The sequence below is a fragment of the Geotrypetes seraphini genome, chromosome 19, assembly GCF_902459505.1.
Source record: "Geotrypetes seraphini chromosome 19, aGeoSer1.1, whole genome shotgun sequence".
In the NCBI taxonomy this organism is placed as follows: domain Eukaryota; kingdom Metazoa; phylum Chordata; class Amphibia; order Gymnophiona; family Dermophiidae; genus Geotrypetes; species Geotrypetes seraphini.
The window spans coordinates 35,881,084-36,002,979 of NC_047102.1; the positions used below are offsets into that span (position 1 = coordinate 35,881,084).

General features: G+C 42.4%; 1 protein-coding gene across 5 annotated transcripts; it reads left to right on the top strand.

The window, feature by feature from the left end:
• Positions 1 to 58,071: 58,071 nt before the first annotated feature.
• On the top strand, positions 58,072 to 113,377 carry TSPAN32 (tetraspanin 32). 5 transcript variants are annotated; one of them, XM_033928729.1, is made up of 10 exons: positions 59,464 to 59,694; positions 62,313 to 62,375; positions 62,481 to 62,609; positions 76,656 to 76,770; positions 83,395 to 83,492; positions 95,751 to 95,825; positions 101,689 to 101,790; positions 104,545 to 104,631; positions 105,929 to 106,012; positions 112,248 to 113,377. In XM_033928729.1, exons 2-10 carry the CDS (start codon positions 62,331 to 62,333, stop codon positions 112,341 to 112,343), a joined length of 831 nt encoding a protein of 276 aa, XP_033784620.1. In that variant the 5' UTR covers positions 59,464 to 59,694; positions 62,313 to 62,330; the 3' UTR covers positions 112,344 to 113,377. The 5 variants fall into 5 exon arrangements, with proteins under 5 accessions (XP_033784621.1, XP_033784619.1, XP_033784620.1 ...); XM_033928730.1 differs by lacking the exons at positions 59,464 to 59,694; positions 62,313 to 62,375; positions 62,481 to 62,609 and adding exons at positions 58,072 to 58,124; positions 74,039 to 74,129; XM_033928728.1 differs by lacking the exons at positions 59,464 to 59,694; positions 62,313 to 62,375; positions 62,481 to 62,609 and adding exons at positions 58,270 to 58,579; positions 74,039 to 74,129.
• Positions 113,378 to 121,896: the final 8,519 nt, after the last annotated feature.

A 121,896-nucleotide genomic window follows, 5' to 3' on the forward strand; every position in this document is an offset into this window, starting at 1 on the left:
GATTGGGCATCTCTCCTGCCGTGGTTCGCGGCAGTTTGGGGGGGAGGGGGATCGCGATGGCGATCGCGGCAGGAGAGAATAGGCATCATTGTGGGGGGAGTGAAGGATTCTGTAACTGGTGTTTTTGACAGACGCCGGTTACAGAATCCAGCTTTTAGGCGAAGGACTGGTCCCTCCATCGCCTAAAAGGTCTTTTTTTGGGTGTTTGGACTTGGGCAATTTTTTGGTTGATAATGTGTTCTAAGGTTAGACGTAGTGGTGGTCTGTGCGATTAAACTATTGAATATAGAGGTAGACATAAATATAAGGCAAAAATTAATATCTTGGAACTATGATCCAAATCCAATCTTTCAACCTGATTCCATGATCTATGAAATTAATCTTCTTTCACCATCTTCCAATTATCATATGCCATCAATAGTGCCAAAGACCTCAGAAACACCCCTCCTCTGTCCCGTTATCGGTAAAATTTTTCGGGGAGGATCATGTTACATCCTCACTGGTCCAGGCTCAATTTACTGTTTTATAACTTTTTATTAGATTTTATATCTTCTATTATGTTGTAGTTATCTTAATTGGTGACTAAGCGGTTGGACCCAACATGTTTCGCTTCCGCTTCGTCAGGGATCCACATGTAGCCGCTATCGTCCATCCCGCATAACAACTACTTTATATAGAGGTAAGCCATTCTCAAAAAAAAAACCCTCATTTTGGACAGGTTTTTTTTTTTGTTTGTTTTTTTGAGAATGGACATTTTCCCTACTGCGACTTTCAGTGTTTAGGGGCTTAGGCCAAAAGGGGACTTAAGACATTTTTTTTTTTTGATTATGCTCCTCCTAAATCTAAGTGGTTTTCAAAAACTTTCATATTATAAAACCACAACACATATCACACTGACATTGTCTGATCATTCTCTGCCTGACTGCTTAAAACATACTGCATGAATACCAGATACAGCATTGAATTGTCTACCTGTCATATTACATATAAGCATCTAGAAATAACTGTTTTTAATAGTCTCTTAAAGGTGTCACGGTCAGTACATAGTCCAAATGACAGATGAAATTTAATGTGAACAAATGCAAAGTGATGCACATTGGGGAAGAATAACCTGAATCATGGTTACCGGATGCTAGGGTCCGCCTTGGGGATTAGCACTCAAGAAAAGGATCTGGGTGTCATCATAGACAATACGATGAAATCTTCCGCCCGATGTGCGGCAGCGGCCAAAAATGCAAAAAGGATGCTAGAAATTCTTAAAGGGATGGTTAATAAGATTAAGAATGTTATGATGACCCTGAATCGCTCCATGGTGCCACCTCATCTGGAGCATTGCGTTCAATTCTGGCCACCTTATCTCAAAAAAAATATAGAGGAACTAGAAAACGTAAAAAAAAAAAAGCGAGCAAGATGAAAAAGGAGCTGGAACTCCTCTTGTATGAGGAAAGACTAAAGAGGTTAAGGCTCTTCCACTTGAAAAAGAGATGGCTGAGAGGAGATATGATTGAAGTCTACAAAATCCTGAATGGTGTTGAACGGGTACAAGTAGATTGCTTTTTTTTTTCCCCCTGTGTCAAAAATTACTAAGACTAGGGGACACTTGATGAATTCACAGGGAAGTACTTTTAAAACCAACAGGAGGAAATAATTTTTCACTTGGAGAATGCATTGCCAGAGGATGTGGTAAGAGCAGTTAATATACCTGGTTTTAAGAAAGGTTTGGACAATTTCCTGGAGGAAAAGTCCATAGTCTGTTATTGAGACAGATATAAGAACATAAGAATTGCCGCTACTGGGTCAGATCAGTGGTCCATCCTGTCCAGCAGTCCGTTCTCGCGGCGGCCCATAGGTCAAAGACCAGTGCTCTAAATGAGTCCAGCCTCACCTGTGTACGTTCCAGTTTAGCAGGAACTTGTCCAACATGGGGAAAGCTACAGCTTGCCCTGGATCGGTTGCATGGAATATTGCTACTATTTTGGGTTTTTTTTGCCAGTATAGCTATTCTTATGTTCTTATGACAAACAGAACAATTGGGTTAGGGAACTAAACAGGGAGTGACAAAACAGAGGTGGTTACTTCACAAGCAGGTTGGAGTTAGGAACTAAAAGTAGCATAGAAAAAGTAGGCTTATAGGCTTTATGTACTGACAGTCTGTTCCAGGCATACAGGACAGCAAGATAGAAGGGATGGAGTCTGGGCACCTCCCTTCATCCAGGTTTTATGCTTCTCTCCACTGTCTAATGAACACCCATTATTGGGGCTGTTGACAATTAGGCCACCCCTTTATCACTTTGAATGGCATCGCTCTAGAGCAAAGACCCAGTGTTCCTGCCATTATTAAAAGGAGGTACTCTTTTTTGGTGTCCTGCTACAACTCTTTCTCCGTACACTTTTTCCTATATTCTTGTCCAGTGTTTCATCTTTTTCATTTCTCTCTCTGTTCTTTTTCACTCTCTCTCTTCTATAGGATAATACTTTCTCCTGAAAGACGTTTTATTGCCTCTCAGAATGCTGTGGAGCTTTTGCCAGCTGGAAGGGGTTATATGCACCTGTCTTTTTGTTTACCGAAATCCCTTCTCTAACAGAACTAATCATTTCGCTTTGATAAATTTGCCAGAGCCCCCGATAGGAACTCATTCTAGCACTTGGCACAAAACAGACAAACCATTGGAGTTTGCATGACTTGTGCTCTTGTTAATGGTTAAACAGAGGGAGCAAGACAAGGTGTCTGATGGTAATCTGACATCAAAGGCATCGCCCTGTGTCTTCGACTTTATAGCAAATTAAAGTAATACCATATCTGCTGCACATTTCAAACCTTACGCCTAGCTTTCCAAAGGTGAAACAAAGAGGTGCTGTGAAACTGGGAAGGGCATTTATAAGCCTGCAAATTCATTGAGCAACTCTAAGATAATTCCAGTCATAGTGTTTTCCTGGCAAAAGAATCTACTATTGCTTGGCCAGCTCTTAAATGATTATAATAACGTTCCCATGCTTTATAGCAAACTTTACTTATAAGTAGGTAACTATCTTCACTACATAAGACTTGTAAAGGAGGTGGATCGCCCCAGGCACCATCTTGGCAGGGGTGCTACCCAGCAGCAGCAAAGTGACTGGCAGAGATCCCCAAGCCCCACCAGGTGAAGGCTCCATGCATCTCTCCTTTCCCCTCCCCCCAGCAATAAGGGGAGTCTCTTAACTGCATCACCCGCCCCAGTACCTCTTAAATCCTTCTATTCTTTACCAGAAGTGAGTAAGGACTCCTTCCCACTGCTCACATGGCCCCAAGTCCTCCTTCTGACCTAACTTCCTGCTCACAGGACCAGGAAGTGATGTCAGAGGGAAGGCTTGAGCTGGCACAAACAGCAGATAGGAGTCCCTGCTCACTGCCAGTGAAGAATAGAAGCTTAAGAGGTGGAGGAAGGGGATGGCATCAAAGGGGGGGATGGCACCCACTGCTCCAGGTGCTGACCTCACTTACTGTGCCACAGGTGGGTATAGTAGGGGACAGAATTTTTCCATGCCACTGATAAGGTGATCAGAACATTACTCTTTGCATGTGTCACCGATCACAGATAAAGGCTGCAGCATGCTATAGATGTTAACAAGAGCAAAAACAGCCCGCTAACTTACCATCAACCCATCCCCCTACTGTCTTTATTTTTAAATCCTTCTCTCTTAACTCTCACAATACTTGTTCAAGTAAGCCTTCATCAAGCAATAACTAGAACAAGCCAAGAGTTTGGAAGTAAATAGGCCATAGCTTTGTTTATTGTTAAACTTCAATTAAATGTAATGTCTATCACCGAGCTGGATTGCAAAGCTTGATAGCCACATACAATAACTTGAACAGAAAAATCAGCGCTATATGCCATGAAAGCAAAGTAGTTTGCTGATCACTGATAACTGTTTACCATCTCTGCCATTCCAGCTAATGCTTCAGGAAACTAATGTGGACCTCTTTGCTATGATGCCAGGCCACCACCCAGTGGAGTTTAAGGAGGGCTATTTGTTACACCACAAATAACCAACTTATGTAGTCTACTACTAGCTGCAACAATCGGAGATCCCAAGCTTTACATTGACAGTGTACATTTGGAGAACAACCAACAGTAGACCTGCCCCTCCCCCAATCCAGGACTCGAGGGAGAGATGGTGGAAATGCCACCTGCAAGGAGCAAGGGAACAGGCCTGACCCTCGCGATGTGGCTATAAGAACTACCCTTCTTACTTACTCCTCCTTACTTACCTCTATGTGTTCCAATTTTTCAGCCTGTTCCCCACTTATGAGCTCCTCTGAATCCGGTATGTTAGATGTGTCTTCTCTCGTGAAAACCGACGAGAAGAATGTGTTCAACCTCTCAGCTACCTCTTTATCCTCCTTAATCACTCCCTTCCTATCCCCATCGTCCAACGGCCCCACATCCTCTCTCGCTGGTCGCTTCCCCTTTACGTAACTGAAGAATGCCTTGAAGTTCTTCGCCTCCCTGGCCAGCCCCTCTTCGTAGTTCCCTTTTGCTTTTCTAACCTCCCGGTGGCATTCCTTTTGGCATTTCCTGTGCGCCTGGTGATTTTCCTCCGTTGGGTCCTTTTTCCATCTCCGGAGGGATACTTTTTTGTCATTTATTGCCCTCTTTGCTTCTGTTGAGATCCAAACCGGGTCCTTTGATCGCTTGTTCTTGCCGCCTTTCCTGAAACTGGGGACGTACATTCTTTGTGCTTCCTGCAGGGTGTCCCTGAATAGGGTCCAGGCGCTTCCTACAGTCTCCATCCTAAGGATGTTTCTGAGCTTTCTCCCCACCATTTCCCTCATAGCAGCATAGTTCCCTTTCCTGAAGTTGAGCGCAGTTGTTGCGGTCCTCCTTACTGTGGGTGTCCCCCTTTCTAATGTGAATCGGATCGCGTTGTGGTCACTGTTGCCTAGTGGTCCTCCCACTTCTACCCCTCTTGCAGGCCCCTCTAATCCGTTTAGGATGAGGTCAAGAGTAGCACTCCCTCGCGTCGGTTCCCTGACTAGTTGCTCCATGAAGCAGTCCCTCACAGCTTCTACAAATCCTGTTTCCCTAGCGCAGTTGGAGTGACCCGTACTCCAGTCAATCCCCGGGTAGTTGAAGTCCCCCATCACTGTTACACTTCCAGTCCTGCATTCTTGTCTCAGTTCAGCTTCCAAGTCGTGTCCGACTCCTTCCGGTGTACCAGGTGGGCGATAGTACAGCCCCAGTTTTATGCCTGCACCCTTGTTTCCCGGCAATTTGACCCATAGTGATTCCAGCCCCTCTGCCTTCGTTGCCATATCCATCCCGACTGAGTAGATAGAGTCCTTTATATATAGTGCTATGCCTCCCCCCTTCTTGTGGGTCCTGTCCCTCCTGTAGAGCTTGTACCCCGGCAGCGCCACATCCCATTGATTCTCCTCTGTCCACCATGTTTCTGTAATTCCAATTATATCCAGGTCCTCCCCCTTGGCCACGACCTCTAGTTCACCCATCTTGGCCACGAGGCTTCTTGCATTTGCGTATAAGCACCGCAGGTCCCGTCGTTTTTCCTCCACCTCTGTATTTACCTGGGCCGCCTCCCCTTGAATTTCGGGCAGTTCTCCTGTTCCCTGTGCTTCTGCTTTGCCCTCAGCCTTTACCCTCGTAGCTTTCGGTTTCCCCACATTCCCGCCACCCCACTTCCCCGCTTTTCCTCTGGGTTTTCTAGCCCTAACGGCCCCCTCCTGGGCTATCATCCCTTGAGCCTCCATTTGATCCCCCTCGCCTTGTGGCACCTCTATATTGCCCTCAGCTTTTGCCCTCGTGCCACCCAGTCCCCTTGTGTCTCCAAGGCAAATTTAAAAGTATACAGATCAATCAGGGTGAGGGGCTTAACTCCAAAGGTCACCTCGTACTCTCCCCCTCCTAATTGGAAGCACTGGATTACATGGCTAGTGCTGGAGTGCCGGCAAGTGAAGGAAATCACTCACGGTTTGCTCAGACTGCCTCTTCCTGTACTAAAGTCGGGCCTCACCAATCAGGAGATGAAGCATTTTTCCCCGTCTGTCCTGACAAACTCACAATCTATCTAATGTACCTGGGGCAATGGGGGGATTAAGTGACTTGCCCATGGTCACGAGGAGCAGCATGGGTTTGAACCCACAACCTCAGGGTGCTGAGGCTGTAGCTTTAACCACTACGCCACACACTCCCTGACTGACTGCTAGCTTGCAAACTATGGAGCAAAAATTGTAAAATAACGAATTTGGGGTGATATTCACATGTATGTGGAGACTGAGATTATCAGTTGATGTACTGATAACTTTGCAGTAGAGGTGTGCCTGATCACTCGTGTAGACCTTGTTTGTGGAGGAGAAGTTGCCTTCAGAACTGGGTCGTGTACTTTGCAACCTTGATGGCAGCAAGCCAGAACCAGGGAAAGCTTGCTGCCAGGGGAGGGAGGGGGGATGTGCTAGGACCTCCAGGGCTCGAATCCTGGAGTAAAGGAATGTGCAGGCCCTCAAAGAAGAAGAGATTCTTGTCATCCAGAGCCTGAAGCGGTAATAAAAAGCTAGGTGAGGTGTCCCTTCTACTCCCCACCCTCGCTATTTATGCCGACTTCCTTCAATATATTCAAGCCCTCAGGCTTCCATCACTAATTTGAGTGTGCCACGTGTCCTACTGGAATGGGGGGGGGGATACCTGTAAATGCAAACAGATTTGGGAGGAGCATGTGATATTTTTGCAGTGTGCTCTGAGAGCTCGGGGAGAGATGAAATGCTAGAAACGTTATCAGTGTGGAAATTGCTAAGCTTCATGCTAACATTTCTTGATTTCTTTATTGGAATTTACTAACCGCCTTCATCAAGAAATTTGCCCAAGGTTGTGTTCAGCAGGTGCAGTTTAAGAGAAAACTTACAAATTTGTCAGCCTAGAATAGTAAAATGACCAAATATAATTGGAAATAAAATAAGTGAGGTAAATTTGAAATCCAATAGGACTACTATGGACCACCATCAAACTATGACATTTAACAGCATTAAAATTTAAATAGAGAAATAATACAACATCGGCATAATACATATGAAACATGTAATAAACACGCTTTAGAACATTCAGATAACATATAGTAGATACGATGCTAATGCTTTTCTCCAAGGCATATAGTAAATGACAGCAGATAAAGATCTGAACTGTCCATCCAGACTGCCTTAAAAATTACATGCATTACAATTTCATGATTAATTTAAAATGTCTTTTTCTGGACTATAGACTTTAGAAGTCCACCCAGTACTGTCCTATAAGCCCACAAGAATTTTTGCATCGGGGCGGTGTCTCAAAATCTGCTTTAGATCCCCTTTTCTTGTGTGCTCCCTTTTCCAGGAGAATTTCATTGCACTATTTTATTCAGAGCCAGTCTACATCTTCTTTATAAGAGAGGTGGGTTTTGAGCGATGCATTCCTATGGCACTATTATTGACTTTTTTGGTGCTCATTTACCCTCTTTTTTTCATAAAACCGAATTCTATAAGCTGTTACCGCCAAGCCGGCGCTAAACCCCACGCTACGGTTTTGTAAAAGGAGAGGGTTCTTTTAGGGGGAGGGTTCTTTGAGTGGGCAGACTTGTTGGGCCGTCGACCCTTTTCTGCCGTCATACTCTATGTATTCTATGTATATGTATAAATCTCTTCCTTTTTGCTTTTAGGCAACGTTTTTCTCAAAACTTACCTTTAAAACACAACTGTGTGGTTCTTAAACAAATTTCAACATAGTAAATGACGGCAGGTAAAGACCCGAATGGTCCAACCTGATTCAATTTAAATTATTATTATTATTTTTTTTTTCTTCTTGGCTATTTCTGGACAAGAATCCAAAACTCTACTCAGGACTGTGTTTGGGTTCCAACTACTGAAGTCTCCGTCAAAGCCCTCTCCAGCCCATCCTCCCCCAAACGGCCATACACAGACACAGACCGTGCAAGTCTGCCCAGTACAGATACCATTAAAATTATTTTACATGTGCATATTTATTGTATTCAATATTTGATGGTTTATTCTATGGTGCTGGGCTTTTATAGTGGTCTCTATGTTTTCAATATCTTTCTCATTTTTTAAAAATTTTGAATGTTCCTATGTTTTTAGCTGATTTCATATTTAGTCTAAGTGTTTGCTTTCAGGCTCCTGAGGAAGGTACCCTGAGTACCGAAACGCATACAGCATTGAGTCGCTGAATGTTTTTGTTACCGACAATAAAGACCCCTCCTGGAACATCTCGACTTTCCCACTTTGTTTTGTTGGTGTTACCTTTAGTAAAGCCATGTTGCCTCAGATCTTGTAACCCATTAGATTCTGGGAATTTCACTATGCTCTGCTGTAGTAACACTTCCATTATTTTTCCAGTAACTGAAGTGAGGCTTACTGGCCTGTAGTTTCCCACTTCATCTCTGCAACCACATTTGTGAAGAGGGACCACATCCGCTCTTCTCCAGTCCTCTGGAACCTCTCCTGACTCTAAGGATTTATTGAACAAATCTTTCAGAGGACCCACCAGAAACTTTCTGAGCTCTCTTTATATCCTTGGAGGGATCCTGTCCACCTTAAATTTTTCAAGTTGTTCATAAACACTTTCTTCCCCTTGTCATTCTCTACCTAATAGCACATTTAAAACCAATCAGAGAAAATCTTTTTCACTACATGGACAATTAAGCTGTGGAATTTGTCCAGAAGATGTGGGTAAGGCAGTTATCATAGTTGGATTTAAAAGGGTTCAGCCAATTTCTTAAGAGGAAAAGTTCATATCCTGTACCATTATTAGACACTAAGAATCGAGAAAGCTATTTCTTATTTCTGGTCCATCTACAGTGGATTGGCCACTGTAGATGGACCTTTGGTCTGACCCAATATGGCTATTCCTATTTTCTTAATTACATGTAGCACTATGGGCTCCTTTTTACTAAACAGCATAAAAGCATTTTACCATGGGCTGGCTCTGACGCTCACTGAATTCCTATGAGTGTCGGAGCATATACCTCGCCGGCCCATGGTAAAGCGCTGTTACGCAGCTTAGTGAAACCCAGCGTACTCATATGTCGAGTTACTAAAGCAGATCAATTCATCTAATGATCAGCATATTCTGGCCAGAGAAGCATCATCTAATTTAGTTTAATAATCCTATATCTCTGTTTTAGAATCCCTTGCACCCTCATCACACCTCTTCTCCATGCCTTTAACCGTCTCTCTTATACAGTACATTTACAACAAAAGGGATTCTCCTTCCCCAAACAAGTTCAGTGCCCAAAGGCAGGTGCTGTTGGCATTAGTTGTTTCTTCTATTTACAGAACACTCCTTGAAGATTATCTGTGTTGAAATCTTCTGGTGCTTTTTGCCCTTGTCATCTTGTTAACATTCTTTTGAGCCAATTTCAGTGCCCCAAGGGTGCACTTTGCTAAGACTGGTTACCTAACCTGTCTGAAGACCCAGATCAGGTCGTTCTGTCTTAGGCACCTCCAAAAACAACAGTAGCAGGACACAGTCAACCTCGCAGCAAATAACAGTCTTCCCAGATGCCTTCTACTCCTGGAGTGCATCTAAGTTTCCAAGTTTCCGTTTATTAAAATTTTCTATCCCACATCAAGGGTCATAGCCTTCTGGGCAGCTTAGTCTAAAACGAAATAGCTAGTTTACATAGTCTATGTAAAATAAAAATTAAATAAAATTAACAAAACATCAAACTTTCTAATATTTGTTCAATCTTATCTCCAGGGTTCTCTCCATACAAAACTGCCCCTACTCATTTGCATATGCATCAGAAAAAAAATGTTTTAGATTTATCCAAATTCCCTCGCAGTCTAATTGTTAACGGTAAACCATTCCAGAAAAAGTTGCGACTCTAATATGTTCGTGAATTATTTCACAATACGATGGGGAATTGGCAGCCAGTGTGCTGTTTTCAAGTACTGGGTGATGTGATCAGATTGTCCAGGATACATTAGTTCGTTGCTCGTAATACAAAGTTCTGCATCTGAAAAGCAGCCTCCATGTGAAAAGTTCTCCGTTCCAGAATGTGCCATTTGGAGTTCTCCTTTTCTCACCTGCTACCCTGCTTCCTCCCTCCTCTTTCTTCCATTGCATCCTTTTCTCGCTGTTTCTTCAATACTCATCTTACCCTTCGCATTTTATTCATCCTTCATTATTTCTGTCTCGCTTCCATTTCTTTTTCATAATCTCTCTATTTTTTTTTTCATCTACGTCCTTTTCTTTCTTACCAGTCTTTCCCTTTTGCGAGGGTTTTACCATAGGCCGGTGAGGTAAATTCATTTTTATTTATTTATACCCCATCTTTCCCAAGGTGAGTCACAATAGTCCATACCATCTAACAAATCGAACATGAATAAAACATAATAGTGATAATATAAAGCAGTGTAACTCAAACTGAGCGTCGGGGCACACTAGTGTGCCTCCTGAGATTCCAAGTGTGCCATGGCACACTGAGGAGGAAGAGAGGCACCTGCCAGCTGACTTCCCTATGCAGTACGGCGCCAGCAATGCCTGATTCGCCGAAGGCCTGCATGTTTCCCCCTTCTCTCAAGCATCCTCTGGCTTTCCCCTGGCCTCCTGGTCTCACCTTTAAAGCCAATTAGAGCAGCCTGCAGAGGATCGCCGGTAGGTAAAATGATTTTATTGAAACGTGTCAGTTTTGAGAACTTATATAAGAAAATAAGAAGTGCCTCTGCTGGGTCAGACCAGAGGTCCATCGTGCCCAGCAGTCCGCACGCACTGTAGCCTAACAGTTCCAGGACCTGTGTAGTAGTCTTCTATCTATACCCCTCTATCCCCTTTTCCTTCAGAAAATTATCCAATTCCTTCTTAAACCCTAATACCGTACTCTGTCCTGTCACGCCCTCTGGAAGCTCATTCCAGGTGTTCACCACCCGCTGGGTGAAGAAAGACTTCCTAGCATTGGTTTTGAATCTGTCCTCTTTCAGCTTTTCCGAATGCCCTCTCGTTCTTGTAGTTTTCAAAAGTTTGAAGAATCTGTCCCTCTCCACTTTCTCTATGTCCTTCATGATCTTGTAAGTCTCTATCATATCCCCTCTAATTCTCCTCTTCTCCAGCCCACCCCAAAGTCCCCAAAAGAAGGCCCTGATGGTCTGGTGGGCAGGGAGGGGGGTCAGGTTAGACCCTACCCCCAGCTCAAGGACACCCCCAACCCTCTGAGGTACAGCTATACGATGGGAGGGATGTTATTGACTGAGAGTACCCAAGAACGGGACTTGGGGTTAATAGAGGACGGGACAATGAAGCCATTGGCACAGTGCGCAGCGGCCGCTAAGAGAGCGAATAGAATGTTGGGTATAATCAAGAAGAGTATTACAACCAGAACAAAAGGAGTTATCCTGCCATTGTATCAGGCGATGGTGCGTCCGCATCTGGAGTACTGCATCCAATACTGGTCGCCGTACCTTAAAAAGGATATGGCGATACTCGAGAGGGTTCAGAAGAGAGCGACACCTTTGATAAAGGGTATGGAAAACCTTTCATACACTGAGAGAGACTGGAGAAACTGGGGCTCTTTTCCCTGGAGAAGAGGAGAATTAGAGGAGATATGATAGAGACTTACAAGATCATGAAGGGCATAGAGAAAGTGGAGAGGGACAGATTCTTCAAACTTTTGAAAACTACAAGAACGAGAGGGCATTCGGAAAAGCTGAAAGAGGACAGATTCAAAACCAATGCTAGGAAGTTTTTCTTCACCCAGCGGGTGGTAGACACCTGGAATGAGCTTCCAGAGGGCGTGATAAGACAGAAATTGGATAATTTTCTGAAGGAAAGGGGATAGAGGGGTATAGATAGAGGACACAGGTCCTGGACCTGATGGGACGCCACGCAAGCGGACTGCTGGGCACGATGGACCTCTGGTCTGACCCAGCAGAGGCACTTCTTATGTTCTTAATTAGCTAGTAGATTTAACTCAGTAGGCGCTAACCACTTCGAGGGAAGAAATGAATCTACACACCAAGGCACCTACCAGAAAGTAGGCGTGGCTAGGGGCGTATTCTGGTTGGGTTTTTGGTGTGGTTTGGTTTAGGCACACTTATTTAGGTCAAGAAAACCCTGACATAAATGGCAGTGTGTCTAAGGTTTCCACACCTAGATGCCACTAGATATGATTCCATAAAGATGCCTAGTGTATGATTGACAATTGCACACAATGGTACCTAGGAGTTAGGGTCGTTTATAGAATCAGAGCCTAAATGTGTATAGTTCTCTGTAGCCCACAATATACAGAGAAGAAGCAAAAAATCCACTAAAGCAAACGACCAAAACAGACAAGTGAAAATCAAGGCAAAGTACGCGCAGAGTTGATTAGATTAAAATGTTTATTACAGCTTTCATATCATGTACTCAACACAAGCTCAAAATACACAGCCTTTCATTTCAATGCCTTTACGGAATGGACTTTCCTAAGATCTATTCTTCCAGTCTTTGGTTGGAAAATGCTGGCCGAACCTGTTGGAACTTGCTGGGGCTACATAAGATAGCTTACAGCCTGAGGAAAGGGAGGAGGAGTAGAGAGTGAGTTAGTTTATAGGAATTAAATGAAGCAGAAAGAGAAAGTTAGCATTCAGACCTTCTGGGGCCCTGCCACTAAACAAGTTAAACTTGCTGCAGAGGAATCTGAGAAATGGTTTTGCCATCAGCCACCGTGCCTCTCTTGTATGTGATCAGCCACAATTCCTCCCCAGCACCTGATCAGCCACAGCGCACCTTCCAGCATCAATCTAGACATAATGCCTCCTTCAATGCCTCCTTCAGCCACTCTTGGAGCTCCTTTTACTAAACCGCGAAAGAGCTTCTTACTACAGGCCGGCAAGGCAAATGCTCCGACCGCTCATTCAATTCCTATGAGCATTGACCTGGCCAGCCCACGTTAAGAAGCTCTTCTGCAGTTTAAGACCCAGCGTTAGGCATTTGGACATCATAAGATAAGAATAGCCTTACTGGGTCAGACCAATGGTCCATCAACCAGTAGCCCGTTCTCATGGTGGCCAATCCATGTCCCTAGTACCTGGCCAAAATCCAAGGTGTAGCAATATTCCATGCTACCGATACAGGGTAAGCAGTGGCTTCTCCCATGTCTTCCTTAATAACAGACTATGGACTTTTCCTCCAGGAACTTGTCCAAACCTTTCTTAAAACCAGCTATGCTATCCGCTCTTACCACATCCTCTGGCAACGCGGTCCAGAGCTTAACTATTCTCTGAGTGGAAAAAAAATTTCCTCCTATTGGTTGTAACTTCATCGAGTGTCATAAGAACATAAGAATTGCCATCTCCGGATCAGAACCTGGGTCCATCAGGTCCGGTGATCCGCACACGCGGTGGCCCCGCCAGGTGTGCCCTGGCATGGATTAAGTCCCCATGTCACTGTATGCTTCTCAAGGAAGATGTGTACCTAATATACCCTTACCCGTGTCACTCTATGCCACTCTTAAGGAGATGTGCATCTAGTTTACCCTTAAATCCTAGAACGGTGGATTCTGCAATTACTTCCTCTGGGAGAGCATTCCAGGTGTCCACCACTCGCTGTGTGAAACAGAACTTCCTGATATTCGTCCTGGACCTGTCCCCCTTCAGCTTCAGTCTGTATCCTCTTGTCCGTGTCACTTTGGACATTGTAAATAGCTGCTTTCCCTGCTCTATTATGTCAAATTCTTTCTATTATGTCAAATTCTTTCAGTATTTTAAAAGTCTCTATCAGGTCCCCTCGCAGTCTCCTCTTCTCAAGGGAGAACAATCCCAGTCTCCTAAGTCGTTCCTCGTAGTCCAGGTTCTCCATAGCTTCGTTGCTCGTCTCTGCACCCTCTCTAGCAGTTTTAAATCCTTCTTTAGGTATGGAGACCAATGCTGGACGCAGTATTCCAGGTGCGGTCTGACCATGGCTCTGTAGAGCGGTACTATAACTTTCTCTGATCTACTCATGATACCCTTCTTTATCACGCCTAGCATTCTATTTGCTTTCTTCGCTGCCGCCGCACATTGCGCTGACGGCTTCAGGGTCCTACCTATCAGTACACCCAGGTCCTTTTCCTGTTCGGTCTTTTCCAGAGTTACACCTGACAGACTATACTTGTGATCTTTATTTTTTCTGCCCCGATGCATCACTTAGCATTTTTCCACATTAAACTTCATCTGCCATTTGTCTGCCCACTTCTCCAATTGATTTAAGTCGCTCTGGAGTTCTTCGCTGTCCTTTTGTGATCTGATTGCCCGGCATAGCTTTGTGTCATCTGCGAACTTGATGATTTCACTGGATATTCCTTCTTCTAGGTCATTTATGAAAATATTAAATAAGATGGGTCCAAGCACCGAGCCCTGGGGTACACCGCTAGTCACTTTTTCCCATTCTGAGAACTTCCCATTTATGCCGACTCTCTGTAGTCTTTGCCCTATATCCCTGCCATATATCCCTTCCCCCCCCCCATCCCCACATACACACAAGCACAGCTTATTCAGATCAGATTGCACTGCGTTGATGTACACTTCTCCCTCTGTATTCGCTGTGATAGGGGATTAACAGAACCGCAAATAACTTTTTTAAAAGTTGTTCACTGTTTTCTATTAAAAACCATCGTGAATATGGTGAAACCACAAATAACATGGTGGGAGACCTGGCCTGTCCTGAAGGAGAGGCCAAACACGGTGAAGAAAGTGCTGGGAATCAGCAAGTTTCTCTGTAAACGCTTGGAGTCGGCCATTTCTCTATGCAAGCTGACATAATTTGGGGGTGAGGAGCCAGCAAATTAAAAACTATGAATAATCGAAACCGCATATACGGAGGGAGAAGTGTATAGCAGCTGATACCATAATCAGGACTGCTGCCCCACTGAGGTGGGCCCTTGCCTAATCTGCCTTTTGGTAAATTCATCTTTGTCACCAGCCACAGTGCCTCTCCTGCCACCTGGTCAACCATACTGTCCCCCACTTGGCATCTATAAAATGGTAAAACACGCGGAAACAAAACCACAAACTCAAAAGCACAGAAACAAAGTGGAATTGTCCCAATCAGAATGTGCGCACTAAACAAAAGTGTCCTTCGACTCATCTGATAAATCCAAATGCCTTTATTCATCCAAAGCCTCATAAAATTCATCCAATGACTCAATGGCCTGACATGCACATGTTTTGGCCTAACCGGCCTGCCTCAGGAGTCTTTTGAGTCTTCGATGGGTGTATTTTGAAAAATCTTATGGAATACAGAAATACACGCACCCTCAAAATGCGACTGCTGAAGTGAAAAGTCGTAAAGCAGTAAAAATCGCTGCGATCATGCTGGAAAATATTCATTGTGTCAGACTTTGAATGTCTTTGTGCATTTTGAGGGTTTGAATGGCTTTGCGAATTACATTTAAAATACAGGTAAAAACAATACAAATCCATGAAACGACATTCCCAACAAAGGAAAACTCACAAAAACACAAAACATGAAGGAAAATAGTGGGAGAATTACAATAATTATAGGATAGAAAGACACAAAAGGTTAACACAACTATGTGGGGGAAGCAAAGAAAGTTATAAAGAGAAGAGAGTGAAAAAGAAAGAAAGGAAAAAAAGAAAAAGAAGAACGGAAAGAAAAGAAAAGGGAATAATAAATAATAAAAATTAAAAGAATATTTGGTTTAAGATGAAAGCATTTTAAATGTGAAGCTTTTTAGTTTGCCTTTAAAATAAACTATTGTTTCTTCTCTTAGATATAAAGGCAGAGCATTCCACAGCTGAGAGAAAGCTCAGGTTTACCCACAGTAAGCGGGGTCAATTCATAAGTTTAACTGTTCGCTGACCGCAGGTTGTACATGCATGTTACTGGCCCAGCAATGTAGAAAGGGAATGAGCACGGGTGTTAATTTGCATGGAAGGCACAGCCGTACACCGCATTTAAAAGTATAGTAATAAAGAGCATTAAGTGTTCCAGTCAATTCAGAGAAGGAAACGGTGGCTTTTGCCACACGCCCAGTGCAAGACATTTTTCGCCAGGTCCTGGGCAGCATAGAAGATTTTACAAAGAGGATTTACTGACAAGTTTTTTTAAAGATTTGGCTGCTTTGGCTTCTGCAACCAGAACTGCCTGGAAGTTCAAAAGACCGGTGAGAGGTAAACAAGATTATGTGCACAAGTCCAAACAAAAATGAAAGTGTCGGCCCACATCGGTGCCCATTCTTCGGTACATAAATATCAGTCTTGCAAAAATTTTATGTGCATGAAATTTTTTATGAGGCTGATCTTTGTACTCAGAATAACAGACACTGATGTGTAACGATAAGTTTGGTTGTGTTCAGACATGCATGTAAGATGCCACATGTTTTGTTTTTAGCCTGTCCTTCCAAAGGAGCTCAGAACAGGCTACAAATCAGGTGCTAACTTTCCCTATCTGTTCCAGTGGGCTCACAGTCTAATGTACTTGGGGCAGTGGAGATTAAAGGGCAAATTCTAGAAGAAGCGCCCAAAAGGTAGGCACGATTCAAGTAAAATTGGGAGCTGTTGAGTGAATCACGCTGAGCGACACCTATTATGGAGACGCCCATTACACAGGTCGGCTCAAGGCACAACTACAAGTTAGGCGCCCTTGCGAGCACTTAAGCATGCTTAAGAGCAGTGATTCTGTAACAAGGCGCCTTGACACCTAGCCACGCCCACGCCTAACATGCATAGCGCCTTGTATTTGAAGGCCGCCTAAACTTTTAGAGGTGCCTCGTTACAGAATCGCGCTTTCTTGATAGGCGCCTAGGTTTCAATCAGTGCTGATTAAAAAGCTCAACTCAATTTAGATAGGCGCCTATCTAGTTGGGCGCCTCCGAAATAGGTGCCTAAATTTAGGCGCTAGTTACAGAATTTGGGCCAAAATTACTTTCCCAGGGTCACAGGGAGCAGTGTGGGGCTTTGAACCCACAACCTCAGGGTGCTGAGACTGTAGCTCAGTCCACTGTGCCATGCTCTCCTTAGAACATAAGAATAGCCTCACTGGGTCAGACCAATGGTCCATCAAGCCCAGAAGGTCACTAGTACCTGGCCAAACCCCAAGAGGCAGTGGCTTCCCCCATGTCTTTCTCAATAACAGACTTTTCCTGCAGGAACTTGTCCAAACCTTTCTTAAAACCAGCTACGCTACCGCTCTTACCACAACCTCTGGCAACGCGTTCCAGAGCTTAACTATTCTCTGAGTGGAAAAAAAAATGTTCCTCCTATTGGTTTTAAAAATAGTTCTTTGTAACTTCGAGTGTCTCCCTAGTTATTTTTGACGGAGCGAAAAATCGATCCACCTGAACCCGTTCTACACCACTCAGGATTTTGTAGACTTCAATCCTATCTCCCCTTAGCCATCTCTTTTCCAAGCTGAAGAGCCCTAACCGTTTTAGTCTTTCCTCATACGAGAGAAGTTCCATCCACTTTACCATCTTGGTCACTCTTAGAACATAAGAATAGCCATACTGGGTCCATCTAGCCCAGCATCATAAGAACTGCCATACTAGGACAGACCGAAGGTCCATCAAGCCCAGGGTCCTGTTTCAAATAGTAGCCAAGTACCTAGCTAAATCCCAAGTTGAAAACAGATTTTATGCTGCTCATCCTAGGAATAAAAAGCGGATTTTCCCAAGCCATCTCAATAGTGGCCTATGCACTTCTCTTTTAGGAAATTAAACCTTTTTAAACCTCACAAGGTTGATTTCACCACATTCTCTGGCAATGAATTCCAGAGTTTAATTACACGTTGTGTGACAAATTCTTTTTTTCTCCGGTTTGTTTTAAATCTACTACTTAGTAGCTTCATCGCATGCCCCCTAGTCCTAGTATTTTGGGAAAGAGTAAACTCCCCCAGTGGTCACTGACTCCTCCTACCACCTAAAGATGTGAAAAAACAGTACTGTCCAGCCTGCATGACAGATTCACATGGCTCACATACATCGGCACCCTAAGGGTTACTGCAATGAAAGTCATCCAGGTATGGATGTCGCTATAATTTGCTTCAAGGGACGATGGGACCATCTGGTGGGGTCGTTCCAGAGGAATGCTTAAAAAATGGATTCTCGAGGAGGGATGGTTCTTGAGTGGGCAGACTTGTTGGGCCGTTGGCCCTTTTCTGCCATCATACTCTGTTTCTATAAGTTTCTATGTTTCTATTGTATGGTGAGCCCTCCAAAATCTAAAGTACCTACATAAAGGGCTCCTTTTATGTAGATGCACTAGCGTTTTTAGTGCATGTACAAGATTAGCATGTGCTAGCTGGAAAAATTACCACCTGCTTAAACTCCCCCAACTGATTTTCGCTGAACATAAGAACTACCCTTGACAGTAATCGCAACGTAGGTCTTTTCGTTGAAAATGCCTGCGGCGTTTGATTTTAATGGACCACGCTATTCTTCTTAACCGCTTAAAAAATTTAAATATAACTGACACGGCTTACCAGTGGTTTCAGTCTTGTCTTACTGACGGTTCCGATTCTGTCCTCTGTTCTGGTTCGATGTCCTCCCCAAAACCACTTTGCTCTGGTGTCCCTCAGGGTCCTGTTCTGGTGGGTCCCGTCCTTTACAACATCTTTCCTGCTCCACTAACACTCTTGTTTCAGTCTCTCAGGTTTACTTTTTTCATCTATGTAGATGACAGTCAGCTCTCATCTATCTGATGTTTATTCTTTCGTCTCTGGAAAACTTGATCAAGTTGCTGGTTGGTTGACAACAAATAAACTAAAAATAAACTTATTAAAAACAGAAGTCATGATTTTTTTTTTCTCTCATGTGATGCCAGTACTCAATCCTCAAGTTTAATAAAATTATGATTAAAATGTATTATCATAAGTTCAATGCAATGTACAAATTTTTAAAAAAGGAAGTGACAGAGTATTTGGGGGGATTAAGAGACTTGAACACAGACAAGCAGTGACGGGAATGAAAGGGAAGTGGGAGGAGCTACAATGCTTAAAGAAAAGGAGAACACATGAGAGGGAATAACAGTAGGTTAAAACACAACTAGTTTAATGGCCTTGTAGCTTTTTAAGGTTCAAATGCACCTTTAAAAAGAAAGCATTTAAGATGTCCTTTAAATCTATCTAGATTATTTTCGTTTTTCAAATGTGCAGGCAACAAGTTCCATACATCGGAACTGAGAGTAAATGTTTATCCTTGGATCTTAATGATTTAGATGGAGCATAGGGAGTGAGTATTCTTTCCAAAAATGAAGGCGATTTTGACATTTGAACTTTGAAGGTTAGTAAGGCTATTTTGTATGTTATTCTGTGGTTTATGGGAAGCCAGTGTGCATTTTTTAAGAGATGTAACATGATCAAATTTCCTCTATTTGGTGATAATTTTTATTGTGGTATTTTGAATGATCTGAAGGCGTCTTAATGTTCTTTGTGCGATTCCCTTATATAATGCTTCACAATGAAAGGTACGACTCTCTCATATACCATTTCCACCAAAATCCTTGGAGTTGTTCTGGACTCCACTCTCGTATCTAAAATAGTATCTTTTTTTCCTCGTTCATCATCACCTACATTCTATTCAACCTCTTCTTTTGCACTCTTTCGTCTTCTCTAATCTTGACCATTGTAACTCTCTTTTATTAGTATATCAACTCCATCGACTCCAGCTTGTCCAAAATATTGCACTTCACCTCTTGCACCATCGCTCTAAGTTTGACCGCATTACCCCTCCTTCTAAGTCTCAACATATATTCCCAATATCTTATAGAATTCCTTTTAAACTTAATATTCTTCCTTCCAGATCCAGTTCTCAGGTTTCCCTTTATCCTTAACCAGCTTTCTTGTTCCTTATTCTCCTCAAAGGACACTTCGTTCAACTCGGCAACATCTTCTAACCGTTCCTTCTTTCAGACAAATATTTCTAGACATCCACAGGAACTCTTGTTTCTCTGTTATGGCACTTACTCTGTGGAACTGTCTGCCATTGTACCTTAGGACTGAACAATCCCTCAAGTTATATCAGAACTCTTTTCTCTCTCCAGATTTTTCGTAATTCGATGAAAGCAATGCTATTTCAACTGATTCCCAGTTCATTGAAGTCTTATGTAAAGAGTCGAGCCCCTACTTCAGGAGACGACACGGTATGTAAACCTAAGGCTTAGATTAGATTAGGAAAAGCTTTAAATCTCAAAAGCCTATCTTTTTTTTTTAATTTGGCATTTGGATCCACAGCATCATGAACTTCGTAGCCTATTTTCATTGGCTCTATCATTTTAGATTGTACAAACTAAACTAAACCTTAAGTTTGTATACCGCATCATCTCCACAGAAGTAGAGCTCGACACGGTTTACAGGAATTACTAAAGAAAGGAACTCCAATGGGAAGAAGAAGGGCTTGGTAAAAAGGAAAAGAAAAGAGGAGAGGGAGGGAGTGGTTGCATTTTAGAGAAAACACTACCCCCCTCTCTTACAAAGGTGCGCAAAGCTTTGTAATGCACGCTAAATGCTAACACGTGCATGTTATCCTATGGACGCATTAGCGGTTAGCATACGTGTTGATTTAGCGCTTGCCAAATCGGCACTAAAATGCTTAGCGCGTCTTTGTAAAAGAGAGCCTAAGATATTATTTAGATATTTTTTCCCGCCAGCCCTTTGCGTTCTCCTTTGATAAGTACTCTGATCATTCCATACCTTCTCACCCTTTTGTATTTCGTTGGTCATACTGTGTCTTTTGTTCCTGTAACCTGTTCTTATTACTATCAGACTTTTCTATCTCTTAAATTAGTTTTATTTAATTTTTAATTTTTTTCTCTTCTTTCATTATTTCTGTTTCTTTGATTTTTGATCTTGGAAATGTATTACATATTTTTATTTTAATCGGATACTTTAGCTAGATTGGGAGCCTTCGGGACAGATAGGGTCGTTTTTAAGTACCTAATTTCATTTTAGATTGATACATTGTAAGCCACTCAGGTCAGGAAAATGCAGGAGCAGTAGATCAAATCTTAAATAAACATAAACATTATTTTATAATTTCATTTCTCCTCCCTTGATTTTAGTGTAAACTGCTTAGACTAAACTTCTATTTATACATATATACATAGTAACATAGGGCTCCTTTTACTAAGCCGTTTTAGGGCATTAACGCGTGGAATTAGAGAATGACACGGTGACAAAATTCATCACCATTCCCGTCCCCACAGATAACCGCGGGAAATAATCCCATGTCATTTTTTAGTGTCTATTCAACCTCAGTCCTTCTACACCAGCATTCTTCAAAGCAAAGCTTGTGGGTCAGTGTTTGTGGCCATTCATACTCTGATTCTTATGTGAGTCAAGGATAATGAAGCCATTGTGACATCACTGATGTGATTGGCTCTTAGGCACTGGTGGAATGAGGCATTATGACATCACAATATCTGCTCTGGATATCAGAGATTGTCATTCTGTAGTGTCAGTTTCAACCTCGGTCCTTCTACACCAGCATTCTTCAAAGCAAAGCTTGCGGGTCAGTGTTTGTGGCCATTCATACTCTGATTCTTCCCTCTCTCCTTAAACAATGACATGAAGATGGTTTCCCGCGGTTATCCACGGGGACGTGAACGGTGATGAATTTTGTCACCGTGTCATTCTCTACGTGGAATAGCACGTGCTAAATTTCCGCACACGCTAGACGCTAACGCCAGCATTGAGCTGTAGCGCAAGCTAATATGCTGTACGCGCCAAAAACACTAACGCTGCGTAGTAAAAGGAGCCCATAGTATATGACAGCAGATAAAGACCTGAATGGTTCATCCAGTCTGCCCTGTAACTACATGAATTAGTTTCATGATTGAATTGTCTTTTTTTTTGTTTTGTTTCTTCTGGGCCACAAACCTTAGTCGACCTGGTACTGTCCTTAAAATTGCCTTACTAACCTTCAAAACTCTAACAACAAATGTTCCCATCTTCATTGATAAGCTTCTCATTCCCCATCTCAACCAAGATTACTTAGATCTATAAATCAGCATTTATTATATGTTCCTTTTCTAAAGATTATTAATACCCGCCGTACAATAATATTCTCCGTAACTGCCCCCTTGGTATAGCATTTTTTTACCCTCTTTTCTTGGGGGTATTAAAAATCTTTTCAAAGATGCATTCGAGCAATGAATAACACCATATTTCCATTTTTGATCCAGTAAATATTCTCGACCCTAATACGTTGCCTGTGTTAATCTGATTCTACAACCCTTTCCTACCTTTCCCTCGTTTTTTCCTCTTTATGTTTACTTTTCTGAATTCATTGTAGTTCTACCCTATCCCTTGTATATTTATGAGTCTGTCATTGTCCATGTGTTATGTTTTACCAAAAATATGTTTTAAAATTATAATTATTCCCATTTTTATTTTCATCACTTAGAATCTACGATAGGCGTTCAGTCAAAAAATATTAAACTTGAAACTTAGGTTCCAACTACTGGAGTTGCTCTTGAAGCTTACTCCGGCCTATCCAAACCATCTCCTTTGCAGGATTCAGAGCGTGAAAGTTTGCCCATTCATATTCTTCCAAATTGAACTTGAACTTGCATTCAAACACAGTCAGTTTCTCTGCTTTACAATCCATAGACACAATGGTATCGGCAATATTTACACTCCTTAGTGATTGCAGATCAAAAGAAACAAGGGTGAGGATGTAGTAGAAACAAGCAGCGTGTCTCATATCTGCAGTTATATTTTTTTACAAGGGTTGAATGATAGTAGACGGGGCATGCACTTACATCGCTTACCAACTGTTGCCATGTAACATTTTGCAATCTCAATAACAATTTACAGCACATCAGGTCAGCCCAAGGTTTGGACTGCTGCCAAGGTTAATTGTCGGCATCCTATAATCAAAGCAAAAGGCAATAAAATCACAGATTGCCACACATAGCTAGAAATAGTTACTCATTTCAAGCCTGGCTATGAAGTGCTGATGGCGGGAGAAGTTTTATACAGAAAGGCATTACAATGTGGGGGGATCTCATTTATTGGAAACTCTGTAAGCATTACAATATCGGTGTCCTGGAAAAGCATTTAGATTATGACCCCAAGAAAATTGTGGAAAACAAAGAGGTTATGATCACATGGGACATCCCCATCCCAACTGATAAAAAGTTGGATGCAAGAAAATTGGATATAGCGGTGAAAGAGAAAAACACCAGAACGGTGTTGACCATAGAGATGTTGGTCCCAAGCGAATACTTGGAGAATTGCCTGGCGAGAGAGAGAGGGTCTAAGAAGGTTCAGCATGGTCGTTTTTCAGCCAACCCGGTTCATCATCTAAGGAAATACATTTGTACAGAAAGGGTGGTACTTGCATGGAACAGTCTCCCGGAAGAGGTGGTGGAAACAGAGACTGTGTCTGAATTGAAGAGAGCCTTGGATAGGCATGTGGGATCTCTCGGAGAGAGAAAGAGATAATGCTTACTGTGGATGGGCAGACTGGATGGGCCATATGGCCTTTATTTGCCGTCATGTTTCTGTTTCTATCATGGCTGTTGGAATGGTGAGTGCTTACCTTGCTAAAAGCTGCGAGTTTTGAAAGAGAGGGGAGGAGTAATCTCCCCATTAGTGCTTCTTTCCTTTCCCTTTACCCACCTGCAGTCATCTTCTGATAATTTCAAGGTTTGAGAGAGGAAGTATAGCTCCTTGCCTTTCCCTTCATCCACCCACAGTCTTCTTCTCCTGCCTCCGCATCATCTGATAACTTCAAGGTTTGAGAGAGGGAGTATAGCTCCTTGCCTTTCCATTCATCCACCCACAGTCTTCTTCTCCTGCCTCCGCATCATCTGATAACTTCAAGGTTTGAAAGGGGGGCATCATCACAGATAAATCAGGCACATCGTAAGATTTCCCTTTATATTGGAACAGAAAGTTGTCAAGACTTCTGGGGGAAAAGGTTGACTTTAAGAGGGTGTTTTAATATTAGTAACATAATAACCATAGTAGATGACGGCAGATAAAGACCCAAATGGTCCATCCAGTCTGTCCAACCTGATTCAGTCTAAAAATTTGTTGGGGGCTTTTTTCTTCTTCTTCTTAGCTATTTCTGGGCAAAAATCCAAAGCTCTGCCCAGTACTGTTAGGTTCCAACTACAGAAGTCTCCGTCAAAGCTCACTCCAGCCCATCTACTCCATCCCAGCCATTGAAGCCTTCCCCAGCCCATCCTCCACCAAACGGCCATATACAGACACAGCCCACGCTGAACTGGCCGTGCTGAATTGTCCCATTCCCGAGAGAGAAATTCCTCAAGCACCAAGAAATGTAGTCTGAGACCAGAAAGATACAGAAATATTCCCCATTGTTTTGGGTGCCACAGACTTGATCAGAAAGAACTTCCAAGCGCACCTGGATAAGTTGCCTATACCTATTACTTGTATTCCAGAAAGGAGCTCTTTGAAACAATGCAAGTACTACAGAGAGCGTTAGGAGTAAATCTGAGTGTGAGAACATATTCTACATGTCCTGGCTAAGGTAGGCGCAAAACTAACCAACTTGGAGAAATTGACACCCACCCCATCAGTGAGGGCCTGGAGGAAGTGGAATGGGATGATTCACTGAAGCCAGTTCATCGCGGGACATTTCATTGCAGCCGCGATGAACTGGCCGTGATGGAGAAGGAAAGCTGCAATGAAGTATCATTCCAAGAGGGAACAGGGAGGAAAGGGGGAGGGTTGATTTTTTTTTTTTTGGGGGGGGACATCACATTTTGGCATCACCACCCCTATACGCTGAATCGCGCAGAACAGGAGAGGGGGAGGGTTTAGTGCCTGCAAGTTGGGGTGGTGTTTGGCTGCAGTTCGTAAGCGAGAAGTCGAGCTGTGGGATTGGTGATGGGCGATCTCAGGGGGAAGACATGCTGGATCGGGGACAGCAGGAGAGAACGGCACAGATGACAGGGTTCATGCATCGCGGCCGATTCCGTGAAAAATCGGCCGCAATGAATTGTCCTAGACCCAGGGGAAGAACGTGCTCAAAGTGGCATGAGATATGCAGACCCAGCCATACCGGTGTTTATAACCTAAGAAGAACAAAGTTCTATGTCTGAAAGGACAGACTGAGCTAGTCCTGGTTTTATTCCTTGGAATCAATGAAAACAGATTCTTTTGAATTTCATAAAAAAAGGGTCAGAATTATATTTCCATGCAGACTACGTAAAACCAAGGTCAGTTCAGTCCAGTCCATTTTTATGAGGGCAGTATCTGATTTCCTTATTCCCACCTGGTTTATTAATCTGTATTCCATTTTAAACCATCAAGCCAAACAAGACAGCAGTCTGAACCATTCTTCTGTTGAGGTGCGAAGATGATATTCATTCATTTCATATCGGGAATTCTTCCGCCCCTCACTGTTGGATCTTTGGCTCCTCTCTTACCTATCAGAAAACCTGTGTCCTTGGCGCTTTCTAAGATAGGAATTGGCAAAGGTCAAAGTCAGGCCACACACTTATAGGAGCATTTTTTAAAGGGTTTTTAATGTGGAGTGGACAGGGCATGATTAATTCTTTGAGGGCTCCTAGGCACACAAGTATACTGGGGCCTCCCTGGTCCTGCCCCCATTTATCTGTTTTCTTAATCACTTCTATTTCTTTTTTAAAATTCAAAACAAACAAAAGATTAGCATACCAGTGCACCGTTTTTCTTCTATGCAACCCCCAAACATTTCTGAACAAATCCCCCTTCCTTCCCTTCCCACCAGAACTTTAACTCTGAACTCTTTCCGTACGTATATAAAAGTGTTCAGATATATTGTAAAGCAGTAATAATACTATCCAAAATATGTCTATATTAATAACCAAGTATACAACGCCTCTCAACTGCCTCACTCTATGTTAACCAACTATAACCCATATGTATGTATAAACAACCAAATCTGTAACTCCTCTAGTACGTTCCACTCCATTTATGTTAACTTGCAACGAAACAACAAGCCAAGCAGTCCACCAAAGAATCCAACATGAAACAAAAGATCGGCAGAAAATAAGGAGATTCAAATCAGGTTTATTAAAGGTGCTCCCAAGAACCATGCCCGATGCATTTTGCCAATCAAGGCTAGTCAACGCTAACAGAAAACCATGTCTTTCATACACACAGAACACAGATACACTCTCAGCCAGTATGGAATAAGTAATCACAATCTAAAAATAGAAATATGTAGTTGAAGGTTAAATTGAACCGCCAAGAACCAAACTGTGAAACACCACAGAAACAATGACACATAGCCCCCTGATACTCTGCAAAATATAAATATAGCAGATGTAAATTTGAAAATACTGGCAATCACCACTTGACAAATTAACAAATAGAAATAAAACAAAAATTGAAAATAAGAATATACCATTTTATTGGACTAATCCATTTTTCAATTAACTTTAAGAGGCCCTAGCCTCTTTCTTCAGGTCAATATAGTATACTGCTGTTACATTATACTGTCCTGACCTGAGAAATGGGGTTTTGGTCTCCAAAAGTTAGTAAAAAATGTATTAAAATTAGTCCAATAAAAATATTACCTTATTTTCTGCTTAAAAGTTTTATCAATACAACTACAATACTATTTTATTCTAAAGCAACAAAATAATATTTTTTTTACTTTTTGTCGTGTCTGCTTTAATCATGTTGCCTTCAATCTCTTCTTTCTAGCCAGCATCTGTTCTCTCTCTGTCTTCCATGCAGCATCAGCCCCTTCCATCCACTGTCTGCCCTCTCCCTGTTCCATATGGCATCTTCCCTCTTTCTATGCTCCTTCAATAAACTGTCTATCCTGTGCCCCTTCTCTCCTTTGTACATGATTTCAGCTCGGCCACCTCTCCATTTTTCTCTCTCTGTCCCTTATGCTCCCTTATGAGGAGTGCATGATGCTGCTGCTTAGCCAGTCGTTCTGTAGACTTGCTTGAAAGGCAAGCATTCTGTCAAGGAATCTTTTGTATCGGCAGGTTTTTATTGTAGGGTGGCTTGGTGGAGCAATCTAGTTTAAAGTGGGAGACCAGGTACAGAGGGGCCAAACCGAGAATGGATTTGAAACAGAGACAGGCAAATTTGAACAATTCTCTTGCCCCCAGGGGCAACCAGTGGAGTTTTCGGTAGTAGGGGGGGTTATGTGTTCCCATTTCTTTAGGCTGAAAATCAGTCGCACAGCTGAGTTTTGTATGATTCGGAGTCTTTGAATGGTTTTCTTGAGAGACCCCAGATAAATAATATTGCAATAGTCGAGTAGGTTTAAGATGGAGGATTGCACCAGTATGCGGAATAATGTTGTGTCAAAGTACTTTCTGATGGTTCTTAGTTTCCATAGTGTCGAGAAGCCTTTTCTTTTTCAGTTCCAAAAATTTTATTGAGTTTAGTAGAAGCCTTTTCTGATTAGTAGCTCTGAGTGCATATCTAGAGTGAGATAGCGGTCCAGTGTCACTCCCAGGATTTTTATGGTATCGACAATAGGGAAGTTCTGTCCATTCAGGGTTATCGTAGTATCTTTGATTTTGTCATTTGGGCTTGTCAGGAAGAATTTGGTTTTTTCGGGGTTGAACTCTGTCATCCATGTTTCGATTTGTTTTAGAGTTAGTGCTAGATGAATCTTCGTCTCAGGGGTCAGGCTTGTTAGGGGCAGGACTATGATGATGTCATTAGCGTAGATGTAGAATTTGATTTTTAATTTTTGCAGTAGATTTGCCAATGGGGCTAGGTAAATGTTGAACAGAGTGGGGGATAGGGGGGAACCCTGTGGGATATTCAGGCGGGACCCACATAAGTGTAGGTTACATATCCTCTCAATCTCCATTGGCACCTCTTTCCCACCTGATCTGAATCAGACCTCCCTCGTAGCTCTCACCCTGATCTGCAGATCTCCTCCTGACACTGAACCTATCTACCACCTTCCTTAGCCCCTCAGTTGCTCCTGCCCCTCATGGCTCTTCTATGAAAATGGGCACCTCTAGTGGTTGTACCATAGTAGAGAGCATGTTAGAGCTCAGGGAGGAGGCAGGAGGGTGATGCTTTTGCTTTTGAAATATTTTATTCTGCTCATCAGGTGCATATTTTATAGGAAAATGTCATGGGCGAGATGAGGCACTACTGACATTTTTCAGAGGATGCTATTAACACTAGATCTAGCCCCACAGACAATAGACACAGTGAATACAAATACAGTGTGTAACGCAAACATATTCATTGAAGATATCCTGAAAAGCAGACGAAGGCCGGATCATGAGGACCATGCTGAAATTCACTGCTGCTATAGGGTTGTCAAATTAATTTGTCTGTTTTTGAAAACCGGGCCAATTTGTGGCCTTCAAAAACATTTGCCATCCTTGCAAACATAGGCATAACCTCAGCTTTCAAGGACCATGACAGCATTAGTGGGTAGGACAGGGCCTGAGCAAATAAATGACCTGTTCCCTTAACAATAGTGACTGCAATAGATGCCGGAGGGGCACAAAGGTCCCTTTATGATTAATTCACTCTGTCTGCACAAAGAAGTTCTGTAGTCGTTTGACTGATTACATACCTTAGAGCAAAGTTGCTTTTAGCTGGCAAACTGCCCATCTTACCAAGCTACACCTGCCAGAGTTTCTAAACCTTTGTCCAACTGTACAGGGCCATACCATGCCTCTAACTTGCTTTTACAAGACAGATGTTTAGAAGTAGTCTGTCTTCCTTTTTCAACTGGGCCAGCACTATAGGTATGTAATAGGTGCACCAAGGACCAAATTCTATAAATGACACCTAAAACCTTATGCCAACAAATGAGTGCTATGGCCAGATTCTATATACACGCCTACATTGTAGGTGGCATGGTTGTCAATCAACCACTAGACACCGCTTATAGAATCCCGCCTAGTGACACCTAGGTATGTCCTTGAGGTAGGCACAGGTACATTAGGCCAGGTATTTACATGGCCTAATATACTGGCACCTAACTTGGATACCTAGTGATGTCTAAGTCAACCACATCTATTCTCCACTCCTAACCATGTCTACTTTCACGTAGGCATTGTTAGGTGTCGGAGGGTGCCTCCACGTAGGCATTGCTAGGCGTCCTAAGAATTCTGCGCAGCGCTCTTGTTAACTTACCCCCTTTACAAAACCATAGCATGGTTTACAGCACCAGCCATGGCGGTAACAGCTTCGATGCTCGTAGAATTCCTGTGGGCGCTAGAGCCGTTACCGTCACAGCCGGCGCTAAAAACCATGCTACGGTTTCGTAAAAGGAGGGGGGTTTATTTTTGCTTGGTTGAAAACAGCTGCGGTCAATTACCCTGTCAATTAAGCCCATTTTTATTTAAAAAAAAAAAAAGGTTGCACGCAGATTCCGAAGTCGGGTGTTGCTAGGCATCCGCAATTAGAGCACCTAATGTTCTGAGTTGGGATACCATTTATAGAATAGCGCTTAATGCCGGAACCTGCGCCTAATTGTTTAAGCGCAAGGATTTACACCAATGGAACGCTGGTGTAAATCTTCATGCCTAAATTAGGCGTGGGTCAGGCATAGTCTGGGTCAGGCATAGACCGCATAAATTCTTCGAACAGCCGTGGCCTGCCTATGTCCTCCCATGGCCACGCCCCCCTTTTCAGATCCCAAAGTAGAAGAGCAAAATGTGCATGCAAATTCTAATTGTTGCTAATAAATAGTGCTCAATTATTGGCGTCTCATTAAGCAATGAACCCCCCCCCCCAAAGATCAATGGCAAGAGAGATACCCAGTCCCTCCTGCCATAGCCCTCAGCCCCCCCCCTCCCCCGAAGATCAACGGCAAGAGGGATGCACACTACCTCCTGCCGGAACCCCTACTGTAAACTGAAAATCATCACACGAAGTTCCTACTACCACTTCATACCAAGCCACTGAAATAGATTGCCTCCAGCAGATCAGATCCCTTGAAGGACTCCTCAACTTTAGGAAAGCAATAAAAACACACCTCTTCATTTAACTCTCCTGCTCTTAGAACATAAGAATAGCCTTGCTGGGTCAGACCAATCAAACCCAGTAGGCTTTGAATATAAATGTTTACCCTGATAAAGATAGAATTCAGAAATGTAAGTTTCTGGTAAAGAATGAGGGTGTGTTGCCAATTGTTTGCATATTAATTGAAGTTCCGTTTGGTCATTTGCATATTTATCAATGAGTTAGGGTAGGGAAAGAGAGATTTTAGCAGCCTGTGTTTTATATGAAAGAAAACATTTTGTAAATGCTTCAGGCAAGTTAACTTATAACCAATCCTGCAGCAAAATAAGAGCCAAGAGCTTGTAAAAGCCATAAACTTGATATGCAGATAAATTTCTAGTACCTGGAAAATCTCTCCTGCTTTACACACCTAGCATAAAATGATGCAGTCAACTTTGTGTGGATTAGCTCCTTTTGCTGAACCTCAGGGGGGGGGGGGGAGGGAGAGGGAGAAAGATATAATTGTTTCAAGAAACGTGCCAAGAATTTATTTGGGTTTACTTTCAATTTCCAAGTTCTGATTAACATCAGGATAGAATAATATCCACAATGCTTTTTCTTTTCTGCTAAAAAAAAAATGTGAGTTAATAATTGCCAAAGATAAATACAAGATTTTTATTTCTGCAGTCTGGCCTTTGCTGTTTGGAAGGTGGGTGTTAACGACTGCTTTACATATTTGGATGATAAAATATTTGACGTGCTTTGGGTCCCTGCCGCCCACCAGAGCTGATTATTCTCTTTCACGCTTTGCTCGACAATCCAATTGCCTCCTTCACCTCTGGTGAGGCTCTGTTGTGTTACCGAAAGCCATGAGTGCCGTCCACACAGAAACAGATGCTGACACACAGAGACAAAAGCAAGAACTTCTACATACATTTTGGGCATGATTCTATAAACAGCGCCAAACTCGGTAGGTGCTATTGAAAACCAACTTCCGCATGTCATTCAAAATTAGATACCGTTTGTAGAATCGCACCTAAATCGTTCACTAGGTGTCTACAACTTAAGACGCCAGTATCGAGGCCAGTTTTGGACATGCTGGGGCCCAAAGAGCCAGAAATTAAGGAGGGGGCCCCTGATCCCATCTCCTCTATGCAACCTCCTCGATAACCCCAACTCCCGTTGCTACCACATATAACCCATCCCATCCCCAATATTCCCACCTACTATTACTACCACACATAAAACAACTTTAAATGACTTTTTTTACACACAAAACATAAGACTTTTATCAAATACAGAACAAGAGATGACAAATAAAGATAGAATTTGAACTGGGAACCCCAAGTAATTAAACTCAGCAAGTATTACAGTACTTGAGAAATAAAAACAGAGATGCACTTTTTTCTGTACTGAACATATAGGGATCCCAGGCCCAGGTCCACCAAAAATTAGGCATCTCTCTTGCTGTGGCTGGTGGGGATCCCAAAACCCTATCAGTTGAGGAGCATCTCTTTCAGACTGGCAGCCTGAAATCTCCAAGTTCTGAGCTGTATCTGAGCTGCCACCAGCTGCAGAGCTTGAAGAGTTCTGGCCGCTGAACTAGAAGAAGAGATCTTCAGCTGGCAAGACTTTGGGAAGCTCACCAACTTAGGTGTTTATATTTTGCATTTGGGTAGGAGGCATGAGGCATGGCGGGAAGAAAATTTAGTGCCCACCTTTTGACTAATACATTTCTCAATTAGCTTTCAGAGGTCAAAACCTCTTTCTTCAGGTCCTTTGGGTCTTCAGGTTCATTCTATTCCATTAGGTCCCCTTCAAAGTACTTCCCTTCCCTACATATACACTTTTCCCAACATCATTTCTACTTCTGGAAACAGTCCTTAAAAGCATGTTCAGGAATCACCAAATGTTGCTGCATCAAATTTTGCTTTGTCTTCAATGGTGTTGAATCACTTTCCTTTCAATGTGGATTTAAGTTTAGGAAACAAGAAGTCAGCAGGGGCCAAGTTAGGAGAGTAAGGTGGCTAAGGAAGAACTATCATCGTGTTTTTTGTGGTAGTTCTTCTTGTCATTGGTCATCAATGGTGCAACAAACTTTGCCGCAACGTGAGACATCCCCAACTTCTGTTAGAATGTTGTAGCATGAACCAATGGAGATGTTGCATTCCTCTGCCAATTCTCTAACAGTTAATCGCTGATTAGCACACACATGAACCCTCACTTGATCAACATGATCATCAGTTGACGTTGATGGTCTTCCAGTTTGCAAATCGTCTTCCACTGATTCATGACCACTTTTGAAGCGTGAATACCATTCAGAACATCTTCCATGACTCATGTCGTGTTCCCCATAAGCCACTTCCAACATTTCATTAGTTTCTATGGTGGTCTTACCCAATTTAAACAAAACTTCATGCTGTTGCATTGCTCATTGAGGTTGCGCATGATGAAAAATGACTAATAATGAAAACAAACTTTCACAAAAACTGCTGTAGCTCAGAGACAAAAACAGATATCAACAAATGGAAAACAGGAGGTTACTCGTGAGGTTTCAAGCTACATAATGCCATCTAGCACATCTCAAAAGAACTTCCCATTAGTGTCCAATTCAAATTGTCCTGGAACTTTTTGAACAGACCTTGAACATCTCTTCATAGATGTTGTCACTGGCCAGGGTCCACGCTAACCTTACAGTGGCCTTCCCAGCACCTATCTCGGATACCTAGCAACACCTAAGTCAACCACGCCTTCTTTTCAGGTAGGCGTTGTTAGATAACAGAGGACAACTCGACAGGCATCACTAGGTGCATGCAGATATCTGTGTGCAACCTAAATTGGCCGTTAAAATAATATTTTTAAATTGTTTTGTTAATGGTGTGGTCAATTACCATGCCATTTAAACCAATTAAAAACAAATGACACGTGGAACTAAGGGGTCCTTTTATCAAGCTGCGGTAGAGGTTTAACAAGCTTAATACCGCGCGTTAAACCGCTAATGCCTGCATTGTGCAGGTGTTAGTTTTTTAGCTTGCCGCGGAGGTTAGCGTGTGATGAAATGTCCGCGGTAACCCCGCTATCGCGGCTTGATAAAAGGACCCCTAAGACATCACTAGGAGCTCAACATTAGGGTACTTATTGGCGCCTAGCCTAGCTGCCATTTATAGAATCATGACCATCCCACCCAATATTCAGAACACAGAAGACAGTCGGCAGCAAACCCAGAAATTCAATGCTGGCGCCAGGAGCCACTTCTGGCCAGCCAAATCATTCTGAATATCAGCCAGATAAGCTATTATTCTAACAGCAACTATATGTGAACGGCTGATACAGAATTTATGCTTAGCGTTGGCGCATATTATCTCAGGTTACCAGATTTTGTAATGCTAAAGTCCAGATACATGGCTCTGCTCCCCAGCCCCGCCCAGTTCTACCCCAGCCCCATCTCATTCTGCCCAAGTCACACCCAGTTCTGCTGCTGCCAGCCCCCAAAACCTCTTTTCGCGCTCGGAGCTGCGGTTGGAGGGCCTCTGAGCATGTGCAGGTGGGATGCAATGCCATTGCAAACAAGCACGCACATGCATGCGACATCATCGCATCACACCCGTTCATGCTCGTAGGTCCTCCAGATGCGGCCGCAAACTTGAAAACTCGGACAAACTGCTGCATTTTAAAAATCCGTCCAGACAGTCCTCTAAATCCGGACATCTGGTAATCCTATCTAAGTACCTAAGTTTAGACAACCTTTTGAGAATTACCCCATAGGGCACAGCTATAACTTGGTTTGGTCCTGCCTGTACCTCTCCATGTGATTTCTGCAGTTCTTTCTTCTCCAGGACCACCGTGCTTAACCAACCGAGAGAGATCTTAACTTTGCAAACTGGGAGCATGGTCATGGAAATATCTCGTAGCAAAACTTGTTTTTTTTATGGTTATTTTCTAGTTCAGCAAATGATTAGACTTATCCCAAATCAGTGTTTCAAATCAGGGGCTTAGCAGTTAAAAAATGTTTCCTTTCCAGAAAGAGGTTCAGCTTTACAGGAGGTAAAATATATATAGCACAAGTGAGCACAGAAGATAAAGGAGGCCATTGCTATCACCTCCCAATTTCAATAATAAAGGACCGCCTGGGTCTTGAATGCTCCTTTTTATTGTATTATGTAATCTCAGCATGCAAGTTGACGGGGGTTGTAGAGGTCCAAGGTTAATCGCCAGCTGCCTTAGGCTTTTAGGGTAGGAAGAACTGATGGATTATCCACAGGATGCGAGCGGAATTGGAGCCTGTGAGTAACGTGCCAGCACAAGACAGAACCCAAAACACAGGAGTACAAGTTCAGAGCCCCTCCCCTTCTTGGGCGTGAGTCACTAGCCAATCGGTTGCTGCCTGCTCTGGCAGCCACGTGCCTCCTCTTTGCCCTTGCACACCTGCTCTCTGCAGGGAGCATGCTTTTCACCCCAATGTCCACCATATTTCATGTACGAGATTATTTTTGTGGGGACAGGGAGGGTGTGTTCCCCTTGGTTGTGTTTCTTTTATCCCAGGCCTATGTATCGGATGCTATTAAGACTGCTCTTTGTGTCTTGTGTACTGCAGCTGGGTTTGGCTTTTGGAATATATTGTAAAAGAGTATTATGACCATCATGTAGGGTCACATGGTCCTAGGCAATGAATCGGCCTGGATGTGAGAAAAAGGAGACAAGTCAAAAAAAAAAAAAATGCAAGGCAACAAATTCTAATAGACACTTTTCCACCCACTTCATAAGTTCCTCACCCCCTCCACTTTTTTCCTAGCTCGGTCAACTTTCATGTGAAGTGATAATTTGTCTTTGAGCAACTTCTAGTTCCTTCTATGTAGTGTTCACAGTAAAAATGAGAAAGCAAAGAAAATCCTTACTGAGCAGAGTCCATGGGGTTAATGTGCACGATGAATTATTTGTGAGCAACCATGTGTAGTCTTTCCACCATTCCAGTTATTCTATTTCTAACTTGATTTCATTCTTCATTCATTCTCTGTTTTATTTTGGCACATACTGTACAAACGACTTTGCAGCTTCTCTGAGCGCTTGCTGTGACCCAGCTCGATCTGCTCCAGGTTGCCCCTAAAAGGAAAATGAAAGGAATTTGGATTAGTAGATTCATCAGAGAGAGGCTGAGCACTCTTAAAAAATATTTGTAGACCAAGTTTGCCTAAAAAGCAAGACAGAGATGGCACTTTCAAAGCAAAATTGACTCTCCCTTGAGCTTCCTCAAAGATTTCAGGCAAAATATTTTTCTTCCAGTACTACATCCAACAGTTACTATCTACCAGCTGCAGTGAATGAGTTATGAAGAGAGTCATATTATGGAAGATGAGCTGATGTAGGTCTTTTCAGACAAATCTGATCAATTTTGACTGGATGGCCAGAGAATTGGATAGAGGGAGTGCGCTAGATGTGGTGTATTTAGATTTTAGCAAAGCCTTTGACATTGTTCTACACAGAGGCCTAATAAATAAACTGAGTGCCCTTGGGATGGGTCCCAAAGTGACGGACTGGGTCAGGTACTGGTTGAGTGGAAGGCGACAGAGGGTAGTGATCAATGGAGATCACTCTGAGGAAAGGGGTGTTCCCAGGGATGTGCCTTGAGGTTTTTTTCTTGATCCTATTCTTAACATTTTTAAGCGATATTTCTGAAGGACTGTCAGGTATGATTTGCCTCTTTGCGGATGATGCCAAAATCTGCAATAGAGTAGGCATCCCGGATGATAAAGAAAGACCTAACGAAGCTTGAAGAAGGGTCTGAAATTTGGCAGCTAAAATGTAATGCTAAGAAATGCAAGGTCATGCATTTGGGCTGCAAAACCCGAAGGAATGGTACAGTTTAGGGGGTGAAAAACTTATGTGCATGACTTAGGTGTGACTGTATGTGATGATCTTAAGGTGGCCAAACAGGTTGAAAAGGTGACGGTGAAAGCTAGAAGGATGTTGGGTTGCATAGGGAGAGGTATGGCTAGAAAGAAAAAGGAGGTACTGATGCCCCTCATTTAGAATATTGTGTACAATTCTGGAGACCGCACCTTCAAAACGATATAAAAAGGATGGAGTCGGTTCAGAGGAATGGTCTCAAACTCAAACCCTTTGCAGAGCCACATAACATAAGAATTGCCATCTCCGGATCAGACTCTGGGTCCATCAAGTCCAGTGATCCGCACACACGGAGGCCCCGCCAGATGTACCCTGGCATAGTTTTAGTCCCCATATCACTGTATGCTTCTCAAGGGAGATGTGCATCTAATTTACCCTTACCCGTATCACTCTATGCCACTCTTAAGGAGATGTGCATCTAATTTACCCTTACCTGTGTTGCCTAAACTGTTGCTACTCTATCTAAAAAGTATTAAATACAGAAAGATAGAAAATGACGGCATTAAAGGGCCACGGCCCATCAAGTCTGCCCACTCTGACCCACCCCCAGTAGTGACATCTCAAGTTGTCTGATTTTAGACTGCTCAGAACTGAGAATTCTTTGTCTAATAGAAATGCATGTTTACTTTTATTTTATAACCACAATGAAACATGCATGTATCATGCAAGTGGTACAAAACACAGTGGCTAGATTGATAACGGGAACATCGAAATATGTTCACATCACACCTTACTTTCAACAATTACACTGGCTGCCAGTTGCACACAGACTCCAGTACAAAGCGGTGATTATCATCGATTCCTGTATGGTACGATCCCTGAAATCTTTAAGAGTAAAATGGCTAATTGTTTGTAGAAGCCTTTTTTTAGGCATTTGATTTTTCCTGCTTGCTGATTTTCTGAGGATCTGATCTTTTATGTTTACAGTATAATCTCATAACGGGCTCGCTTATAACGGAACCTCGCCTATAGCGGACGAGGTCTGCTGGTCCCGGCCGTGCGCCTTTATAAACATACAGAAAATCATCGTATATAGCGGACTCGCATATAACGGACTTTCAGATATAACGGACAACCAATTTGGTCCCCAGAGCCGCTTTTAGCTGTAGTTTTCTTCGGCTATAACGAACATGCAGGCTCCGCCTAGAATGCGCGTGGCATGCCGGTGATATAGCATCAAAATGCAGCCCAGAAGAAAATGAGAGTATTTTTCTTTCCAGTACAGTACCACAGAATGCTTTAGAACATCTTTTAGTGTTCTGGTTTCGCAATCGTTTCGTGCCGTACCAATGTTTTGCTGAGTTTTGTTATTGGTGTTGCTGATATACTTGTGCAGAGAATGTTCATCGATTGAACGTTGTTTCAAGTTGACCTAAATAAAGTTTTTAAAAAATGCAACCTGGTTTTTCCAGGTCCCTTGAAGTCCGTTATAACGAGATTATACCGTATTTGTATTTTGTATTGTCTTAAAACCTTACATATGTAAGATTTTGTAAACTGTTTAGGTTATAGATGGTATAGAAATTAAAAATAAATAAATAAATACATTTCATTCCCGGTTCCTGGTTTTCTTGGGTAAGAGCTGGCAAGATCACGGCCCAGTCCCTGGCATACACTGTTCTGTAAAACATAAGAACATAAGAACATAAGAAGCGCCATCTCCGGATCAGACCTTCGGTCCATCAAGTCCGGCGATCCGCACACGTGGAGGCCCTGCCAGGTATACACCTGGCTTATTTTATAGCCAACCATATCTTTATATGCCTCTCTCAAGGAGATATGCATCTAGTTTGCTTTTGAAGCCTAGGACTGTCGATTCTGCAATAATCTCCCCTGGGAGAGTATTCCAGATGTCAACCACTCTCTGTGTGAAGCAGAACTTCCTGACATTAGTCCTGAACTTGCCCCCCCTTAGCTTCATTTCATGTCCTCTTGTCCGTGTCAAATTGGACAATGTAAATAATCTTCTCTGCTCTATTTTGTCGATTCCTTTCAGTATTTTGAAAGTCTCGATCATATCCCCCCGCAGTCTCCTTTTCTCAAGGGAGAACAATCCCAGTGTTTTAAGTCGATCCTCATATTCCAGTTTCTCCATACCCTTCACTAGTTTAGTTGCTCGTCTCTGCACCCTCTCCAGCAGTTTTATATCCTTCTTTAGGATATAAAACCTTAGGATATCCTTCTTTAGGATATAAAACCTTGCCCCCTCCTATGGTGTTTGTCAGGATGAGAGCGGGGGCTGCACAGAATCTGGCACGTTTGCAAACACTCATTGCTACATGCATTTGACTGGTTCTCCTTGTAACACCCTCCCCTTCTCTCTCCATCTCCCAGTGTGTATTTATGTCTTGGCCTGTACTGCTGGTTAGTCTTCTCGAAAAGTGACAGGTGAAAAATACACCTAGCTTTTCTCTCGCTTTCTTTCTCTCTCTTGCCATCTCCCATTCACCCAGGGCTTTAGCCATGGTGTTTATTTACAAGAGCTGGAGTGGAATAATGGGGATTCCATATTATATAGAATGAGCCGCAATGACAACAACAACAAAAAAAAAAGAGGCATTTATCCCATTCCAGTGACCTCTCACAAAAGCCAGCATTATGTCAGCTGGAAGAAGGCTGGGGGAGGTTGGGCTAGGCTTTCAAGAGCTCTGAAAAGAAGGGGAAGGGTTGGGTGGAAGGAGAGGCACGGCAAGGTGCCCGCAGCTGAAGTGGCTGGCGGAGCGCTGCGCGTTTTATTGAGATGGATGGTGCTGGACTAACAAAGGGTTCGGGCTCGGCCGGCTCCTCGCTGAACTCTCCCAAAGCCCCCCCATCGGGGCCCTGCCTGCTCCCTCTTTTCACTCGCTCGCTTCTCCGCCCCCTCTTCACGGGTGGAAAAAAAAATCCCAGAAACCGAGAAGGAGGGAGGAGCGGGGTGATATACTGCACGAGACGGGGCTTCAAAAAAAAAAATAGACTCTTTCAAGCGTTCGGCCGCTGAATTTAAGAGGGCTGGTGAAGTGGAAGATGAAAAGGAGCACATGGGCCACGTCTCCACTTCTTTCTTTCTTTTCATTGCAGTCACGAGTTCAGGTCCTCTCTGCTCTGAAGCAATTGCTTGCTGAACAGATTTCTATTGCCTCTTGCATAGAGCGGTCTCTCTCGAACCGTGTGCCACGGCACAGTAGGGTGTCGCAAAGAGATCCCGGGTGTGCCACGAGAGATTCCAGAATTTTACTTTAGTTTTATAAATCCCCTTCATAAGTGTACACTAGACTAGATGACATGTATGTCGCGTATGCAAGAGTCTGTCAATGTTATGAATGTCTGCGTGCATAAGGATACCACCGCCCAGACAAGCATCATTCTTTGATATGACTGTTCCTTGACAACTAATGGCAAGCAATTTTATTTCTTATGCAGTAGTCATCCAAACTCGAGCAACAAAGCAATCAAGGCTTTGTCACTTCTTGGATCTTCTTAGTTCCGCGAACTCGCCTTCCCCTCCCCCACTCCCCTTTTTACAAAATCATGAAAGCGTTTTGTAGTGCCGGCTGATGTCCCGAATGCTGCCGGCACTCAGAGTTTCTATGAGCCTCAGGAGCAGCACACAGCAGAGCATTCACCACGCTGGCCTGCGCTAAAAACTGCTTCCGTGGTTTTGTAAAAAGGGTGCTGGATTTTCAGCTGACAGAAATTAAAGCAAAAAAAAAAAAAAATGAGAGCTGCAGATGGTAGATGATGAAATGCATGTTGGCTTTGTCGACTATCAAGCCGCATTTTGAGTTCATTTGCACTCAAAAACAAGCACATCCGTCGCATGGATTAGCGATTCTATCTGCTTTAATTTCAATGTAGTTCCAATTACCCATACATGGCTTCTTTTCAGACAATAAAAAAACTGAAATTAATACAAAACACCGCCGTCCGCCTAATTTTCGGTCTAAGAAAAAACGACCACATCAGCCCCTACTATAAAAAGCTGCATTGGCTTCCAATAGAAGCGAGAATTCTTTTCAAATTTGCTTGCACCTGTTTCAAGCAAGCCTGGGGACTAGCACCATCATACCTACAAACTCACTTCAGCCTACACAACCCCACTAGAACGACCAGAAATAAAAACATCTTTGCTTACCCAAAGATTACAGGCTGCAGATACAAATCCTTCTTGGACAGAACCTTTAAGTTCCAAGCGAACAGACAACAAATTTGGCTGAAAAACCACATAAACGAACCCAATACGACTTATAGTGCATTCCGCAAATCGATCAAAACCGCCCTATTCGCAAAATTCATTGACTAAAACAGCCCCCTCCCTCACTAGGACTCCCCTCCCCAACAAACGCCCTTCTCTTTCTCAAGAAGCCCCTCTTTTTCTGATCTCCTCTACCCTTAGGACTCCATCTGATGGATGTCCTAAATCTCTCAGATACTCTTTGCCCATAGATCTCCAATTTAACACGCAACTTTCCCATCCAGACTATCGTACTGCATTAAGACTCCTTGTACGGTATTATATTTAGACTTATATATGCTATTGTATTTAGACTCACTGTATTTTATACTATTGTATTTAGACTGTATTATATGTTATTGTATTTAGACTCACTATATTGTATCGTAAGTCGATCTATGACACCGTATTGTATTAAGATTTTTGCTATTCGCTGAATGTCCAGCCTTCTTATAATGTAAACCGCCTAGAAGTCGCCTGACTATGGCGGTATAGAAAAATAAAGTTATTATTATTATTATTATTAAAGAATTTTAAATAAATAACTCAAGTTTAATTTTTTGTTGGTTTTGAAATTTTATGATTTGCTCCATTTAGTGTGCCAGAGCTAAAAAAAAGTTTGGGACACTGGCATAGAGGTTTATTCATAACCAGCCCTCCCCAACGAACTCAGAATAGATTACAAGGATAACATGCATACTATATAGTCAAAATTGGTTACAAATACATACATATAATACAGATTGTTTTTTTGTTTTGTTTTGTTTTTTTGTTTTAAATATCTTTATTCGTTTTTAACACTTTCATTAAGTGAATACAAGAAAAATTCATTTTACATTTTATACAAAACTTAAAATCTTTTATATAAATAGATCAACACATTTTCCCATCAAAAATGATTATATAGTTATTAATGAAAGATATTCATATCTTTCAAAAAGTGCAAATAGCATACTTTTCATCTTTATAAGGAAATAGTAAGCACCTATATAAATATTTAATTATTCAAAACCCATAATACAGATTGTTCATCCTGAATTTACACACAGAAAGTGAATTTGGCTCAACATACATTTGGTATACATTTGATTAGGAAGTACGGGCTGGATGGACATTAAAACTGATGATCCCGTTCATCTATTTAGCAGTGCAGAGGTGCAGAAGATGCTGGGTCTAGAATGCTTTACTATACGGATGTTTAGTTGCCAATATCTCTACCGAGGTCAGTGAAAGGGTATTAGGCATCCTGGGTGGATGTTTAGAGGGGACTACCGTTAAGACGGATTAATTTACCACTATCTCATGCCATTTTTGCACATGTCCCGGAAACTGAAGAACCATGGAGTGGACGGAGACATACATAGATGGATCAGAAACTGGTTGGCGGGTAGGAGGCAGAGGGTAGGGGTGAAAGGCCACTACTCGGACTGGATGAGGGTCACGAGTGGTGTTCCGCAGGGCTCAGTGCTCGGGCCGCTGCTATTTAATATATTCATAAATGATCTAGAAACAGGCACGAAGTGTGAGATAATAAAATTTGCGGACGATACAAAACTATTTAGTGGAGCTGGGACTAAAGAGGAATGTGAAGAATTGCAAAGGGACTTGAACAAATTGGGGGAATGGGCGGCGAGATGGCAGATGAAGTTCAACGTTGAGAAATGTAAAGTATTGCATGTTGGAAACAGAAACCCGAGGTACAACTATACGATGGGAGGGATATTATTGAATGAGAGTAACCAAGAAAGGGACTTGGGGGTAATGGTGGACATGACAATGAAGCCGACGGCACAGTGCGCAACAGCCGCTAAGAAAGCAAATAGAATGCTAGGCATAATCAAGAAGGGTATTACAACAAGGACAAAAGAAGTTATCCTGCCATTGTATCGGGCGATGGTGCGCCCGCATCTGGAATACTGCGTCCAATATTGGTCTCCGTACCTTAGGAAGGATATGGCGTTACTCGAGAGGGTTCAGAGGAGAGCGACACGCTTGATAAAAGGGATGGAAAACCTCTCATACGCTGAGAGATTGGAGAAACTGGGTCTCTTTTCCCTGGAGAAGAGGAGACTTAGAGGGGATATGATAGAGACTTATAAGATCATGAAGGGCATAGAGAGAGTAGAGAAGGACAGATTCTTCAAACTTTCGAAAAATAAAAGAACAAGAGGACACTTGGAAAAGTTGAAAGGGGACAGATTTAAAACGAATGCTAGGAAGTTCTTCTTTACCCAACGAGTGGTGGACACCTGGAATGCACTTCCAGAGGGCGTAATAGGGCAGAGTACAGTACAGGGGTTTAAGAAAGGATTGGACAATTTCCTGCTGGAAAAGGGGATAGAAGGGTATAGATAGAGGATTCTGCACAGGTCCTGGACCTGTTGGGCCGCCGCGTGTGCGGACTGCTGGGCACGATGGACCTCTGGTCTGACCCAGCAGAGGCATTGCTTATGTTCTTATGTATGTAATGAGACCTAGTTACTAATAACCCAGGTTAAAATAACACATCTTAAAAGTGGTCCATGTTGATAACTCACCCTAAATTAAAGAAATGTCTCTAGAAATTAAAATCACTGCTATATGTACTAAAAGTGAGCCAAGTATTGGGCAATCAAGCCATTGTGACATCACTGATGAGGTGGCTCTTAGGCATTGGTGGAATGAGGCATTATGATGTCACAATACCAGTTCTGGTTACCAAAGACTGAAACGGTTCAAATTAAAGGGGGAAAGTTTTCAATGTGGGTTACTGAAAAGATGTGTAATTTTATCACTAATTAACGTTATTTTAGCACAGGGCTTAATATAGGGACCCATAGACCCACCCATCCCCACCCAGTTACGCCCCAGTGCCACCTCCATTTCCGCCTTCGCACCGCCCCTGCTGCCTGCCCGACGGCAATTTGTTGGAAGCTTTTCAAAACCCGGAAATAGTGCTGGGTTTTGAAAAGCCATCCAGACCCCCGGACATGAATTAATGGTAGCCCAAGTTGATGACTGCTCCCATTAGCCTCATACTTCCTCAGTTAGGTTTCAATCCCATCAACCCCTGCCCCCAGATTTTGACAATTAAACTCAATAATACCATCATACCATATTATCTCTTATACCCCACAAGTCTCAACAAGAATTCAGTGTGGTTTACAAATCAACTTAACCTCAGCCAAGGGAACTACAAATACTAATACATCATTGAAAAATTGTTTTATGCAGAGAACTTCCATTATAATCAACATCACGCCTCCTAGAAAGAGCACAGCTATTTACATGTAATGGGTGTTATCCGAGGACAGCAGGTAGATATTCTCTTGTGTGGGTGAAGTTATCCGGCAGAGCCCAGTGCGGACAATCCAAAAGTGTGCTTTCACTTTAAAAAGTCTATTCACACAGTGCGTGTGTCTGTGCCCTAATACCTGCCATCGGCCCACAGGGTCCTCAGTTTGGTAGCAAGCTAAAGAGCCAATCTGGGGAGGTGGGAGGGTTGTGAGAATATCTGCCTGCTGTCCTCAGATAACACCCCTTACAGGTAAATAATTGCGCTTTATCCCAATATAAGCAGGTAGTATATTTTCACATGTGGAACTCCCTAGCTGCCAGGGTCATACCTCTGAAAGGAGGGTTAGAGAGAAGTACTATGAGCCTGGCGAAACCCAGAGTGTTGGAGGGAGAGTGGCTTCTAAATTTTGAAGTACTGCTTGGTTGAACTGAATATCTTGGCTGGAAAATTCTCCAGGCAATAGTGGGATATGAAGATGTGGATTGGGGACCAGGTGGCCGCTTTGCAAATGTCCTCGATGGAGATGAGCTACTTTGGCCTGGACCTTATGTGCTGTGACTGACATGCCCTTCCAGCGACAATCCACACCGAGCATAGAAAAAGGAGATGTAGTCCGCTAGCCAGGTTGAGATGGTTCTTTTGGTGACGGGAGCTCCAAGTCTATTTGTATCAAAGTACATGAACAATTGAGTTAAGGTTCTGTGAGCTTTGCTGTGATCTAGGTAGTAGGCAAGGGCACGCTTGCAGTCCAAAGTATGGAGTGCTGCTTCTCCTGAATGAGAGTCTGATTTGGGAAAGAAGATTGGAAGTAAAATGGACTGGTTGAGGTGGAATTCTGAAACGATCTTCGGGAGGAATTTGGGATGGGTGCAGAGAACAACCTTGTTGTGGTAAAACATTGTATAAGGAGGATCTCACACAGGGGTTTGAAGTTCACTGACCCAATGTGCAGAGGTGAGAGATATGAGAAAAATCACTTTCCAGGAAGGATATTTAAGAGATACTGTGGAGAGTGACTCGAACGGAAGATGCAAGAGAGCAAAAAAGGGCAACATTAAGATCCACGGAACAAGTGGAGGCTTGATCGGTGGTCTAGTATTGAGCAAAGCCTTCATGAATTTAAAAATTACAGGATGTGCAGACAATAGCTTTCCATCCAAAGGCGTATGGAAAGCACTAATAGTACTCAAATTAACCTTGACTGATGAGGTCTTCAGGTCAGAGTTGGAGAAGTATAGAAGATAGTCCAGCACTGATAGAAGAGAGCAAGTGCTTGGGTTTAGGGATGAGGAGTTGCACCAAACAATAAAGTGAGTCTATTTAAAATGGTAGGAGTGTTGTGTAGAAAGCTTTCTAGAGGCTTCAGGGATGGCTGATACCTAAGCCAATAGTGGAAGGGTAGTCAATGGCTGGGAGAGAGATACCATGCTGTGAGAGCTAACAAACGTAGATTGGGTTTAAGAGTGAGCCTTCATTTTGTGTCAGCAACGTTGGGAAGACTGGAAGTGTGGTGGATTTCCTGATGTAGGAGTTGTAGAAGAAGAGGGACTCATGGTTGATGCGGCCACAGAGGTGCTTTGAGGATCATGGTGGCTCACTCTTGGTGAAGTTTGAGTAGAGTTTTCCCAGGTAGAGGAATTGGAGGGAATGCATACAGGAACTTGTTCTCCAATTGAGGAAAAAGGTGTCTGACTCCAGCCGAGCAGGAGTGTAGATTCTGGAGCAGAAGAGTGGAAGTTTGTGATTGCAGGGGGAAGCGAAAGGATCTACTTCTGGGGTCCCCCAATCTGCAAAGATCTGATGGAGTGTGGTGGAACTATTTGTGCAGTTGTAATGTGTCGGTCAGGAGATTTTGTCTTCCTGCTAGGTAGACTGCTTTCAGGAAAATGTTGCGAGGAATTGCCCAGGCCTAGATTTGGATTGCTTCTTGACAGAGGCAGTGAGATCCTGTACCGCCTTGTTTGTTCACATAGAACCTGATTGTATCAGATGAAGACTATTTGATTGAGCAGATGATCCTGGAATGTGTAGAGAGCTCTGGAAATTGCTCAGAGTTCGAGGAGGTTAATGTGGAGAAATCTTTCTGGAAGGCTCCAAGATCCTTGGGTATGGAGGCCATCAAGGTGAGACCCCACCCCCAAACCGAGCTAAAAGCATAAGTTAATATTTTGTGATGTGACGGCTCCTGGAATAGAAAGATGCTGGACAAGTTGGTGGGCAACATCTACCACTGAAGCATTTGATGAAGACCTGGGGTTGTATTCAGGGATTGGGATTAGAGAGTTGTGTGGGGACAGAAATCAAACCTGTCCCCACTGGAATCAATCCACGCCCTGCTGTAACCAAATCCATCCCTGCCTGTCCCTGCTGGAATCAAATCCATTCCTGCCTGTCCCCGCAAGTAATCTCTTCCATCCCCACCGTCCCCATAAACTTCAGAAGTACAGCAGTTATTTAATTATGCTACTGAATTAGAAACTCTAGTAAAGACCAAATTACAAATAAGCAAAGACACTTTATTAATTTGAAAATATTAATTGGGAAGAACACATACTTTGTAAATGGGTTTCTGCCTGATCCTCTGACGAGGACCCTCAAGCTATGTCAGCTGAAGATGTCCTCTGAAGGTAGCTAAAACTCCTTTTTACCAAGCTTGGCAGGCAGCAGCAATGTCCCTAAGCCACAGATGCTGGCACCTCAGTGCCTCAAGGATGCTGCCAGGAACTGCGTTGCTTGGCAGAAGGAAGTTCTGGCTACCTTTTGGAGGAGGTCCTCAGCTTGCAATGCTTGGGACTCCACCAGCTAAAGTACACAAGAACTTCAACACTGGAGAAATAAAACCAGAAATGCATTTCCTTTTCTGTTGAACACAATACAAATACATCTGCTATATACGTGGGTAAATCAAAAAGTAAAAGCAAAATACATTTAATAGCTTTAATAGAAGTAACTGTGGGCAACTGAACATATCACTTTTCCAAATATCCCCATGCAAGATGACACGTTTGTTGTATTGTTCAACTAGTTTCTGCGTTTCTGCAGAGAAGAAGGTTTTTGGCTGCTCCCGAAGCCAGGTGAGCACCGCTTTCTTTACTTCATCATGCTTTGTCTTTTGCTCTCCGGATCACAGTGATGCAGCCATGTTTCATCACCGGTGACAATTCTCTCCAGAACACTCGGATTTTTTTCATACCATCTCAGGAACTAGGTCTTAACCTTCACATGCTGCTGCTTGTGCATATCAGTAAGCTGTTTGAGAACCCATCATGCGCAGACTTTCCTGTATCCCAAGTCATCATGTATTATTTATATTAAAAATTTATATACTGTCTAGAACAGGAATCTCAAAGTCCCTCCTTGAGGGCTGCAATCCAATCGGGTTTTCAGGATTTCCCCAATGAATATGCATGAGATCTATGTGCATGCACTGCTTTCAATGCATATTCATTGGGGAAATCCCGAAAACCCGACTGGATTGCAGCCCTCAAAGAGGGACTTTGAGATCCCTGGCCTAGAATCTCAGCGGTTTCCAAGATAACATTGTACATTCAAAACAACTCAAGAAGTGGAACCTGAAAACTCCTTGGTGTCATCCTTCACTATCATTACAATTAGATGTAGTACAAAATCCTAAGGAGGAATTCAGATATGCATTGACAAAAAGCTTTGATTTAAGCAATCTCTTAAAGCTATGACGAACCGGATATAGTCTTAATTGACCCTGTAATTTATTCCATAAAGAAACACCCTTGCATGAAAACATTTTTAATTGTATGGCCACATACTTTATGTTCGTAGCCGATTGAGATATCAATCGCATGCTACCATCTGATCTCAAAGCTCAGGATGGTCTATAGACCTCCCAAAGATCCTGAAACCAATTAGGCACAGAATAGCGCACAGACTGATGCACTAAACAAAACCTTAAAATGAATATGTTGTTCTATTGGCAGCCAATGAAGTCTCCTAAATATAGGAGTTATATGTGCTGTTCTTGAAACCCCACTAATCAGCCTAGCCGCTGAGTTCATCAATACTTGCAGGGCTTTCAACTTGGATTTTGTCAATCCCCAAAATAACAAATTGCAGTAATCTAACTTGCTCAAAAGTAATGATTGTACAACCGTCCTGAAGTCATAGGTTGTCAAGAGGGTTTTAACCTATACAGAAGACAAAGTAAAACGTAGTAGCCCTTTTGAATTGCATTCAGAACTTCCTTTCCCATAGTCAGAAACATATCAAGACAAACACCTAACACAGTAATATCTTCCTTTACCCATAACATTCAAAACCGCAATCAAATTAGCCTCAATCTGCTTCCCCACAAATGCAGATCCATAACTGATATCCAAATTTGCAGCCAATTGAGACACTGTTATCCGTCGGTCTACTCTAATCAAGGCATCTGTCCTGTCAATGTGTTTCTTGTGTTGATGGGCAACCAGAACAACCGCTGTTCTTCCCGCTTTAAACCTTTTTACCCACTCATAAACCTTTTGTTGATTCAAGGTGCTATGGTCATGCTGACTCCACATCATGGTGAATTTCCACAGGTTTCACTCCTGTGCCCAAAGAAAGCATACTACTGCACGTTGTTCATCAATGATGCAATCTTGCAATGGAGCGTCCATGTTTCTGACCTCATGGCTGCCACATGACTAAAGGCCAAGTGCTGTACATTTCCCAAAGCTAACGTATTTCACTCCATAAATTCAATTTTGTTTTTACCTTTGTCTGGAAATCTATTTTTCAATCAAGTTAGTTCCAGTTTCTCTTTTTTGCTTTCCTGTCTTCTGCAAATTCTTCTTCGGTTGCTGTCCATTGGTTCTTTCTACCATGTTTACATTATGAGCTACAGAGTTTGCACACTAAAAGTTGCATAATACGAAGTGCAATTCCACATGTTGTTAATGCCAGTTAGCAGCTAATTAGTCAATTAAATTATGCACATAGTTTTAGGTATTGTACAACCTGCTTGAACAGGTTTGCATGATAAGTGTAAAACTGGGTGCACAGGAGCAGTGGCGTAGTAAGGGGGAGGGCAGACTGCTCTGGGCGCCAGCACCCGTCCTCCTCTCTATCCCCTGCTCCTTCCCACTCCTCCCCCGCCGTGCATGTGTCTCCCCCGTACCTCTAGCTCTTTGACGGCGTGAACAGCAACTTCAACCTGCCTCTCGCGCCTAGGAAGTGATGTCAGAGGGAGAGTCGATACCGACAGCAAGTTCATGATGCTGCTTGCTCTGGGAGAGGTATGATGGAAGGGGGGGGGCGCATGCGGTGGGGGAGGTGGCGGGGAAGGGGCGCCTCTTACCCCTGCTTACGCCATTGTGCACGACTATAGAATTAGGGAGCCTGTGTATAAATACATGCATACATAATGAGGTGAATTTCCAAAAGCCTTTATCCCTTCCCGGTGTAGAAGTTCTTTGCTTTGATGTTTTGCTTTGAGAGTGGTTACCGGTACTTTTTGCTGACCCCAGAAGCTGTTGCCCCGAGCGATACCTAGTTTGCCTAAGACCCAAAAATGTAATTCTCGTTGGGGCCACAGGTGGATTGGGTGGGCCCATGCATTTCCTCTCCGATTCCTCCCCTCCTACATTAAAAAGTAATACTTTGATGGGGATTCTCAAGCCCTACCCAAAAAAAGGAGTGGGGAAGGGACACAGTCAACCAACTTCAGGGACAATCAATACCCAGTACAAAAAGGATTTAAAAACTCTTAGTCTTGCATCATTTCTTGTATATGTTTTAGTTATTTATATATTGATTGTCCCTGAAGTTGGTTGACTGTGTTCCTTCCTCACTCCTTTTTTTTAGCTTGTGTTATTACATGTGGGGGATGTGTGTTCCCTTTTTGTTGTAGGATCATCAAGCCCTACCAACTGAAAAATTCCTCTGTGGAGCCCCTCAGGTCGTCTGAACAGTGGAAAAGTCAGCGGCGAGTTTGCAATCACCAGCACCACCCAAATCTGTTCACGTGCATGAACTGAGCATGCTTGGAGGATGCCAGTGGTGGCAGCTCAAAGTGCACTACTGACTTCCCTGCTATTGAGCTGGCCCAGGGGCTCTGCAAATGATGTCTCTACCTGGTAGGGTTTGGGGGGTCTCTGTCAGCAACGCTAACAAGGTATGCTGCTCCTGGGCAGGCCTGAACCCAAAATAAGTAGGCCCTTACTCTTTAAGAGCTGGCCAGGTGCTTGGAAACTGGATTACTGGGCTTTATGGATCTTCGATCTGTTCCAGTATGGCAGTTCTTATGTTCTAAGCCACTGAAACCCAGCCCCTTTGCTTTAGATGAGAAACCTAGAAACCATTTGATAAATAGAAAAAATGTTCTTTATTTATAAAATCTACTTAACATAAAATAGGATACTCTTTGTAAAATACAAAAACCCTGCATATATACACTTAAATCACAGCAAGTGCATTCAGAAAAGCGCCTTCAGTATATTAATTATAAAAAAATAGACAAACCAAACCTTCATGCCAGACAAACACAAGGATATAACATTATAAACAGCCTTTTATGGAATGTCAAACACTGAATCCCAAAATTTTCTGTAGACATTTTAAATTGGCAACTTTATCCATCCACAGACAAACCAAAATCTTTAATTTTAAAGATTGTTTTAAGAAAGGCATCCCTCAATCTAGTACAGGAAGCTGAACTTATATAACTCATGCTTAGGTCCCCAGTCATTACTTAGATATTCACACAATCAGCAGAAGAAGCCAGTTGAAGCTGGCAAGCAAACCATGCCATTGCTGCAGACTAACCTATGTTTGGAACAGTTGACTAAGTGCCAGCAAAATAACTGATCCAAATTGTACTTCTCCCACTTGTGACTTAGGGTGAGTAACTTCTAAGGATACAATGACATAGGAAGTGTCAATGACATATCCTGTTCCACTGCATGTCATTGCCAAATGGAAAGAATCAGAAATAACTAGTGTGCCCTGTGGAAAGAGAGAGGACTATTTCCCAATATTGGAACCACCACGCATGCATAAACCATTGCACATATGCAAATTAGGATGCATGCTCAAACTTGTGTATGCATGTGCATCCTATCAGGAAAAGTGTGTGCCCTCTTTCTCAAATAGTGTGCCCTCTTCTACCCAGTGTGCACTATTTCCAAAGAGTGTGTATTAGGACTGGGGAACAAAATGACAAAAGAGCAAAACCAAAATGAACAAAATAAAAATTCCGTAAACGACGCAACATTTTTGTGACAGCACATCCCTAGTAACTTCATCCTTTATTGCCTTAAACTGTAGGGGCCTGATAGTCAACTGCAGGAGATGGCCAAGCTGGCTCCTGTGGTCAATGCAGAGCCTAGATATTCAATGCCAGGTCATTTCCAAAGACCAGCACTGCATGTCCAGTTTATTTTTGGAAGTGTAAACTAGAGAATGACACGGGGACAAATTTTTCCCCGTTCCCGCAGGAACTCATATTTCCATCCTGTCCTCGCGAGTTCTTTTCCTGTCCCTGCCCCATTCCTGAAAGCTCTGTCCTCATCTGAACAAGTCTCAAACACTTGAAAATCATAAGTAGTGGCAGCAGTCCCAGCTACTTTGATTATTTCGGTAGCTCTTTCTATTGATAAAGCTTTGTTGATGAAACTTTTCTTTAAAAACAGACAAAGAATTTATGGGATTTAAAATACAGATGTTCCCTGATCTTTCACAGCAGAAGCGTAGCTGTGAATTTCTTTTGATGAAACCTGGGGTTATATCTTTGGGTGCTACATTTTACTTGCATCATCCTTGTAAGTGTATAGTGTGTTACCGTACTGTTAAATACATTTTCTTTGAGCCAACCCAATTTAAGCTCAGTTGTATTTGTTTTAAGGCACTAACAGGCTCACTTCCTGAGTATCTTCTGGAATCTTTTATTCTAAACATTCTAGAAAAACTCACTCATTATTTTCATTCCCTTCTGCAAAGGGATGTAAATATAAGAAATTTCAGGAACAATTACTATCTTTTCAGGCAACCTCATGGTCCAGGGATCTAACTCATATATTTTATATTCCCAAACTCGCATCAACAATTTTGACGCACTTTAAAAGCATATCTTTTTAGGGAATCTTTTGGAAGCTAGATATTGGTGGTTTATTCATTTGTATTACTAGTCTTTGTGAACCGCATAAAAATGGTAATTGCGGTATACAAGTGAGTTTTATGTTATGTTGACATCTTTCTTGGCGTTATCCTGCCTGGAGGTAGAAAAATCTTAGGCCCTGTTGGTTAATGAAGGTAACTCCTTAACCAGCATTGTAGCCAATATTATGCTTTAAAGTGTATGTTAAATTCAGTTTCCTATTTTCTCGATAATGTTATCTTGAATCCTATTGAATTGGCTAAAAATTTATTTTTATTTCTTCTGATGTTTATGAAAGATTATATTTTGATGTATATAAATAGCTAATATTTGCTTTCTGTACAAATTATGCTTGGTAATTAAATTAGAAAATTAATAAAGAAAAAAAATCATAAGTAGCAACATTGTAGAGATCAGATTGTGACGTCATAATGCCTCATTACACCAATGCCTAAGCTCCGTCCTCATCTGTACAATCATAAGTGTTCGAGGCTTGTGCAATTAAGGCAGAGCTTACAGGAATGGGACAGGTACAGGGACAAAACTCGTGGGGGGACAGGATGGGAAATAGAGTTCCTGTGGGGAAGGGGACAAATTTTTCCCTGTGTCATTCTCTAGTGTACACTTAGCCAGCTATGTGAATATTCAGCACTGACTGGCTAAGTTTAAGTGGTCCGATTTAACCACCAAACATAGCTATTTAGTGCTTAACTCCTAGGCACCACTTGGCACAGTTGTCAATTAACTGCTAAACGCTGTTTACAGAATCACATCCAGAAGCACTTAAGCGAGCTTAGGCACTGCTATGGACCTACAGGTAGGCACCAAAATATTAGGCCACCCCTAACCATGCCTACTTATCAGGTAGGCATTGTTAAGCATGGGGCGGCACTGCTAGCCGCCACACAGAATTCTGCATGCAACTTTAATCTGATGGGCATAGATTTACTTGACTATGTAATGGCTGTGGAAAAGGTGAACAAAAAAAAAAAAAAATCAAAAATTTCCCCTATGAAAACCAACTTGGACTGAATGAAATCCAGTTCTGGCCTGGAAGGGACAGACCGTGTTAGTCAACTGATCACAGGAGTTAGATGAGATCTATCCTTTCAGAGACTTTCATAATATAACATCTAATGTTAATCTGAGTGTGAGAGAAAGTTAACTCTCTCTCTTTCAGCAAGAACAATGAAGTGTCTCGTAGCTCTTTCCCTCAGTAAGAACACAGAAATAATCAGCTATTACAAAATAATATTGCTGTCCATTATATAAAACGTAAACATTTTACCGTTATTGGCAGTGTTGTAAAAAATCATTCACAAAATCTACATCACAACAGCAGGTCCTAGCTATCGGTTGACATAATTGCACTTTTAAGGAAAGATAATCAGAATTCACAGCCTCGAGATTTGTTTTGTTTGTTTGTTTTTTGTCTTAGATTCTTGTTAAACCACCTTTCTGTGGTAGCATGCTTCAGGGAGCATCCCGCTCCCCCACTTGAGGCCGCTGGAGGTCAGAGGAGATCCAGACCACAGTAAGCAGTGGAGGCTGGGGAAAGGCTGAGTGGTTCGGCTGATCCAACTCCAGCACACCACTTTGGCAACAAGGACCGTGAGGTATTGAGCTCTCGTGCATCTTCACTTTCAGCATAGCTGCAGGGAAAACAAACCAAGGAGGGAAAACTCATCAATCAAACAACCACGAAGCCATCAACTCACTCGGAATAGTTAAGCTCTGCAGAGGTGTAGTAACAGCGATTAATGTAGCTGGTTTTAAGAAAGGTTTGGACAATTTCCCGGATGAAAGTTCATAGTCTGTTTTTGAGATAGACATGGGGGAAGCCACTGCTTGCCCTAGTTTGGTAGCATGGAATGTTGCTGCTACTTGGGATTCCGGAATCTTGCTATTCTTTGGGGTTCCGGAATGTAGCTACTCTTTGGGTTTCAGCCAGACATGAATGACCTGGATTGGCCACCGTGAAGATGGGCTACTGGACTAGATGGGACCATTGGTCTGACCCAGTAAGGCTATTCTTAAGCTTTTTATGTTCTTAAATTACAATAGGTTATTAACTTCCTCTTTTTACAAAGGCGTGCTAAGCGTTTTAGCACGGATTTAGTGTGCGCTGAATCAACGCATACGCTAACTGCTAATGCGTCCATAGAATAACATGCACATGTTAGTGTCTATCTCATGTTTAGCGCACCTTTGTGAAAGAGGGGGTAAATGTCATTTTTATTAAATTACAAAAGGTTAAAAATAAAAAGGAGACTAAGTAGCTCAGATCAAATGCAAAGAGTGCAAAAGACAGCCCCTTCTTGAGCATTTGGCTGAGATTGAGAACCTACAAGTTAATGCCCTGCCACACAACCCTATATGAAAAAGTATTAAATTAGCACCAAAACAAAAGAATTACATTTCTTGATTTCTCCTTTTTTTTCCTTTCTGTGCGTTCGGCAGGCAAAGTGAACCTTCAGCCTTGTGCGAACGTTCCTCCATTAACTCATGAGCTAAGAGGCTCTGCCTTCCCCAAGATTTTGATAATTAAACCCAACAATTATAATTGCTTCAATATCGCCACTCCTAAAATGATCCTGCAAAAAAAATGGCGGTTGTTAAAGATCTATCAATTTGTTTTCAAATGCAGCTGCCCTTTGCCACCCCCCAGAAGGCGCTGCTCTAGGCGACCACCTAGTCTGCTAAATGGTTAACATCCAGCCTTGCTACTTGCTCCCTAGAACCAGTCAACCATTCTCTACCCGAAAATTTCCCTTCTCTGATCACTGCAACTCTGAACTTGATCGTGTAGGTTTTATTTTTTAAATATGTTTCTTAACAGTGAGGTAACACAAACAACCAGGAGTGAACAATACATGAACACACAAGCAAATACCACAAGGTATCCAAGAGCAGCTGATATAAGTCTGTTTTATCTTAATGCTGGCCATGCTACCTCCCCTCCAAAGATTGAGAACACAAGCTCTACAGAGTCCCAGCCCAGTTGACCGGGGGTGCAGCAGCACCAGCTTAATTTAGGACCTGAACTGAGGACTTCTAGCACTTCAGGACTGGGTAAAATGCAGATCTTAACCGCATGCCCTTAAAAATTTGCTCACCTCGGTTTCATTTGCTGTGGTTTCCCGCCCCACAAATCTGTGCCGATAACACCTAGCAGGTTACCAAAGGGCAGTTGCCTGACTTGACCAGTCTCTGAACTTTCCCTGGCACTAGTTCCCACTCCCGGGAACTCCATGGATCAAGCAGAGCGAAAGGCAGCTGCCTGTTAATTTAAGGGTAGTCTAAAAACAAAGCGGTGCGCAAAAGTCAGATTGAGTATCTTTTTCCAAAGATCAGCCTTATGAGTCACACTTCACACTCACAGGAACGGGACTAGGTAAAACGAGGATCCCGTGGATCTCTACCGCACAGCCTTAAAAAGATGACATGAGGTCCGCAGGGATCCTCTTTAACTCCCAAAGACCTTATGGATCCGGCTCACCGCACGTATCTCAGGATCCGTGAGGTCCGCAGGAGTAAAAACAAAGATCTGTAGAGTGAACGAGATCCTTGGAGTCCACAGGACTTTAAAAATTAGGATTCCTGCGCCACAGCCACTTTCATTTTGAGGCCATTTTGAGGTGCTTTTAGTTCTGTGGGGTCCGCAAGATCCTCTCTTTAATTTCTACCTTTGCTGGTTTCTTTTCTGTTGATGGTCGGGATTGCTTTTGTTGGGCCCAGCTTTTCTGGAGGCCCCACAGAGCTAAAGCGCAGGGTCTTAAAAAGAGAGAGTGGCCGTGATGTGGGATCCGCAGAGATCCTTGTTTTAACTACTAAGGACCTCACAGGTGAGCAGATTTTTAAGGGCGTACGGTTAAGATCTGTGAGGTCTATGGGGAGCACGAGATCTGCATTTTACCCAGTCCCCAGCACGTCCACTACCTCTTGTTTGTTTTAAACAGAAATACTGAGAATCCATCCACAATGCGCCTGAATGTAAAATGTAGCATGAGACCTCGTCTCGATGGGCGTAGAGTAACATGAGGCTAGGAGGCCTGTGTCGCCCATGGAGATAAGCAAGTAGTGTGGGGGGGAGGGGGTGTTAAGGTAAGGGGATTGGGTAGAGGGCTGAGTGTGATGGCATAGGGGTGAGGTTTTAAAGCCAGGACCTTAGAGGACTCGGCTCCTTCCAGGGTCCTCCTGGGCAGCTTTTTCCCACCCTTGCTGTATGGTAGCTCAGGAAGGCGGGTCTCCCAAGCTACTAGGTGTTGGAGTCATCCGGCTGGGCGCTGTGCCTTAGATTCAGGTGACCCGGTTAAAGGGGCATGTGGTCATACCACCCCTCAGATTCTTGCTGTGTGTACACCTGGTAGCTTGGGAGGAGCTTGGTGATGTTGTTAATTGATGACTAATATATTAATTGATGCTAATATATGCAATATTATATTAAGTTATATGGTTTATTATTGATCAATAAATAGAGCTGCGGCTATTTTTCCATCTCTGAGTATGTGTTGAATGTGGGAGGAGCATTGGGTTTAGGGGTGGGGGTGGTTAAGGGTGGTAACCCAGACTATCAGGACTACTCACATGAACTACTACAGAAAAGGCAAAAGTAAAATCCAAACGAGCAGAAAAAAACAAAAAAAAAACCACACACGGGTTCTCTCTTGCTTCTGTTCCTTTATCCCATTAACCCTTCCACTGCCTACCTGTTCAATCCGTCGCTCTCTATTGTGCAGTTCCCATGACTGATTTTAAGAAATCACAGACACAAACAGAAAAGGAAACCAATTTGCATGACTCTTCCCCCCTTGCTCTCTCTATCGCTTTCATTTCATTCTGCAAGCAAAACCTGATGCTTTCACATAAGCTCCCAACTCTTTATTCCATTCCTGGGGTAACTGATCGAGTCTTTGTCCTGCTGGAGTAAAATAATTTGCAATGCAAAAACTCTCTTTTTACTTATGCGATTCTGCATTGCCAAAGTACACAAAGCTCAGAGAGCAGCACCCTTCTCTATCCCTCTCCTGAGAGGTCACTTTCTTATCAAAAACAAGTCCTTAAATCTTCATTTATTGACAGCTGAGGTTTCAGATTTCTTGGCTGCGATTTAGCCCCTCATTCCACCACTGTATCTGTTGCCGTTTCAGACCCCACAGATCGGGCATGACAGTCTTATTAATGTGAGGAAACACAGAGCTGCAGCAGGAAAATGTACTTTTACTTGGTTCAACCCAGTCTTGAACCCAGCTCAGCAGAGCCCAAGCCAGCTGCCCTAACCTCTAGGTTACCTTCTTTGGGAAATCATAACATTTTGTCACTTTTAGTCTCAGCCTAGGGTCATGGCTCTGGCAGACGGACACTAAAGCGTCTCCCTCCCTAGGCTGAGACTAAAAATGGCACGGACCTCAGGGCAAAAGTTTTGCCACTTTTAGTCTCAGCTTTAGCGTCCATCTCTCAGAGCCATGACTTAGGCTGAGCCTAAAAAGTGGCACAACGTGATGACTTCACAAGCTAAGAAGGTAGCCTAGAGCAGTGTTTTTCAACCTTTTTTGGGCAAAGGCACACTTGTTTCATGAAAAAAATCACGAGGCACACCACCATTAGAAAATGTTAAAAAATTTAACTCTGTGCCTATATTGACTATATATAAAGTAATTCTCTTGAATAGGAATCAAATAAACACAAAGAAAGTATTTTATAATTACTTTATTATGAAATATTAAGTAAACAGAATAGTGAAAAATTATAAAATACTTTATTCAGTGCGAAACCTGGGCCTGTTTGGCTGAACACAAAGCTGATATTCTGGCTGGAATCGAAGAAAGACACACACGTAGCTCTTCGTCAACAGCTCTCAGTCTCTCTCTGTATTTGGTTTTTATAGCATACAAAAATAGCCAAATATACCCTCCATCCTTTTTATTAAACCACAATAGCAGTTTTTAGCGCAGGGAGCTGCGCTGAATGCCCAGCGCTGCTCTTGACGCTCATAGGCTCCCTGCGCTAAAAACCACTATTGCGGTTTAGTAAAAGGTGACCATATTGTAAAATATAGACAGCAGATATAAATTCAGAACTGTGCATAGTAAGTGAAGGGAAGTTTTCATCTCTGGGAATTTACCCAGTTAACTATTAAGTTATTTGGGCAAATTCCTTTGAAAACTGTGGTAATACTGCCCCCACTTTGCTAAATTTAAAATAAAATCATTTTTCCTACCTTGTCTGGTGATTTCTGACTGTGCATCCAATCTTTCTTCCCTTCTCTCAGCCTGTATGCTTTCTCTCCTCCACACCTCATTCCCTCCCCCAACTTTTTCTTCCTCTCTCCCTGACCTTTCTTTCTTTTTTTCTGTTTCTCTTCTTTCCTTCTGTTTCCCTGCCTGTCCCCTTTCTTTCTTTCTCCCTGCCGTTCCCCAAGCCACTGCCGCTGCCATCGGAGAACAGGACCTACCAATGGATAACAGGCCCCAAAGCCGACGCCGACGCATGCTCTCCCTGACGTCAATTCTGCAATGGAGAGGAAGTTCCGCCCAGCCAGGCAGCGATTGGCTGGCCCGAACTTCCTTTCCGGCTGCAGAATTGACGTCTGGGAGAAGAAGACTTATCGGCTCGATAGATTAGATTGCCAAGACAAAGTGAGTCCTGGGTGATCGACTCACTTTGCCTTGGCGAGCTACTGGCGCCCCTGCCTCGGGCCCCCTGTCAGCTCCGGGCCCCTGAATGCAGAACTGGTAGTACTGCCCTGATGGCGGCCCTGCGGCACACCAGGTAACATAGAGGTTGGGGCAGCAGTCTAGGGCTCTGCTGAGCCGGGTTCAAGACTGGGTTGAACCAAGTCAGCCTGCGTCGTCTTCAATTAATTGTTCTTATAAGGTCCGGGTTTTACCCCTCACCTTAGCGCCAGGCGCTCAGTAGCGCTCAAACCAGCGAGTGAAGTGCAGCAGCTCGCGCTCCTCCGAGTTCAGCGCCCCCTCGTGGCCGCTCTCGTCCGACGAGTAGGCGGAGCGCGGCGAGTCCGGGACGGAGCTCGAGGACGCGTCGGAGGCGCCCTCGGGGGACAGCAGCAGCCGGTGGCGGAAGGCGGCGCTCACGGCGTCGTGCTCGTCGAGCAGCTGCTGCAGCGCGCGGATGTACTCGACGGCCGAGCGCAGCGTCTCCACCTTGCTCAGCTTCTTGCTGGCGGCGCCGCTGGGCACGTGCTGGCGCAGGGTCTGGAAGCCCAGGTTCACCAGCTTCACGCGGTTCCTCTCGCGCTCGTTGCGCCGCGCCACCGCCGCCGGCCCGGCTTGCGTCGGCCCGAGCGCCTGCCACGCCAGACGCCTCTTGCAGCGCAGCAGCTCGGGCGAGGCGCAGCGCCGCGCGGGCGGCGCGCGCTGGCCGGCCGTCGCCGGCGAGACGTCGCCCTCGCGCCGCTCCGACAGGCAGCCGGCGAAGGGATTGGGCGCCGCTCGCGCCGCGCAGCCGCTCATCCTGGGGCTCGTGGCTAGCGCGTGCCCGGCGGTGCTTCGGCTTCCAAGTTCTTCGCTCCGCTTTTTAAATAGCTCCTCCGCATTGTAGGGAACCCCTAACTCCTCCCTTCTCTCCTAGCAAAGCCCACACGCCTCCTGTCTGACTTTCCCAAGCTTGAGGTGTAGGGTTTCATTCGGGAGCTCGGCTCCCACCCAGCCTGCAAGAACCATGCTTTAAAATGGGAAATATGGGGGTAAAAAGAATCACCTTCCTGCCTGTTATCAATAAGCCACACAAACACTGTCCTAAATTGCAGTCCATAAAAAAGAATGCAACAAGACATCAAGCATATTTAATATTTATAAATGGGACACTGTACACATTTTTACTTTAGTTAAATATGGGCAGTATTCGAATCCAGACTAAAAGCCCACCTTTGTGAGGTTGCTTTTAACGCCTGACCTCACAGGAACCTGGTTAAAGCTGCAGCCTCAGCACCCCTGAGGTGGTGGGTTTAAACCCACGCTACTCCTTGTGACCCTGAGCAAATCACTTAATCCCCCCCCATTGCCCCAGGTACATTAGATAGATTGAGAGTCTGCCAGGATAGATAGGGAAAATGCTCAAGTGCCTGAATACATTCATGTAAACCGTTCTGAGCTCCCCTGGGAAAACCGTTTAGAAAATTAAATAAATAAATGCCTGTCTGAGAAACTCCCTAACCCCCTATGAAGACGAATACTGTTCGGTTTGTTAAATCTAGAGCAACAAAGATGTCCCTAGCGGGAATGAAACGGTGACATTACCTGAGGATCTGTTCTGATCGGCTACGGTTCAGGAAAACAAAGACCAAACTATATGTTGAAGCCTTGTTGTAGAGCTAGTTAAGGTACTTGATTGATGACTATCTCATAGTTTCTTACTGTATTTTTTTAGTATTGAAATATTGTATTGTTTTTCTGTGTGCTTTGTATCATCACTGGAATGTCCAGTCCTCTTTATTCTGTGAACTGCCTAGAACTTTTTGGGTGTTGGCGGTATAGAAAAATAAAGTTATTATTATTATTATGATATAATTTAGCAAAGATTGACAACTTATAATTTTCTCTGCTTTTTTAGGTTGCCTTAAGGGAGGTAACGTTAGTGTTAATCATGTATACTGTTCTGAACGATTGTGAATGTTTTACTGTTAAGCGCTTAGATATAGGCTGTCTAGAAATTTTAGAAAAAAAATACTTGTCCTGCTTGCCTGTTGATTAGATTGTAAGCTCTACTGGGCAAGGACTGTCTCTTGCATGTTTGAATGTACAGCGTTCCATATGTATGATAAGCAGTAGATATTGTGAGAGGGTTTTAACTTTAGTCAAATAAAGTGTTTTCCTGATATTTTGGGGGTGTTAACTTGCAGTGGCGTACCTAGGGTATATGACACCCGAGGCCGATCATTTTTACCACCCCCCCATACAAAAAAAAATATTTTTAGTAATTTTTTTAATTTATTTTTATAGCCCGTGCTCCCCAGAGAGTTCAGAACGGGTTACAGTTTAACATTACATAGGGTTACAACCTCTCTAACCCCAGGCAAAATAAACAAAAAAGACTTTTCCTCTCTTTTTAGCTCCTAGCTCATGCTTGCTGTCTTAACACCAAATCTGGCAGGATACACATTTCAAATCTGACATATTGTAATCACAAAACAGAAAATACAATTATTTTTTCTACCTTTTTGTTGTCTGGTTATTTTGTTATTCAAAACGTGTTGATCCCAGGCTCTGGTTTCCATTTGTCTTCTATTAACTTGCTCACCAGGGTCTCCTGCCCATTTGATGTTTTCTTCTACGCTGTGCTCACCATCCATCTTCCATCTATAGTCTATAGTCCTTCCACTGCCATCTCCAACATTTCTTTCTCACTGTCTGCCATCTCACTTTTCTCTCTATTTCTCTTTCCCTGCCTTATGCCCTGGGTCAAATCTCTCTATTCCCCTCTGTGCAGCATCTCTCCCTTCCTCCCCTCTGTTATCATGTGCAGCATGTAATATAGAACCGAATCTTTTCCAGAGTTAAAAATGGTAAAACTAGAAGGCATAATTTGAGATTACAGGGAGGAAGACTTAGGAGCTATGTTAGGAAATTCTTCTTCACGGAGAGGGTTGTAGATGCCTGGAATGACCTCCCGAGGGAAGTGGTGAAACATAGAAAATGACGGCAGAAAAGGGCCATGGCCCATCTAGTCTGCCCACACTAATGGCCCACCCTCTAACAGAGGGGCAAATGTAAGAAAAGCAGTGAGCTAGTGGCAAAGAAGGACAAATGTTGGACATGGGAAAGAGATAGGGGCAATGCTGAACTGTGGACATGGGGGCAGGATAGGGACTCCATGTTTAATTTTGAATTTATGAACTAGATTATGTTGGCTACGGAAAATGTGCATTACAAATGGCTTTTGTATAGTGTTCAGTATATGAGCATTTCTGTTTTTTATTTCTCATGTTACATGAGTTTGACTTCTTGAGGCTCCCAGTTTGTCTTTTCTCTTCCTATTTTGTGATCCTTTGATATGTATTTGGCGAGGGTCTGTCCATGTTTTGCCTGTTATGTTTTACCTTTGGTAGGTGTATTGGTGTTTTAGGGCCCAGTGTAATAGTTGTTGTATTCCTGTATATTCATAGGATTATTGCTACTATTGTATATTTTACTATTATGAGTATTTCACCATTTGTCTCATAGTAGAAAGATTTATGTTGCTATTGCTCAGATGACTGAGAATCAGAATATTTTTTATATGATAACTTCCTTAGAGAAATGTCCTAATTCTGATCTGAATCTCTTTGGGGGAAAAGTTGGATTTTTGTGAGTGCAGAGCATGCTAACATTTAACTCATGAAAGCCGTTATATTGCGTGCAGCATGACACATTGGTCAAGAACCACTGCCCTGGAATATTTAGAAAACAAAACATGCAGATCATTTCAAATGTTACCCTGGTTGCAGTGTTGGCATGAGTTAATGACTTTGTAATGCTCTTGAATAAGTTCTTCAGTAGTTAAAATAATTTTAGAGTTAGCAATTCAATAATTCAGTTTAAAGAAATAAATGAATCCCCAACACCTCATTTGAATCTTAAAATCAGGGTGGGGCAGGGCAGTCCACCAAACTGGTCTGCATGAGAGCACTCAATTACCAAGACCAGCCCTCAGAGTTAAGGGTTCAAGTCCTCCCACTCCCACTGATTCTCCTTGTGAACTTAGGTGATGCGTGTCACCCTCAGTTATGTCAGGTGTGCCTGAATTGGGGTTTTAGGGCCCAGTGTAATAGGTGTTGTATTCCTGCTTATTCATAGGTTTATTGCTACTGTTGTATATTTTGCTATTATTTCACCATTTGTCTCATAGTAAAAATAAGTGCTCCTGGGTAGTAACCTAGTACCTGAATGTTAAACTTGCTTAAATCTGGAAAGGGTGACTAACTGGATCTAATTTTCTCCTGTGTGAAATTTAACAAATCAGATTCATCCAGAGAAGGGAATGGCTGGTGATCTTCTCCAAAACCATTTACCAAAACTACTGCAGGTGACGTACTGGTCCCAGCTACCTGTTTACATAATTGCACTTTTAAGGAAAGTTAAGCAGAGTCCACAGCCTCCTAGAATGTATTTATTTTTTTTTTCATCTAAGGAACACATTTGTGAATCTGCTGGAGTCAGAGGAAATTCTGGGCGTAGTAAGCAGTGTAGGCTGAGAAAAGGAGAAAGGCTGAGTGGTTCTCCTGCTCCAACACACCACTTTGGCAACAAGGACCATGAGGTATTGAGCTCTTGGGCATCTTGACTTTCAGCATAGCTGCAGAGAAGATAAACCCTGGGTGGGGGGGGGGGAATGGCACACATTAGCTACATAAAACCATCAACTCACTCAGAAATTACAATGCCACCAAGAAAAGGTCAATTAGCTAAGATCAAATGCAAAGAGGGAACAAAAGACAGCCCCTTCTTAAGCACTTGGCTGAGAATGAGAACTGATAATAAAGGGTTGATGCCCTGCTATACAACCCTATGTGGAAGAAGTATTTTACTCGACCAAAGCAGGAAAACTGCATGTCGTGGTTCCCCCTTTTTCTTCCAGCTCACTTGGGCTTCCGATTCCCGACCTTAGAATCTGCTTCCTCTACAGGCTGATGCTCAAAACTCTGACCCTAACGCTAGAGGCAGTTAGAATTGGGCTAGCGTCGGCATTAGTCTGCGCACGTGTTCAGAGGGCACCGGTGCAGAGAACGACACAGGCGCAGGAAAATCGTGCCAATAGCAAGTAAATGTAGCAAACTGAATGCTTGGCTATGCCTCCTGATGCGCAAAAAACAGCGCATGAATCAAATGTCAGTTCTGAGCTGGTGTTAGGATAGGGTTTCAAACAGGAAAGGGGCATCAGTGTGGTCCCTTCAGCTGGAGGGGGCACAAAATGCAGTGCTCCCCGCATCAAGGTCATCTACCCCTCTAACAGTCTGTCACCCCCTAGTCCCTTAATGCTGACATATTTCCTCCCCACTAAAGTCCGAGAAACACTGGCTCTGCAGAATCTCAAACCCAGTTAACTTGACATACAGCATCAGCTGCTTGATCCAGGACCTGAACGGAGGACCTCTCAGCGCGGCAGTACACAAGCACTTCCACCGAGCCTGCCTCCTCTTCTTGTAAACATAAAATAAATGTATAGGTAACTCGTAGCATGCATTCTACAAAACAATAAACTTTACTTCTGCTTATTTATTCCTAAATGCAAGTCCTCTCCCACTTCTTCTCACCAGCTTGCCTCTCCCACTCTCTACCTTTGCACTTGCAATAACGGATTTATGAATTGGTAAATATAAAATTGGAGAACTCTCTTACCCTGTCAGAAAAGGAAACCAGTATGCATTAAAACCATGTCACTCTTTTCCCCTGTTATTTGTACTTGTTTTATTTCATACTGCAAACAAAGTCTCATGTTTTCACAAAAACTTCCCAACTCTTTGCCCCACTCCTTGGCTAATTGATTGCATCGTCTTTGTTCTGCTTGAGTGAAGTAATTTGCAATGCAAAACTCGGTATCATTTATACTGTTTCTCTATTGCCAAAGTACACAAAGTTCAGAGAGTCAGCACACCTTTCCCCTCCCACACCAATTCCTTTGAGCAAACACTTTTATTTATCATAAAACTAGCCATTGCAAAAATTAATACTGTGCATTGAGAGGATTTCAGCTATAACGATACAAAGACACCTATGCTAAGTAGTTTGGCTTTGTACTCTTTAGAATAGTAAATTGAATTGATAGCTGTATACACCTAATAACAACCTAAAGACAATCCAAAGCTCCAGTCTTCTTTTAAGGATGGCTCTAGGACAGTATTTTATTTGTGATAAGTCTTAGTCAAATGCAGGCACGACTCATGATACTATGGCATATAAAGCAATGATTTCACGTTTTACCCAGTCCCGAGCCAAAGTGGGAATCGTGGTGTCCTATTTAATGGATCTGAAAGCAAATCTATGAAATGAAGGCATGGATTCCAATGGCTAAAGTTAAGGCATGCTTTGGAATTTCAGTGTACACAGAGAGACACCAACCGTTTCAATAGCGAACATGCTCGACAAACACATCCCTGGTTTGTGCAAATAAAGGCAGGACCAGCTGGTGAAGGGCACCATCTCCCGCTCGTCTGAGTTCAGTGCCCCCTTGTAGCTGCTCTCATCCGAGAAATAGGCGGAATGCGGTGCGGGATCGAGCTTCTCTCGCTGCCTGATGAGGGGAAGGACCGCGAGGAGGATGTGGAAGAGGAGTAACAGCAGCCACTGCCCCCACCATCCGGAGACAGCAGTAGCTGTCATGCTCATCCAGCAGCTTCTACAGCGCTCTGATGTACTCCACCGCCAAGCGCAGGGTCTCCACTTTGCTCAGCTTTTTGCTGATGGCACTGTTGGGGACGTGTTGTTGCAGAGCCTGGAAGCTTCACCCAATTCCTTTCTCACTCATTGCGCTGGGCCACTGCCGCCATCTCGGCTTACATTTGCCTCAGCCCCTGGAAAGCCAGCTGTCTTTTGCAGGGCAGAAGCTCTGGGGAGGCGCAGCACTGCCTGGGGGCTTTGCTTTTCAGTCCTGAGCTAGGGGACGCTGGGCATCCTTCTCCTTCTCCGGCATGTGCCGTCTGTACTTTCATCACCTGCAGTGCATCACCAGGCACAGCTCTCCAAAAAGTAGCTGGCAAAAGGATTTGGCACCACTTGTACCACGCAGCCGTTCATCCTTGTGCTCGCAAATGACAATGACAGCGCTGCACTTCTCAGACAAAACTGAATATTGGAAGCGTGGTACACTCGTGGCTAACACGTGCCCTGCAGTACTTTTGCTTACAAGTAGCTAAGATCCTTGTTCTCTCTTTTTAAATATGCCCCTGTTTTTATAGCCTCCTCCCTCTTGGCATTTATGTTATACTAGTTTTGTAGCCCGTTACATTAACGTGTGCTAGAATAGATGTGTAGACTTAGGCATTTCTTTCTTTCTGTTTCCTTCTTTCTGTATGTCTTGTCTTTCTTTCTCTCTCTCCCTGGCCCCCTGTCTGACTGTCTTTCTTTTTGTCTCTCTCCCACTGTCTGTCTTTCTTTCTGTTTCTCCCCCCTGTCCAGCAGCACCCCTTCCCTGCTCCCCCTGTACAGCAGTAGCCCTTCTCCCATACTTTTACTTCCCTCCTGTCCAGTAGTACCCCTTTTCCCTTCCCTGCTAATCACTGCTGTATGCAGTGTCCCTGCTCAAGAGTTCAGCAATTCTGAATGCAGGAATGAAGTGAAATCGCTAACTCTGGAAAAGGAGGTGGAACTCACTGTACGTGTTTGCTTCCTTGGCAGGCAGCATTATTGAAGTGGGCCAGCTTAGCAAATGCCCGCGGCTGGCATCCCGGCAGTTTAGGAGAAAGCCAGCTGGCGTCAGAGATCAGGGCAGGAAATCAGCTGAGGAAGGCACTGCGCAGGCACTGTGCCACGGATCAGGGATCACGGCCGCACGGAAACTGAACTGCACATGCGCACTTAGGGTTTTAATATAGCGGATTCTTTTAGAAAGGGCCTTCCTTTCTAACTCCTCCCTTCAATAGATTTCATATTAAAATCACGAGTCATTAGCCTCTTCCCTGTCTTCCTTTCTCTGCTGCTAACATAGAATTTAGCTTCAGGTATAGAAATTCAACTATGAGGCCCAACACGGTCTGTGTTTCGGCTTCTGTGGAAAAGCCTTCCTCAGGGGTCGACCTGTGGTTTAAGGAACATATATAGAAATAACATATACAGAAGCCAAAACACAGACCGTGTTGGGTCCCTTACATCAAGAAGACTTGGACTTTTCATAAGGCTTGGCTTTACATATAGGACATGATTTTAATTTATTTTCATTTATAATAAAATTACATTTGTTCCTTAGGTTGATGTGTTCAGTCCCTTCCCCACTCTTTCTTTGGTTTACTTTGTTTGTGGGGTTTTCTTCCTTCCACTTGGATTTTTTTCAATAGTCACTGGTCACCAGTGCCCAGATGATTTGCTGCATAAAGTTAAGGACAGCCTTTTTTTCAGGTCTAATTTTATGTGGTTGCTCAGCTGGTTAGCAGACTGAAAATCTTTGCTAACCTGCTAGGTTTCCTCTCCTCCCTAGCTGGTTTTATCATGAGGATTTAAAGGAGACATTCAACAGCTCTCTCCAGTTAAGTGCCACTGATTCTGCCCTGAAAGCCTTACACAAGCGAATTAAGCAGCCAGGAGCCTCTCTAGCCATTTAAATAGAAGTTTTAAGTTTAATAAAATTTGATAAAATCACAATTTCAGAAATTCAAAGCGATGTATAATAAAATATGAGGACGGCAGGTAAAACAGTTACTAACAGAGGCATGGACTAACCAGCAGGGATCTCAAAGTCCCTCCTTGAGGGCCGCAATCCAGTCGAATTTTCAGGATTTCCCCAATGAATATGCATTGAAAGCAGTGCATGCACATAGATCTCGTGCATATTCATTGGGGAAATCCTGAAAACCCGACTGGATTGCGGCCCTCTACGAGGGACTTTGAGACCCCTGGAACGTGACTGATTTCATTAGATACAAAGGGTTGAGGGGAGAACTACAATTGTGATAGGAAAGAGACAGTTAAAGTCTAACACAGAAGGACAAGGAAAAGAAGTTAATCGGAGCCTCTTAGAAATTATATCCATCAAAGGTGTCTTTAAATAGAAAGGTTTTTAGTAATCCTTTGCATTTATCTGATGACTTTTCTTCCCTCAATTGTTTTGGGAGTGAATTCCAAGTTTTTGGTGCTACATCTGAAAAGATAGTATCCCTTCGGGTATTAATGCATCTTAAGGATGGAATGGACAGGAGGTTTTTGTCGTCAGATCTTAAAGCTCTTGACAGAGTATAGGGAATAAGCATTCTCTCCAAGAATAGGGGAAATTTGCAGAGTGATACTTTGAGTCAGTAAGCATATTGTAAATGTAATTCTATGGTTTATTAGTAGCTAATGAGCTTGCTTTAGAAGAGGTTTAATGTGATCAAACTTTCTGGATTTGGTGATGATTTTTATTGCGGTATTTTGAATGATTTGTAACCATCTTAGCTCCTTAAGTGAAGCCCCCTTATAGAGGGAGTTGCAGTAGTCTATTTTGGATATTACTAAGGAGTATATTAGGGTGTTTAAAGAAAATATATTGAGAAAGTTCACCAGAGATCTGATCAGTCGGAGTCTGTGAATGCAACTTTTCACTGCTGAACTTATTTGTTCATGATAAGTGAATTTTTGATCTATGATTATACCTAGAATTTTAATCTTATCAACTTCCTGAAGGGGAACGTCCTCGATACGGATTGGTGTGTGTGTGGTGGAGGGGGGGGTGCTTTCAACATCAACCCCACCTGCCCTCCACCCGTGCCTTGGCTCTGACTTATGTATTTATTGAATTTTCTATACCATTCTCCTTCCAATTTCTAAGCAACAACTACAATGGGGGTTTTCAGATTATTCCACCCCCTTAGTACTTTGAGGGATCCAGAATATTCCTTCTGTTACTGCAATGAAGGATCATTTTTTGCTTCCTAATGCAACTGGATATACTTTTTATCTTCCTCAGAATAAAGGAAATTCACTTTAAAAGTTTTCGTAGAAGCAATTGCAAAATGGTGCCGGTGGCAGCTTCATTTTCTTTTTTACCTGGAGACAAACTGGGATTGACTGGTAGAAAACTTGCCTGCAGCAATTGGTTTTCATCCTTCCCCCACTGGCTCCAGGCTGGGGGGGGGGGAGAGAGTAAAAGCTTTTAATGGCCCATAGACTTGATTGGAAAATAAAACACCATTATATTTAAAAAAAAAAGACAAGATCAATGTTTTGTTTTATTTTGTGTGGTTGAATGCAGCAGTTAGGATCTGCGTACTGATAGCCTGGGTTTGGCGCTATGGCCCTGAAGCAGTGGTTACCGGCCATGAAACGATCGTCGGCCTGGTCTGTTTGTGTTCAGTGGTTTTTACCATGAATCATTCTCGGCTATTTTTTGCTCCCACCTGCTAACTTTAAACTTGTGCGAAAGTTTTTTGCCTATGACGCTTTGGTGGAAGAGTGTGGGTCCACCTCTCCGTTTGTCTGAGGCTTTTCTTTCGCTTAAGTAATAAGCTAGCTTTCTTGGCTTGTGTGGTGCTTTTGTTTTGGAGTGATATTTTTGAATTTTTGTACTATACTTCCCTCCATTCCTCCCTGTACACAATTATTTTGTTTGTTACATTTTTAATTTTGTTTTCAAACAAGTATAATCCCTAATTTTAGATGAACCTTTCTTTTGCTTTGTCTTTTTCCAGTTTGCTCATTTAAATTCATTTGAAAAATGCCTATGTCTCATCTTGGTGTATCCAAAGCAAATCTTATTGACAAAAAAAAGCAAAAAAACTTGGAGGTGGTATGTTGTGGTTTCTTTCTTTTTCAATTTCTGCTGGAAAACTTTGCTCCATTCATCTTTCTAGCTGCAATGTGAATTTTAAGCTGGTCTTTCTCCCCCCCCCCCCCTGCACCCTTCTTGACAAGAAAGGACACGGGCTTGGGGTTTAAAAGTTTCTTTTAGCTCAGACTGTATATGTCTGGTGCATGCATATTAATCAGGCTGTACAATACAGGCTCAAGAATGCGGAGTTTGGCTGGGTTTGGGTTTTGTTCCCAGGTAATCAAAGTAACAATACTGGTGAAGGCAAATTTTCTTTGATCCATTAAGTGTAGACACTGACATTGTGTGCATTTGGCTCATTTACAAGCAAGTTTTACAAATGAGATTTTTTGGTAAGAAAAAAAAAGAGCACTGTTTTAGGATATCAGAAGGCTTGCCTCTGAAAACAAAGCAGTATTTTTGGTGGGTCTGTTAGCAGCTTCTGCATAAAATCCGTTTCTCTTTCTTTCCACTTGGAATTCTGTTCTGCTTCAGCATTAACTCCTAGACGAATAAACCAATCTATCTTGTGGTCATCTCTGATCTTAGATTGTCCATTACTGCCTAGACCTTGCCCTCTATATTATTGTAAGGAGGAAACTATAACACTCAGAGAGTGAATTACAATAGTCTCGGTTAATCGGGACTCAGTTAACCGGGACTCTCACACATCTGATGCGTGGGGAGGGTCCTAAGGCCCTGATTGGCTCAGATGCCTCAGGCCTCTCCCCCTCGGCAGGGATCATAGGCGCCTGAGCCAATCAAGGACTCCTTTAGTCTCCTGTATCCCAGATACAAAGGGGAGGAGCCTTAGGGATCCAGAGGACAGACTAGATGGGCCATTTGGCCTTTATCTGCTGTCGTGTTTCTAAGACCCCTCCCAAGGGGTGAGTCATCTGGCAGGAGGGAGTGGGCACCCCTCCTATCATTTCGCTGTCTCAGGGGGGTGGCATGGCAGGAGGGAATGGGCATCCCTCCTGCCAATTTTCATTAGCGTTGGGGGAGGATTCCCAATGCCATGTTCATTGGGGATGGCAGTCAATGGCTGATGAGGGGGCTTTTTATATTTTCTAATGGGGCAAATATTGTGCGTGTGGAATACACACAGCATCTGTGCCCATTATTTAAAAAAAAAGGTTTTCTGCTCCAAACAACTGAGTGGCAGGAGGCTTTCCCCTGCCTCTCTCGTTCAGGCTTTCCCTGCTAGCTCTGCGCATGTATGAGAGTTGCTCTCACAGCGATGAATCATACAGGAGAGTTAGGGATTACCCCCGTGTGAATCATTTGCATGCAAACCGGATAGTGCATGAATAGCTCTTTTTGAATTGGCCAAAAGTCAGATTGGAGCAGACCCACATGGTCTTACCAATCCTCTTTAGAGCATCTGGGCCCCAGTCCTCAGGATATACCTAGCTAGGGTTACCATATGGCTCCAGAAAAAGGAGGACGGATTGAGATATCCAGGTTTTACTTCCATTGAAAGCAATGGAATTAAGAAGGACAGATTGCGACATCTGAGTTTTACTTCCATGGAAGTAAAACCCAGATGTCTCAATCTAACATAGTCACATAGTAGATGACGGCAGATAAGACCCGAATGGTCCATCCATCTGCCCAACCTGATTCAATTTCAATTTTTTTAAATTTTTTCTTCTTAGCCATATGGTAGCCCTACACCTAGCCAGTCAAGTTTTCAGAATATCTTGAACAAGAATGAATATGCATGAGATAGATTTGCATACAAAGGAGGCAGTGCATGCAAAATTATCTCATGCATATTCATTGTGGATATCCTGAAAACTTCCTGGCCAGGTGTGTCTTGAAGACTGGGTTGAGAACTCCTGGCTTAGAGGGAGCAGTGATATAGGTGCTGAGGGATGTTAAGTCACGGCTTGATTCCTTTTATTCTGTGTTCCTTGTGTAAGGCACAGACTAGTGTGAAATATCAACTGATATGAGCTGATGACACAAAAAACATAAAGGTAACTCATTTTCTAGTGACTTTCAGCATTCCAGTGACACAAAGCATTCTGGGAGTGTAGTCCTACATTTTATATTGATCACCTTTATCTTCCAGAAAAAATGAGAACTATCAAAAGATACCCTTGAAACCTAGCCTTTAGTTGGCGAATTTGCCACTATGAAGAGTTCTCAATAGTAATAAAAGAAGATGGGAGTAGATGGAAAGGAAATATGATCTTTTAGCGACACCTAATGGGCAGATTATGAATTCACCAAGGTTTATTTTATCCATTATTTAAAACAGAGTAACACAAAACCGATCACTGAGTTTTATTTTTAATATAGTATTGACACTTACGCCTATGTCATATAAAAAGCATATAAATTGAAGTTAACAGAACACCGTTGCTTTTAAGGACTTGTATAAACCATGGAGTAAACAGAAGTATATTCTGAGGTCTCAGTTCAAGTGAATGAGCACAGCAATGGCAGGATGGAGCATTGGGGTGAAAAGAAGAATCTGCTATATACGTGTAAATAAACATGCTGCGGCCAGTGTAATACACTGCTGGTAATGAATGCACTGGAAATCAGCACCTAGTTTCTTTTTTTTTTTTTTTTTTGGGGGGGGGTTTGTAACAACATTTTATTGAAATTTTTCAAATACAAAAAAATGTAAAAATGTATGATCGTGGCACCGAGATACACCCTCTTCAAACCCAGCATGCACACAAAAAGAGGGAGAAAAAGCCTCAGACTAATGTAGCAAAAAAAAAATGTGGCAAAAAAACTCCCTCACAGAACAGCTCAGGTTTAGAAAAGGGCAAAGTCACCCGCAGGCACGTTCAAGGACTTAGATGTCAAAAGACAACTTGAGCTCCAGCGCTGTCACTTCTTTTCCAATCTTCCCCAGAACAGCTCAGGTTTAGAAAAGGGCAAAGTCACCCGGAGGCACGTTCAAGAACTTGGCTGACAAAAGACAACTTGAGCTCCAACGCTGTCACATCTTCTCCAATCTTCCCAACAGGTGACCTTGTTTCACCAATGTGTGGTTCATCAGGGGAACAAACAATACAGTCTTGAAAAGTGCAGCCACGCTTGGCTTTTTGAGCCCCTGTCCTGCACACAACTTTTATGGATCAGTTTATTTCCGACTGGCATTTTTAACCACGTATCTTTACCATAGGACTTCACAGGGACCCCTGAAGAAGACATTCTGTCGAAACATGGACTGTGTTGGGTCCAGGGTCCAAAGCTTTTCAGCGGACTGCGTCCTAGAGGTTTTTATGTGGTTTGTCAAGTTTTAATATTATTTTAATATTAATAAAGTCCATCTCGGGAACATCATTTCTCCACATTGGTTTTTGTTTCACCTTTTAAAGTCCGGCAGATCTAATCCACCCCTTAATTTAGGTAATTTTAGTTTGTGAATCGCAATCCTAGGAGGCTGTGATCTCCAAAGAAATTTATTAATTAGGCTATCCACTCTTATATAGACAAGCTGAAAATGGAAACGGTATCATGCTAAAAATAGAGTTAAATTTTGGAGCTAAAACCATTTTAATGGCCTCAGCTCTACCCCACCAAGAGAGAAAAAGGGGAGACCTGGATTCTATAATAGATGTCTTTAGTTCTATAATAAATTTAGAGTTTAGAAACATGGGCACAGATTCACTAAAGGCACAGATCCGATCTGATCCGTGAGTGATCCGATCTGATCCGTGTCCGGGGGGCTGATTCACGATTCGCCCTCATGCAAATGAGGGCGATCGGAATCACATCCTCAACCGAGCACCTGGATCGCTTTGTAGCGATCCCGACACATGTGTAGACCATCTGTAGATGGTCTGCACATGCGTCAAAGAACAGCGACCTTTTTTTTAAATTTTTATACTTTACTTTTAACTTTTTAGCGAGCCCATAGTTTTAACCTGCTTTAAACCTGTGGGTTAAAACCATGGGCTCACACTGCGGGGGAAGGCCAAGGCAGAAGCAGAGCAGCGCTTGGGGAAGAGAGAGTTGGAAAGTCGAGGCAGAGAGACCTGGAGAGAGAGAGCAGGAGAGTTGGGGCAGAGAGAGTTGGAAAGTCGAGGCAGAGAGAGCTGGAGAGTTGGGGCAGAGAGAGCAGGAGAGTCGGGGCAGAGAGAGTTGGAAAGTCGAGGCAGAGAGAGCTGGAGAGAGAGAGCAGGAGAGTCGGGGCAGACAGTAAGAAAGTTGGGGCAGAGAGCAAGACGGCGCGAGGAGAGTCAGGACAGGAGAGCAGGAGATGCAGTCGGAAACAACATGAACAATTGGTCCCCTGCAGTCGCTTGTTTGTTGATCGGCTAGCCCAGGCGGTGTTGCATGTTTGTTTGTTTGTTTTTTTAGTGAATCTCTGCTTGCCTACATTTGAATGTCACTCCCCCTCATTTGCATGCACAAATTGGAGGATGATCGGGACAGAGGTTAGTGAATTGGGATGGGGGAAAATCGGGTCGCAAACCGATCGGTTTGCTTAGTGAATCTAGCCCATTGTTTTATCAACCATAGAACTATACCATATGCCCAGATACTTGGTCTTATCAGGTTCCAATTTAAAGGAGAAATGAGAAATATGATGTTTTAATACATAAGGAGTCAAGGACAAGAGCACTGATTTACTCCAGTTAATCTTATAACCTGAGAAAGTTGAAAACTCATTGATCTAAGTTAATAAGTGTGATATTGAGTCTACAGAGGTTTATACAATTATATCATCTGCGTAGAATCATTAATGGATATACCTCTAATAGCATGATTTTCCCTAATAGCAATTGCTAAGGGTTCGAGAGCTAAATTAAACAAAATAGGAGAGAGTGGACAACCTGGTTTCTTAAAGCATGCTAAAAATAACTACTTTACTCCTGATACTTTTTATTTATTTATTTTTATTAGGTATTTATATACTGCTTATCTCTAAGTGGTTTACAATCGGGTACGCAAGATTTGCCCTGTGCCCTGATGGGCTCACAATCTACGTACCTAGGGCAATGGAGGATTGAGTGACTTGCCCAGGGTCACAAGGAGCAGTGCAGGATTTGAACCCACAACTTCAGGGTGCTGAGGCTGTAGCTCTAACTACAAGGCCACGCCTTCCTCCACTTGGCCTCATGCCATGTCAATAACTGTGGTGTTACCAAAAAAAAAAAAAAAATGTGCACATAAACCCTCATTTGTAGAACGTTGCATGCCCAAATTTTTGACTAGAACACAAGTTATAGAATAAGGTCAGTTGCACATGTACCTTAAAAAATGTATTATTTTATTTATTTTAGGTATTTATATAGTACATATCAGAGAGAAGGCCCTGAAGCAGCCCATTCAGAACGCTGCCTCCGCTGCTGTTTTGAAGGCTTTGGAGAGGAGGTATGTCAGGCTCACAACGGGAGAAGCGGTGGGGTTCAGCTGCACAGAGGGATAGGAGGAAGGGATAGAAAGACACTGCAGAGGGAAGGCTCAGCCCTGGCAGGGAAGTATGTGAAGCAGCCAGTTCAGAGTGCTGCCGCTGTTTTTGGAGGCCTCGGAGCTGCTGCACAAGGGAATGGATGAGAGGCGAGGAAAGATGCTTTATAGGGGGGGGGGAGGAGAAAGAAAAGAAAGAGGAAGAATTGGGTAGAGGAGAGGAAGGGAAAGATGATTGGCAAATCAGGCAGCACTAGTGTCAGGGATGGAGTCGGGGAGTACCATGGTGGCTTCGGGGGTCGATCTTAACTAGGGCATATATTAGGAGTATGTTTTAAAAAATCATGCTAAGGCTTATTTTCAGGGTAGGTCTTATTGTCAGGGAAACACTTTTTACTTTATAAATGATTAAACAAAAATAATCAGAAAAGAGAATTGCAGAAAGCTTTTGGTGTCAGTAGAGACCCTTTTACTATGTTTTTTGAGGGAGGAGAGGGGAGTTGGATTTGTTTCAAAGAGGCACAGCTGCTTGGAAAGGAAAATATTGTAATCATTCCTACAAGCTTCAGGTATACACTACTAGCCTGTTGCCTGTCTGTGAGGTCAGTAGTTTTAACCAGCAAGACTCCTGTAGACATGCTCAGCTTCACTGTTAGGACTACATTTCCCAAGATTCAAAGAGAGCCATGCATTGAGTCCCACCCCTGATTCTGGTCACATGGTACACAGAAGGTTCAGTGGCTAGAAGGTGTCAGTGTGTCAGTAGAGGCAGAAGGAGAAGTGACAAACATGCGACAGAAGCAATGGGTTCGAGCTGCCAAGTGTCAGCTGCTGATCACTGGACTCTTCATTGTGGTAAGGGAAAGAGAAGGAGGAACAATACATTCCTCCCTCTTTATCAGCACCCCAGAATGACAAGTGCAAAATGTTGAGAACCTTCTAAAACATTCTGTAGAGAAGTTTTTAGAAAAGAACACTTTTTGAAAGTGCATTTTCTGAGCACGGCATGTCTGCTGTGGGGGAAGCAAGAGGAGAGAGCTGGTGAAATGTGTGTCCACAGCTGATATGTCAGGGCTGACTCTACTGATAGGGGCTTTTCATACTGAGCTGCAAACTGTTAGTAATTTAGTGTGTGTGCATATGTGTAGGGAAATTGTATAAACTAGGGGCCTGAATTTATATGCGCCTTGTGGTGCAGTGATTAAAGCTACAGCCTCAGCACCCTGAGGTTAGGAGTCAAATCCACATTGCTCCTTGTGATCCTGGGTAAGTCACTTAATCCCCCCATTGCCCCAGGTAGATTGTGAGCCCACTGAGACAGATAAGGAATACTGCTTGAGTACCTGAATAAATTCATGTAAACCGTTCTGAGCTCCCCTGGGAGAATGGCATCGAAAATTGAATAAATAAATAAATGTTGCAGCATTTACACTAAGGCTGCCAACTGGATGATCCATATTCTCAGGGCAGGGTTGATCCTGTCCTGAGTTTACCCTGTTGCATGCAGGGACTTGTAGTTATAATTTTCCCGTTGCATTCCCTAAGGAAAGCAAAAACTGCAGGTTCCAGCATGCACTGGAGTAAACCCAGGACTTGATCAACCCTGTCCTGTGAATCTGGATCCAGTTGGCAGCCTTAGTTTCCACACACAAGTGACGGACTCTAAGCACTATCTGTAAGGATGCACATGTGTGGCAAAGCATGTAAATGCAAGGACGCATTCACAAGGGTGAAACATGGGTAGAGCTGCCGCTTACACATGTAGCGTACCGAACATTTTAAGTTAAGGAGTGATCTTGTATGTATGAGACTGAAGTTATGCCGTGTCTATGGCTGGTGTAATCGTGAGGATCTAATCAAACTAACAGCACTTTAGTTATATATTCTTAGTTCAACAATCATTCATTTGTATCAAACACATCAAACTTGTTCCCTTTTAGAAACAGGTTCTAAAGATTGTCAACTCGATCCTCAGATGCACCACTCCACGTTCAATTAGATTTCATAACGCTAAGCTTAATGTGCATTGTCTTCACCGGATCCTATATTTTAATTTTACTTTATAAATATTTCATTAACTTTATGAATATTTAATTTAATTTTAGTTTACTTTTTAACTTATCTTTCAGTTCGTGGTCTCTCTTTAGTAGGGACTCCTTTTGCCAACATGTTTCGCTGGGAGAGCTTTTTCAAGGCCAGGTCCCTATGAGAAGACAACAAGATATTAACTAAATTCATACATCAGATAATTATTGAGCTTAGCTTATTTTAGTTACCTCAACAATCATTCGCCTTCCATCCAGACCACACTGCCGGGCATGATGGACCACTGGTCTGACCCAGCAGCGGCAATTCTTATGTGGATATCATGCAGATATTAGATATCAAAGAGTAGAGTTTTCAGTTGCTTTTGATGCTTGGATTCTGATCTGTCTCTGTGAGGTTATTCCCGATTTTTGACTCCCAACCTATGATTCTCTCCTTTTTCAGCTCCTGGGGCTAGCTGTGAGCATACTGACCATTGTCACCCGTTACGCCAACCATTTCATGGTAATCAATGGTGTGACCTCGGAGACCAATGCCTACCGAGTCATTCACCGCACAGGTAAGTGGCCTTTTGCCTCTCCTTAATGCCTGGCATACAAATCCTCTGAGGTTTAGGGCCCCTGTATCCGAGAAACGCATTATATACATTATACATCCTTCTTTGGAACGTGTTGAATCATAAAGATTGTATATGTGGGATCTCTTCATGGAGGAAGTTAGGGGGTGGGTCATTAGTGTGGGCAGACTAGATGGGCCGTGGCCCTTTTCTGCCGTCATTTTTCTATGTTTCTATGAAATATGTTACTTATTAAAATATATCTGAAGGATTCCAAAATATTCTAGTATTTTAAATTAATTAGAGTGTTGCCAACACATCACAGGCAGAAAAAAACAAAAGAAAATATATTCTCCTGTACAAGGATAAATATATTAACCCCAAAACAACAATTCTTAAATTAAGAGAGAAAATTTACATACATACAAATTTTCAAATGATAATGATCCATGCAGGAACTAAAGGAGAGAATAATTAGCCTGAAGGAATTCTGAAGCCAAAGAAGACATCTAAAAAAATAAACAATTATAAAACAGTATTGATTGGACACACAAGTGAGTGGCATCATCTGATGGCACGAGGACAGAACTATTTTCACACAACTCAGAACTTTAGTTCTGAGTTCTGAGCATTTGTGGCCCTTCTCACACACATTGGACCTCTCAGCTTCTCTGTTCCAAAGCTTAAATTATGAGTCAAATCTTAGCGGGATGGGAGTGACTGCGAGCCTGATCAATCCTGCTGTCTTCAGAAAACGCCTGGTACAGTTGACTACCAGGACCGAGTGATTTCCAAACTTGGGACTGCTCTAACAGTCTCTACTTTGCAATTTTGAGAGTAACCTGCACTGGCAGAATGCAAGAGTTGCTAGTTCAAAGGGGACACTAGTTGCACCATCTCTGAAAAGAATTAATACGTTGAGATCTAATAATTTCGCTGTCACTGCACCCACCCTATGCAATTCATTGCCCAGTCACCTACGTATGGAAACCTCGATAAAACGATTTAAAGGAAAACTCAAAACATTTTTATTTGAGGATGCTTTTGGATAAAATTGTCCTTCTTAGGGCTAACTAACTACAGTCCCTTTCCCTACCTGTTGTTTTATCCCTAAGTGTGCTTTATCTTAAATTATTGTAGTTCAGTCCCACTTCCCTATTTGTGTCCAGTTAGTATATGTGTTTATGTTTAAATCTACTAACATGATACTGTATTGTACAATATTTTAATACTACTTGGTTTTGTTTCTTTTAAAGTTTACTTTTTATTATTGCTGTACACCGCTTAGAAATTTGAATAAGCGGTATAAAAATTTTTTAATAAACTTGAAATTTGAAACTTGACAGAAGGGATGAGAGGAAGATTAGCATTCTTGGTAGTATCAAAGAGGTCGATCTAAGGTGTTTCCCATTCTTGAAAAATGGACTGAGAAGCAATATATCTAGAGATCACTTCTGTTTGGTTTACACTCTTGGGATATTTAAGCCTACTTGAATTTTAATGTGGTTGACTATAGCAAAGTCTCAAATTGTTATTACCTGCTGGCATAGGGGCATGGAGCCCATGCAACCTTGCTTGTTGACATAAACCATTGCCATTTGGTTGTCCATAAGTATCGACGCCAGTGGGCAAAAGGCATCACATGGACAGCTGGTTGTAACCTTGGGCATTGTTTGTATAGTATGGATTTGAGAAACAAGAGCCTGTGTTCTGTCCTCCAGCAGGAAGGCGCTTGTTCGATTTGTATCCAGGTTAGCGCCTATAAAGGAAATGGTGTTTATTGGCCAAAAAGACAACTTCTGAAAGTTGATCAAAAATACCATGAACTGGAGAAGTTGGAGAAGTCTCAATCACTAAAGGAATCACTAAGAGCCAGTTATTGAGATATGGGAACACAAGATGATGCTGGTGATGAAGATAGGCCACTACCACCACAAAGCATTGTGTGAAAACCCTGAGTGCTAAGGATGAGCCAAAAGAAAGGACTTTGTACTGGAAATGACTGACTTAGGCAGAACCCGAGACAGCTCCTGCACTTGGTGAATTGGGATGTGTGTGTAGGCACTCTGAAGTGCCAGTATGCAGAACTAATCACCTTTTACAGGCACAGTAGAATGGAAGAAATAGGTTTGTTTTGATTTTTTTTCTTAGCAGAGGAAAAAAATTGGATTGAAGTCTCTGAGGCCTGAATGAGAAGAAAGTATCTGAAATAGAAACCTTGATTCCCAACAGTAGGTAGGCCAGGTTCTGTGGCACTAGACTGGAGCAAAGGAGCAACTTCCTCTTGCAAGAGGGTGATGTGAGGTTGAATTCTCTCCCTTTAACAAGGTCTCTTGAAGCCCAAATGATGAAGTTACAATTGTCTTATTTTGGTCACACCGTCAGAAGAGAGAGATCACTGGAGAAGGACATCATGTTTCAGTAGTTTGAAGGAAACAGGTGAAGAGGGCGAACTGTAACCAGATGGCTGGACATGTTGAAAACAACCATGGAGATGAAGCTGGAGGAACTTATCGGACTAGCACAAAACCAATTATTTTTACATTTGTAATTCATCAAGTCGCTATGACTCGAAAATGAGTCCATGGCACCTAACAACCAACAAGGTCCCTGAGGAAAAGGTCTTTGGTTCTGTGGTGGCTTATTTTGATAACAGTCTTGTCTTAAAAGAACCCCTTGTGGTACCAATTTAAAAATGAACATCTGCTCAATGAACCTGAAGAAGAGTGTGGAATGACAGAAAAGCGCTTCAGAGTGGAACAATGATCCTTAGGACACACCAAGCCAGTCTAGTTTTTGAAATATCTAAAATGAATATGTATGAGATAAATTTGCATGCACTGCCTCTTTTGTATGTAAATCAGTCTCATACATACTCATTGTGGGTATCCTGAAAACCTAACTAGCTGGGTGAGTACTGAGGACTGGGTTGAGAACCCTGGCTTTATAGTATCTCTTTAATTTTGTCTCCAAAGAGGGAATTCATCTGCCAACTTAGAATGAACATCCTCATGCAAACAAGAGGCACACAGCCACAAAAAAAACATTTGGTGTTCAGAAACAGAAATCTATGGTCTCAAAAACACAGTAAGTGGCTGAAGGGAGATAGAATCGAAGTCTACAAAATCCTAAGAAGTGAATCAAATTTTTTACTCCATCAAAATTACAAAGACTAAGCGATACTCAATGAAATTACAGGGCAATACTTTTAAAACCAACAGAGGAAATATTTTTTGACAGAAAGAATAGTTAATTTAGGAGCTTGTTAACATAGATGGGTTTAAAAAAGGTTTGGTTAAGTTCCTGGAGGAAAAGTCTACAGTCTGCTATTGAGACAGACATGGGGGAAGTCACTGCTTGCCCTGGGATGGTGCTACTATTTGGGTTTCTGCCAGGTACTTAAGACCTGGATTGGCCACTGTGGCAACAGGATACTGCGTTAGATGGACCATTGTTCTGACCCAGTATGGCTGTTTTCATGTAATGCATACCGCATTTATGAGGGGGTGCTAAAGAGTTCTCAGTCCAACCAAGAAGAGAATGACATGGATATGGTTTAATCAATAATCTGAAAAATGTCAAAACATAGAATTTCATTTCTGCAAATTGTCACTTCAGCTACAGTGGCAAAATAACACTCAGAATGCTGGCTTTTGTGTTAGGAGTCACAGCCCAGGAAAAGGATCTAGGTATCATTGTTGAGGATATGTTGAAACCCTCAGCTCAATGTGCAGCAGTTGCTAAAAAAGCAAATACAATGTTAGTAATTCTCAGGAAAGGAATGGAAAACCAAGATGAAAATGTTATAATGCCCTTGTATCGCTCTATGCTACGGCCGCACCTCGAATACTATATGTAGTTATGGTCACCGTATCTCAAAACAGATATAGCGGAATTAGAAAAGGTACAGAGAAGGTGACAAAAAAGATAAAAGAGATGGGTTGATTTCCCTATGAGGAGAGGCTAAAGCAGCCAGGGCTCTTCAGCTTGGAGACAAGACGGCTCAGGGGTGACACGATAAAGATATATAAAATAATGAGTGGCGTGGAATCACTTGTTCACTCTTTCCAAAAATACTAGGACTAGGGGACATGCGATGAAGCTACTAAGTAGTAGAATTAAAACAACCGGGGAAAATATTTCTTCACACAACATGTCATAAGACTGGAATTTGTGGCCAGAGAATGTGGTGAAATCAGTTAGCTTAGCAGGATTTTAAAAAGATGGATAATATCCTAAAAGAGAAGTCCATAGCTTGGGGAAATCCACTGCTTATTTCTAGGATAAGCAGCATAGAATTTGCTACGTGGGATCTAGCTAGTTTCTTGGGACCTGGGTTGGCCACTGTTGGCACGAAGACAAAAAAGAGAATCCAACAAATCTGCAGTAAAAATGAGGTGAAGTTTCAAGTTTATTTAAAATTTCTTATGCTGCCTAATCAGACTTCTAGGCAGTGTACAACATCATAAAAACTTACATTGGCTAAAATACAGATTTAAAATAACAAGGCATCTCTAAGGATGACGCCAACATTCAGAGACATTTAAAACCATGACAAACGGGGACAGAAGGTAAAAAGGCAAGAACTACAATACTGAAGGTAAAAGATAATGTTTAGGGGAAAAACAATAGGAGGGGATACTGAAGGACAAAGAAAGGTACTGCAGACAGATGTACCTTTTTCAGGCAAAGTTTATTATAAATAAACAAACAGATGTCCGTTCGTGTTTCGAACATGTCTTCTTCAGGGATCCTTTAAAATGGTGGTAACAAAGGACATGCGACAAATATGCTGATCTACACGCTGTGTACTTTTGCAAAGATAATGTGATGCTGAAAAAACTAAAGCAGTGGCAACAGGATACTGGCCAATCTGGAAACCATAACTTTCAGCATGAGATATTCAGCAGTGGATGGCTAGCTATCAGCGGAAAGTGGCTATGTGCTATTTAGACAGCCAGGAGCTGTCTAGCGCTATATAACGGGCCCTTAGTTGCCATCTTATGCTATTATTCTATAATGGAATCTGGTTTATAATGGACATTCTAGGTTTGGCACTCAGCAAGCTGCATCTAGATGCCAAATTTCTGGTACACCTCCAGACTAAAGAATAAGGCTAATATGTAATAATGCAATTAGAATATAGATATGGTACATTGCAGCTATGGTAAATATTGCTGGAAATCAGACAGCAATGCATTCCATATAGTGCATTTAGTACAGTGTATTCTTTTTTATCTCTGGGGAGGGCGTAGCCCGGCTCTGCCTAAAAAATTTAGAGGCTCGTAAGTTACCCAGCAGATTTCAGTTAGTGGTTAGGGTTAGTCAGGAAGTGAGAGGGTAAGTGTTGCTCAAGATTAGCAATGCCATGCCCTTATATGCATGCAAACAGAAAAGGCCCTAGGAGCACAGGAACCCTATCCTGGGCACAGATAATAATGCATGTTTGTCTTACAAACTCAGAAAGAAACATGGAAACATTACTTTTGAGAATAACTGTAAGGTGGCCTGTGAATTCCCTGCTGTCTAATGGGTAATACAATTATGTTTTCTGAACCTAATAAGAACATAAGAATTGCCGCTGCTGGGTCAAAGACCAGCGCCCTAACTGAGACCAACCCTACCTGCATACGTTCCAGTTCAGCAGGAACTCGTCTAACTTTGTCTTGAATCCCTGGAGGGTATTTTCTCCTATGACAGACTCTGGAAGAGCGTTCCAGTTTTCTACCACTCTCTGGGTGAAGAAGAACTTCCTTACATTTCGTACGGAATCTATCCCCTTTCAATTTTAGAGAGTGCCCTCTTGTTTGCCCTACCTTGGAGAGGGTGAACAACTTGTCCTTATCTACTAAGTCTATTCCCTTCAATACTTTTGAATGTTTTGATCATGTCCCCTCTCAATCTCCTCTGTTCGAGGGAGAAGAGGCCCAGTTTCTCTAATCTCTCACTGTATGGCAACTCCTCTAGCCCCTTAACCATCTTAGTTGCTCTTCTCTGGACACGTGGCATTATCCAAATGTAACCAAATCCACTATAATATGGGTGGGACAAAACAAAAGTACCTCTAATGGGTGTTCTCCAAGGACAACAGGATACTAATCTTCACAAAATCCACCTACCTCCCCTAGGATTTGGCTTCTCCAAATAGTAGCTAACATCAATTCAAGTGCTTCATTGAGCTAGAAAACTCTAAAAGCCTTCTTTACATTTTTTTTTTTTTAGCCCAGGCTCCATCAGATGATATCACTCATACATAAATACTAATGTTTTGTTGTGCTTGACAACAGATAAAGGCCAAATGGCCCATCCAGTCTACCCATACACAGCATCCATAATCTCCTCCTCTCCCTATTGACTAAGGCTCTTAACATTTGCATCTCCTCTTCCTATAGGCTAAGGCTCTTTACACCTGCATTGTGAGGTCATAGAGTTTTATGGTTATAGAAACATGATGGCAGATAAAGGCCAAATGGCCCATCCAGTCGGCCCATCCAAATGGCCCATCCACTAGCTCCTCCTCTCCTTATAAGCTAAGGCTCTTTATACCCACATTGTGAAGTCATAGAGCTGTCTTTGAGCTCCAGTTGTGGCTAGCTTTGGATACATGTGTTCATTGTGTCTCCACAGTGTTCTTCAGTGGGATATGTCTGAGTGCTTTCTTGGTCCTTTCAGCTCTGCTGAGCACCGCTGCTCTGGTGCGGGAATCTGAGTGCCTCATGGCAATGGTAGGTGATATTGTAAGCCTAAAACTAGTCTTTCTAAATCTTTACATCAGAGGCAGGGGGTTGGCAGTGGTATAAAATGTGACCTGCTCTGCTGACAGCTGAAAATGAAAAAAGGAACTCAACACCAGAAGGTGAAAGCAATTTGGGCCAGATTCTACAAATACGTCCCTAGTTAGACGCTGATAGGTGCCCTAATTGCGTACACCTAGGAACGCCTAACTAAAATCTGCATGCAACCCAAATTGTTTAAATTCATTTAATAACCTAATTAACCCCCTTTTACAAAGTCGTACAACAATAGCACTGAAGCCCATTGAATCCCAATGGACTTCGGTGTGATTACCACGGGCCACCACCGTGACTTAGTAAAAGAGGGCCTAAGAGTTTCGTGTGGAACTCAGAGTGGCACCTTGTGACACCTGTCAAGGCACCCTCCAATGCCTAATAATGCCTAGCTGGAAAGTAGGCGTGGTTGACTTAGGTGCTGATAAGTTAGGCAAAACTGATGCACCCAAACATATCTGAGAAATAGCCATTTTTGAAACAAAAAGATGGACTCTTTAGGTTTTCTGCCAGGTACTAGTGACCTGGATTGGCCACCATGAAAACGGACAACTAGGCTTGATAGACCATTGGTCTGATCCATTAAGGCTATTCTTAGGTTCTTATGGCATTTTCCTGTTTTGAAAATGTTCACATTCGCTACTGGATTTTATCATATCAAAAATGTCCCTCTTCATGAGCCTATTATATAGTTCAATGTGGCTTACGGATTAACAGGCAGCAAAATCAATTGGCCAAACCCTAACAATATGAGGATTATTATGGCTTCATCCTTTTCGGTATTATCTGATCAATGTATGTACATAAAAGATGTCCTATTATAACCAAATTTTGATCAAGTTCAAGTTCACGTTTATTTGATTAATCGCTTATATAAGAAATTCTAAGCGATGTACAGTTAAAACAAATTAAGGGAAGACAAACTGTCTAATTATTAAAAAGTTAAAAAAAGCGTATAACAAAATTGTTAACAGCTTATATAAAAAAGTAACAAGTTTAAATAAAAAACATATATCTCATTAAAAGCAAATAAAACAATAGTAACCTACAATTTAGGGATAACACTGTACATTTAGTTTTATGACAGACATGACTGAGAGGAAAGGAGGGAAAAGTTACAAATTTTGCTCAAATAGAAGTGAAAAACATGTAATGGAAAAAACAAAAGGATGGGGATGAGAAGAAAGAAAAATCAAGAGACTAACTAATTAGTCGGTAAATGCGTCGTTGAATAAAAAAGTCTTTAATTGTTTTTTAAAAGAGATAAGATCTTTGTCCTTTCTAATAAATAGAGGCAATTAATTGAAGCCAGATATCTATGAAATAGAAAGGTTGTTGCTATACCTCCTTGTTAATAAAAGGCATTTGGATGAAAATAATCTTTTGTCTGCCAAGCTTTATGGGTATGGGTCATGCATTTGGGATACTGACTTTCTTTGGTACAACCAAAGGAGTTTAATATAGGTATTTTGGTTTAATATAGGTATATAGCAGTGGTCTCAAACTCAAACCTTTTGCAGGGCCACATTTTGGACTTGGAGGTACTTGGAGGGCCTCAGAAAAAAGAGTTAATGTCTTATTAAAGAAATGACAATTTTGCATGAGGTAAAAAAACTCTTTCTAGTTTTTAAATCTTTCCTTTTGGCTAAGTCTTAATAAAAATATTGTTAATTTATAGCTAAAGAGACATACGATGAAGAAACTGTTTTCTTTTACTTTTGTGATTATGATAAATATACCGAGGGCCTCAAAATAGTACCTGGCGGACCATGAGTTTGAGACCACTGGTTTATAGGTATTTTGGTACAACCAAAGGTGTTTAATATAGGTATGAAAATTAGTGTGTGGCTATTAATAGGGAAAATAGAAAAACTGGCCGTTTTATCCTGGCGTAGGGTTACCAGGTGTCCAGGAAAACCCAGACATGTCTTCGTTGTAGAGGACTGTTTATGGTGAGCCCACTAAACCCTACTCTACACAGACCCTACACAAAACCCTATTCTACTGCCATTGAGGTAGAAGACAGGTAAGTCATGTAGGATTTGGGGGAGTTTTGGAGGGTTCACCTTAAATTATAGGGTAAATTATAGGGGGTATATGGTGAGATAGCAAATATCTAGGAGCCAGTCCCCAAACCAGCTTGAAACATATGCAAGAGAACTTGAATATTATTCGTGCCTCGACTGGCAGCCAGTGCAGCAGTCTGTAGTAGGGGCTGACGTGGTCGCTTTTTTTCCATCCAAATATCAAGCGGACTGCCGTGTTCTGAACAATTCTAAGTTTCCTCACTGTTTTTTGGGGTATATCCATATAAATGATATTGCAGTAGTCCAGAGTAGAAAGCACTAGTGATTGCACTAGTAATCTAAATGATAATGGGTCAAAGTATTCCATAATGTCAGGAAACACTTTTTTACCCCTAAATTTGTGTGTTCAACCATTGTCAAATGTGTGTCTAATGTGACTCCCAATATTTTTATTGTTTTAGTAATCGGGTAGTCGTGATCTTTTATATGTAGCAATGTTTTGGTAATTTTGTCTGTTGGGCTAGAGAGGAAGACTTTTGGTTTTTCTGTGTTTAGTTTCAGTTTGAAGTTGATTGTCCAATGTTCTATTTCGGTCATAATATGAGAAATGTATTCTGAGGTTTCGTTTGTAATGCCGTTTATTGGGATTAAAATGGAAATGTCATCTGCATATATGTAGTAGTTTAAGTTTAGCTTTTGCAGGAAGTGTCCTAGGGATGATATGTAAATGTTGAATAGTGTGGGAGCTAGTGGTGAACAATTTTATTTGTAGAGACTTTTTCTTGAACAATTGTTTATTTAAACAATTTTTTAGATGCATATAAATTGTCTGGTGTATTGTCTTTTTGAAGATTGTGTACTGTGACAGTCAAGGAAGGCCTGACCATGGGTCAGGCCTCTCTGAGCAGGCGCCAGTCCGAGCAGTTCAATGGAGTGGCAAAGAAGTCCAATAAAAAGGTTCTTAAAAGGGTTGATGGATCAGTAAACCTATTCTTATAAAATCTGTGGATAGCAGGCCAGTGAGCCAGACCTTGGAGCAGGAACTGGCTTGCCTCTTGTTTTCCCATCAGCTATGTTTATGTGCTTCCTTGCTTCTGCCTGAATCTTCATCTATTTAATTCCCTTCCCAGGTGTAAACTGACCTCTGAATGGCTTTCCTGGACAACTGGTAACCCTAACCTTTTGTAGTAAGGAAGCCATTCTAGTCCCTTTATCAGTTTTGTTGCCCTCCTCCAGTTTTTCTAGCTCTGCTATATATTTTTAGAGATGTTGTGACCACAATTGCACACAGTACTAAAGGACTGATATAGAGGCATCATTATATTCCTACTTTTGCTTCCTTTTTCTTTACAAACATTCCTCATAGTTTAGTTGCTTTTAAGGCTGTAATTGAACATTGAGCTGAGGATGTCTGACCAAAAGCTATGTAGTGGGTGCCCTTGAATTTTCAGCCCAACAATTCATGCTGTTATCTTCAAATACCTTAAACAAGTGTCTCCTGACAGAATTCTGTGCATGCAAGATAGCGGCTCACATAAACACTCGGGTCTAAGCCAGCACAGGAGGAAATCGAATCGAATCTAAAATTTGTGGATCACACTGCGCCTATGTAGGTTCTAGGTCAGTGTCTTGCAAACGTAGTGGCCTCGGCATCCAGAAGCACACGGCCGTCGATGCGATCATTCCACGCACATGACTGACGTCATCACATTGATATTCATACATATGCGAAGGCCCTCCAGACGGGCCCTGAGGAGCCAATGGGGGGTGCCGGAAGGGAGGAGAGGCGTCGGCGTCTCTCGCTGCAAGAAGCACGTCCTATAAGCAGTCAGCCAGGGCCTCTCCTCCTCCCCAGCATTTCACGGCAAACCTGAAATCGCAGAAGGCACACAGTTTGCGATGTACTGTTCTAGGTCAGTGGTTCCCAACCCTGTCCTGGAGGACCACCAGGCCAATTGGGTTTTCAGGCTAGCCCTAATGAATATGCATGAGAGAGATTTACATGTCTTTCACTTCCATTATATGCAAAACTCTCTCATGCATATTCATTAGGGCTAGCCTGAAAACCCGATTGGCCTGGTGGTCCTCCAGGACAGGGTTGGGAACCACTGTTCTAGGTGATTATACAAAGTTAAGAGCCCATACAATAATACATGGGGAGCTTACAGTGGACAGACATCAATTGCAGAAGGTACACGAACAGGACAGGTTATACAGTATAGTCTACAAAACACAATTGGATAAACACTAATTGAACAGAAATTTAATTTGATCAGAATGTACAGTTCAAGGGAGTAATTGATCGATCCTAATGGTCTTTGGTAAAGAAATGTTTTCAGCTTTCTTCTGAATTTTAGGTGACAGGTTTCTTTTCTTGTGCAACGGTTCACTTCCTGCTCAACTGCCCGTGTCTGCACTAAATTATGCACATGTGCCAAATTCTATGCGTTCTAAGATAGTGAGGAATTCTGCATCTAGATTTGCGAGTTAACCTGCATCTTGACTTTAGAAGTTGTAACCATTGTATCTGTCAATAGATGGCGCCAAAAATCAGCTAATGTGCTAGTCCTCACAACATTCCACTTCCTTCCTGTTCCCTTTATTCTGGTCTTTCCTGCTCAGCTCACCTCCTTGACTATTTGTTTTGGTTTTCTTTGACCCAAACTGCTATTTTCATTGTTCCTCTCTTCCATATTCACTTTTAGAGATCCTTTTGAGTCCCATCTTCCCGTCCTTTCCAATCTTTTTTGTTATGATGAGGAGGGGAGTGGACAGCAACTAACAACATGAGTCCAGGTGCTACTCCTTTTAGTGTAGTGTATTTCTACTGCAAATATAATAGGGAAGGGCAGTCTAGAAATTTGTATTTCCAATTTGTTTCCCATGTCATGTGCAGCATTGTTCACTTTGTTTTCGTTAGACCTCATTTCATTTCAGAAGCTCATTTTCAAAGTAAATGGACATCTCAAAATGCTCCTCAAAAACGTCCATCTGCCCAAAACATCCAAATTGTGATTTTGGAGTGGCGGAATTTGGACATCTTACTTTCAGTGTGTCCATTTAGTAAGAGAGCAAGTTGTGAGCTTGCGTTGGGTGTAGGGTTACTAGATGTCCAGATTTGCTTGGATTGTGTTGCACAGTGGTTAAAGCTACAGCCTCAGCACCCTAGGATTGTGGCTTCAAAGCCACACTGCTCCTTGTAAACCTGGGCAAGTCACTTAGGTAGGGTTACCTGATTTTCCTTCAGGAAAATCCAGACCCATGGCCACGCCCCCAGGACTGCTCAGTTCCGGCTCTGTCCTGCCCTGTTCCGCCCCTAGCCCTGCCCCCAGATGGCATCCACACATGCACGGGCACGATGTGGTGGCGCGGATGCCCCTTCCCGACGTGATTATGTCGGGAAGCTTTTCAAAATTTGGACAAAGTGCCAGGTTTTGAAAAGCTGTCTAGACCCCCGGACATGTCCTCAGAAAGAGGACACTTCTGGAGAAATCCAAACATCTTAGGCCCCCTGTTATCAAGCCATGTTAAGGTTTTTATCACCGGTTGCTGCGCTAAAAGCTTTGACGCTTATAGAATTCCTATAATAGAATTCCACAGTGTCTAGCAACAAAAACCCTAACACAGCTTAATAAAAAGGGGCCGTAATCCCCCCCCCCCACCTCCAGGTATATTAGATTGTGAGTCCCCTGGGAAAGACAAGGAAAAATGCTTGAGTATCTGAATAAATTCATGTAAATTTCTAAGCTCCCTTGGGAAAATTGAATGAATAAATAAATGTCCTCTTTTTAGAGGACATGTCTGGATGGATTTTGAAAACCCAGGACTTTGTCCAGGTTTTGGATGGCCCCGACCTCTGCCAGAGCTTGGGGCCACATCTGGAGTGCCTCTGAGCATGCACAGATGTGTCGCGACATCACATGCAAGGGTGCACGCATGTGACATCATTGTCTTACATCAGCACATGCTCAGAGGCCTTCCAGATGCAGCCCTGAGCTCCGGGAAGAATAGGTTTGTGTGGGGGTGGGGCTTGGGCAGGGCTAGAGAGAGCCCAAAATAAGGACATGCAACAGTGATAATTGAATGGGAAGAAATGTCCAAGTCTAAAAACAAGGATGTTTTTATTTAGACCTGTTTAAATCATGTCCCGGTGCTCTGATTGAGCAGCTGACCACTGGAGGAATTAAGGCATGATCCCTTCTTAACCCCCTCCTCCCTCCCGTGGTTGTTGTCCCCCTTCCTCGCCCATAAAAGTGACACCAGAAAGGGAAACTAGGCTACCTCACAACATCAGGTATTGTAGGCATGTAACGCCTCTTTTTAAAAAATGCTCATTGGTTGCCAATATCCTATCGTATTACCTATAAAATAGCATTACTTTCATTCAAGATCCGCCAATCTAATCTGCCGACCTTTTTGGACAGGTCCACTCTACTCCATCCAGAACTCTGCGGTCCTCTGTCCAAAGGTACGCGTATCGCGTGTTGACCATTTCAGTTTTTATCTGCTGTAAAGTACAAGGTTGCAGTGTTACTGTAGCTTATCCTTTCCGTTTTCACCTCTGGGCCTCATGTTCAGTCTGTCTCTCTTTCTAGTTGAGTAATGGTTTTGTTTCTCTGTGTTCCCTTTCTTCTCTAGACAGCAGGTTCTGAAGGTTAAAATGCTCAGTGCTGAGAAATCAATAGGCTGCCAAGTATCCTGAGTGAGCAGAGTAAGGTGGCGGGCGGTGCAGTGTGTGTGTGTGTGTGCGTGTCTGGCTCGTTCTTATTCTTTCCACAATGACATCATCTCTTTTCTCCCCTTCCAAGACCGTTCTGCAAGTTTTGCTGCAGCCGAGGTTACGGTGCTGGCAGACTGAAGGAACCATTTGTCAGCTCTTAGTTTGTTTCTTATTTTTATACTCTTTCCCTCTTCTTTGCCTCGCCTGTAATTCTTGCTACGTATTCAGGAAAAGCAGAACTGATTTGTTTGAAGCTGAAGAACTGGTTCTTTTGTCTAACCTCAGATTTCCCCCTTTAGGCCCTGATGCTCAAAGCTCTTGACAACACAGTAATAAATATCGTGCTGGCAGCGATTTTTTTTTTTTTTTTTTTGGGGGGGGGTGATGCTCAGCACAATAGCATGCAAATTATATGCATACTATTTGTGCAGAGCAGCCCCGGTAAAAGGGGGAGGAACTGTGCCTGGTGCCTGCTCAGAAGAGCACATCGATAAGTCACAGCTCCTCTTCCTCCATCCCTTCTGCCAGCTCATTTTTATCACACCTTCGCAGCTGAGGAGTAGATGAAGCCATAAGCAGCTGAGTGTCAGGGGAAGCCACATCGGCGGCTCCAGAGAGTCCTACCGGCTCGGTTGATCGGAGCTTCCCCAGCCGCTTAACTGATCATGGCTCCGGAGCTGCGATCAAGATGAGCCAGTACGGAGAGCCAGGGCTGCCTGCTCAACTGTGTGGTTTTATGGGGGGAGGGGAAAATATTTCCATGTAAATAAGGGAGCGTTTCCTTTCATGCATCATAAGGAAAGCTCATTTAAAATACTAATGAGCTCCTTGTAATGCATTTGCATAGGGTTCTCAGTGGCTGCTATGAGGATGAGCTTTCGTGCCAGTTAGACTGCTTTAACGGGTCTTACCAACACAGAAAACTTTAGAGCATCGGGTCCTTAGTGTCTAACTTACATAACAAATGTTTTGGATTAGACTATTGTTTTTGCTTGGAAAACTGAGACTTTTACCCTATACTCTTCTATGGCTTTATACATAGAGTTCTGTGGAGTGACAATGTTCCTAAATGGACTTTATTTGAAAGTGTCAAAGGTACACCAAAATCATCCACATAAAATAATTTCATCCACATAAAAATAAATCATCCACATAAGAGCCTTAAAGGACCTAGTCCACTAGGGATACAGGACCCAACAGGGTCCGCGTTTCGACAAAAAGTCTTCTTCAGGGGTCCTATAAAAGTGAATACGTGGGAAACAATTGTGTGGTGAGCCAGAAGTGAGAAGTGAGACACTGCTTGCTTGAAAAAAAGAGGACGCCTGGCCCCACCCTGTTCTACCTCTGGCTCCGCCTTGTTCCTCACCCAGTCCTGCCCCCACACGAACCTCCCTGAGCTCGAAGGCTGCATTTGGAAGCCTTCGGGCATGCGCGGACATTGACCCAATGACGTCACACGCATGCGCGCGAACATACAACATCATCACGGTGACGGCCGCGGCCTCCGAGCTCAGGGTTTCCCAAACCCATACAAACTCCTGGGTTTTGGAAATCCCTCTGGGCGCCCGGACAGTTCTCTAGAAAGAGGCCATGTCCGCGTTTTCCCAGACGTCTGGTAACCCTATTTGTACAGGTTATCCAAGTGTCAGACTCACTGCTGTCATTTTAGGTTGCCTAGCTTGAGATCTGGTTTATGATCAATAACTGCACAAGGGGAATATAGGACAAAAGGAGGTAGAACTCAGTCAAACAACTTTTTCCTATATTAAAGCGTGAAAACTTATCTGCGGCCATCTTTAGTCAAAACCGCTGTGCAGGAGCATGGATTGCTGTCATAAATCCTGAATATTTACACGAGGAGTGAAGATAGAGTGCAAGCTTCCCCTGGTGTAGCATTCTTAAGAATGCGAAACAGGAGTTCTTCCTGTCGGGAGAAAATCGGAGAGGCAGGCTTACGAGAGAAGCATTTGAAATGGACAGCCACCAATGAATGATCTTCAGATAAGTTTTCACATTTTAATATATGCAAAAGTTTTTTGATTGAGTTCTACCTCCTTTTGTCCTATAAGAACATAAGAATTGCCGCTGCTACCCCTGTATTATTTCTGTACTGATTTCTTGTTCTTTTTCAATAAACAGACTTGACATAAAATGTCTTTTTATCAATGTGAGTGTGAAAACATCAAAGTTAAAGCTACATAATACCAAGAAATTTGCTCCATTAAGCAAAAATAGTAGCAAATTTAAGAAAAATTTAGCTTAATGTAATTAGTGGCTTTGAGGGACCTTTAAAATTTTTTAAAAAATTATTTTCTGATCAAGCACAATCAAATTCACGGGAAAAGTTTCAATTCACACCGTTTTTCCAACTTTAGGTTTGTCTGGACAACGCTAGCAGTACCGGCGATACCTAGATAAGGTCAATGGCCAACATTTTAAAAAGTACTGACCAATTATGGCTGAATATTGACTAGAAAGTAACTTACAACACTGTAAAATACAATAAAACACAAATCTCCAAATTCTGTTTATGGTGCCCAATATTGGATGCCAATCCATGATGTATATCCGACTAACCCCCCCTTTCACGAAGTCAACTTAGGTGCTTTTTTATCACCGGCTGCAGCAGTATTAGCTCTGACGCTCATAAGAATTCTATGAGTGTCGGAGCTGAAAATGCCTAACAGAAAAGGGGAACAGAGGGGTAAATTAGCTAGCAAAACAATTAGGCCCGGATTCTGTAAATGGTCTAGAACAGGGGTGCCCACACTTTTTGGGCTTGCGAGCTACTTTTTAAATGACCAAGTCACAATGATCTACCAACAATAAAATTTTAAAAAAACACAACGCACACTGTACGCATAGAAAATGTTAATCATCATTCCTATTCCAGGGTTTTCAAAGAGGTCAAAGCAGATGACTCTATGCACTATCACTTCAGTAACAACCATACAAAAATAGACAAATATACTCCCTCCCTTTTTACTAAACCACGTTAGCAGTTTTTAGTGCAGGGAGCTGCGCTGAATGCCCAGCGCTGCTCTCGACACTCCTAGGCTCCCTGCGCTAAAAACCTCTATTGCGGTTTAGTAAAAGGGGACCTTAGTGTAAAATATAGACAGCAGATATAAATTCAGACACATTTTGATCACAAAATTTAAAATAAAATCATTTTCCCTACCTTGTCTGGTGATTTCATGAGTCTCTGGTTGCACTTTCTTCTTCTGATTGTGCATACAATCTTTCTTCCCTTCTTTTAGCCTGTATGCTTCTTCTCCTCCAGACCTCATTTCTTCCCCCAACTTTTCCTTCCTCTTCTCTGCCCTTTCTTTCTCTCTGCCTCCCTTTCATTTTTTTCTGTTTCTCTTCTTTCCTTCTGTCTCCCTGCCTGCCCTTTTTCTTTCTTTCTCCCTGCCCTCCCCCAAGCCACTGCCACTGCCATTGCCATCGGGGACCAGGACCCAAACGCCACCAAGAACAGGCCCCAAGCTCTCCCTGCTTCGGCCAACCAGCATTCCTCTCCCTGACGTCAATTCTGCCATCGGGAAGAGGAAGGCTGATCAGCCCAAGATCGCGATCGACCTATTAGGGGAAATGCTGCCGGGTCCTGCCTTCGCGGAAACAGAAAGTAGGCAGGACCCGGCAGGAAGAAGAACAAATGCTTGTCTCCCGCATTAGCCCGTAGCGAACGCTTGCTTCAGGGCTCTCAACATGTGCGCGCCGGCTTCCCTTCTCCCCTCCCCCCCCCCGGACATAACTTCCGGTTTCGGAGGGAAGAGAAGAGAAGCCGGCACGCACATGTTGAGAGCCCTGAAGCAAGCGTTCGCTACGGGCTAATGCGGGAGACAAGCATTTGTTCTTCTTCCTGCCGGGTCCTGCCTACTTTCTGTTTCCGCGAAGGCAGGACCCGGTTTTTTGTTCAGCAGCGGCAGATGACAGCTGGGCGGATCGCCCAGCTAAAAGGCCCTAGGGAGAAAGAAAACTGGAGAGGAAGGCTGATCGGCCCGTAGATCAGGACGGCAACACGAGTCTATCACAGAGCCCGGGATAGGCTCCGCGATCGACTCGCGTTGCCTTCCTGAGCTACTGGTCGATCGCGATCGACGCGTTGGGCACCCCTGGTCTAGAAAAACAGCGTCGGCCATATGTCAGTCATACTTAGGTGCTGTTAACATAATCGCAGCTACCGGAATCTAAGAAAAAATCTTAGGCGCCAGTAATGTAGATCAGGATTTTAAAGACCTATATTTCTGGTGCCTAAGATTTTGGGAGAATCATTCATAGCGGAGTCTAGTGATGTCTAAAGTCAGCTCTACCCCCTAAACACACCTACATTGACGTTAGGCTGTTATTGGTATGGGTACAGTAAGTTTTGGGTGGTGTTTATGGAGGGCTCACCATAAAATATTAGCAGATTATAGTGACGTGTTCCTGGGACTTTTAAATATGACATTCACTGCAGTACCCCCTCCTCCCCCCCCCCCCCCCTTGGACTGGCTGCTTGGACGTCCCAATTGCTTCATTTGGACATCTTTGTATTCAAAAATGGCCAAAAAAGATAGACATACTAAGGGTCAAAACATCTAGATAGATCATTTCAAAAAAAAAGATAGACATCTTGCCATTATGAATATGGACATTTTCTCTACTGGACTTCTGGTTGTTTTTTTCCAAAACGTCCAAACTCAGACTTAGACGTCCTATCGAAAATGCCCCTCAATGCCTAGTGATGCCTGAGTCAACCAAACCTACTTTTCAACTAGTCATTGGAGGTCGCCTCAACGTAGGCATTGCTAGGTGCCACACTGATATCCACATGCAAGCTAAATTGACAATTAAAATAATGATTTTTAAATTGGTTTTTAATGGCGTGGTTAGGCATGGCTAGGCGTCTGTGATTAGGCACTTAACCTAGCACTATCTTCCTGTACTATACATTACTCATAAGAACATATGCAGAATAACATGTCTTCTTGTACTGGTCTGGGAAATTTCTCTCTAGAGCAAAAATATGCAGAGAAGGCAAAAAGTAACAGGACCCAAGCCTGACTTTCATTACACTAACCATGGTTGTCTTATCCTGTATCAAGGACTTGTGGACCAATTGGATGGCTGTCCAAATTTTTGTCCCACCACTGTCAACTTTTTATTATTTTCAATCTGTTAAAATTAGCAAATAAATACCAATTATGCATTAACATTTACAGAAATATACCATGTCTAACATTGTACTATGGAAAGGCTATCTTAGCTTCTGTTCACTGATTGGGGAAGGAGAGGGCCTAAATATTTGCATACAGTTGTATATTTATAGTTAAGCTTCACCCCATGTCTAGTTCTTCATTGTCTATCTTATCCTTTCAGAAACGTTCTACGTGCCTGGGAATATGTGGGAAGCACTCATGGGAATAAAATATGTGAGTGACAATTCTCTCTCCTGCCCTGCAGGGATTTCTCTGCTTTGCCTTGGTTTTCTGTTCCCTGATCCAAGTCATGTTCTGGAGACAGGAACACAGCACTTTGGTGAGTACATGTATTTGCACACAAAAAATTGAATAAAGCATTTAAAGTTTAAAAAAAAAAACACAAAATCCCCCAAAAAACCATGCAGGTGTTGCACCAAAATAGTTCTGTATAAAATATGGGTCCTTTCACTAAAGTGCAAACTACTATCTGTCTCTGCCCATCCACCCTCCCCTCAGCCCACCCATCCCTATGCTCAAATTACTCTTATACTACTAAGAACATAAGAACTGCCATCACCGGATCAGACCCTGGGTCCATCAAGTCCGGTGATCCGCTCACGCGGAGGCCCAGCCAGGTGCGACCTGGCAAAAACTTAGTCATCGGTATCCCTCTATTTGCCTTCCGAGGAGATGTGCATCTAACTTGCCCTTAAATCCTAGAATGGTGGGTTCCGCAGCAATCTCCACCGGGAGAGTGTTCCAGGTGTCCACCACCCGCTGTGTGAAGCAGAACTTCCTGGCATTTTCATTAGGGCTATCCTGAAAACCCGACTGGCTTGGTGGTCGTCCAGGACAGGGTCGGGAACCACTGCTCTACATAACCCAGCATTCCTTTGGCCACTATGAGCCGTATTCTATATATGAAGCTTATAAAATTGGCACCAAAAATAACAACGCTTAGCACAATTCTATAAAATGCCTCCCATTTTGTCTAATTTATTTGTTTGTCCATTGATTGGTCTGTGTTCAGAATTTGGACTCAGCCCCTACACTATATGTACACTGATGACTTGTTATTGATCGCTGAGGTATAGAGAGCGTCCATAGATTTGTCTTCCCTTCAGAGTTGTCTTACAGCTGTAAAAGGTCGGTGAAGCACTCACCATATGATGTTAAGTGTTGAAAAGACAGTGGTATGCTGGCTACATAATGGGGGTCATGCTTCCTATCCATCAGTAGATCTTTTTGGACACGCTTTTCCAGGTGTAAAATCATTTTGATATTTGGGAGTAACGATTGATGGGAAGTTGTCATTTTCCTCTCAGGTGGATACTTTAGTTCCATGTGGATATGCCACACTTTGGAAGCTGCGAGTTGTGAGGGAATTGGTTGATCGTAAATCATTTGTGACTCTCCTGCTTACCCTATTTGTAGCTGATTTAGCTTATGTTGATTGGGCTGGCATCTGCGGAGATGTGCAAGCTTCAGACATTAAAATTTCAGCAATTAGATTGGTAGGGTGTGTGTGTAAATTTGATCATGTCATCCCACTGTACTTTCCCATTTTTTATCGATGTATTGTGGGGTCATTCTGGGATCTAGAAGTTATACACGGACTGGTCAAGCAGACAAAGATGAGAATGCCCGTTATGTGCCTGCTTAGCTAATATGTACGGTGCTTCTATAATTGCCAGATGCTCCCCAGATCTACCCCCAGGCTGCCCCACCACTAACCAGAGAGTGCACAAAAGGGGTACTACCTGGTTAAGTGCAGCTCCATATCAGCGGCCAGGCCACTGAGTGCGGATTGAGTGGGCAGGAGCCTCTCCTGCTCGCTTCAATTATTCTGAATATCGACCCCCAAATTTTCAGCTCAAAATGCATTTTAATTTCAGAGTTAACATAGTAACATAGTAGATGACGGCAGATAAAGACCCGAATGGTCCATCCAGTCTGCCCAACTTGATTCAATTTAAATTTTTTTTTTTTTTTTTTTTTTCTTAGCTATTTCTGGGCAAGAATCCAAAGCTTTACCCAGTACTGTGCTTGGGTTCCAACTGCCAAAATCTCTGTTAAGACTTACTCCAGCCCATCTACACCCTCCCAGCCATTGAAGCCCTCCCCTGCTCAAGGACCCAATATTTAGCAGGCTGGATCAGTATTCAGCCGGTGGTGGTCAGCAGTTTTGTAAACACTGACCTTGGCTGGCTAAATTAGTCCCCGATTACGGATTTATTTATCTTGGCACTTTTCCTTCTCTAATTCCACTATCTTGGAATTCTGTGAGACCTGATACTACCAGATCCATCCCAAAACTTAAACTATCTTTCCCCTCGTTAAAAGGCATTATCTTCACTGGAAAATTAGGGAAATCTCTTTTCTTCCAAATCACTAACCTTGGATCACAAGTATAAATGCCTAACTTAGGAGCCTAAATTTAGAAGATAAATATTTTTGAATATTGGCCTCACCATTTTCATCTTATTTTTATTGGTATATGTCGTCCATTTTGTGCTAGTTTGGCTTCTTATCTTCAATCTTATTTCAAGGGGCCCCACAAAGGTCTTTCATGTGTCATGCACTTTCCCAGAATATCTGTTTTTTTGTTATGCAATAAATCTTCTATTGGCCAGATACATTCAGGACATGAATTCAAAGCTAAACCAAATCCCAGAAGAAAAACCAGAAACCTTTGCGGGTTATGCTGCTCTCCTTAAAACTCAGCACAGTATAGGGTACCTTCCAAAGACTGCCAGCTTATTTCTCTGGCTCCGCTTCCCCTGCTGTCTCTGAATGATAGATGGTATCCGTCAGAGAAGGCCATGAGATGTGCTCCTGGGCTCTGCTATTGAATCTGTAAAGAAATAGAAGCTTTATGATATGAATCCTGGCACTTTGATGCCCTAGTGTCTGATCAATCAGCTTGACAGATGAGGTAGTTAATAAGAATTGATCCCTGTGGGAAGGAACTTTGGGTGGGGGGAGGGGGATTGGAGGATGAGTTGTACTGAGTTTGTAACAGACATAGTATCTAAGTACTGCTATTTATTATTTCTATAGCTCTGCCAGGCGCACGCAGCGCTGTACATTAAACACACAATATTGAAAGCAAAGGCCTCTGGGCCGCTTTCTTATTGAAATGCCCCCTCTTAACCTATTTTGTTTTCCATTCTGGTCATGGGAACACTGTCATTTATGCCTAGCAAATCTGTACGTGAAATGCAGACAGCGATGTGTGAGCATGAAATGTTGACAACATGCCTGGAGCAGTTTTTAAAAAAGGATGTAATAAGCAGAAATCAGACCTTCCAACCTGGATATCGCAAGTTCTGCTACCACTAGTATTTCAGGACAGGGTCTACCAAGCAAGTAAACAGCAGTCTTGGTTAGGCAACTACATTAATGGAGCTAGGTTGACTTACGGCGCCTTCAGGAAAGAAATTAAAACTGCATTGTTCGATAGATTTATCTCCTAAACAGAAGCTAAACTAAAAATTCCAACAATTGTATTATATCTATTCTTGTATAACATGTCATACTCTTATAATCTTACAATCTTATAATGTGTACATTGTAATTCGCTGATTGTCCAGCTCTCTTCGATGTGAACCGCCTAGAAGTCGTCTGACTATGGCGGTATAGAAGAATAAAGTTATTATTATTATTATTAACCTAGAGCCTATTCTGAAATGCAGTCAGGAACAGAGGTATATGCACTGGTCAAATGCATCTCGACCATCATGGTCAACGGAATCAGTGGACACAATACGGCAACATAAACTGGTATGCTCCATTATTTCAAAACATGTGTATATTAGCCATTTTGCAAATATGCATGCGTTGCCAAAGAGCCAGATATCCTTGGATTAGATTGGATTACTTATTTGATATATCATTTATCGCATAAGAATATAAGAATTGCCACTGCTAAGTCAGACCAGTGGTCCATCATGCCCAGCAGTCTGCTCACGCGGCGGCCCTCTAGTCTAAGACCAGCACCCTAACTGAGACTAGCCCTACCAGCGCACGTTCTTGTTCAGCAGGAACTTGTCTAACTTTGTCTTGAATCCCTGGAGGGTGTTTTCCCCTATAACAGCCTCCGGAAGAATGTTCCAGTTTTCTACCACTCTCTGGGTGAAGAAGAACTTCTTTACGTTCGTACGGAATCTATCCCCTTTCAACTTCAGAGAGTGCCCTCTTGTTCTCCCTACCTTGGAGAGGGTGAACAACCTGTCCTTATCTACTAAGTCTATCCCCTTCAGTACCTTGAATGTTTCGATCATGTCCCCTCTCAGTCTCCTCTTTTCAAGGGAGAAGAGGCCCAGTTTCTCTAATCTTTCGCTGTATGGCAGCTCCTCCAGCCCCTTAACCATCTTAGTCGCATCACAATGTATTAAAACGGTTTACATTAAAAAAGAAAAAAAAATGTACAAATCCAACAATAAAATTAAACTAATTGTTTCAAGACTGGATGGACCATTTGGGTCTTTATCTGCCGTCATCTACTATGTTACTTTGTTACAGATTATAAACAAACTAATATTAACCCTATTAGGGAAAGAGAAAAAAAGAAAGAATAATCTAAAATTGAACAGAAATAATAGATATGTTAACTTCTCAGTATCGAAACTAAGATGAAAACCAAGTACTAAACAACCATGTCTTCAAAGCTTTGTGAAAGCCTATCTAACTTGTGATTTTGCTTATGGTGGCTGGAAGCATATTCCACAGTGAGGGGCCCAAGCAGCAAAAAGCTTGCCTCCTAGTCGGTCAACTTGAGAAGAACGCAAAAGAAACTTTGTTGATTTGGTCCAGCTAACTTCAGGGGGTGTCAAAGTCCCCCCTCGAGGGCCGCAATCCAGTCAAGTTTTCAGGATTTCCTCAATGAATATGCATGAGATCTATTAGCATACCATGAAAGCAGTGCATTTTTAGACTGTAGACATGTATATCCCGGCTTTGTAAAATCAGGATCTAGAGCAGGGGTGTCCAACCTTTTGACTTCCCTGGGCCTCATTGGCCGAAAAAAATGTTTCTAGCGCCACACAAACACGCAAACGCTGCTGCAAGACAGAAGAGAGAGCTGGCAAGACGGTAAACACCCGGGAGCAGCAGAGGAAAATACTGCATCGCCCTCGACCGAGGCCGCACAAAATACTTCACGGGGCTGCAGGTTGGACACCCCTGCTCTAGAGGATTATTCACTAACATTTGCTTGGCTATTTTGCATTGGGTGTTATGATCCTACAACACGACTGTAGTAGAACTGTTGGTAACTGTGTTACCAACAGGTCTGCCGGGGTTTTTTTTTAATTTTTTTTAATGGCACAGATATTTTGCATGTATTAATGGAAAAATGGAAAAAAAAAACCCCACTGCTGCCAATGGCCCTCCCGCAACGACCCCGATAATCGCGCCTCTCCTCTCTGGCAAACGCGTCAACCCTAAAACAAATGGCAGGAGAGATGCTCATTCCCTACTGCCACGAAGCCGCTCACTCCCCCCACCCCCGAATAAAATGGCAGGAGGGATGCCCACTCCCTTCAAACACTGGATGCCCCTTCCCCCTCCAGACCCCTCCCCCATACCTTGAAGTTGGGAGCAGGAGGGCTGCTCAGTCCTTCCTGCTCCTCTGGCCTCCTCCTGCGCAATGCAGGCCTTAGGCCCCACCCCAGTGCATCATATGATGCACAGGAAAGGGCCTAAGGCCCTGATTGGCTCAGGCACCTCAGGCATCACATGATACACTGGGGCAGGGCCTAAGGCCTGCGTGGCACAGGAGGAGGCCAGAGGAGCAGGAGGGACTGAGCACCCCTCATGCTCCCAACTTCAAGGTACGGGGCAATGGAGGGTGGGTGATGGCATGGGAGGCCAACGGAAGGAGGGAGTGGGCATCCCTCTTGCCATATCTAAGTTCTGCGTGGAAGGGTTCGGCAGAGGAGAGTGGGCCGATGGCAGGAGGGAGTGGGCATCCCTCCTGTCATAAGTTCGGCAGGTGGACAGGCAAGGAGGAATTTCGGTGAGGGAGTGGGCATCCCTTCTGCCATAAGTTCAGCGGGGGGGGGGGAGGGAGGAAGTGGGCCAATGGCAGGAGGGAGTGTGCATGTTGGTTGTACCACAATAGCAAACAGGCACATTTCCAGTTGAATTTCTACCTTCTGAATAGAGCAGCCAATTAACTGTATGTTTCCCTTTTGCAGGTGGAAGACACAATACTAGATGTTTATGATTTTGTGTATGATGAAGTTCTGAGGAACATCTCCATGATCAGGAGACAGGAGCTCATGTCCATTCACAACGCAGTGAGTCTATTTGCAGCCAGAAAGTTAGGGAACACTTTTCCCACTTTCATACTGAGCTCATCCAGCATTTTGGTAGCCACTTCATGCTATTGGGCTTAATTCTTTGAAAATGAGAATGCCAAAGGTTGGGTTGGCCACTGTTGGAAACAGATACTGGGCTTGATGGATCTTTGGTCTGCCCCAGTATGGCAATTCTGATGATCTTATGTAATGACCATTAGGATTGTATTTAAAAGATTTGTTCAAGTAAAACTGAGAGTTACCTGGATAAATCTTGGCAACTCAGGCTTCCCTCCCGCTTTCTACTTAGGACCCAATATTTAGCCTGCAGCGGTAAGCGGCTGGCGTGCCACTTCCAGCTACGGGCTGAACTAACCCAAATATTCCAAGTTTCCAAGTTTATTTACAGTTTGATAGACAGATATCTGGTCAGTTTATAATGCTAAACTAAAAGTTTAAAATAGTTAAACTAAAAATAGGGTTGTAAATGGGCAGGACAAAGACAATGGGGAGGACAAGGATTAATACAGGAGGTGCTCGAGAGAGGGAAAATTCAAAAATACATCAAAGTTAAAATAAAAATTAAAGGGTGGTAAGAAGGGGAGGGGAAGGAAGGTCACTTCTTAAAAGCGGTTCATATTGATCATTGAGGCTGGCTGGAGAAGAGATCTAATTTGTATTTTGGTAGGCATCTTGGAATAAAAAGGTTTTGAATTTATCAAGAGAGGTGTGACGGCATGGCATTCCAGAGGGAAGGGGCCGTAGTGGAGAAGATGGTGTTTTGAGTGTAGAAAAGATCTTTGATTGAGGGGACAGTCAGAAGATGCTGGGGCATGTGTGACTCCTGCCATTGAATAGCTGGGTATGACCGCAAATTTGGAAGTTAACCAGGCCCAGCCAATATTCAGACCAGTACTTGGTTAATTCACCACATAAAATTAGGACTACTGTTTTTAAGCTTAGATCCATTTCAAGTTTCAAGTTTATTTAAAATTTGATTGGATGGCTTTTGCAAAGTTTCAAAGCGATGTACATTTTAAAAATAATAGGAAAATAGACTACTTAAAATAATATACAATTATATAGACATGATAATTAAACAAGAGAAGAAAGGGAAGCACTACAATTGTTTTAGGAAAGAGGAAAAGGTTTTAATACAAGGTAGGGATGTAATCTAATCTAATCTAGTCTTCGGTTTATATACCGGGTCATCTCCCAATGGAGCTCGACTTGGTTCACATATAATTAAGACTAGAGTACATAGAACAGGGGTGTCAAAGTCCTTCCTCGAGGGCCGAAATCTAGTCAGGTTTTCAGGATTTCCCTAATGAATATGCATGAGATCTATTTGCACGCACTGCATATTCATTGGGGGAATCCTGAAAACCTGACTGGATTGTGGCCCTTGAGGAGGGTCTTTGACACCCCTGACATAAAAGGAAAAGCTTGAGAAAAGTAAGGGCTGTATTATTACCATTTCGTTGATACTGTAGTTAAGCCGTTTAAATATTGTGAGAACAGCAAAGTTTTCAGGGCTTTACGAAATAGTTGTAGCTGGCCTATCTGTCTAATAGAGTCAGGAAGCCACGATTGCTTTCCTAAGATTCAAACGCATCTTTGAACTGAAAGCCTTTTAGTTTACCTTTGAATTTATCTACATTTTTTTCATCCCTCAAATATGCTGGTAATGAATTCCAGATTTGTGGTGCCATAACTGAGAAAATTGTGTTCCGACGAGTATTGACGACCCTCAAAGATGGCACTGAAAGAAGGTTTTTGTCCCATGATCTAAGAGTTCTTGAAGGGGTGTAAGGAATGAGTGCTTTTTCTAAAAATAGAGGAGCTTGAGAGATTTGGACTTTGAAGGTCATTAGGACTATTTTAAAGGTAATTCTTTGATTTATGGGCAACCAATGCGCCTTTTTAGTAATGGTGTGAGGTTTAATAATTGCAAAAATTGTGGTGAAAAAGATCTCAGAAATACTCTCAATATGGAACAAAATGTTCTGTAAGACAGACTCTCATTACTAAAGTCCCTGCAGAAATTAAGGGTTAGATTCACGAACCTGCCCGATCGGGCCCGATCCGGGCACGTCCGATGAATTCTCGAAACCCCAATATGCAGATGGGAGCGATCGGAGGAACCCCTCCATCTGCCTGCCCTGATCGCTCGATGGATGGTCTACGCATGCACTGGACCTCCGGGCCCGGCATAGATTTTTTTTTTTTCTTAATTGAGCCCGTGGTTTTATCCCGCTTAAAACCCGTGGGTTAAAACCACGGGCTCACAGTGAGGGGACAGAGCAGGGCGGCATTCGGGGTGAGCAGGCAGGAGACAGATCGGGGCAGAGCAGGAGAGTCGGAAAGACATTTTCGACTGGTCCCCAACAGTCGCTTCTTGCGTTGATCGGCCAGCCCAGTCGGATCATGAAATTTGTGTTGTGAATCACGTCCCTGCCTACTTTGCATGTGTTTCTTCTCATTTGCCCTAAGTTCCTAAATTTGATGTTCAACCTTACTCATTTTTAATTTGGCAAGTTTAGAAGCACCTAAACCTTTTAAAAATTGTATCCATTGCACTGGGAGAGGAATTCCATCAAATGCTTTACTCCCCTTTCTGTTTCTACTTTAATTTGTGGATTATACATGGAAGGAGGTAATGTGTAACGATGTCATGATAGTGGAAGAATGATTTACATAAACATACACCATCCAAGAAGTGGTAAGTTGATTACTTCTATTTTCCTATTTCAGTTTCAGTGCTGTGGGAAGACGTCATGGTTCAGACATGGAAAAATCTCTGAACAGGAGATGTGTCCAGATACTTTAGAGGGAGGAGAGGTAAGAGCGGGGCACAGGAGACACCGAGTAGATGAGTCCCTGAGGTACATCAGCAGTGTGATATAGTGGAGAAGGGACAGAGAGCAGATGGCTCTGACAGAAAAAACAAAACATGAGCCACAGAAACAGTATATAACAATGGTTTATATTTAAAGTAATCCTAGGAGTCAGGATATGTTCAGTGCACAGGGTGAAATGTGATCTGAAAGCACGGCTGCAGGACAGTTCCCTCTGTAAAGTCAGGGCTGTCCTGTATTATGTGTGGCTGACGGGATCTCAGAGTCACATAAACGGTCCCCAGAGAGGATGAGTGGGACCTCCTTGGCTGAATGCTCTTCAATGATTTCTAAGAGTTAAGGTGGAGAAGTCTTCTGAGTTTCACTAGTCTGGAACCTAGAAATGAAGGCTGAGAGATTCACGGCAACCCTGGGTGTCTAAAGGCAGTATTGTCCTTTCATTATACTACCCTAATGTCACTGAGAAGGCAGGAGAGAATCAAAGAAGGGCTGTTAAAAGCACAGTCTAAAATCTGGCTGTGCTGTATTGCAGTCTTTCTCAACTCGGTCCTGGAGCACCATCTTCAAAGTCAGGTTTTCAGGATATTCACAATGAATAAGCATGAAAGAAATTTGCAAATAATGGAGGCAGTGTATGCAAATCAAGTTTATGCCTATTCATTGTGGGTATCCTGAAACCTTACTGCCAAGGGGGTACTCCAGGACCACGTTGAGAAACACTGGCGTATTGTATTAGAAAGAAATGGCTTTTAAAAATAAGATATCATATATACTCAAATATGCTCACGAAAATTCATGGGAGCCATTCAGGAAGCCGCTCAGCAGTGCCAAAGCGCTTTCTCGTTCGGTACCGCTCAGCGGCTGAAGACGGAACTTGTGGCAGCGACAAACCGGGTTAGCAGTGGGGCAAGAGTGCAGAAAGCTTGCTCCTGCCCGCTACACCTCTGGACCACCGGGATTACAGTGGCAGAGGAGGTAAGATGGACAGGGCAGGGAAGGAGGGAGGGAAAGGGGCAGTATGCAGTGCCTGGCAGGGAGGGGGTTGGGTGCAGAGCCTGAAAGGGGAGGGCACTTGAATATTAAGCCGCCCGACTCATATTCAAGTCAACCAAATTTCCTCCTTTTGGGGGGAAAAAATGGGGGTCTCAATTTATATTCGAGTATATACGGTATATCTTTGTTCTATAGCTAGACATGCATACGTATGGTAGAACCTGGTTTTGCAGGCACAGCTGGTTTCAATTGTGCTTTACACTCACGGACCTCATGTCTCATTTTAGGACTGCTTGCAGGCCCTGGAAGGATTTCTGAAGAGGCACATGAGCTTTATCTCGGGGCTGTTGCTTATCTTGCTGCCTTTTACGGTAACCTACTTTTGTCTCTACAGCTTCTGTCTATGTCTGTTGCTGAGGAGTGCGATATGAGGGAGGTTGGGGGATTTATGTACGCAGTGGGTGGACAGTTCCTGTGTACAAAGAACGGTGTCATCACAGTACACCTCAGACTTTCACCCTGCTCATCTCTAATAAGAATGTGACACGTTTCAAGCTTATTTAAATTTTGTTATCCCACCTTTTCAAAGTTTCAAAGTGGCTAACGTTCATAATACATTTGAGTAGGGTAAAGACAATTAAAACAGAATAATAAAATGACATCAAATATTCAAATAACATCAAAGTTTTAAAAAACAAAACCAGCAACAACAAAAAAACTAAACCTTAAAACAGACGAATGTCCTGGCATAAAAAGGAGGGGGAAGAACTACAATATTTTTGAAAGGAAAGAACAAACAAGAGGATGGACACTGCAGTTTTTGCATGAGCAGAAAGGCTGGTCAGAAGAAAATTCTACTATTTGGTTAAAAGAGAACATCCTTAAAAGGACAGTTGCACTGCAAAAGCATCTTCAAAAAGTGTGGAGGAGCATAATCAAAAGAAACGTCTAAGTCTGTTTTGGCCTTACTCACAAGTCATCCAAAGTCAGACACGGGAAAAAGTCCATTTTCAAAAAATACATCCGAAAATCTTCCAACTGTACGTCCATCAGTCTGATCTTCCAGATCGCTAAATCATCCATCTTTATACCCCATTTTTGTCCAAAAATTCATCCAAGTCAAAAACGCCTAGAAAAAGACCTTTTGGACGTGGGAGGGGCAAGAAAAGTAAGGGACTGGACACCCAGATATGGCAACAGAGTAGTGGGGCACCTTACAGGGCACTGCTGTGAACTTCACAAAAAGGGTACTACATAAACATCTCACAACAACCCCCCAAAACACCCCTAGAATCTACTAGACCCACCTATCTACCACCCCAATAGCCCTTATGGCTGCAGGAGCCACTTATATGGCAGTACAAAAGGGTTTGGGGGTTTTTGGGGGTGCATATGTTTCTCCATGAATGTAGTGATTAGAGTGGCTTATGGGCCTGGGTCCTCCTCTCCATGGTTCACTAACCCACCCCCAAGACCACTTAAGCCACCTCTGTGCAGCTCTACTAGGCTTTCCTATGCTAGGTTTCCAGGTGCTGATGTTCTAGAGGCAGATATGTAAAGTTCTTATGGGGGGGGAGGGGTCAGTGATCACTGGGGCTGTTTGTGGGGGTCTGTACATTGTGTCTGCAGTGCTTATCTGGTCACTTTGGATACCTTTTGTGGACTTAGACCTGGTTTTAGATGACCTAAGTCACAACGTCCAAGTTCCGTCTCGGCAGTGTTGTAAAACTTTCGGTTATACATACAGAACGGCTAAGTCTAGGACGGCCCACATCCTGCCCTCACAACTCCTCCTAAAATAACCCTTTTAGCTCTGGTCATTCAGCAGCACTGTGAAGGCCTAAGTCATTTTTAAATACGTCTAAAACCCTGTTCGATTATTTGCACTTGGACGTTTTTTGTTACTGATCGTCCAAGTGCTGCTTTTTAGTCGTTTTTCTGTTTTGATTATGAGCCCCATAGTTTTTAAGCTGGATTTAAATTTGTTTAATGAATTAATTTCTCAAATATAAGCTGATGCTGAGTTCCATAATGTGGGGGCGGTGGCGAAGAAAATGCAATTTCTCATTGTATTAATAACACTTAATGAGGGGATTATGAGTAAATTTTGGTAAGTTGGGTGGAGTGGGGTATAAGGAGTCGATTAATGAATTCTGGTTGCCCGGTTTGTCTAGTTTTGAATGTCAACAATATTATTTTATAAGTGATACAATGTGAGATTGGGAGCCAATGGGATTTAATGCGTTCCATATAAGCAGAGCAGTGACTGAAAACATTGTTGTATGTCAAGTGACGGGACGTAGAAAAGATGTTGTGTGGCAGATCTAAAGACTCTAGTTGGTGCATGAGGGATAAGTATTGTCCAATTGAATATGCTTAAAAGAGGGGACATCCAGCAAAAACCACTCCTCAGATCTTAAGGGGTGTTGAGGACAATAAATTCTGAGAATAGAGGATAATGCATCCGAGTTTCCATTGCTTAATGTCTTACAAGTAAGGGTCACAATCTTGAAATGGATCTTCCATTTCCAGGCAATTAGTGTAGTCTCATCAGGATACTTACAGATAATGCATAACCGGATTATGTTATTTACACGCTTATGTGTCCACATGCTGCCTAACTTCCAACATGCTCCTCTCCAGTACTTTTCATCTTCTCTACTAACTGGGCACATGAACATGGTATTTTGTTTTATCATGCATGCTGCCATATGTAAAGTTTATATTGTTATTTTTGTTACCCCTGCATAAGTGAGGTCCCCATCTGATGGAAATTTTATATTTTGGAATTGAATTCCATATTGCCTCACTTATATTTCCACAGATGGTTTGAAGTGATTTCACAAGATGTCCCAAATGTAACAGGGGTAATGTCTGTTCCTAATTACCATAAAGTCTGTCTGAGTTTTCTAAGCCCCAGACATGATTTCCTGAAATGTTTCATGTGTACAGGGGTGTCCCAGAGGGAAAATTGGAGCTAAACATTTAAGATGGTCAGAGATTGTTGCTGAATTTGCAGAAGTTACAATAATGGCTCCAATATAAGACAAAGAAGCCCAACTAGAGAAACTTTAAGAGTTATAGTCTTCTCTACTGCTAAGCAAGATCTCCAGCCTACCACATCTGGTAGTATTGAGTAATATACAGTGACCCCTCTCTCCTAGGGAAAGCACAGATATGTATGACCTCTTGAAGTAACTGGAAGCACCAGTGGAGGTGGTCATCATGCCAGTCTAGAGGCTACTTCAGGACTTATAGTCCCATGTGTAGCAGGCATCTTTGTTAGGACTTCCAATATCCAGGAAACTTGATTTAGAACGCAAGGTCCACTAAACACTCGGCATTACCAACTTGCATCTTTATGAAACGACAATAAACATTGGCCCATTGGACAGGTAGCATTTCAGATTTGTATGCTCATCTCATGAATATTTGTACTGTACACCAGTTATATGTGGCAGGCAAAATTTCAGCCAATATGTAACCTCCATTACCTCATCATTGAAGGTTAGCTTCATGGAAAATATATACAAAATTGAAAAGCATAAAAAGCACTTAATTAGATTGATGTATAGCATGTTTATTACCTCTTCACACACCTCATTAATAGCCATTGGAGCAAGACTTCTGCTCTTCAGGACAGTATTTCTGAGAAACTTGCAAATCCGCAATTCTCAGGTGAAAATTTGTTTGAAGAAGAGGTGAACGTGAACGAGATGGAGATGGTTATTACTGGTCAGACTACCTGTGCTAACATCTGACTAGTCACATGCCTTTAGAAAGCCATAATTCATTCAGTTCTGGAAACAATTTTATTACCACTGCAAGCATCACTTGCAATATTGTAGACCAAGGCAACCATAGCAGCAAAGGCCTTGACAGTGAGTAAGGAGGTAGGAGAAGCTCAGGGTTGTGTCTCTCTCAACGTCCTTCTCAATCAAAGCCAGTTTTGTTCCAGTGTCTCCCAACCTGCTGATGGGAGGTTGTCTCGTTTTCTTCAAGAAACATCGGTCAATGATTGTAGCCTTTTAGGTTTTAGAGATTATTTCTCAAGAAACTTTGTCTTTACTTCAAGAAACTCCCACCTCCCGTCCTACTACAGAATGTGTCCCTAATCCTTCTCAACAAAAGTTTCTTCAGCAGGAAGTGTGTTCTCTTCTAAAGGCAATTAGTGTAGTCTCATCAGGATACTTATAGATAACCGGATTACTTCCAACATGCTCCTTTCCAGGACTTTTCATCTACCAACTGAACACATTTAACCGATTTGTAGCCCAAGACCCCTACCCTACCATTGCCCACTAGATCTCCTTTCTCCTCCCTCCCGCTCACCTTACTTCTAACCCCTTATACTGTTCCAGCTCCCCTACTTACATCTATTAATTGTATCTATTTTGCGGATTGTTCCCATTCACCGATTGTATTTGCTGACTGTACCCTTTCTCTGATTGTACCCATTCGCTGATTGTCCAGCCCTTTTTTATTGTAAACCGCCTCGAACTTCTACGGCTTTGGCGGTATATAAGAAATAAATTATTATTATTATTATTATTATTATCATGCATGTTGCCATATATATAGTTCTTCTAAAGGACAGCACTCTAGAACATGTTCTCTGGCACAAATGCAATATAGGTTTCAACTCCAAATATGAGTTCGTTATTCCAAGAAATTCAAGAGATTACTGACTTATCTTATATTTCAAGGATCTCAATAGTTTTTTCAACAGAGAAAAATTCAAAATGAATTTTCTGGTCCCGCTCCGCTCCATGCTCAGCCCCACCTCTACACAAACCTTCCCTGAGCTCGGGGCTGTGTCTGTATGTCCTCTGTGCATGTGCGGAGGTCGATGCGATTATATCACACACATGCGCTTATGCATGTAACATCATCACGTTGATGTCCGCGCATGTGCAGAGGATAGCCAGACATGGTCCTGAGCTCAGGGTCTTTTAAAACTTAGACAAACTTCCGGGTTTTGGAAATCCCTCTAGACCAAACATGGGCAACTCCAGTTCTCAAGGGCCGGAATCCAATCGGGTTATCAGGATTTCCCCAATGAATATGCATTGAAAACAGTGCATGCAAATAGATCTCATGCATATTCTTTGGGGAAATCCTGAAAACCCGATTGGATTCCGGCCCTCGAGGACCGGAGTTGCCCATGTCTGCTCTAGACATCCAGACAGTCCTCTAAAAAGAGGACATGTTCAGATTTTCCCAGACATCTAGTAACCCTCATTTTACCCCTCCTTTTCTTGAATGTAGAGGGCGACCAAAACTGATTTTTTTTTCAGTTTAACTGAAACCAAATCTGCTTTACAGTTTCAGCCAAAGCCAATGGCAAAACCAAAAATGGTAGAGCACAGTACCACCCTCAAACAAAAGCAAGCCTCGCTGCTCCTCCCCTTTGAACAAAAGCAGGCCCCACTTCTAACCCCTTTGAACAAAATCTCCCCTTAGCCAAGTACCTCCCCCTGTCAGGCCTACCTTACAAACTCTGGTGATCTAGTGACCTACAGAAGGAAAGCATGTCAAGCTTGGGACAAGCAAATTATATTTTAATAAACTCAAAGCATATAAAAAATCACATAAATAAAAGTACATATGTCAAGTCCTATGGACGTAATGTCCTTATGTTGAAAGAGTCCAGCCAATGACCCGACACGGTCCATGTTTCGGCCCCCAGGTGGAGGCTTGCTTCAGGGCTGTGTCTGTAGGTCCACTAGGTGTCACTCCAGTGTTGAAAATGCAAACTTTAAAAATTCTCTAAAAATTCTATGAGCATATGAAAAGGCTCATCGAAGGTCTAAAAGCAAAAGGGCACGAGACCTAGTCTTGCAGAAACAACCCTCAGTCAAAATGGTTGTCAACACTGTCAAGGGAGATAGCAACAGCCATTTTGAGATTGGAGCCAGCATGGGCAGGAGAGACGTGGATGATAATAATAACTTTATTTATATATATCACTATACCAAAACAGTTCTAAGCGGTTTACAGTAAGAGAAGAACTCAAATACAGTAAATACAGGTAATAAAAGAGATATAAGAAATGCATTATGAGGTAACGGATTTATCAAATATATTAGTCTGTACAGATTTTCTAAAGAATTGGTAGGAGGAAGCTTTTAATACCATTTCACTTAACCAAGCATTCATCTTACCAGCTTGCCCATGCCAACTCCATTCTCAAAATGGCTGCTACGACTTCCATTGATCTCATGACCTGCTGTGTTCAAACGTGGCCCCACTATCCATTTACTGCTGACATCGGTGTTCCCTCCCACTTCAAGGATATTAACTTTCACTGTCATACCCCATTTCAACATTCTAGCCCTGCCCCACCTCTCCCTAGTTCTACCCAACTTCAACTTCCATAAACATATTAGTCACTGACCCCTGTTGCAGGTAAGCAACCTAATTTTGAATGTACTGCATGGATTGCATTTCTGTAGGACTCAATACTCCAGTTTCTGTGTCCCTCTCCCCAGTAGTGAATTATATAGTGTGAACTGGAGAAATTTTGGCTTAGTTGGGAAATTGTTGTATAGAGAAACATTTCTGGTCTCCCCATACCCATTTACATTACCCTCTCTTTCTCTCTAGGTTTATGGAATGGTTTTAACATCTTTCCTCTTCTTCTCAATCCATTTTGGCATCACCTGGGACCGGAAAGGCAAATATAGACTGACACAGCAGTAGATCACAGGATGGACATGACCATCCCAGGCTAAAGACTCAATGTTTCAGTCTTTTCAGTTATTTGTTAGCTGGGAAAGAATAAGGCAGGTAATTTATGTATTATGTATACCCTAGGCAAAACTGTGCTCAGTTAGCTTAGCGGGGTTTAAAAAGTGTTTGGATAAATTCCTAAAAAGGAAGTCCATAGGCCATTGTTGAGATGGCTTGGGGAAATCCACTGCTTGTTCCTAATTTGTTTTATTACTTTGGGATCTAGCTGGGTACTTAGGACCTGGGTTGGCCACTGTTGGAAACAGGATGCTAGGCTTGATGGGCAAATGAATAAATCGATGATGTTATCAACTGTGTAGGGAGATAATAGTGATTAAAGAAGGATAAGGTTAAATTTTGCACCACTGGATCAATCAAGAAGATTTGTGTTTGCAAAAAAAAGATTTTGTGTTGCAAAAAAAATGCAAAGAACACATGGCGTGGCATTATAGAAAGAACATCCAGCTCAGAATATGAAAGTCCAAGTTGGTTTCCTGCATATGAACATTCATTTCTCAAATATATTAAAAGAGGATCTACCAATCTGCATGTTCTAAATGCATGAGTAATGGACAACTTAAGTGCTGGCTACATTTAGAATGAACATCCATTTTATCAAACGAAATGTCCAAATTTTGAATTGGACAAGTTTCAAGTTTTTATTAAAATTTGATGTGCATGCAAAGGATAAAGGGGATGAAGTACAATAAATGATTCCAAAATGTTTTGAAAATTAACTTCTTAATATGCAGATCTGAGGAGTAGCTTAATGGTTACTTGCAGCAGGCTGAGTGTCAAGGGACCCAGGTTTAGATGTCATTTCAGCTCTTTGTGAATTTTTAAAAACTGTGATCCATCCAAAGATGTAGAAGAAACCTGCAAGCCTGACGGTTACTGAAATGGTGCACATTCAGAAACAGCTGGCATTTTTTTCTGTCCCTGGAAGGCTCATAATTTAAAAAAAAAAAAAAATCATGAACAGATGAAATTGGTTTGAACCTGGGTCTTTTGGTTCTCATCCTGGCAAACTAACCATTGGGCTACCCCTCTACTTTGTATGGATCTCTATGTGGCCATTTTAAAATAAGGATATTCTTATGTTACCACAAAAATGTCCACATCCCTTGTTTTTACTTTTTGTCCCCCCCCCTCCCCCCGATGTGTTACCCATATATGGTAGGAAGATCGCTCCTGCCCCGAAAGCCCGCTAGACCACCTGGAAAGGCCGGGTGGAAGGCGTGAGTTAGGTGGGGATGGGTCAGAGCCAGACCAGAAGTTATTCGCAATTTTTCTCCATTTGCGGTCTGGCTCTGCCCCTATCCCCCGCGAATACCGAGGGAGAAGTGTATAGTGAAATTCAGCACTTATGTAAGCATATTTTGAAGTCCGCTGTTAATCTGTTTTATCAATTTGGGGAACTTTGTTCCATTAATTTGTCAGCTGGTATATTAGGCCAAGAAAATCCTGGCTTAATTTACTGGTACCTACGTTGATTTGGTGCCGCTAAGTGCGATTATACAAACGGTGCCTAACTTTAATTAAACTATCCCAGAACTGGCACAACACTGTATTTCTCTGTGAGCCAATTCAAAAGTTTGGCACTATGAAAGATAATAATGATGATGCCCGTGATAAGTAAGTTCACAAAAATGAAGATCACATTAAAAATTTACTTAAGAAACATGTTGCCTAATATACCCTTCCTTTTACTAAATGGCGATAGCGGTTATTAGCGCAGGGAGTCACGCTGATTTCCTATGAGCGTTGGGAGCAGTGCGGAACACTAGCAGAACACACGAACTTAGTGGTACAAGATTGCTTTTTTACATTGTGGAAATTAACCATAAAAAAAATTTTGATCCTTTATCGTTCAGACTATTGATGTTTTTTCTATTTTAGACTATTGTAACATCATCTATTTAGGAGCACCCAAAAAAATTCTAAGAAAATTAAGGATAATTCAGAATACAGCTGTTTGATTAATTTTGCTAAAAAAAAAAAAAGAACCACCATATTAGTCCATATTATCGTTTACTTCATTGGCTGCGTTTGGAGGCAAGAGTTATTCAAATTTTCCTGTATCTGCTTTAAGCTTTTATCGGGATTGTCTCCAGCTTACCTTTTTCCTCATTTTGTGTTGCATAGACCATCAAGAGAAACTAGAAATTTCTACTTATTTGCTTATCCCAAAATTAATAGGTGTAGATAGGACCCTAGCATTTCAAGCTGGTAGGCGACAATCTTGGTTAGGTAAATGTATCCAGCAAGCTATGTTATCCTATTGCTGTTTTCAGAAATTAATTAAGACCACTTTGTTCGATAAGTTTATTACTTAATGAGAGTTTTATTATTGAAATTCTATTTTACAAATATTTGCATTTTTTACTGTATTATTGTATTTTGCTGATTGTCCACCTCTTTAAATGTAAACCGCCTAGAACTTTTGATTATGGTGGTATAAAAGAATAAAGTTATTATTATTATTAATAATAATAATAACCGCTATCGCCATTTAGTATAAATGGGGGTGGGGTGGTAAATGCATTAATTGAAAATACAGCACTTATCAAGAATCCCTACGGAGTGTACCTGTTTCACTCAAGCTATCCCTAATGAATATGCACGGGGCAGATTTAGCATATAATAGAGCTGAAAGGCATGCAAATCTGCCTCATGCATATGCATTAGTGATAGCTTGAAAACCCAACTGACTGGGGGTCCCCCCAGGATAGGTTTATGAACCCCTGTACCAACTAATGAAGTTTTAGATAACTTATTTGGCCTTTATATGCTATCGTATTTCTATGTTTCTATAGGAGGTTAATTTTGAGTATTCAGCATAGTTGAAAACTGCATAGGCATTTTTAACCTTGTGACCCTGGACAAGTCACTTAATCCCCCTATTGCCCCAAGTACATTAGATAGATTGTGAGTCCGCCGGGAAAGACAAGGAAAAATGCTTGAGTACCTGAATAAATTCATGTAAAATGTTCTGAGCTCCCCTGGGAGAATGGTATAGAAAACTGAATAAATAAATAAATAGTGTGAAAGGTTTCAGCCTCTGATAACCAGAGCTGGTATTGTGACATCATAATGCCTCATTCCACCAATGCCTAAAAGCCAACCTCATCAGTGATGTCACAATGGCTTGATTGTCCTATACTTGGCTCACTTTTTACTACATTTTGATTTCTAGAGTGGCGCAGTGGTTAAATCTACAGTCTCGGCACCCTGAAGTTGTAGGTTCAAACCCAGGCTGCTCCTTGTGACCCTGGGCAAGTCATTTAATCCCCCCCATTACCCCAGGTACATTAGATGGAGTGTGAGCTCACCAGACAGACTGGAAAATTTGCTTGAGTACCTGATTGGGCATCTCTCCTGCTGCAGTCATTTGGGGGGGTCGTGGTAGATTCCAGCAGGAGAGATTGAGCATCTCTCCTGTACGATCATTGCGGGGGGGTAGAGGCAGTTCCACAATTCTCTAACCAGCGCTTATGACAGACGCCGTTAAATAATTGTGCTTTTAGGTGAAGGACTGGTCCCTCCAATGCCTAAAAGGTCTTGTTTTGGGTGTTTGGAACTTGGGCAATTTTTTTTTTTTTCAAGAATAGGGCTTAAAGGCAGATGCAGTAGTAGTCTGGGCAATTAAACACCCGAACGTACAGATAGACCATTCTCAAAAAAAAAAAAACCCACACATTTTGGGCAAGCTGAAGTTCCAGCATCTGTCCCCAATAGTTTTACACCGAGAGATATCTGGAACATGGTCACTTAGACTGAGAACATTTTGCTTGAATCAATTACTCAGTTCTGGAAATTTTCCCAAATGGCATTAACAAAATTAGGAGATCATGATAAGAGACTGGGGGAAATAGATGACTAACGTGGGGGGGGGGGAGGTTTCTGCTGTGCTATCCAAGTTCTGGAGGGCTTACATCAGTGATAGCCTGATATTACGTATCATCTTTGAATCGCTGGAGAAAGTGGCTTCAGCAAGGAGCTGTGCAAGTGCTAAGTTTTTCCAGAACTAGGCTATTATCTCCTCATAAGTTATTTATAAAATCTCAGAAAGAAAAGTTAAGAATCTCTAGTGAGATAGTTATTCAGATCTGCAAGATGCATCATATATCATTTGCGAGACATGAGAAGAATGTGCCTTAGGCTCCAACATATTCATTGACAGTCTGATTTTGTTGGTCTTTATGGAGACTTTTTGACTCTGGTCCCACTGTAGGTAATTTTCATCTCTGAAAACGGAGAAGGAATTGTTGTTTGAAGATGTTTCTTTCTGTGGCATAAAAGTGGCAGTGGCCTGATCTATTCAACTTAAGAGGATACTGTTCCTCCAGATGAGACAGCAGGTTGCTGCCAATAGAGCTTGTTTTGTTTGAAGCGCCCGTGTAAATGCATTATAAGGGGTCAAATGAACAAATTCACTGTTTCGGATCCTTTCCATTTAAAAAAAATGTTCAGCTGATAAATCTGTGGTTACGTGAAGGGGCACTTTCAATATGATGTCCAAAGTCGAGTTTGGACATTTTGTGGAAAATGCACAAAAATCCAGCATCAAACATTCCCATTTTCAAAATGCCTAATTTGGGTTTTTTTCAAAAATGGCCATTTTGCTGATGTGCGTTTGTGTGAAAACCCACAATAAAGAGAGCACCCAAAGGTTCCACAGAAAAAAGGAAATCCAAAACAAAAATAACTGTGGGACTGATGTTCTGGATAAAAGAGTTTATTGGTCCACAAAGTAAAAACCAAGCAATGTAGCTAATGTGGAATGAGTGAAGTTGTTCCAAACAAATCTCATTCAATGTAGCTGAGATGCAAATGATGCAGACAATATCTGGTAACTTTATCTCTCGATCTTGTTTTTATAAGGTCTTCATGATGACGGAGCTTGGACCTATGGTATCCATCTCTTATATATTCTAGTTTCCATTAATTATAACTTAAAATAACTTACCGTATAGTCAGTTTTTGAGGCTAAGGTGACTTTGTTCATCACCATCAGAATTTGGAAATCAAGCAAAGTTTATGGCATCTCAATTTATACGGAGAGGATACCCAATTAAATATATAAGAGATGGATACCATAGGTCCAAACTCAATCATCAGAAAGACCTTTCAAAAACAAGATTGAGAGATAAACAGTCACCAGATATTGTGTACACCTTAAGACACTCTCATTTGTCAAAAGATGTTTGTAATATTTTTCAAAAACATTGGCATATTTTGGATTTACATAATTGCAATCATTCTTTATACATTATCTCTTTCATACATCCTAGAAAAGGCGGAAATTATAGGCTCAATTTTTCATACATATATATTAACTGCCCTTGTAGACTTTATATAGGAAAAACAAAAAGGAAGATACGAACTCGTAATATTGAACATCGAGGCTGCATAATGAGAAATGTGAGGTCTGCACCCTTGGTGGGTCTGCAGTTTGGAACAACTCATTCATTGCACATTAGCTACATTGCTTGGTTTTTACTTTGTGGATCAATAAACTCTTATCCAGAACATCGGTCTCACAGTTCTTTTTGTTTTGGAATTCATCTATCTAAAAAATTCATTATCTAAAAAAAAAATACACGTCCCAAAGAAAAACATACAAAACAAACTATTTGGATATAGCAGGGGGCCAGACTTTTTAGTAGACTGGCCACACAGACATCCCAGCAGAGCAATGCAGTGGATTTCACACATCTCACCATAACCACCTTATATTAGTGAGCCCTCCATAACTCACCCATAACCTACAGGACCCAACTGTACACCACACCAATGGCCCTTATGATTCCATGTATCACTTATATGTAGGTACAGTGGGATTTGGGTTGGTTTTGGAGAGTACTCAAAAACAAAAATATAACAAAAATGAAAAATCCCACAAAAAACTATAAGCTACTCCAAAGAGGTTTTTCAAAGATAGATAAAATGCTTCATTGAAGGAAAGGATACCAGAAATTCATGCCAAAAGATCATCAAATCTCTAATAGGCTTAAATGTGCATGGAGGTTTTCTTTCATTGATCCAAAAACCTTCAGTAAAATTCAATAGTGCAAACTTTACTAAATATGTTAGAAAGTGTTCACTCCTATTTTTAATATTTTCCTTATTTTTTTGAAATTTTCAATGGATCAATAAGTCTCATCAAAAACTAAATATAAAGAGAAATAGTTCCATTCAAAAATCAGCATAACCACTTATCTCATTAGGAGCAGGAAGAAATACTGATTTTTCTTCTGCTAAACATTTCAGGATGTTCCCTATCCCAATAATATCCTTGTCAGTTAGTTTTGTATAGTTCCAGCAAAGCAGGCTGACTGCCACGCCCTATTATTCAAAAAAATCTGTCTTTAAGCAGTTGTTTTTCTCCATAGCACCAAAAAACAAGAGAAGCAAAAAGTTACTGGTAAGACATGGTTAAGTTCACCTCCATAGACTCAGGTACCTCCAGTTCTGGTGTTTTGTCTTCCATGGCCTCCTCCATGTAGCAGGGCTCTGTTGGGCTTAGCTGCTCTGTTCCTTGCCACTCCATCGGTTACTCCTTCTGCCTTTGTTTGGCCTGGAGAGCCTTCCAAAGAAGCTCTTCCTGCACTGCTCTCTCTTGGTTATGTGAGCTAGGTTTAAGCTTCTGTGAGCCCCACCCAAACCTGCCTGGAAAAGGAGAAGGCTTTGGTGCTCTAACTCCTTCTCTAGCCATTTGAAGCATTCTCTTTTCCTTTAGCTACAGGGGACTGTCTTGGCATCTCTTCAGGACAGCCCTGGGTTCTGCCAGTTCTAAACCTCTGTGTGGCTTTGGGTAGCACTGCTGCTCTGGTTTTACAGGTGACAGATAAGGGTTTAGGGCCAGAAATGTCACAACAGGCAGGTATGTACTGTTTCATTAAGGGGATGGGAGGGGTTCAGTGACCCCTGAGAAAGCATGGGGGCATCATGTTTACATTCCACGAGTGGTCATCTTGTCAATTTGGGCTCTTTTATGACTTATTATTTTTTTAAATCAGAACTAGCCCTAAACATCCAAATTGTGCCCTGGACATATTCTTAAATATTCGATTATGGTAAAAAAAATTTAAAAAATCCAAAAAAGGACGAAGGCTGTGGAATACATTGCTCTTAATCTTTTTTTATTGTGCGATAAAGTTCAAAGCAAGTACACCTATTATGAAAGGCAGCAGATCCAGTTAGTAGCAATGGACCCGACACACTCCGTGTTTCGACTCTAACGAGCCTTCTTCAGGGGTCCAAGTCGGTGATAACACAATCAAAATATTGAGTTGGATGTAAACACAAATAAAAATTCAAGTAAAAATAAAAATTCCTGCACTCTAGTCCCACCTCTAATACACACCCTTGAGATTTTAGACAAACTGCAGATGAACAGCATAGAAATCCATCTTGAAAATAGGTTTCAAAATAGCAAATTGGAAGGGTTCGGCAACAAAAATGTCTATCTGCCTTTTTTTATGACATTTTTTGGCCATTTTTCTCGTTTGAAAATGAGCCCCATAATGTTCTAATTTGCTGACTTCCCCATTTTAAGTGCTGCAACTGAATTGCAGGATTTATATTGGTAGATATCATGGCTACTTATTTTTCCTTGTTTAAATTCTTTGTATTTAACATTTTTTTATAATGTGAGCTGGTCACAAATAACATTATTTGGACTTATTCATCTTTCGTATTTTATATTTCTTCCTAATTTTTAATTTTGATAGTTATTTTAGTCTTCCTTTTTCAATTAATTCCTGCCCTTTCGTGCTTACCCTTAATGTTTCTCTCATTTACTATAGCGATTGTATTTCTTCCCTTTTTCCTTAGTGTGTCTTTTGTTCGTTCGTCCTTAACAACCCAGTATGTGTAATAGTTCGTCCTTAACAACCTAGTATGTGTAATAGTTCGTCTTAAAGATTTTTTTTTAAAGTATGTTTTATTGTAATTTATGTTTGTTGAAATGTTATTTTATCTAATGCTTTGTACAACGCTTTGCAGAATCGATAAAGCGTTTAATCAAAAAACTAATTAAACAATAAACAATAAGTGTGTTATCTACACGTTTTATAGTTTATTATCTCTGTTCTGCCTTATGCCAAGGCAGATTACAATAAAAACCTACACAAAATCAGCTCATTATAGCAACGTCAGAAAGCTGCTATCATCTGACAAAACAGATGATGTCGCAACAGTTTCTTAAAGGTGCATATGTCCCGTTGCTATTTTAAAAACAAAGGCCCAGCACAGGGAAAAAAAAAAGCAATATTCCTTGTCCTGTTCAGACATACTTGCTTCAAAGCTGATATTACCCGTCCTTGGGTATGAGCTGACGGTAATATAGACTGCATATAAGATTGCAAACAATTACATACATACCAGGAAGCAGCTCGATGCAGATTCACGTAGGCCAGGGGTGTCCAACCGTTTGGCTTCCCTGGGCCGCACTGGCCGAAAAAAATGTTTATGGGGCTGCGCAAACGCTGCAGCAAGACAGAGGAGGGAGCCGGCAAGACGGTAAACACCCGGGGGCGGCAGAGGAAAACACTGCATCGCCTTTGACCGGGGCCGCACAAAATACTTCACGGGGCCGCATGCGGCCCTCGAGCCGCAAGTTGGACACCCCTGATGTAGACCATCAACAGCAATTTGTACTTAATACACTTAATCAACCAATGTAAGAAAACAAAGGGCTCCTTTTACTAAGATGTGCCTAAATATTAGAGCATGTTAGTCTATGGACGCGTTAGCGCATGCTAAAATGCTTAGCGCAATGGGGGGAAAGTGTATTATACTACCTCAATTCATTTGAGTGTAATAAATAATAAAAACATGGGGTGTGGGGTTTTTTTTCTTCAAGTTGAAAGGTGGCCTTCAGTGTCAAAGCCTAACTTTTCACAGGGGACGGAACAGAGCTGCTAACTTATCCCATTCCAGAAAGATTTTAGGCCAGTCCTGAAATCCTGGTACATTATAGGAACTGCAGTACTGTCGTCAATGGGCAGGATCGGGGACTACAAATCCCATGCTGCTTTGCGATTTTAAGTTCAAAACCAGGACTGGGCAACAGGTTTCCTCTCAAAGTAACTTGGTAGTTCTGGGAGAAAGACATACCTCAAAGGAACAGGGGGAGGGGAATGGGGACATTTCAAAGCTGGAGGATTAAGTGACTTGCCCAGGGTCACAAAGAGTAGCACTGGGATTTGATCTCACCACCAGTAGCCCTTCCTCCCTGAAGAAAGACACACAAGGGCAATAGCAGAACTTGTAGAAAGAGGGGAGACAGAAGATATGTAAATTCTGCGCACATCACAAAGAGGGAAAATGTACATTACCTTTATCTAATGCAAAAAAGAGAGAGAGAGAACCAATGCAAAGTGTCGGGACAGTTTCTCTGGGACTGCTATGTACATTAAACAGAGCCTCCATCATCACTGACACTGTTATGACTGTTTTTAAATATTTGATGCACCACTTTGGCAACATTTGCAGAATTTGTCAAGCCAATAAAGCA

Excerpts from the sequence above, each read along its gene's own strand:
- TSPAN32 (XM_033928728.1), top strand. The coding sequence starts at position 58,485 with ATGTACTCGACGGCCGAGCGCAGCGTCTCCACCTTGCTCAGCTTCTTG. Across the intron at positions 76,771-83,394 it reads CCGAGTCATTCACCGCACAG|TGTTCTTCAGTGGGATATGT; the intron begins GTAAGTGGCCTT and ends GTGTCTCCACAG. Across the intron at positions 104,632-105,928 it reads ATACTTTAGAGGGAGGAGAG|GACTGCTTGCAGGCCCTGGA; the intron begins GTAAGAGCGGGG and ends GTCTCATTTTAG.